The following is a 101,141-nucleotide window of genomic DNA, read 5'->3' as shown; positions in this document are numbered from 1 at the left end:
AATCAGTGATTTATTACCAGTAGATGACTTTGCTTTTCTTTGGCAAACTGATAAGATTTTCCTGTTACTACCAGGGATTACAACTAATCTGGATTTTCTGCATTTACTTCCGTGTTCGTGCAGCAGCAGCATCAAGTCTGGTAAAGGATGGTGTTTATTAATTACCTGCCTGCTGCAAATACATTTATTTCAATTGAAGAGATGACACAGAACAGGAAATCACGAATGAGAAAGTTTTGCTACAGTTGAAAGCTTAAACACATTTATTTACACTTAAGAAGTTTTTCAAACTTGTGTGACTTTCTGACCTCTCAGCTAATCTGTTTGCATACACAGCTACCCCCATGAGCCCTCTATATATCACACAATATATAGTATTGTGTTGAAATAAACCGCATGTGTTAATGCATCATGTTGACCCTACATGAATTTTGCAATTAAAAATCCACATATTCTACAACACTGAAACAGGAAGACAAAGAACTCTAGCTTTTCACAAACATTGTGCTGTTAACAATCCGTGTAACAATCTAGTGGGGTGATAAGATGGGCGTTCCTCACTTACACCTCACAATAGGCATCAGCCTGTTCCAAAGATGAAATATAGTTCTGTGCAAAAGGCCGATGAAGCACTCGAGCCCACAGTCACTAGCAGTCCACCTCTGGTCTACCAGAACAGATTGGTCTCATGCCATATACCATACAAAAGAGTAAACCGATAGAAAGTGGCTTGAAAACCAAAGAGTTCCAGAGAACAGCTGTAACCATAAAGTGGGATGGCAGGCAGCTCTGCCTTGCAACTGCATCATTTAATGTATGTTCCTTTAGGCAATGCTGACTGGATTGCTACAGAGCTCTGGTCCCCACAGTCTATTTTTGGTGCATCCTATTGACTTTTCCTCCTGAGTCTGTAGATCCTCAGTTTGCCACCATAACAGTGTCTGTGCAGAATTCCCACTCGCTTCAGAAGGGAATTCTGCTTTAAAAAAATCAATTGCTGTGATAAAGTCCCAAGTTCAAGAGCTATCACCTCCTGCCCCTGCTTCAGCAACACTTGAGGTTAGTGAAGCCAGCAAGTCTGGCTGAGTGAGGGGTGAGTGAGTTTGAACTTAAAGAACTTATGTTTTCCAATTTACTCAAAAAGAAAACACACAAATGAAAAAGCTGTTTCACAGCTGTTGCCTGGACTGCCTCTATCTCAGTCTGCAAGGCTACAGGAATCCTTATGATTTATAGTGCTTAGGAATAAAAACTGCCAGACGACTTCAGGTTTGGAGTTACACAACATGAACAAGTTATTTCGCCATTTTCTTGTAAGGAAACAACCAGATGAATCAAATTCCAGTAACAAAACAGCCCTTACTCAAAGCAAGAGATATTTTGATGGAAGTGGGTAAGGAACAGACAGTCTCCCATAATATTATTAGCAGACATGGCCCTTATTTTTCTGCAGTAGCATAATTAAGAGATAGCTTTCAGCAGTAGCATAATTAAGAGACAGCTTCAGGAACAGACCCAACCTATCAACATAATATTAATATATTAACAAATTTAAAGAAAAACTGCAAATGTTTTTATGTGAGTCTATTGAAAGACAACGCATGCTTATGTATATGACCCAAATTTGTTTCATTTTTTTCAAAATGGAAAGACAATTCTTAAGTATTTACTGTTATTTATGCATATACTGAAAATCTACAGACTTCTGCTTGAAGAGTTTACAGACTATGCACCCTTAATGTCATTAGTAACGCTCCTCTTTTTTTTTTAAATCATCACTATGGCACATTTATTGCCATACCATCACCATAAGTAGAACAAGGGAGAGGGAGAAGGAAGACAAACATTACAAGCAGGGCCTTTTTTGCTTAATTTCCGAGTTTAAACCACCAGCCTAATTATATTCTGATCTACTCATTTTACATGTGTAACCTTCTAGAACACAGTGCAGATGTACTAATAAATAGTACTAACAGTAGAAAAAAATTAGGCCAAGAAAATTTTAAGTTTTTCTGATGTGTTTGTTTTGGTGGGCAAGACAGAAAGAGTTTTGGCAAGAAGAAAAGATGTGTCAGCAAGGGAAAGAAGGAAAGAGTCTCAGTCACAAACAAGGAGGAGAGTGTGAGAGACAGAGAGCGAGTAATACCAGAGTCTACTATAGTCCAGATCAATTGTTTCAGGTTGAAGAGACTGATTTTTCTACTGCTTGACAGCTGGTAAAACTGGAAGCACATTTATCTGAATTCTAACAGACATGCACAAGCACTTTTTAAACCTTAGAGAAACAAGGTCACAAAGATGACTAGCTTTATCTTAAAAATCTTGCATCATGAAGTCTAAGCTATTTATACAGAACACTTTTTAGGGAATGTTACACATGGTCAAATCTTGGCCAAGAGCAGCAGAAACGGTACTGTCACCCAGGACAGGCACACACCTGCAAGCCCAGCGTCAAGGCACAGCTGCAGTGGGAGGCCCAGCACCACATACAGCCTGACTCTGGCCCTTGCTGTCACTGGCTGCTACGCAACCCGGCCAGTTCATCGGGAGCCACAAACCACACACGCCCAAGCCAGGACACCCGACTGACGCACCCCAGAGACGACAGACGCGCAGCCTGAAGAGCAGAGGCCTGCCGTGAACGAGGGAGCGTTCGGCACCACCTGAACGGGAGGGCCACGGCCCGCACCACTCGCGTGACGCGTTGGGCCAAACCTTGGAAGTCTTAAGTGAAGAGAAAACCAAAACCAAACCAAAACTTTTGTGCACGCTCCCACTGCTAGTAGATGAGGAGGTTTAAAAATTAGTTTTCTAGACTGGCAGCATCAGCCACTATGTGGCCTATACCCTGAAGTCCAGATAAATTATTTCTGGGACTCTCACTTGCTAACACAGCTCCACACCAATTAAAGCTCTGCCATCCCCTAACATTTGAGTTACAGTTTTCTTAGAACTCCCTCATTGCCACACAGACAAATCCTTTACCTTGCACACTGCTGAATATCTAGGCAGCACACTACCACAGAAAGGGAGCTCAACTCCTCTAACCACACACCTGGAAATCGGACATTGACACAAAACCCGGATGGGAGGTTTGCTTTGCTTGTACCTGTCTTTTTGGCAAGAGAGAGGCCCTCTCCCCGCTGCAATAATCAGCGCTGCTGAAGGCTCACAGGCTTTAGGCGGTCCCACAGGTGATCTGACAGCGATGCCCGGCGGGGCGCGCCCCTCTCGGCTCCCGGGACGGGAGGGACGGAGCCGCCTCCGCCGCGCTCCTCAGCGGCGGTCCGAGGGAAAATGGAGGTGAGGCGCTGAGAAAAGCCCCCCGCAGCCGCGGGCGGCCCGGCGCCCCCTCCAATGAGAGGCCGCGGCGGGAGGCGGCGGCCAAGCAGGGCGGCGGCCTCGGGCTCCCTCACAGGCACGGGGCCGCGGGCGGTGGCGGGTCAGGGGCGCGCACACCCGAGGGCAGCGGGGCGCGGTGGGTAAGGGCTGCGGGACAACTTTTCACTGATAAGGGCTGCATTTGGCACAGGGCCCGGTCTCTCCGTGCTGTATGAGGGGCCCTGAGAGGGGCCGCACGCCCCTCGCGAGCCCTGCAGAAGGACACTACATCCCCACTAACGGCTCCGGCCAGAACATAGACAAGGTTATCTAAAAATAAAAGCTAATTAAACCAAAATCCTTTGGTCATCGGGTCAAGGTACAGCATAAATACGGTTGGTACAGCCTCCATGAAGTGTGCTGTAAAGGTGTGTGATCTTTGATGGGGGTGAGGCGCCACAGGAGAACGGCTCTTTGGCCTGGGCGTCTGCTCACTCTTTGGACTTCCTTTGAAGGGTGCAATTAGCGGTGATGGCTGTTTGACGATGGGAGATAGCTTTCAGCAAACAGTCTGCCCGCTCTCTAGTCACATCAGCGCCTGAAGGTCAATAGTTACTTAGTCCAACTGCAGTGGCCCGAGGCCACTTCCTCGCTAACACTTTATTTCCATTTCAGTTACACTTTTAGGTGGTCTTGTTACCTTGTGTGCTCCCCGTATGGCAGGGATGTGCTGTACAGCAAAGACTTCAGACAGCGAATTAAAACTGTGCTGAGTAGTGTGGCCATGTTTGTTTAATCTGAAAGCTTTTTTGGGAAATGTCCAACACCAAATATTGGCCAGATCCAGTGAATCATTCCCATTACTCGTGTTTGTTTTCTACAGCTAGTCCTAGGGACAACAACCCTCTGCACCGAGGCAGATGACAACTGCAGGATGAACAATTTCCTTTAATGACTGCATCAGGCCCCTCCAAGTTACCATTTTCTACAGAAACCACACGCGCCAATGAAGTAACTAGATAGTATAGTACTATACTAATAGCATCTTGCGGTAGAGAAATGCAGGGGGTAGGGGACATCAGACAGAGAAATGCTGACACTATCATAGGGGCTATCATATGCAAATAGAAAACTCAAGATAGCTCTTGGATAACCACAACAATACAAGATCTGCGGTTAAGACCTTTAAGTACTATTGTAATAATAAAAATTAGTAATTAATTAATAATTGCATGTATACTGCAGAAAGTAACCTATTCTTCCAGAAAGCTTTTTACAAATAGACTACTTAACAGCCACTTGCAGTTAGAAAAGCACGACCATAGGCATTTCTAATGGTGATTAGCACATTTCTAATGGTTTCTAATCTATATTTGAAAATCTAACAAGCCAGTGAGCATTTTAATTAAACTTTGTAATTAATATGGAAGTTGGAAGTGATAGAGTTCCATGGAAAAGTACTAGACAGGGTGAGCAAAGATAGTGATTGTTTAAAAAAAAAAAAAAACCAAACCCAAACCCAAGAACAGAATGGAGGAGGAGATAAAATGGAGAGAAGGAAGAAAGTTGTTAAATTATTTCAATGGCCTCTAAATTGTCCATGCAATAAAAAGTCATGGGTTTGCATAACACAGGACATGGAAGTCTTATTGTTCTCATAAAAGTCAGCTCATAAAATTCAGCCAATTAAATCTTTACTGTCTTAACTCTGATGTTTGTAGAACAAGGAAATAATTTGTATATTACTTTATAGATTTAAGTAGGTTGGGGGGGAGATACAGTAATTGCTCTTGGTGTGCTCTACTTACAAGAAAAAAAGCCTCATCTATACAGGACTATTTTTAGGGACAGTCTGAGAACACACAAAGTTGTCCCAAGAACTTTAACAATACTCATAATCTTTTTGAAGTGCAGAAAAATATTTTGATTTCTCACATTATGTGAAAACCCTCCCCACAACTCTATATTAAAAAAAGGAGTAGCTAACAAAGCCAAACATGCTATTACCTTAGCTATTATGCTTCAGGACAAGATTAGAGAAGCAACAACCTGTGACTGATGGCAGTCACACTGCTTAATGAGCTACTCGAAGACACCCCTGAAAAGTAGTTAAGTACAAAAATTGCGTAAAAATGACTTACGTTTATTTCCCTAATGTTGACAGATACTTAGGTCATAGTATTTACAGACCATACAAGTGATTTACTGAAGAACAAACTCATTTAATTCATGCATCAACTCAAGAGCACAGCACTTTTTGTTTTGATACAGACCAGTAAAAATATGGAAATACAGAATAACTTACACAAAATATTTTAAAATATTTCTCTAGTAAAATACTTAAAACTTGTATTCCTCAGAGCACTGGATTTTTGTGGTTATATGCTATCCAATCATCTTGTAACATCATTCCTTAAAATGAAAGCTAAGAACGTATTCTGAAGTTGTGTAGTTCCTCTCACTAAAACATAAATGCTGCTGAGTCATCTTTACTTGATAAACAAATATTTACACTGTATCTGCACACAAGTATGGGATAAAATAACATTTTAACTTTTTTTCCTCAGCATCAATAAATCTCAAGAAAACCTAAAGCTTCTGAAGCCAAGCTACCTTAAAATTCAGGAGACAGCTTGACTAACTTAAGTTTTGTCTTTGCTGCAGCAGAGTAACCTAAAGCACTTCACTATTACTCACTTACAGGGACTTTCTCCAATGAGCAGTTGTTTCACTTTTGCTTTCTTCCTCACAGAAAGTAATATGCATTCTGAATATCCATTGTAAAGGAAACTGTATAATACATTGTGAAACTGCTTGGAAGGGGACACATACAGAAAATAGCCACAAAAGGACTGTTCTACCATTGGATGCATATATTGCCTCATTGATTTACTGGGGGGTCTGCCCATTACATTCTTTCCCTGGCCAATCCATAAGAAAACACACAGATACTTAAAGAGGAACTGCCTCTTCATGGAATCATTCCTAATTTTAATCTGTTATTTTCTCTTTGTTAAAGCAGATGCCCCTAATAGCATGTATCTAGAAATGTTTAAAAATAGTTAACTGCGCAGTACATTTGAGCTTGCACATGAACTACCTTGCACAAAAAGAAATTAACATCATGTAATTAGTTTTGGATAATGCAAATTTCCTAATTCTAGTAACTTTTTCTAAATTTAAACACAATATTTAAATAGAGCAGAAATTATCTCATTTCCAATTCCCTTTTAGCCATGCTTAATTCTTATGTTCTAATCCTGCAGTCTCAAATATACCCTTAAATAACCTATTGGACTCTTCAGTGCGTTAACGTGAGCGCAAGTGTAAGTTTTAGTATTAGCAGTAGAACATTAGTTTTGACTTAAATTGTCATCACATCTAATGTAGAAAACGAATGCAAGTATACTTTATGACCGCGTATGTGGCCATACAAAGACATCCCCTGGCTATGATGACTGTTTGGTCTGTATACAGCATTGAAATACAGTATAGAGAGGGAACAGACCAGGAATCCCGATTTAGAAGGGCTTTTGGGTAATCTCCAATTATGGAAGTTACATGGAATGTTGTAAAAATTTAAAATATATTTTATTAAAAATATATAAAATTAATGTATTTTGAGAAAAACAAAATTCTACAAAAAGTGTGAAGGCTTTTTCCATCTATAATTACCATCTGACTATTCAACATTTGACATCAAATGCCTACTGAAAATGAATATTTGACACAGATTTTTGGACTATGTGGATGTTGTATGCTAACTTCTAAAGCAACATGAAACTTCTCATCCAGAGTCCAAAAAATGTAGGGAGACCCTAAAAATGTAGCAGAAGCATTTCCGCACACTGATTTCAGTAGTCAAGTTTGTGCAGAAGTGATTCCACTAGATTCATAGGGTACCTTTTTGAGGCAACAGAAACTTGTCACTTCGTAAGCTTTCTGACATTTTCCAGCTCTTCTATAGGTTTCCATTTCTGATGGATCGTTAATAGCTGGAAGAAATTCAAAGGAAAATATGAATGAAATTAGCAAAATCCCGGTGAGCATTTACTCCACTCCCACCATCCCATCATACATCAATTTATCAGTGAAGAAGGATTTCTAGTAGCTTTACATTTTCCTTTCAGAAGTAAGCAAAAATAGCAACTGATGGCATATTTAATAATTTGTTGAACAAAATCACTTGGATATTAAATAAGTAATAATGCCAAATAATTTTATTTTTCCTTATCCTAGATGCTCTACTAAACTAAGATTTTTTTTTTTCCCTTCAGGCTGCAGTACTCAACATTCTTAGTCAATTTTGTAATTCAGGAACAAGGCAAGGGTAAACAGCATTTCCTCTATACTCCAAATTTCCACTGTTATCAATGGAATTGAGTAAATGGATGTTGGCGGGGGGGGGGGGGGGGAAACATCAACCAGAAGTACACCATAAATTCAGGATCAGACCTATAATATAATAGCTGAATCCCTATCATTAAGTAATAGAGGCAAGATACTTCACATAAAGTAATAAATTAAGCAGTTCCACTTTTAAACAGATATACATCAGCTTCACATTTGCTTCCTCATTAATCTAGTTCTTACATATTTAAATGAAGTTATTAATTGTGTTGGAAATATATGCTATTTGTACTGACTATATTATTTGTATGAATTACCTTCTGAGGCTTGGCAGGATCGACAGTTTCCCAGGGTTCTGGATTGCCACTCTTGTTAACGCTTTAAGAGAAGATAAAATAAAACAGGTACTATGTTTTAGGGTGTGATCTTGCATACATTTTTCTTATATGAGCAGTCTATTGTCAGTAGAACTATTCATGTAGGTAGTTCCCTGAAACACAAGTTTACAGGTTTGGGCATTTCTGTTTTAAATTCTGAGTAGGAATCAATGATGGCTTGCTTTAGTTGCAGCTTCCAAAGCACCAAACAAGCCTATGTTGTTAAAGTATAATGTGTTATCGTAAGGGAAGCAAGCTGAAAAATCAAAACTGAACAAAGACACAGACAAAAAGTAAGGGGATTCTTACCCTGACAGCTAAAATGCCTATTCCAATCACTTTGAAGTAAATATAAAAATTCCCAAAAGCTTAAAGAGTATAGGACTTAGCTCCAATTATTAGCCAAGCCATTAAAATATTAGCGTATTCTAAGTTCATATTATCAAATGCTGTTCTTTAGATACAAGTCAATAGCCTGGTTGCAACATATCTGCATGTCATCTACCTATCTGATTATCTGAAATTCTTCATAAGAACATTTAAAACCTATTACACCTAAAATAAAGAAAAAATATAATTATTAAATCAAAAGTTAGGAAATAACTTGGTCTACGCTCCAAATTAATTTCTTCAGTATTTACAATCTGCAGATAGCTTAGTTGTTGTTAGTAGCCTGAAACATCCACATGGGTTTGGGTTGGGGTTTTTTTTGGTGCAAAACATGATGGTCAAATACCTCTGTTGAACAAAAAAGGTTAGAGTAAACTCCAAGCAATAAGTATTTTGCTTACATCACATCAGATTTGCTGAATAGGGAATAGGCAGAAAAAGAGAGCGCCCCAACTGCTGCGAAGGACACTACTCCAACCAGGGGAATGAGCTGAAAGACATAAAATGGAGAGTTGAGTTGAAGAACTAATGTCCTGGCTACAGAGCCACGAACAGGGGGAGTGAGGGTTACAAGGAACTAAGCTGTGATTACCTGTTAAGGTATGCTACCTCTACATTACTATTCACACCACCTCACTTTCAAAGCATGAATTTCAACTTACACATGTCCCTTGCTATCACAATTTCCTCTATAAGGTGCTTGTTATTAAATGGCAATGCCTGTGCACCTGCGTGAGCCAGCTGGCATCCACTCACCAAAGCGGATTATCACAGAACCAACGTCTCTGACAAACTTACTTCTTTTTTTGCTTTTAGTAGCTGGAAGAAGCTCGTGTTCATCCTCGCTGCGACTGCGGACCTGGAACAAACGGTTCCCTGTCACCGCACCCCGGGCCGGGATGGAAGACCCAGGCTCGGCCGCTGGCCCCGGGGGAAGAGGGCACGATGCCTGCGTTACCTGGCAGAGCGGAGAAGGACCGGCAGCGCTGCCGAAGGGCACCAGCGCCAGGGAGCCTGCTCTCCGCGTTATATACGCCCAGCAACGCCCGTAAACGTTGGCTGTGGCCCAAGTCACGTAGGCGGAACCTCCGCCCGCCGCACAGCGCACCGCAGCCTGAGCCCTCAGCCCGCGCCCCGGGCGGGCGGGCGGGCAGGCAGGCAGGCAGGCAGGCAGGCAGGCGGGGCGGGCGCCCCCCAGCGGCCGGCGCGGGGAGCCGCCCGCGGGCGAGCAGCGCCGCCCTCCGGCCCGCGGCGCGCAGGCGCAGGGGAGCGCACCGAGCAGTTCCAGGTCTGAAAAGGGAGGTGGCAGGAGGCAGCGGGGGACGCGGCGTGTACTCTTCCCGCCTTCTTTCCGCAACTCCTCCTCGCTCCGTTACCGCGTTACTCAAACCTTGCTTCTCCATTTCTCCTTTGTCTTCTTGTTTGTCCCCTTCTCCAGGCAGTTACCTACAGAACAGCGTATCTAGGCAAATGCACGGGAAAGGCCTCACCCTGCCTCTTTTCAGAGCTCGGCAAGGTGCATACAGGGACCAAAACAGGAGCCCAATGTCACTCTGTCCCCTTTTGCTGCAACAAAAGCTAAACCCTGGCCCAGGTTCCCATCACTCTACTGTGTTACGCAGCTCCTATCACTTCCCAATACTCCTGTCTGAGAAAAACTCCTACCAGGGGCAGGCTGGAGGTACGTGGTGTCAGCAGACTCTTGTAAATCTGTTTCTCCCTTTCCCTCTTGCCCACTGGAAAGCAGTAAGAGGAAGGAGAGGTTGCCTTTACTGCATGCTCTGCTGGCTCCCTGTAGCAAGGAGGGGACACAACAGGGCACAATTATCTCTGCTGGTCCTCCTAGGGAGCAAGTACAGAAGTTAAGCAGCAGCATCTTTGAAACAAAGGAGCTGACAGCATTTTGCTGTCCTAACAACTCTCAGGTCTGGCAATTCTAAAGCAACACTCTCAAATACTGGAAAGCAGAACAGAGAGTTACCTTGAAGGTTTTCATACTTTATCTCCAGCACTGCTGCTGAGAAACCTTTAGGTGTTTGGGAAGTTCACTGGCACTGGCCTACTTGTTGCCAGCAATAAAGCAGCAGGATGGTCCTTCCTGAGGAAATGGTGATCAAAGCCATCAAGCTGTAGGACAGTCATTTATATCTGAACCTTTTCCTAAGTTACAACAGTTTCTACTACTCCCCTTTGCCCTCCGCAGTCGCTAACTGCCTTGGAACTTCCTTTCGTGATCCATCTCACTGTAAACCGCACTGCAGTGCAGTCCCTAGTGTCCCTGTTATGAGAAAGAAATATTTGTTAATGGATTTATAACTTAAGAACCTCAGCTGAAATAAGAAACTATCTTTGACAGCGGAGTATTTCGTTCACAAGCATTTTCATGGGGAAAAGGAAAAACTAATTAAAAACTTCATACCCTGGTAAGTTAAAATGCACACTTACATACATGTAATTACAATTTCCTTTGATATATTTGTGTATTTTAGAAGACGACCTACAAAAATACATTGACAAAGAATGGTTGGGTGGGGAAAAGAATTCTGCAGAAACTGTTATAAAGCAAACTCCCTTCTCTAAAGAAGAAATTATAGTTTGAATTGATTACAGACTTACTTACTATGTGCTTACTCAATTGAAATGTTTGTACAGTAAGCAGTAACTGATCTAAAATTATTCCAAAAAACCCCGACTCCCAAACTTACAACAAGTTATTAAGCACTGACAACCTTTTCACTGCCACTATATTTTGGAATCTGCTGGTAAGAAAGCAAGCCTGTAGATATGCACATATAAAACATCTTACATTTTATATAGTATGGGACTTACTTCCTCCTATTTAACATTCTGAAAGCTTTTCTGTTTTTCAAATATTCACTGTCCTTTGGAGACTTCAAAACACATTTTAAATTAAATATTCTTATTATGCCAATGTTTGTACTGAAAAGTAGGAAATCTACAGTAACACTAACCTGTTCCACAGTGTTTTATCTAAGTATCTCAATTACTCATTTCATCAGATGGAAACCTAGCCGAAGCAAACAAGATTTTCATTTATTCTCCATTATAGAAATCACAGATTTTCCACACATGAAATTTTACTGTATTTCATACACACTGAAAACTACAGTAAGTACAGTATTAAAATGCAGGAAAGATGTAAGCCATTGCAAAATCTTTGTAATATATTTAAAAATACCTATGCCACATCACTCCTCTTGAATTCAAGAGGCTAATTCTTGATTATAAAATTTTTCATAAAATTCCAAGTCTTTTATGTTTAAGGATGGTTTTACAGTCCTCAATGATTTTACAAAATGCTCGTGTTTTACGGCAGTTGCTTCAAGTCCATTCTCTTGCAATGCCAACAAAGCAGCCTTTAAAAAGAAAAAAAAAGAAACAACTTGAAGTGCTTATCATGTTTTAAGTTGCAAAGAAGTTATTGTAAGTATTCTAAAATATTTCACATAAAACAAAATTTTAGGTAAAGTATCTGAAAACAGCATTGCATAATTTATGGTTATTTAACAATAGATAAACATCAAATAAGATTACTATAACTGTTCCATTCACTTTTTCATCTGGATTAGACAATATATCCTTGATCACTTAAACATTTGGATTTTCTTCCTAGTCTTCTCTCTTTTATACAACTTATCTCAGATACTTACGGATTTCTCTTCTCAATTTTTTTATCTCTAGCCTTGACAGTACATTCTAATTTCAGCTAAAAATGCTGCAGTTGCTTGCAGAATACAATTCATCTAAGATGTGAGCTTGGATTAGAAAGGGCCATGTGAAGCAAAGGGTAGTACAGTTCCTTAACTTCTAGTAAATTATCACAGAAAGCCTTTATTCTTATTTGGCTTTTTTATTTAAAGAATTAACCCTTGTTCAGTTCTTCTGTTTTACTCATTCTCTTTATATTTTCATTACAAACTGTGAAAGAATCCTTACTACAGATGTCTTGGTAACATCTACGAGTTAGCTCTCTTTTTTCACTGAAAGGTTTCATTTACAGTTTATTTCACAGATTAACCATGAATATTTCTTACCTCCTTGCACAGATTTTCAATATCAGCTCCAGAGAAGAGGTCTGTTAGGACTGCCACATCTTGTAATGACACATCAGTATCTAATGGAATTTTTTCTGTGCAGATTTTCAAAATGGAAAGCCTTCCCTGTAAGTTGGTGCATATTATACAAGAAAACAAAACCAACAAACCAATAATTAATCCCTCTCCAAAGCAGTACCAAATTTGAAATTAGAACTAACGAAAATCCAGAAGAGTACCAGAACAGAAACAACATTGTTTCGGTGGAAGAGTGAATAAAACACTATTAATGGAGATAACCATAACCACAAGAGTAAGCATTATCTCATATATTAAAGTCTGTTATTCAGAGTTGCTCATTACTTCATGGAAACACAGTATTTTAGACTGAAGAGTCCACATTTGGCCTGCTTTGGGTCAACTTTTTGGGGGGAAACTCAGGACAAGTAGCTACACTACCCTTGGGAACAGGGCACAAGAATGATTTGAAGCAAGGACAGACAACTTGCTATGGTACTTCCTAAACTGCAGCCTGATTTTGTAAATACAGAATTATTCCAGATTTTGTCTATTTTCTATATGCAATAGTATAACTACATACACCAGTTAAAATGTTACTGGTGTTTAAATTACAAATGTAATTATTCCTTTTTAAACTTCTTCCATGTACCTTGAGTTTGGTGAATGATCTTCAGTGAATTATCCATCAATTGTTAAATATATTATAGGAATATGCCCCCTTTGCTCTTAAAGTATGCTGGCCATTAATATCTCTCCATTTAAAGCCACGTACGGATTTGTAATACATCACCTTCAGATCTGGAGGTGGAATATAGATCACCTTGTCTAGCCTTCCAGGACGCAATAAGGCATCATCCAACATATCTGGTCTATTTGTTGCAGCAACTACCATAAAATCTTTGTTCAAAGTTTCCTGATACTCTAGCTGAGTAAGAGATGATATAAACAAATCAGTGCAACATGGTTAAGATAGATATTATCTAAAGACATTAGTTAACTACTAATGAGAAAAGGGGAAGGGTGAAAAGATGAAATATCTTTACATGTAGTTATTTTCCTTTCAATATTAGTTATTTTATTTTTCTTGAGGTAAAAAATACCTTGGTGCAGGCCAGATTAGATGACAAGGAAGAAATATAGTTAGTATCTGCCTTGATGATAAATACAGGCTTTTCTTTGGCCAGATTGTAACAAAGACCTTTTATATACAAAAATTCAGTATCCTACAATTCTGAAACTGTTTTCTTCAATTTTCCCCCAGAGAGTATCATGATATGAAGACAGAAAATTAACTACAGAAAAGCTAAACATTAAATGTTGTGAACAATTCACTGAAAAGTCCAGCTGCAACTTTGTTTAAATAAATAACTGATCATAACTGTACTGGTTTTGTAGAAGGTATGTATGAGAAAGCACTGCAAATGAAGTAGGGGAAATGCTTATAAAATGTAAGTTCAGGAAGGAACCTGTATAATAGTAAAAACAGCACAATTAGTCTAAAAAATTACCTTAGTGTCAAGCAAGAGGATTTTTGTGACAGAAGATGAACACTAACTAGTAACGCTCATTAGCCTGTGTGAGTATTTTCTTCAAACAAAGTCTCATTGAGGAACAGTGTATGTAAAAACAGTTAGCAGCCTATATACGGTATTTTCTAAAAACTAGAAATTATGACAGAGTAGAAGAGCATCTTGCATATTTTTAAGCTTGAAGATTTTAAGTTTAAATAGTGTGAATGCCAACAACCAAAATTTTTGGAACAACTGGACAGCATTTATCATTCTTCCTATATGGAAAAGGGAACATAAATACCTTTCTTTCCTCATCACTTTGTTCTTGACATTGACCCTCAAGCTGTAGTTTGCTTCCTCTTCTTTCTGTGACTTTCAGCCCAATACCATCCAACTCATTGAGAAGAACAGAAAGAACCCGCTCTGAGACACCATGGCCCATTTTGAAGTGTGACCGAGATCCCAAGATAGAATCAATCTCATCTAGGAATATTATTGCTGGAGTATTTGCTCTTGCTTGGCGAAAAACCTTTTTTTTAAATATTAATAAAGTAAAACCTTAATGCATACATTCTATCAGGTACGGTGAAAACACCTATTTACATATACTCTGTATTTTACTTAACTTTAAAGATACATTCATAATGATTGACAAGAGCTGTTTTGGCTTACGTTTACTATAGGCAAATTCTGCTTCTTATTTAAATTCTTAAATGAACTGAAAACAAAAGGGTAGAAATACTGTCAAAGTTCAAAACTGGTATAATTTTAGGGCTAGTTTCTCAGTTTATATAAATGTGAATCTGTAAGCCATTTCTATTTAATAATCATATGAGAGCTTTAACTATCATCTTTTCAATAACAAAACTTAGGCCTAACTAATACAAAAATCAAGCAAAAACAGACTATAGACCTTACAGAAATTAAAAACTGTACCTGAGACAAAATCTTCTCTGAATCTCCAACGTAAGGTGAGAAAAGGTCAGCACCACTTACAGAGAGAAAGGAACAGTGACAACTTGTGGCCACAGCCTTCACCAGTGTGGTTTTGGCACACCCTGACGGCCCATAGAGAAGAATACCCTTTGGATGAGACAGGCCCATCCTAGCAAATGCCTGAGGAAATTTCATAGGCCACTCGATACTCTGTCAATACACAGAAAAGGCATAAAATTCTTAATAACAAAACTAGAGTTCATAGGCAATCAATAAAATTGCTGAGCACATTATTTCCTCTCCTTGGTACAAACATTAATTTGAAATCAGAGAATACTAATTCAGTCTTCCTTCAAATAACGCCCCCCTTCTTAAAGTTTCCTCTGTCTCAAACAGAACAAAAGGCAATCCTTGAGAGATGATACGCAAGAGCCATCTCTGGCTACAAATTCAGGAATGGACAAATTATCTGGCTACAAATTAAGTGTTTTTCAGCTACTAAAAAACATGCTTATTTTCCCATGATATTACGCTTGGTGGTGATATCTTGTGACTGGAAGATTTCTGACTCACAAACATTGTAAAAACTTAATGTAGTAAAAAAAATGTTTAAAATACAATTTATAATCAGGTAATTTCCAAGAGAATTCATTTCCATAATGTAGCACACAGAATACCTCAGAGGACATGGTTATTAGAAACTAGCTGTTTATCTAAAGTTTTTTTACACATTACCTGTTTTAACTTTAATTTCACATCTTCAAGACCACCAATTTGCTCCCAAGTGACAGGTTTACACTCTGTTAGTCCAATTGCAGTTCGAAAAGAGGATGGTTGAATTTTTTTAAAAGCTTCTTGGAAATCTGCCATGTTAATCACTGTTGCAGTTGAATCCTGAAGAAACCCAGATAAAGCATATTAACAGTATTTTTACATAATAACTTATAATGCTGCATTAGCATGCAAAACACTTCACAAAAAGCCAAATGCAACTAATAAAGAAGCAGATTCCTGCCCTAACAAGCTTAAGCACTGCAGACACACAGATGTAACACAACGTAGAATATATTCTCTTTAATGGCAAGTTTTTACACAGGAACAACCAATTTTAACAGAAATTTAATGTTTTAGAGAAAACTACTGTTTTTCCCTACATTATAGCTCCATTACACAGGGATGTGCTAAATCAAATGGTTGCTAGTTTCAAGGTTACTACACACCAAATCCTAGAATCTCTTGAATACAAATAAAAATGTTCCAACATCCATTTTCACCACATACTGGAGAAAGTAAGGCACTTTATCTCAAATAGGCTATAAAATACCATTATTAACTACAGATGCAGGAACAGAACTAAGACGTATTTTACAAAGGTACTTGCGGTTCGCAAGGCAAATAGGCCATGTACTTATTCATTATTTTCATTTGTCCATCTATTTCTTTCTGGGATCTGTCCTGGTTTCAGCTAGGACAGAGTTAATTTTCTTCCTAGTAGCTGGTATAGTGCTGTGTTTTGGATTTAGTAGGAAAAGAATGTTGATAACACACTGATGTTTTTAGTTGTTGCTAAGTAGTGTTTCTACTAAGTCAAGGATTTTTCAGCTTCTCATGCCCAGCCAGCAAGAAGGCTGGAGGGGCACAAGAAGCTGGGAGGGGACACAGCCAGGACAGCTGACCCAAACTGGCCAAAGAGCTATTCCATACCATATGACATCATGCCCAGTATATAAACTGGGGGAGTTGGCTGTGAGGGGGGATCGTGGCTTGGGAACTAACTGGGCATTGGTCAACGAGTGGTGAGCAATTGCATTGTGCACCACTTGCTTTGTATAGTTTAATTCTTTTAGTATTACTATTGTCATATTATTATCATTATCATTGTTTTTCATTCCTTTCTGTCCTATTAAACTGTCTTTATCTCAACTCACGAGTTTTTTTTTCCTGATTCTCTCCCCCATCCCAGGGGTGGGGGGGGAGTGAGCAAGCGGCTGCGTGGTGCTTAGTTGCCGGCTGGGGTTAAACCACGACAGGATCCCAGGCTCAAATTATTTTGTGTATTATTTTCAATATTTGTAAGGTATCTGGAGGAGATGGAAGTTCTAGAAATAGGATGCTCTCTTTTTTCTACCCCTGAGTGAAGACAGAGAGTTCTACCATTCTCTGTAGATGCTCTGACTCTGGAAATTTTGCAAATATGGCTTTAAATTTCCGCTCAGCCATTCCAGATGAAAAACCACAGCAAACATATATCTCACAATTCTTGTAAAAGTCAGAATAGATAGAAAGAATATTAACAAACAGATATTATAGATATGGAATTAAGAGAATTGCTAAGAAGTTAAATTCCCGCATGCTGGGCAGTTGTATACCTTGTGTCTACAACAATGTTATATCCAGCCATATAACCGAAATGATAATAGTTATTATCACTAGCAGTTATATATTTACTTCTATTAAGAAGTAGAATTCTAAATCACTGATAGCTTCAAAAGAGAGCTTTGGTGGACATTATAGTTTAGTTTGCCAAAAAAGACTAAAGTCTCTGCTTTGCACAATCGTAAAAAGATAAGGATAAAAACTTTCAGCAAAGCTTTTCACCTAGAAAGGAGAAAACAGGCTTTTCAGGTGAGAACTGAAAGGACCAGCACAATGGCATATTTACGTTTATAACACACTTGGTGTTTTTCAGTATTTTAATTTGTGAGTTCTTCAACTTGTTGAGCTTTTCAAGTAAAGCCATGTATTAATGGGGAAAGGGTGGTACATATATTACTGACATTCTTCTTGACTAATTTGCAACCATACCAAAGAGCTGTGGAACACAGCCTGCATAGCAGCTTCTCTGCAGAGTGCTGTAAGGTCAGCTCCAACATACCCAGTTGTCATTTCTGCCAGTTTAACCAAATTAACATCTGTAGAAATCGGCATACTAGATGTAAGCAACCGCAGGATGGATCTTCTTTGTGTAAGTGTTGGGGTCCCAATAATAATCTAAACCAAATATAATAAACAAAAACTTTAAGTAGGTATTTTGCTATATTCCTCTTATTTTATAGACCTAGGCAAGCAACTTTGTCTCTGCTTTATACAGCTTACTGAAGATTTATACATACTTATACTGCAACTAAAGAATTTTACAAGAAACTTACTACCAGCACTATACAAATGACAAATACTTAAAATACCCTTCATTTACACTTACTTTCCAAGTGAACAGTGTTTGTATAAACAGTTGTTCATAAGATACTGTCAGCTAGTGTCCATCAAGGCCTGTTTTAAAGGTAATTTCAACATAAGACATAACACTGAAATAATAATTTCCTTGCATCACAAGGACTGAATTAGATTAATCCGAAAGAAAAAAATCAATTAGATAAACATTCATACATTATTAAAAACCTGGTAAAATATCGCCATAAAATATATCTCAACAACCTATAAATCCTGGAAAATAATGAAAATTATAATTGTGAAAGCATTAAAGAACTTGACTTAACTGGATGACTCAGGAGTGCATTTAGCCAGCAAAATAAATAACACTAGCAAAAGCATTGTGCATTGCATAACTGCATGTGTTCTTTCTTCTTTTGACCATTAGGCTAGCAGAAGTTTTCCAGAGTAGACCTAGCCTCTGTTACTGAAATCTGAATGGAATTTTTGACACAACAGGTTACTAGTTCTCTGTCACACTAAACTTTTAAGGAGAGATGCATAAATCTGGGATTTAAATGAGAAAAATCTAAGTCTGTAATGCTACGCATCTGTAAGCAAAAGAAAACTCTCAAGAACAGGTCCATGTCTTTATGATAAAGAAGCATAAAGACTCCCCTTGTCCATTTTCAAGTATTTGGAGCTCTCAGTTTCCTGAGCAAAATGTGCTCCCTACCTTACCCAAGCTGCAGCAAATTAAAGAAAGAAACAGGACACATGTCTCAAGCCTGTAGAATCCCACTGTGAAATATGACTCGCAGACATTAAAAAAAAAATTACTTTATTAACTGCCCCCTGCTCCACCTCAAAAAGGAAAGAAAAAAGAGAGCGTATGAATAACAGGGTTTGCTTACCTCTCTGTCAAATCTGCCAGGTCTTCTCAGTGCAGGGTCTAAGGCATCAGGCCTGTTTGTTGCTGCTATAACGACCATCTTACCCTCACTACCTACACCATCCAGTAGTGTTAGCAACTGAGCAACAATACGATCTTCAGGAGCATTGTTTGAACGTCCTCGCTTTGGGCATAAAGAGTCAACTTCATCAATAAAGAGAACGGTTGGGCCTTCACACGACATTTCTCTGCCCTTTTCAAAGACTCTTCGCAAATTCTCTTCACCTTCTCCTGGTCTTGAACCGTAGAGGGCTGGGCCACTGATGCAAAACAGATATGCACCCACTTCTTTTGCTACTGCCTTTACCATAAGAGTTTTCCCTACACCTGGGGGCCCTATTAATAGCAATCCATTTGGGACAGAAAGCCCTAGCTTCTTAAAAGTTTTTGGAAAGCGGAAAGGCAGATCAATCATTTCTTTCAAAGACTTTCCCACATCATCTAGTCCTGCAATTGAAGTTTTTGCAGTGTCTTCTGATACATGTCTGTACCATTCAAGAGTGACCACCTCCTTAATTTTTATGCTTGTTTGGGGGGTTATCAGTCCAGCTTCATCCATCAAAGGGTCTACAGACAATATTTCAATATACACCACGGGATTTTCGAGATTTGGGGCAACAGTAACAATGTAATGAAGTGAAACATAAACATTTCTTAGCAGTTCTCTGAGTGTCTCCTGCAACACTGCTTTGGGAGTCGACTTTTTCAGCGCAGCACTCTTAAGGACCGCTTTCACAGTCACCTTTTTTAACTGGCAATACGCCAGAAGCTTCAGCTGGCCGACATCCAGCGTGAGGCCCTTCAGGTCCCTCGCAGTTACACCTGCGGTTCTGCAGGTCAGATCCACCTGCAGGTACCCGTCCGCCAAATCGTGCCTGGGCCACGCCGTGCACAAACACCGGCCAGTAGGCAGAGAGATCCTCAGCGGGGCGCCGATCCTGGCTCCCAGGAAGGAGAGGGTGGCAGGCCCTACCCTGCACCTCTGTGTGCCTTCATCTCCCGGGTCCAGGAGGAGCAGCTTTAAGGCTGCCGCCTCCATCGCGGACTTGCGCGGCGTTCCCTCCGCGAGAGAGGACAACAACCCCCTCCTCTGCGCGGCCCCGTCCAGCTCCTTACTCACCCCGCCTCGCCCTCCCGTGGGCCCCACGCTCCGCCAGCGCCAGGCCTGCCCGGCCCGCTGCGGCCGCCCGCCACTCCCAACCCCCGCGGCTAACCGGACGGGCGGACCAGCTCCCGCGCAAAGGCCGCGCCGCGCTGACAGGCGGCCGCGGCGTCTCCCGCGCATGCGCCACAGCGGAGCACGCGCACTGGGACGGGGCGGGACACCGCCTTCCCTCACGCTCCCGCCTCCGGCGCCGCTGCGGGCGTTGCTTTCGGAAGCGCTGTTAAGCCGGCGAGCGTGAGGTGGACGCTGCCTCCTAGTGATGGACTGCCCAGCTGCCAGCCCTCTCTCGACTTTTTATACCCTCTTCCCACAGTCGAAGTGGATTGAGCCCCCTCCTCATTGCCACTCGGCTTGTTCTCCACAGAGCTGGTCTTGGCGCGGCTCGCTCGCCTCCCTCATTTCGTCTCCTCAGCGCCTCCCGCTTGTCGGGTTGGCGCTTCTTGATGTTCCCGAAAGTTGGGCTTCCCCTTTCCCGTGTCCCCTGTCAGTGCTTTCGTTGACTCAGGGTAGCACCTTTTTCACCAGCGGGTGGGGTTGAGTCAACTGTAGGTGCTGGTTAAGAAAAACAAGCGGGGAGCCACACAATTGACTTGAGAAGCTGCTGATACAAGTAATTACAACACCGATATTTATTCAACAATTGGTAGAACTGTAGTAGTATGTTGCTCTGACAAGCGCTCAGCGTTTAAGAAAAATGAATTGTATAACTTTTTGGTCCACTGCTGCCTTAAATTGTGCCATGAATTGTGCAGTACTTTGATAAAAACCTTCCAGGAGATCTGTCAGCATTGTGGGATACAAGATAAAATCATGATGTATAAAACCTAGTATGTGCATAATTTTATTCTTGCAAGTAGCTTCTTTGTAAGTAAAGTTACACATGTACTGAATACATACAGACTTCATGTGAGACCACATACATACAAGAATTGGGATCTCAAATACACGACACTAGTCAGATGTACTTATGTTCACAGAAAACGCAGAGGGGGTGGTTTACACCACGACTATGAACTGTCCAGCATGTATTTTGAAGGCCTCTGGAGGGGAAGCATAAGGAAATCTTTTTGATGGTGTCCTGCGTAGTCACATTCCTTACTGAACCAAGGGCTGTACACAAAATATTTCAGTAAGCCATACGAACAAAAGCAGGCAATGTTAACAGAGCCAGTTCAGCTAATTTTAAATGCTGAGTACGAACTCAGAAGAAAGGTGTAGGGCTGAGCAGTGTGAAAACCAGCAAGCCTTCTCTTTATGCCTAATTATGTGCAAAAGGGCCTATGTTCTATTTCCTTTCAATTCATAACCAAATTTTCTCCTTGCAGTGTTTATTTTCTGTTCCTTTTCTCCTGGATATCTTCTTAATGTTTCTTTTCATAGCATGTTTTTGTACTGCACATGTATGCAAATGCTTATATGGAATATGCTTATGTGGAATATGCAGACTTATTAGGTATTTAGTGTGGGACAGGCTAATGTCTGTCCAGAGAATGTACAGACAAAAGATTATAAGGAGCTTTCATTCCAAGAAAGAGAATGTGTTTTCAAGCCAATGTCTTATAAACACATTCTCTTGTTTTATTTCTTTCCGTCAAAGGTTCTCGTAAACATGAGTGCCCTCAAGTACATACTCGATTAAACAAAAAACATACTCTGTTTAAAATGGCAGATTTGTGTTTCAGAGTTCCAAACTGTAAGTGGTAGACCCTCTGCTTGGTTTTAAAAAGTTGTGTTTAGGAAAGAAAGGTATGGAAAAGTGCATATTTGAAACGAGCTCTGTGGTTTATATTCATATATAGTTGTTCTTTGTAACAGACTTATTGTAACATCTGGAAAATCTGATTTCTTATGAGAAGGAAAATGCCTGCAAATCTAATCTTGAGTGACAAAAAATTCCAAATAATAGCTGTTAGAATTATTGATTTGAGCTTCTGTTGGCTTTAGTGAGGACAAGTTTAGGTCTTCTTGCTGATTTTTTTAATGACAAATGCATGGAAGAGGTACTTTGCAGTAATCCATCTATTTTTCCAATTTAAAATTTACTTAGATACAGATTTGCATAAATATAATTGGATGAGTAGCACAGCAACAGTCTCTTTTCCTTCCTGCCTTCTTTTTATCATAATTCCATGATCAGTTTAGAAAAAGAGAGGGTTCCACCCTTTATCAGCTTCATTATATAATTCCTGTCCTTCCTTTTAATAAGAAAAGCATCAGTACGGCGAAGATGATGAGCTTGTTTGGTGTAGTACTATTTTTTTTTTCTTGGTGAGTTAGTTAACTGGCACTAAATCTTGATTTTGTGCATTGCACTGCCATGCAAATGCTTGTGTCAGTGCAAAGAATGGCTTGAAATGGGCGGGTGGAAGAGGAGGGAGGGCTGTGACCTCTTTTGGTGGCAGTTCCAACTTATGTCATCACATTGATTGTGGAAATGCAGGTGACGGTTTAGGGGAAAAACAAGACAAAGCCATGAGCCTGCTTGGCAGGTATCTACCAGTAATAATTTCTGAAATATGAACAGAATACTTCTTGTTTCACAAAAATGTGAAATGGGAATGAAGTACTAATTCATGAAACACAGTAGTCCTACATAAGAATAGTTAATTTGACAGTGTTGATGCACACTGCTAATATTTTGGGTTTTATTCTAGTTACCTGTAAATTAGTTACTAAGTGTAAAACATACATGTAACAATAAGATGCTTGGTGTCCAACATAAAAACTGTGATATTGTTGCTTGATGAGCACATCTCAGTCAGTGAATTTTAACTTAAACTTCTTCAATTTTTAACTGTAGTATATTGTTGTATTACTGAATATTTTACCTTAAGGCACTGATAGTTTAGTTCTTTTTAGTATAATGGAGCCCAAAAACATTAATATGACTTTTTGAAAGTGCACAGGATTGGCTTTTGGAGCAAACTGTGGGATCAAGAATTTATTTATATATTTTAATAGAAAACATCGCTGAGTGACATTGCTCTGCTTTGGAATGCATACCTTTTAATAGCCATGCTCCTGAATAATTTACAGACCCCAAAATTAACAGTGACAAAATGGCAAAAAGGTTTTCCACCAAGAATCTAGTTTAAACTGTCAAAAAAATAAAAATAATGTTTTAAACAGTTTTCTTACCATTCACTAGATGGCAGCTGATCTTCAAGAATGGCTGTATTTCTTCTTTCAGATCTGATATTTTGAAGGGAGTAGTCATCAGTCCGTGGAGAAATCAAATATTGTCCAGCATTGTCTTCACTCCATTTTTAATATGAAATTGAAAAACCAGCACAGTGAGTGTTCAGATAATTTTCAGCTTCACTACTGTTTCAGCTTTTTCATGTTGGGTTTGTTGCTGTTTATTTCTGGGGAAGAATGTTCCTTTATTCTTTGCTTTCGTATTTAGTGGGCCAGATTAACTTCTTTTTAAGGAATATTATAATATTCTAATAATATTCTAAAAAGAAAGAATAATATTTCTGTTTTGTATATATGTATTGGGTTTTGGTAGAATAAAATAATGTTCAAAATTCCCAATTATTATAACTCATAAAATGAAAGTAACTGTGTATTGTTACAATAATTCCCCGCATACGAAGTAAAGAAGATATTAAGCTGATCATATTTTTGGTAAGTTTGACTATATCTAGTATCAGAACTGAAATTTTTATTTAAAACTGTCAAATTAACAGTGTCTTTAACATAGCCTTTTTTAAAGGTAAATGGATTTGAAAATGTGCTGTGATTATCTATTAATCAAATAAAGACAGCTCAAAGTGAATAGATAGCATGTATATACTTTAGGGCAGGATTGTAGTATTTGTGAAGGTTCTGTGACTAAGTGTAAATGCTGTATTATACTTATGCTAGATATTGCACATTTCAAACACCAGGCTCTGTTATAACAAAACTTCATAGATAAATTGTAAAGACATGCTTAGAAAAGGAGTGGAAAGAGCTTTTGTATGTCTGCATGTCTTTATGGGAGGGCCACCCTCAATGTGTTTACTTAATTTTCTAGTGAACATCCAGTCTTGTATCTTTATACGGAAAAAGTTCCCACTGCAGTTAGTAGGAATTTTGGATGTGCAAGGCATGTGAGGTTAGGCCCTGCATTTCTCAAAGAAGAGTGCGGAAAATCTCTGCCTACTGCCAGAAAGCTATGGTGAAGTTACTGCACCTTAGATAACACCCATGCTGCATCTCTGCTGGAAGTTATTGCCGTCACTGCAGATGCATCAGAAAAAGTGTGCCTGCACCTGAAGTCTTCCAATGGAAACTCAGTTGTCTTAGCTTAAGTTGCCAAGGAAATTATTTTATGCTAAGACACTACATTTTCTTGGGAGTGACTTGAGGCCCAACTGCACATTGCGTTCTCTTGACACTTCTTTGGGGTGGTAGCCTTTCCAAGAGGCGGAAAATGGGCAGCAGCAGATAATTTAACAAGACACATTTATCAATTTGTCAATATTTGTCTTTAGCACCTTTTGATTACTACTTAGAGGTGCTTGGTTGTCTGTTTCATCATAATATATAATCCAGTGGTTCACTAGATCTTATTTTGGATATGGAATAGTGAGATCCTTGTGTGGTATTCAATATAGGAATGAGAGCAGACTGTGGAGAATTACAGAAGGACCATACAAGACTGAGGGACTTAGCAGTAAAATGGCAGATGAAATTCAGTATACATAAATGTGAACTGATGCACAAAGGGAAGAGCGATCAAAGGGAAGGGCCACTTTTATAGCCTCAGGATAGATGATTCCATGAAAATGTCAGCTCAGTGCTTGATGTGCAAAAAGCAAATCAAATGTTAGCATTAACTAAAAAAGGAACAGAGAACAGAACAAAAACCATCTCAGTTCCACTGTGTAAGGTTGTGGTTCACCTGTACATTAGATATTGTGTGTACTTCTGATCTCCTCTCCCCCAAAATCTGTAGTAGAACTGGGAAAGGTTCAGAGAAGGCAGCAAGAATGATCAAAGGTATGGAATGACTCCAGTGCAAGGAATGACTAAAAGTAGGCTGTGTCTTCTCAACACAGAAAGAAAACTTTGAGGTGGCTATGGAAGAGATTTGCAAAATTATAATTTGGATAGGAAATGCCTGTTTTAAGGGTCTCTTCCAAAGCCAGAACAACTGATGCTACTCAGACCTGTGTTCAAAACAAAGAAAAAGAGGTAATCCATCACATGGTGGGTAGTAGATCTGTAGAACTTCACTGAAGGATGCTGTGGATGCAAAATTGTATGTAGGTGCAAGGGGAGACTGGACAAGTACTTAGAAAAGGATGCTGTTCATGAGAGTTCTCAGGATTGAGGACGTCTGCGTGAGAAGAGAGCTCATAGGGGATTGCTGAAGAGCCACACTCCCATTGGTGTCAGTAACTTCTGCAAGCTGAAATCGTTGGAAACTGGGAGTGTATGAGAGCGGAAGTGTCATGCATACTTATTCTGACTGTCTATTGCTGACTGCTGTTCTCAGTTTTCTCTTTTTAAAGGCACATTCTTGAAGCATCACATGCTTGTTTCTTAAATTATGCGAAGAATTCTATAAAAATAATTGGTTTCAGGCATACAAAATGTTAGGTACATGTTTTGTATTCACATTTTCCCTCTTAGAATATCCCACATAGCAGTTATACAGATTAGTGTATAGTTTATATAGAATTGTCTTGCAGCTTTCTAGGGATTTTCCCAGTACTTTCTACGAATTTTCCTAAATGCTTTCAAGGAATTCCCACTGTGATTTCTAGGAATTTTCCTTGTGCTTTTAAAGAATTTTCAAGAATTCTCCTTTGGCTTGATAGGAATTTTCCTGGTGCTTTCTGGAAGTTTTCCTTCCTTGCTTTGTAGGGATTTCTGCCAATGCTTTCTAGGAATGTTCTATTTTCTCTTCTGTTTTCTAGGGATTTCCTGAGTGTATCCTAGGAATTTGCCTGGTGATCCAGCATGTTCCCTATGCTTTCTGGGAATTTTCCAGGTACATCCAGGAATCCCTTCTGTGCTTTCTAGAAGGTCTTTCTAGAAGAAGAATTTCTAAGAATTCTCTCTGTGCTTTGTAGGAACATTCCTGCATTCCAGGAATCTACCCAGAACCATCTAAGAATTCTCCCCAAGCCGTCTAGGAATCCTTGCCATGCCTGCTTTGAAGAGCTGCTTGAGCAGGAGCAAAATTTAAAGTACTTGGGTATGAAGCTAGTTGTTCAGTAGATCTATTTTCCCACCTGGAACTTAGCTTGAAAAATGTTTAACACTTTTTTTTTAGACTTCCCTTCCTCCATGCCACAGCTATGTATTGTACTTTCTTCTCTCTCTTCTTTCCTATGGTTCAGATAGATAGATTTTCTTTTTTTCCTTTTACAGGTTTTATGATAGGTCATATTGGTTTCTTCAGAACAACTTTATCACTTGTTCACACATTCACAGAGTATTCATGTCAGACTGTCATTTAGACTGATTTTTAGAGCAGGACTGTATATACCATTGAGTCTTAACCTGAAAACTTCAGATAAGATAATGTAATTTACAATTTTTATCGACAGATCAGTAAAAGACATTGATCTGCAAGCAAATATTTGTAATATAGTGATAGCACAAAGACTAAGTACTGAATCAGAAGGTAATTAAAGTAATTAAGAATGAGTTCTATGTGAAACACCTGTATTACTCTACCTAGCATCACCTGCACTCAGGTTGTCATTTTTTCAGGTGCTTGCTTTGCTTAATCCACTAGTCAGTATACCTTTGGCTCCTGATAATTGGTTTTTATATTTGGGTTCAATGCTGTAAGGAAAACAATCTCTTGTCCTTATTTGAAGTATTTTTATGAAATTTGAAATCCATTTTCTTTGGAGACAGTAGAATTAGATAAATGCATTAGCAATGAATCCAGTTGTGTTAGCATGGGAAACAATCTTTTAGGAAGGGAAGCTCAGTGATTAATTATGTTAGAAAGACTTTGGTGGGTTTGTTTTCATTTCCTTTTGTTTCCTTTGGTTTTTTTCCTAAAACCTGTCAGGGCTCAGAGTGCACTGACAGGCCTTAGTTACCCTGACCAGTCTCACCTGAGGCCTCCACCCACATCTCCACCCATGAGCCCGGAGCTCTATTTAAGCCCAGGCCTGGGCCTTGACTCTGTGATGGCTTGAGCTATGCTGTGGGTGTGTCTGTCTTCAGAGCTAGCTGTGGTATAGCTGTGGACCTTGTTGTCTAGGACTGACTTCCTGGTTTGCCTATGGACATGTTTTGTTGCCAGGTTTGTCTGATGACCTGGACTTATAGCTATTATTCCTGGGCCTACATTACTTGGGTACTGGAGGCTTTGGTTTAGACTTGTGAGGCTGTGCCTTGCCAGCCTTGTTATCAAGTTTGGCTACTGGTTTCCTATCCCTTATGGAGCTGCTGGTGCTTGCTGTTCTCTGGCAAGACCTTTTCACGGCATTGCTGACACATCAATAGTATGTATCAATGTGTACATTAGAATTATTCTTTATGAATATGGACTTTCTTGTTTGTGAACTGTCTCAGTTACCTGTAAGGTTTTATATTTTATGTGCTTGTTCAGTTTCTCAATAAACAGCTGTTAATTGGTATGGGTGTCTGCAACTATTATTAGAGTTCCTGAGTAGATATTCTATACTGTCATCTCTTGTTACTTATTGTTGCAGTGTCCTGTTTGTATACCTTTATTCAAGCTTTTAAGAATTTCTTGTATTTGTACATACCATGAAAGCCAGATCATAAGTGATTTTTCTGCTGTCCTTAGGTGGCTAAATTATGTAAGTTATGGTAATGCATAATGGTATATGCTGGTCTTTTTTTTGTGAACTCTGAGTTGCTTGGTGTAAAATTGTGTCTGTGGTGCTGGCAAAGTCTTACTTAAACAATTTGAGACAAAGAATCATATGTTGTACTTCTAGACTAGGACCCTGGAAACAGTATACTTGAGCCTTCTGGGTGCTTCGTACTGTAGGTGTTTAATAATAATTATATATTGCAACACAGACTTCTCGCTAGTCTCATGTTTGCTGCTGATAATTGCTGACCTTGGGACAGCTGTTTTGTCTCTTAACGTATTTAAATTTTTTTTCTAAATTGTAAGTTGATTCTTTAAGTCTGTCTTGTATTTTTTTTATCAGATCTTGATAGCTTTGGAAGTAGAAGTGTAAACAGAAGTTCTTTATCTGAGGATGATTCTCTTGAAGAATAACCATGAGCAGCATTGCCTTAAAACTGGCTGAAAATGTGAAGAAAATTGCACGTTATTTGTAGCAATATTGATCATTAATAATGAGACTAAACAAAATTTAAAGAAAATATAAAAGCTACTACAAATTATTGTCATTCTATTTTTTGTTGAAAGATACTTATACAAAGACCTGCAATGCACAAATAGTTATTAAATATATATGATATTAAAAACCGTTCAGCAAAGAAAAACAGAATTGTAAAGAGGGAGATAGTTGACACAATATAGAGAGAATATGAGAAAAATAATCTAATACAACTATGAACATCAGTTAAACTTCATTTGGATTGCTAAAGGTTGGTCCCTATAATTATTCTTTATCATCTTCCCCTTTTTGTTCTCTTTGCTTTTACATAAATAGCCTGTGAAGCTTCTCATCTTTCAGTCCCATAACAAGCAGGGATGTGAACCATAAGTTATCTTTTTGTTATTTTCTTTCAACTCTCTGAACAAGTACTTAATTAGTAAGCAACAGTTTCATGAGATGAGCTGTTTTGAGCTTAACAGCTTTCCATTGCTGAAGGGGAGGCAGTCCTGTTCTGATCTGGGTTCTTCCACTGCTTCCTTTGGTCAGCCTTAATACTTGTCTAACTCCTTTGTCACTTGATTCAACATGCTAAACTGACAGAGTTTTTCCTTAACTTTCTCTTTGTTGTGTATGTGGTGCTGGTGATGAATTGGCTCACTAAAGAACAAGGTCAGTGCATGGGGGAAAGCTGGGAGGTGAGAAAAGCATAGTTGCTCCTTTTGGTAGCAGTGAGTTGTTGGACTGACTTTAGCTACTTGCTGGACAGTACCTGAGAGCCTGAATGGGTATATCTTCTTCCCCCCCTTTTTTTTTATTCCTTCCCTTTCCCCTTCTAATAGCTCAATATTTTGAGTGAGGGAAAGCAAGCAGAACTGACTGAAGCATGCTGAGTAGGTGAATAACAGCTCCATTTTGTGGCAACTTGTGAAGTTTAAAAGGAACACATTAAAAAATAATCAACTTTCTTACAGGAGAACATTAAATTCAAAATTAGAGCTCAGAAAAGATAAGCACAAATCTTGGGCTCCTCTGTTCTAGATGTTTATTGCCCAATGTTCTGTCTGTGTGTCTGTTTCCCTCTCTCTTTTTCTAAAACTGTCCCAGGAACAGTTTTGTGAAAATCAGTACTTTTCATGGAATACTTTCAATTCAGTAAATGTATTTTTGTAGCAATGTCTGACCAGGTCTATAGATGGTTTATGTAGAAGGAGCTTTTTATCTGGGGTTTTATTTTGGACACTTGTCTAATTGGTGAATGTATTTATTTAAATTGTACTATTAATAGTGAGTCTTGTTACCACATTTTCATTGCATACTTGGGAAAGGTAGCCTCTCCAATACTACTTAATATATTATTTTTGTAGGGCTTGTCAGAGAAATAGCTTTGGACAGCAAGGGTGTGGTAGTTTCTGCTTGGAAGTAATTGGTTTAATTGTCTCATTGAATGGAATGCAGAATATTTTATTCTGTTTTTAAAATAAGGAAATGAACACTCTCTAAACAGTACTTGTGATTAAAGGTCATTATTACCGTTTGTGGAGATACACTGAAACTTGTGTGATTTCCCTAATGTACAGTGTCCTTACAAAGCATGTTAATATTGTCATAGCAATCCTTTAGTGTTTTATTTATGCTTTTATACAAAAGTGTAGGAGAAGTACAAGAAACAAAGCATTAATATAATAATTCATCTCTTGGAAGGGAGTGTTTATTGTGTAAGGGGCATCATCAGAAGTTGCATCTAGATCATCATTTTGATTAAACCCTGGATGGAACTATTCTTTACAAATTAGCCAATTCTCTCTTTGAACTGCTTTATTATACTTTTGCCTTCTGCAAGTTCTGTGCTCACATATATAACAGTGTGTTTTACTTTTTGAATTTGACTGTCTGTGAAGGTCTACAAAATTTTTTCCACTTTAAAGTTATCTGTTGCCAAATAATTTCTAATAAATTTTAGCAAGGGTAGAACACAAATTTAATAGTGTTAAAATGATGATTGCATATCCAAACACCATAGGTCAGTTTAATTTATAGTACCTAATGTCTGAGGTGTTTTTAAGAATATATTGCATTGTCTGAAATTCTGAAACAGAAGAATGGTGCTATATTCCATTACTTAGTAAATTTTATAAGGGCTTTGTTTTTCACTTATGCGGGTTGTCAGGGTCTCCTTCGGTGAAAACTAGCTTGATGCAATAGTGCCTTGTAGAGAAGAAATCTTTAGGTAAGCTTTCCCATGAGTGATTTCTGTATAGGGTGAAAAAAATATGGTGTCTCCAGTTTCAGTTACTGGATGGTAAGCAGTTAATCTTATTGCTGATAATATATTTGCATTAAAAATGGATAAGCTGGTTTCTTTTATAAAACAATATGCTGGCTGAAAATGCTAATGTAGATTCTGTTTGGTTTAAGGATCATTGTATCACAGAAATGTACTGCTGGAAAAAATACTTATTCTGTCATTGCCTGGAAATTCAGTTATAAATTACTTCCCTCATTCTTGTTTTGGTGGTTCATACAAGAACATATTAAAACATCTGTTAGAACAGTTCTAAACTGAATAATGTTAAACAGAACTTTCTTCATATACTTTCCACTTTTTTCTTGTAAAAGGAGGACAAGATTTCTAGGAGAGGTAATACTATGGTTTAGTTTTATAAATGTTTATTTTTCTATTAAGTATACTTGGTCACAAGTGTAGTTGATTAAAGGTAGATACATTAATTCACAGCTCACTGTAGCCTACTATCAAGAGTTGAAAATGAGAATTTAAGCTGGCACTGCTGCCATGTATACTTATCATGGAAATGAGACCACAGTTGTTCACTGCAGGAAGAGAATTAAGTATGCTGTTTAGAAAGAAATACAAAACAAAAAAAACCAAGCAGCCTAATTGTGGGAGGAATATGAGCACCTTCAACTTTCTGAGACAACTGAGGTCTTGGCATTACCTAAGAAATGCTGATTACATTGGAAAATCTGACTTCAACTTAGTACCAGTAATTTGATACAGATATACCACATGCATGGTATGAATTGAATTCTGTTAGTTAAACTATTGTGTTCTGAACTAAGTACAATGTATTTGTGTGTTTTCTGCTATACCAATTGTCTTTCAGGCATCAAAAACGCTACAGTATTAATAGAAGTCATCTGTGTTCCTTAAGAGGAACAAATAACAGTCAAAGTGGAAAGGGACCAAGACAGCCAAGAAAGGTCAGGAATCTTGGAATAAGTTCCATGAGGATAGTATAAAGACAGTATGAAGGGAAAAGCAGGAGTTCTTTAAACAAAAACATGCAATTTTTCTGTCCTTACAGTGATGCATGTATTATTTATGGGAGTATGAATGATTCTACAGATATTATCAGGTTGTTATATATCAGAATAACTGTGTATGTTTTATCCATTTATGCACATCTCTTTTGCCTTAGCTGAAGAGAAATTTTTGAAACTCTTGGAAAGAGACAATCAATCCAACTGCTGGTAGGAGCAATTGTCTTTGAGTAGTATAATAGTTTTACCCTCTGCCTTTGGGAAGAGTCTTATGCCTTTAGCATTCCTCTTTCCTGAAACAAAGATCTTCAAACATAGTCATGCCCAAATATCAACATTTTTTCCCTTGTCATCATCCCTTAAAATTAGATTAATTATTCTAGGCTTGTATGAATTTTCACTTCTGTGTCTGTGTTTTTGCCTGTTTTCAAGCTGTGTTATTTTCTCTTATTGCTGTTTTAAAATTTTTAATGCTTCTGGAATGAGTCACCTTTTCTACTTCCCACACCAACCTTTGATTACTGAGCTCACTCATGTGAGGCTGTTGGGACTTACGGAGGAAGTGGGAATGATTTCAACACTGTCAGAAGAGTTCCATATCTCAGAAAATATTACAATGCAAAATATTTCAGAGAATGAAATAGTCTTTTTAAAACATACTGACTTTCAAATGCTGGCAGTTAAGTAATGTCATCCAAGTGCTGTAATGAACAGTAATGAAAGACAACCATAGCAAGAATTTTCAGTGGCTGACTTCCATGGTCAGGCCTAGCAGAAGCTAAGGAATTTGGGAGATCTATTTCTTTTGAACAAGATGAGGTTGAAGATTCACACAGAAATAATGAGTAAGTCATAGTTCCAGATTTCTAGGTGTAATGTGAAGTTCAGTAGACTGGGCCTGAATGGAAAGATGTTAAATTATTGCTCATGCTGCTCCATCTTTAATGTCTTTGTTTCCATTGTGCTTTTAGCACTTGCATCCAGCTGTGTAGGTAGATGGATATATACTGAAACTTTCCTTGATGAGAAGTATTTGCTTTTTCACTTTAAAGTCAAATACCAAGTAGCAATAATTTGAATCTTTGCTATTTGCTTTTCTTACTGAAGTTGGTGTAATCTGTGCTGGCTACGTTTCCTTAGTGTTTCACATGGGCATTATTGCTGTTCTGTCACAAAATATACTTGCTGTAAAAGCTTTAAAGCATGAATATTGGCAGATGCTGAAATAATCAATCTGACTTCATATAGCTCACAATAGTTGAATTAAGTGGTTCATTATAGTGATGATTCCCAGGTATTCACTGTCTGAGATGCACAGATCCATTACTGTCCAAATACCAGAAATGGTTTCAAGTCTAAGATACCAAGCTAAATAACTCAAACCTCAGGATATTCTCTCTGTAGTTTTGATTTGATCCAAAACAAGAGATCACTTGAAAAATTCAGCATCAGATCTTGACATGTCCAAAGCTAGGTTTGAATACTCTTATGAAGTCATAACATTGTTGTCTTGTCTAATAGATTTCCTCCTATTGAAAAATAAACCAACATTCTCAGTAGTTATAAACTTTGTATGGTTTTTCTTGTTTTAAAAATCCTTTGTATGGGCTCCAGGGGACTGAATCTTTGGCTGGGATATTATCTACAAAACAAGTCAAACTGAAAATGGAAAATCATGGTTTACAACTTTCCTACTGTTTAACGTACCTCTCTGGGGACATGATGCAGCATGTTCAAAGAGTTATATAATCTCTTTGGTTGATATATCAGAAAACATTGTTTTATGAAATGTTATGTTGTTATGTGTTGCTTGAAGAGAGCACTGCAGAAAAATGATGAACCAGGTAAGATAAGTAATGTCTGTATATTTAACTTCTAAAAATTGATTTAAATTGTCAGTCTCTTAATGAAAATTGGTCACATTTGGTTTCTCAGGCTGTGTACTACATTTGTCTTGAATGTTCTTGTGTTTTGATGAAAGCATCTGTTGCTTGCTGTACTCTGTTTCCTCCTTTATAATCTTTGGGGATGCGACAACAGAATTTTTTCGAACATCGTTACATCTAGCAAAAGTCAACTAGTATATACAAGCTTGGTTGCTTAGAAGCAGCCTGGTATCAGTATTGGTTTGGAAAAAGGATAGAAGTGTATTTAAAGGGTGAATTGGCAGTACCAGGAGAAATAAAATTTCAAGATCTACAGCAATTTTCTTTGTTAAAATTTCCCCGTGAAATCTGAGAGGGCTAGGCAGATGCTTGTCGATGATGGGACAGCTTAAACACTGTTATGAATAAAAAGTCCAGATGTACTGCTCTGTTTTTCAAAATATAGCTATTAGCTAGACTTGTATGTTACTTCTGGTTAGAATTGGGTGTTGCTTAGATGCACTTTTTACTTAAAAAGAACACAGTTATTTTTCTGAATGTGGAAAGAGTAACAATTAGAGATGGTGTTCATAGCACCTACAATTAGTATATAAGGGACAGAGCTTTTGGATTTTCTTGAGGCTGCACAAGGAAATCTTACTACTTAGTGATATCCCTCAAGACCCCTGGCAAACCCTGTCTAATAGCAATCATTTGATTTCATGAAAAGCCTACTCTTGCCTTGATTTTAGGGTAGGGGCAGGTACTTATGTGTCTTTTATTGTAACCTTAACTGAAAGGTAGCAGTGGATGGGCCTCAGCCAAACCTAGTCCAGTCTAATCTAGGTTCAGTGTAACCTTTCATTACCTTTCACAGTGAGTTAATGTCACCATGGTATTGTGAATAAAATGACATCTTTTTCTTTTAAAATGGTATTCTCTTCTCTGCATCTGAAGTGCTCTAGTTCTGTCAGCTGCAGGTATACAGTACAGTGTACAGCACATATTAAAGCATCTTGTTTATTCACATTATGTTGCCTTAAGGTGATCATTCAGACTGTTCCTTTGAAACAATATCTATAGCATAAAATAGACTTTTCAAACTTAAAATAGTGGCATTACATATAATAGCTAAGAACATACATCAGATGACATAGTTATTAAATTTCTAGCTATTGCATCAGTAGTAGGTGTAACCAGATTCTTAATTGTGTAATTTAGCAATGGCTGATACCCTTTAGAAGAGTATCAAGTCTGCCAGGTCCTCACTACTGGGGTATGTTGCTTAAAATTGGTTCCCTGTTCCTTTAGTGCTGTGGAAGCTGAATTGAATTTCTTAGCTACCAAATAATTGGAAACAGGTGTTTAGGTTTGTAAATCAACATCATCACTGGCTACAAAAAAGTATTTAAGGCATTGTGAACAACCTGAAATCTGTGTGTATGTTTCTCTGGCCTTTGAGAGAGTAAATCTGAACTTGGAGAGAGACGTTTCCAAGAGTAAGAGAGCTGATGTTGATGACTAAGGGATCAAGTATGCAATTACCTTGAATTTGCATCACCTTTCAGGTGTTACCAAGGCTACCCCTGTTCTTTTCTAAGTATTGTAGCTCTGTCTTATTTTGAAAAATTGCTGTCAGGATTTCTTTTTCCTAATAAAGGAGTGTTCTTTTTCTTTGATAACTTTTCCTGATGGAAGAATTACAAATTCATCCTGTCTGTAATAAGATCAACTTAGTGCTATGATGCAGATGTCATAATTAGACTTTGATCTTAAGTTAAATATCTTTTTCATTGAAATAACTAAGCAACATTCTACTGATAGTATCTGTTTTGAGATCTTACCTTGTGGTTTAAAGGTGCTTTAGGGAGTTAGCTAACTAAACCTGTACAGAAGATGATTTGATTCAGATGCCTACCTTGTTGTTTTGAAATTTCAACCTATGTATTTGAGTAGGAGTAGAGTTAGCAGAACTGAAAAAGGGAAAGGCTAGAAGTATTTGTGATAGAAATACCTTTTTCTTCAAAGGTTTAGGCCTGTCGAACTTCTTGTGCAATGGATAATCCCATTGAAGTAGAAGGTCAGAAGCATAAGAATACTTTTCCAAATTCATGTTACGTGGATGGATATTGTAGCAGTCATTGGCAGTGAAAATATGTACTACTTGTGCTTTGGTTAGCCCCCCCAAAGAAAACAAAAATAGCAGAGGAGAGAAGGGGGATTGATTTTTTTTTTTTGTTTCAACCTATCAAGTCAACAACATGAGCTTAGGCATAGTTTATTACATCACCCAAATTGCTGCTGCAACTTGAAAAGCATCATGAACGTCAGTAGCCTGAAGGAAATGTTGTATTTCCAGAATCTCTCCCAGAGGAGGTTCCTGTCAAGTATAGTTTCAATTGTAATTGAAAATGATGATTAAATTTTGTGAAAGATTAAAGTGCATAATTAAAAAGTAATAAAGCCACTTGTCAAATAGAATCTTCCTAATGGTAAACAGCTGTTTGTTATTGTGGTGGACCATGGTCTCTGAAGCAACATTGGTGACATAATTAACCTATTGAGGTTGGTGGAGCTGCATCCAGTCACAGCAGATCTGATTATGACTTCAAATGTACTTGTTGTATTTGATGGTTAGCAGAGTATGAATTTATTCCTCTCTAGAATGCAATTGGTTAAAAATTGTAGTTCTTTATTTCATAAAGGTGTAGCATTAAAAGTAGAACTATTAAAATTGTCAATGCATTAATAAAATTCTTATCTTTGCTATCATCTCTGTTCTCTTCAATAAGACAGGTTCTTTAGTTAGGAAATTCTTGGCAGTCTCTGCCTTTCAAAGAAAGAAACTATACAATATCTAAATTAATCTCAAAGGAGAGTTTAACTTTTTTCCCCTCAGGGAATTCTACAGAATCAGAACTTCTGAGATAAATAACTTGCAGATTAAATTTAGCTGTCACGTGAACTGCAGTTTAGAGTCCAGAATGGTAATCTGGTGAAGCAAGTTGGTATAATCACACATGGCTGAGTACACTGTTAGCAAAGTAACTTTTAGTGAAAATGTCCAGAAAGAATCCTTAAAGCATGCTAGTTCATGTAAATCATGACTAGGGACTTACACTCATGAGACATAAGTGATGGTTCTCTCCCATAGATCGAAAAGACTGAAAGTAACTGTTGATTAAATAGATCTGAAGATTAATTCTTTTACTCTGAATGTTCTAAGTAGATATGGTTCTTGAACAAATGCTTTCATAAAACTGAAGATTCTGTTCTTATTTTTCCAGTTTTTTATGAAATGAAATATCTCAGTAGAAACTGAGATTTTTCCTTAAGACATGCAATGTATGTGTTTTACCCACTTAATGCTTTGTTTTACCCACTTTTTTGGCTTTTTGTCAGCCTCTTTCAAAGCTGTTAGAGGTTGTGCTATTCTTGCTATGATTTTCATTTTCACTTAAAACTAGGGATCAGACTCTGCCATACCCCTTCCAAGTTCTAAATTCACTTCATTGAACTCCAAAGCTGGATAAGCCATAGTTGCTTCCTACAAGTTTAATTAAAATAAGAGGCTGAGTAATAGCTTGTGTGTAGCTCCAAATCAGCCATTGGCTATACTATCTTTATCACACCCAGCAAGAGGTTCAGAGTTAAGGTCCAAATTTGTAGAATTCTTTCTTCCATTGCTTATAAACAACTTTTTTACAGTAGAAGCAGCAACTCAGTAGGGGATCAGTTATCTCCCAGAGCATTAATTTGAAAAATCCTACCAAATTTAGTGGGAGCTTGACAGAGCCCTGCCAGCCAATCTAGGAAAAATGCTTACTTTGCACAGGACAGAATGTAACTGTTAAAGGCATATTTGCATGAAGCTTGTGGAGTCCTGCTGTGGAAGCACCTGTGTAAAAATTACTATATGCATTTGTTTCTCAAATTAATGTCTGCTGATCAAATTATTTTTCAGTTTAAGAATGCATTTTTAACTATTTGCCCTGCTAAAGGCTCTGTTCTAGACTGAGATTTGAAAGGTAGAATACTTCCAGCTTGTGAAGTCACTCGTAGTCACAATTTTACTTTGAATTTCTATAAATGTGTTGTCCTCCATTTGATGGCTTAATTTTTTCATCTGAAATATTGCCTTTGTATTTACAAAAGGAGAAGGAAATCTTGAAAAAGTGAAGACAGGGAGATTTAAATGATTAAAATATTTTCATATACTTGTTTTTAAAGAGGAGCTGAGGACCTGCTCCATTAATCATGTGATATCTATCTATTAGAATGCCATTGAATAGAGGAGAGGGGGAGTAAATAGCTAGCTGGTATAAACCTATTGCAAGAGTACCTCCTCAGAGTATATGCCTATGTTTTTACTATATCCCTGGTTTGGTATAGAGTGGGTGGATACATAGTCTCCCAGCTTCAGATTCCCCTATAGCTCTTAATGATTGATTGAAAAAAACACCTGCTAAATAAAAATAAACATATTTCAGAGTAATTTAGACACTTTGCTGCTTCTTTGTATTATGCATTGCATTATCTGAGGCTAATTTAAAACAGATCTTTACTAGCGTCATTTTCTATAAAAATAACTTACAACGGAGATTAAAAAGCAGTATTAAAATGCCAACTATAGTTGACTTCTAGAAATGTCTCCAAGACAGGAGTACTCTGAAGTTTTAGAAGTCACAGAATATTTCACCCATATTCTGACTTTCAGCAGCTCTTTGGATAAGTTGCTCTCCCATCAGATAATTTGTCTTTATCCCTGTAAGGAAGCCTTTTCTCCTCTCATCATATGCTTTCTTCAGGTTGTTTTGTGGGGCCAGTACCTTTGCATGTTTGAAAATGTTTGTGCACCTTTACTGTTTCTCTTAGCCTTAATGGTCAGCTGGAATAATGTTGCAGATAAGTAATTTAATTTTCCAGTAAGTATTATTTAATAATATACATGGATGAAGTTTAGCAGCCAGGCAACATGCAAACATTCCACTTAATGAGGGGTGCTTCAGTCTGTGCTAATAGTGTAATAAACAAGAACATCCAGTAGGGAGGTCAAGTGGGTCCTGATGAAGAGCCTATAGTAGTAGGGAAAGGTGTAGTGAAAACTATCGTTGTGACAGTGACTATCTCCTGCTGCACTAGAGAATGTGCCAGAGGAAGGATGGTTGTTTGAGAACTCCTATTGCCTCTCTTGCCAGCCAGCCCCAGGGGAGACTGCTTTGTTGTGTTGTCATGCCACCCCCTGCTTCCTGTCTGTAACTTTATGGCCAATGGATGGTGTCAGTTCAGGTACTGTGCGAATAAAACTTGATGCATGTGAACCTATCTCAACATCCTTTATGCAATAGACATGGAATAGAAAAATGTTTTAAGGCCTATGGAGTTTGACAAAGCAAAGTCATCCATGTGAAAATGCTTCACAAAATATCATGATTTAGCAGCTTGGAACCAGACGTGTTCAAGTGTTCTGAACCAAGAATACATAGGATCCGCAGTGTTAACCCTTTGAGACGTGTGCTGGTGCCTCACCAGGAGAGTATAAAAATTTGTTTAGGGCTTCTGTGTCTCATTTACTCTTCATAGTGATAGCTTGGGTGATGCTTTTTTATGTTGTAACAGACACACTTTTGCAAGAATTGGAAAAGAAGAAATTTGAGAGAAACTTTTTTATTTTGTCTTTAATATGCACTGTAAAAGGATTTGTGAATAATGAGTTTTTTCATTTTTATGACTTTGACTTGAAAGGACATTATTTTTTGAAAAAGTGTAATAAAATTACAGTAGTGAGGCTAATGTGTATTAGAGTAGTAAGATAAATCAAATGTACATTCTAAATGGAAATGGGAAGAAGTTTTATTTTCAGGTATCTCATCCTTTCTTACAAATTAGAACTAACAGCTGTTGTAGCAGGTAAGCTAAAGTTATCTTGTAAAAAGTTATACTGAATTTAAATCCACAAAGTGCCTTTTTGTATGGGCAAGTGAACCTGTGTGGCTTGTGCTGCACTTGACAATTCTTTCGTCATATGTGCCTTCTCTGCACCTGCCTTGCAGTGACATCTGCTGGGAAAAGCAGGAAGCCTTTATTGTAATCACAACAGTTTGGAATGAGAGAGTTAATCTCAGAGTGCTAAGTATCCTTTTTCCAAGCATGTGTATGTTTCCCTATGGAAAAATCTGGTGCTGATGATAAGATGTAGGTCGTACAGAGCGTTCCAATACTGATTTTTTAAATGAAACTCAAATCAGTTAGAATTGCAGTTGTTTCTTTCTTAGCTACAGCCATATGTATATTGTTGACATATTAAGGAATAATTACAAAATACCCATAATGCTAAACTTGTGACTTAAAATATTTTAACTACCATACTGATGTATATTCCAAAGAAATGCTTATTTCTTTTTTCTTCCAATTTTACAGGTGATATATAACTCCATTTTTTTCTAAAATGTATTTTGATATTTTTCTTTCTGAGCAAATTTTGATCTGTGTTTTATATCTATGTCAGTTAACGCAGTAGCTTTAAACAGATAAAGAGAAATATTTCTGTGTTCAGGATATATAGGCATGCAAAGGTAGTTTATAGATGACTGAATATATGGTGAGTCTTTCTGGTATGTGGTGGTACTTGTGCCAAGTAAACACTGAAAAGATTTGAGAAGTAGGGAAAATCTAAGTGATGTAGAAAAGAAACTGCATTTTCTTCTAGGAGAATTTCAGAAGTAAAAAATGCTATGTTTGGTAGTCAGGCAGTGTGTGGAGATAGGACAAGAAGTTAAGAGTGGTCCCTGTCCTCAAGTAACCCAGTGAAATGAAAGTGGTATTATAAATATTTAAAAAGAATACTTTAAAGGGGGAAGTATTATGGAAGATAATAAAGTAAATATTTTCAATAATGTTATGAAATAACATTATGGAAATACTTTGAACATGCATACTTTTATTCAAGGATATCAAAGAGCTTTGCAGATATTTTTTCTATCAGGTGATAAGAGATGGATAGTATATTTTATGGATGATAACTAAGAACTGTAGGTTTGGATTATTCAGTAGCTCAGGACAGCCATGTGCTAGTTGCATGATTTAGCCCCATTATTAGAGCTTCACTTGAACTGCTTGAAGGTTGCATGTGGCTTAGGAACCACAAACTGGCCATGTCTGCATTACATGATCATAATGGAGCTTTCTGGACTTTATATAAACAGATAACTCTAATTTGCTCTGATTTTTAAAAATGCTTGAAATATTTTTAATGACTGAGCTTGCTTTTCCTTTGTTTCCCCATGAATGCCTCTGAAAACCAGTAAAATATGTAACAAAACACAGCAAGATGTAAGAAAAGTCAAACACCTAAGATAATAGGGGGAAGAAAAACATCTTGTGTTCATTCTGCCATCTTTATGGAGAATTTGTGCTTTCTCTTCAGTGCGGGCAAGTCTGTCGTGCCCATGGTGAGACACAAAGTAATTACTCTTTGCAGCAATACAGGTAGTTAGGAATTAGGGTCTCAAAGGTGTAGTGTAAACAAACTCAAGCTAGTTTTAATCTTAAACAAAATACATAAAAGTAGCAGGTTGGCTGTGGCAGCGTAGAGCTCAGTAGAGTGTGTGAAATTAAACCCAGAAACAGTTCTCTCCTGTACTTGTATCCTTGTAGGCAGTGTAGATGCACATGAATTTCATGAGAAACAATCTTGTCTCCAAAGCCACAACTTATTTTAAAAAGTTTATTGTTTATTATAGAAATTCAGCTACCATAGCTGTCTAAATAGAGCTCTAGTCTATCAGTGCCTACTATGTAAGCATTATGTTGGCTCAGAACATGCTAATAAAACTTATTTGACAGGAAACTAAAATAAGCACCCTCTCTCTACAACTGCAATTGCTGTGGTATCAGAGTGCTACATAGTCATGAATGTATTTATCTCACATTATGTAGCTCACCATCATAGAGCTTAATGTGTCTAACATTATTTCAGTGCAAAACTTAAATACTGAATTAAATCTATAATATACACTTCCCTTAGGACCTTTCAATGTACGTGGTGGGGTGCCATGGGTAAGTGGAAGCAGCAGCATTGTTTTTCCTGCAGGAGGCAGGAAGATTATACACATTGAAATACTAAAGTTGGTTATGTCTCTAATATCTATGGAGATGCTGTGTAAGTGTTGCTAAACAACTACAAATGACAAACACCACTTCACAGAAAGAGCATACTGAGCTGACAGCCACAAGGCTAGATTCTGAAAGAAATACTGCAGTAGTATTGCTTGCTGATCATTGACACTGTTGTTGTCAAGTTTCCAGTTCAAGGCTTTGCTTAAAGTCACTAGTAAAATGTTATCATTCTAATAACTGTAAACAAACACTATTTTTAGAATTATGTCAAAGACAAGTTTTCTGACACATCACAGACAAAGTATTCGTGGGAATTTGAGCCATTGATTTTGAAGGGAGTCATTTAAATGAAAAAGCATTAAATTAAAGGAAGCCATTTTCTTTGTATGGTTTATTTAAAGGAAGACATCTGATTTAGCTTTCCAGGTTGCTTTCCATTTTGTTAATGTGTAACAGTAATGTAGAAAGATTGACAGTAATAGATCACTTTGGATGGGGGAAAAAAAAACTTGTTTTAGCAAACGGTTTCTCAAAAATAAGTTTTTACATGTACCAGCTTCAAAGAAAGTAATAAAAATGTAATGGTTATTGGATGTTGGGCTGAGAATGTGGTTTTGTTTTTTTTAAATAAAATGAGTATTGACCATATGTGTGTTAGAAATGGAAAGAGCTTACTGTAGCCAAAGAGTTGAAGCTCAAGAATGCTGGACAAGGTTCTTCAAACTTACATGGAGCAGTATATTTATTCAGAAAACAGGCTTATAGCCTGAATAATGACAGGATTTAGCCCTTTAACCTGTAATTGCGCTACTTGATCGGTGGAAAACAGTAATAGTGGTAAACTGTAGTTTGTGAAATATGTAAAATTGCTATATTTTTCATAGAAAACTTAAGGTGTGTTCCAAATACTTTGTAAATTGGGGTCATGATTCAGAATATTATAAACATTGAAGAAAGTATAGACAATTGACTTATACAAGTAATTAACATTTGTTTTAGTTGGAAACTAGATGAAGGACTGCAAACAATTTATTAACCCTAACTGGACATACATTGAATTGGTAGAAGCAGCAGCAGCATTTCTGAGACTAGTGGCAGACTTACATACTTGGAACAATAGCTTGGGGTTGTTTGTATGTTAATTCAAATCAGATATGCTTTTTAATGATCTGAAAAATGCTAAATAATTTTATAGAATACTTAATGCCATTAGGTTTACATTCAGAATGAACTCTTTCCATATCAAAGGATGCGATTTTGTGGCAAGACAGTTTCTTTAATGAAAGTGCTATATGTTCCTTAAATGTTTTCCTGGTGCTTACTTATCTTCATGTTTAATGTTGCAGTTTTGCCATAAAAGTGATTGTCAGTTGTTCACCTGGTTATCTGAAGTGTTCATTGGTGACAAGTAAGAAAATATTGCAGTTGATGACTTAATTTTTAAGTATGAGATTATTTTACCAAAGTCTAATAACTGTTTACTTGCATTTTATACTGTTGGGTTACACATTTGAAATGCCAAGTGGTATTTTCTCAGTTTTACTTTTGAACAAGTTTAGAAGAAAATTGTGCTGAGAACTAGCTTGATATGATTACAATTCAAAATCTTCTAGTCAATTGTTTCTGTATGACAGTAATACTCTTGAACAGAGTAGTTAAGGCAACACTCAGTATTGTTGTGCACTGATGTGGTCCTGTGGAGCTACGGTATTTTTCTGTGCTATTTGTATTGCCCTACCTTATTCTCTTCTAAAAGCTAAAACCGTCCTGATTTTTGTTCAGTATATACAGCAATGTAGCTGTTCGTGCTTGGCTTTCCAAGTTTAATGCTTCTTTAATATAATTTTATTAGGCAATTAACAAATTCCTACCAAAAAAAATCAAACACAGATGTGTGTGATAAAATGCCTACCTTAGCAAGTGTGTAATGTAGTGGTAAAATGAAAGAAATGAGATTGCATTTGGGGAGGTGTGAATTCTTATCTTGCTGCTTATGTAGTGGTCCTCATCTAACAAAGTATTTTATATGTGTATATGTGTGGGAATTTTATAGGAAGGGTGGCAAACTATCCAATGATTAGTACTGTAACCTGGGAATTGTAAGGCCTGGTTCAGTTTCCTGTTCTGCTACAGATTTTTTACAATGTCTGAGCAAGTTGATAAGTGGATATTGATTGATGATATATCAAAATAACACCGATTGCTCTGAATAAAAGACTACATGGAGTTTTACACAAAGATAACTGGAATTGTGAATTGCAGCTAATTGATTTACTTTGTTTGCAATTACTATATTGAAAATCCTTAAGCTAAATCAAAACTAAAGGTCTGAGATTTCTGGAATCCATACAGAATACATTTTTTTGTTAAAACTCAGTCATCTGGTTCATTTCCTGTTCTTTTTCTTTTTAAACCAAGCTAGGCAAAAATGCATGGAATTCTTCTAGAAATGTGTAACTTTTACAGGATAAAACTGCGTTCTGCTTAAAAATAACAAGATAGCTGCTACTAACCTCAAGAGTTTAATCTTCTCTCGCATAGTACTATATAGAGAAAAGAAAATATTATCCCAAGCTGTTTGTAGCTGCTTTTTTATTTAAGGTTCACTGCTAATCTTCTTGATTATGAAATTTCATATCTTGTCATATGTAGAAATCCATGCAGTTAGAGGTACTTAAACTCAGGTATTTCAGTGTGCTCTATAGGGGGAACTCTTAGAAGCTGTACAGCAAACTTCTTGAAAGATATCATATCACCAGTCCTTTTTCAGCTGTCCTTCATTCTTAGTGACTTATGTGTGTAATTGTTGTGGTGTTAGTGCTCTCTGAAAGATCTAGTAGATAAAAACATCGATATTAGCTGTCATATTTATACATTTTTGAATAGGAGATTAAAACTCACAGGATTAGAGCCCTAATTACGCAGTATTAAATTCATAGTCAGAGTATTTATTTTAATTCCTTAAGTCAGATATAAAAATAAAACACACCCATCTTAAGTGATATTTAAGAAGCCTGGGCTTAAACATAAACCGAAACTCCTGCTTTTGTCTTGCTGTGTTTTAAGTGAAACAATGTATCCAAAGAGAATTCACAGAAGTCTTAAATGTGCATTAGTGAGTAGAATTTGAAACTGCTTTTTAGATGACCTAGTTACTGAAGCAGACTAAAATTTGGTCTCTTAGTTACTTGATAGTATCTGTTGTATGGCCAAAGCAGATGGATTGCTTGATGCTCAGCATTTTTTTCCCCTGTCCTCTCTGATGTCTTGCCCTTAATCTTTCACCACTTGTGCACCACATGCACCAGACAAAGCATCCATCAATGCAGTTAGTCATAACCAGGTAAGTGAGATCAAAATTCCTGACTTCAGCTCTACTCTATTAGCACAATTTTTGCTTATAAACAGATGCTAGCAGTTCTCATTCAAATCTTCTCTTAAAATGTCTTTGCATAGCACACCATATTAAAATCATACTGCTGTTATTATTGACACATGTAAGTCACACAGCAGTAATGAAAAGCAGTCCAGTCACTTTTGAATTTTGTATGCTGTCATGATTACAATTATATCCTTTGCATCATACAAGTGAAATTTGAATAAATAGGATCCTTACTGGGAAGAATATTATAGATAGTTTCTATTCTTGTACTTTTTGAGTGTTCCTCAAACATCTCTTCTAACAGATCTGACAAATGGCAACACATTCACTTTCATTAGCAACAGATTCTGTTACTAAATGGTTTGAACATTTAATAATACAGAGCTTAGATCCATTGTCCTTATATAGTAAATGATGTGGGTAGTTCTCAATCTTCAAAAGCAGTTCTATATTTGAATATCTGTCCATGTCCATTTATGCTGTAATTGCATCTGCCCAGACATTCAAGACAGAATTTCTTTCCTTTATAACTCTCTTCTCATTCAATGCATGAAGATAGTAGTACTATCTTGTTTTATTTCTACTGTCCAGTACAGATTATTCCATTGTTCAAATTTTTAAACAATACAGCTGCTTTTCCTTTCATATTTTAGGCATGCAAACTCAGTAAGATTATATAAATGTCTGAGTGATCTCATGCATTTGATGGAGTTCTCTTTTTCCATTCTTGTTATGACTGAGGATATATACCTGATGCCAGGGTGATTCTCCTTGGCTGGGACTTTATTGACTATTTTTTTCCCTTCCAAACACAGAAGTATGGTGTTAAGGAGCTGATGGGTCTTCAGTCTGTGATTTGTAAGATACTTGGGTGATGTCTGGAATGAGGTACCTTTCCAGTTGTGAAGACAGTTAAAATGTATTTTTTTAGATTTTGTCTTAATTCTAATATTTCACACAGTTGCTGTGTAGACAAAACCAGAACTTCATAATTTGATTTATTTCATGTCTTGTAAGAAGGACTATAATTTTTGTTAGTGTTCTACAAAATTTAACTGTTGGAAAACTGGGAGACGCAAGTGTGTTTTGTAATGGAAAATGACCACGTAACAGAGGGATGCTACTAGTGGGCCTCATACCCAGCAAAGATGATATAAAGTAGGGTCCTGAAACTTTCTGGAAATAAGCAACAGAGTCATTGCACAGACCAACTAGCTGTTACTATTGAGAAGGTAAGACCTAAACTTCTACCCTAACCTTATCAGTTATCTGCAGTAGTTCACTTCAGCTGTTGCAGTGATTACATTTTATTTTATGACAAAAGGTTCAGTTTACGTTGGATCCTGACTTATTTTACCCATCAGTACATGAAAACCTCCTTTAATAGTGAGCATTGTGGATTTGATGCTCAGTAGTTTGAGATGACTCTGTGCTCATTCATTTGAGGGACTTCCTCTTTGGTAAGGATGTTTTCAGTGAGAGAATAACATCATCAACTTCTTTGGATTTCTCCTTCTGAATGGCACCCAGTCATTGCTGATGGAGAGGTGCTAAGTGGAGGTGTACATCTCTTCCACTTTCAGTGTGAGTAAATTTTATTCTAGCCATATACGATGTTGTTGGCAATGGGCATCTATTTGATATGGACATAAACATATGACCACACATAGATGAATTTTGATTCTCATCATCAGTTTGGTATCTATCCCAAGATTATGATAGATATGTGATAATCTGAAATTGAGGCTCCCTTTCTGGTCTTTCTCCTCTTGTGAGGAATGAGGTGGGTTACCATGTCTGTATGTTTGAAAGCTGAACTGATGCTTGGCTGTTAAAATGACCAAAGGTTATTATAGGAGCTTTTACTATGTTGTTCTGTCCCTCTGTATACTTTCACAGGGTTTGAACCAGTTTATACTTGGCAGTGTGTTTTTAGTGCCTTACTGGTGAAGGTGTCTCTGTTTGATTCAGAAGGTAGAACCAAAGCAGAATTGCTGATGTTTTGCATTGCCAGTTCTCCAGTCTCTCAGCAGCCATCTTATGTTAATGCCAAGAAGGTGTCTGATCACGAACTTATGGAAATAGTGCCTCAATTTGCACAATTAAAGTTCAAAATGATGATTTTTGGCTTCACAGTAAAGGAATGGATTTATAATTCCTGATTTTTCAGGATTCCTATTTCTAGGTCATCTTTGGTTTTAAATCAAGATATCTTGGAGAAATTTTAATTTTACAATGGCCTAGAAACACTACCAGAATGAAATACTTTCCTTGGAGAACCAAGATACTTTGTGAGGTTACTGTGTTCAGTTCATTTGGACATTGGATTTCACATGAAACATCTAGAATTAGTGGGAGAGAGTCCTTCTGCTGCAGGATTGTGTTCAATCAGGCACCCTGAACACTGATGGTCTCAGTCTTTGTTTCATTCAATGATTGGATCAAAATATGTCATAAGACCATGAGATCCTCTGTGATCAGAATTCAATCAAGTAAATAAAGCTATGTCACTGACAATACCAAAGAAAATGTGTGTGCATTCTTTGCATCTGAAGAAGAGCCTGCTGGAGCTCATGCGTGTTTTCATAAGGCATTGTAATGGCAGAGATGCACAGAAATAGTTTTGTATTTGGAAAAGTGGTTCAGCAGTTTCTGTTGATATGGAGGACTGAATACTACCTAAAATTTTGACAATGTGGGGGTTATTTCTTGGATGTTAGTCACAGTCCATGTGTACAGCCACTTAAAGATAAAAATGAAACTTACTAGTTACAGGAATCCTTCAAGATGTTGTACATATGTATGCTCCACTTTCATTGTCCTTCAGAGTCTTTCAGAATCTTCCTCAGATCTTTTTATTTCCAAATTTTGCTTTAGAGACACCTGAAATGGTGCCTGGTTCACTTCACCCTAATATGCTCAACACGGGGAAAGAATTCATGTGAGTAACTGGGCATAGCGTGTCTCTGAGAACCCTTAACTGGGGTAAGTGGTTCTCTTCATGACCGAAGTTTTTCTGTTGATAGAGTAAGTTGTAGGGGTTTTGGTATTCTTGGTTTGTATTTTTGTGTTTCTTTTCAATATGTGTGTAAAACCTCTGGGAAACACTTACAAATGAAGCACACAATTTAGCATGGAAGTAATGTTTACATGTGTTTTGGTGGACATCATAATAGGCTACAAAATTAAGCGAGAGAAGTATATTAACACAATTGTCAGAACAACAGTATATTTTGCATAATTTTTCACAATAAATACTATATTATAAAGGGCAGAGCTAGATCCTACAAAAAAGGTATGACGCCAAAAGTATATTTAGGAAAGGCAATGGAAAAATTTGGTACCTTTTTTGCATTCAAAATTTTGTGCTGTAGGCTACCCATGGAGGGTTAATATAGTTCAGATACACGGATAAAGTAGCAAATGCTTATTTTGACTGAGCAATTTTGCAATATTGGATGTCACTTGTGGTGCATATTGGCAATGTCTTGCATCATTGTCATACTTCAGGGATAAGAGGATGATCTCTGTACTGCACACTAACTTCCTGCTGATTTATTTTCCCTAGTATTCTGCTCACAGTGGAATATACAGTAGCTTAATACCTGTGGTTCTTTTGCTTACAAACATCTTTCCCCAGCCTCACAACATACCCAACAAACAAATTCATTTTACAGTTATGAGTTTCTTGAGCTCTTTTCAGTGTTCACAGTAGCTTCCTTTGGGTTTGCCTAACAGTCTTCATACTGAGGGCATATGTGAATGAAGGGTTATTTGTATTGGTTTCCCTGAATGTTTCTGGTTGTTAAACAATTGAGAGAAAGCCATGACAAAAAAACCAAAGGTATTTAAACTACTTTTTTTATATACTTTAGTTTAATTCAAAGTTTTTTAAGAACCCTAAAATATAAGAGTGTGATTATGTTGCAATTTGTGAATACTTTTACTAGCACTTAAACTTATTTTGTTGTTCTTGTTAAAATTAGATTTTTTTACAACCACAGCGTAACTGAAAATTGTCACCCTTTATCACTTTGATTTGGATTAAAAGCTTTTCTCCAAAAGATAAGTTTTATCAACAGTTTTAAGTACATTTCTGTAATATCTTCCATAGCTCTTCTGATATGCTATGAATAAATTTATTTTAGAGTTATTTGTCTTAAAACACAAGTATTCAAAATATGCAGCTCATGCTTTTCTGACTATAAAAGTATGCTAAAAAAAGGAAAGCTGAAGTAATGTCCTATTGATGATCTCAAAGCCAGAAACCTTGTAGAATGCCTGTTAAAGGGCATCTGGCATTAAAGAGAAATGAGGAAAGGTGAGAGGATTCAGTCTGGAATTGATTACTGAACTGGCAAAACTTAAGTTGTGTTTTGAAGTATTTTATTCCACTGCTATTTTGTAATTTTTTTCATGTCTCAAAAATGACCATTTGCAGACCTTCGAAGTGTTGCACTCTTTGGCACTTAGTGCATACAGAATAGGTTCTCTTGTACTAATACCAGATGCCAATACTTTCCTGACTTTTCCTGTTTCAAACTAAAAGGTCCAAGTTGTTCAGTTGCCCTTAAGTATTCCTGTTCTGTAAAAAAAAAAAATAAAATAAAAAAATTCCTTACTCCTGTATTACTAGGACCTGGATGCCTGGTAACACCAGTCCTGTTTTGACTGGCATTTACTTAGTAAGGCATTTGATTTGGCACAAGTTTTTTTTGTGTAGGTTAGAGTTTATTGCCATTTTTTTTTCCTATATGACTGTAGGGAAGATAGTGGTTTGGGGAAAGACAGAATCATTGTACAAATCTGCTTGGTGCACAGGATGAAGTGTAGGGGGCAGATCTCCAGCTGAGGATCTGCTCATAGGAATCTTGATGATATACAGACAACTTTGCTGATACTTTTGGGTTCTCTTTGATCCAAATTCTTAGCTCATGAGACATCAACACTTATTTTTCATTTTCACATCAACTGTTATGTTTTCACTCCAACTCCCTGACAGCTTTAGACTGGTCATGCTATGGGAGGAATGAAAAGAACAGCTTTATCATGGACAGAATATCACTGGTACTGTCTCCTACTGCTTTTCCTGTTTCTTTTTAAATGGAGGACCTATTTTAATGGTTTGTAGGAGGTTAATTGGCCCCAGATATCTTTGGGGAATTAATAATAAAACACAGAAAATATAGTCTGTCTTGGAAACTTAGGAAAAAACTGTTTCGTCTTATGAAAGTGATGCTTTCTCTTGTAAATTTGGATCCTGCTCTCTTGCTGTATTAGAGTAGGTTTGTTCAAAGCAATAGGAGGAATTGTATTCATAATGTGAATGAAAATGGGCCAATATAAAGTGCATGAAGCCTTTTTATTTTTTTACCAGAAAAGGAATAAAAGATCATTCTGCATCCTTTTAATTTTCTTACTGTTTAGGTACTGGAACATTATAATTTTATAAGCATTCATGAAGATGTATTTTGCTTATTGCTACTTTTCAGTAGAATCTTGGTTGGAATAAATAGTAGTGTCATTTGTGCTATAAACAGACCAAAGATTTAAGAATTAGTCTGCTGCATATATTTAGCATATATGCAGCTAGTTAAAAGCTATAAACTACTGGAATGTGTCAAGTGTTTGTTATAGAACTTTCAAGTTTAATTTATTTGAACATATTCTATAAGCCCTGTCGACAGGGAAGTGCTTATAGTCAGTTGTGATTCCATTCCATTTAGGAATGGAGCAGAATGACAATTAAGAATCTTTTGGATAGTTACTGCCCCAGGATTATAACTACAAAGCAGTGAGTATTATATGGTGCCAAAGGCTATCAATAAGTTTGCCAAACTAATCAAGGAAAAATTATTAGGTTTACTATAAACAAAAGTCTTTAATAATCAAAGGTCCCAGTGTTTAGGTAGATTTCTAAAGGCTTGTTTAGAATTCCTGGGTCTGTGGATGTCCAGCATGTGTATATATATATTTCTTAATGATTTAAAGGAACATGGTTTAAAACAATGCTTACTGAAAACCAACTTGCTTAGAAAGAATTTTCAGTGGCAGGAGGTGTAAAGAAGCTTTTCAAGCTTTGAAAGTCATACCAGATGAGGGAAATGAAACTTCAGGTGCTGTGATGAGGGGTAGCTGTACATAGCAGTGTGGGTAGGCTAACCAGACTGTGCAGGTCATTCCACTAAATTTACTGCTTCTAAATATGGGCCAGCACATTAGCAGTTAATTAAGATATCTCTACTTGGCACTGTATTGTGCTGTCCCTTACCAAAAGTAATGGAAGGTTTGTGTTGAGCTATGAATGTCTTATTTGAGAGCCTATTAATTTCCTGTGTGGAAAAACTCAAACTATTTGGTATTTCACATGTATGAATACTGATTTTCTGTTTGCTTAAGCTGCTGTGTCTGACTCTATTCTCAGTCAATGTGGATGCTTTAGTGATGCAGTGCTTTCCAGGCAGACTCTTCTGTGAATTTTATGTTATAAAAGGAAAATAAGATGTTATGAAATGGGTTTCATAATCAACATAAAGTCCAAGTCTGAAGTTTAAGCCACATATTTACAAACAGTTTCCTTACAAACAAAAATTTAATGTATGAATACCTGCTTGGTGCCTACCTTGCAATACTCTCCCTGTACCTGCCAAACTTGCTGAAAATATTAGTTAGGTGACTTGTGACAAAAGTGTGTGTAGATAGGAAAGAGCACAAAAGTAGTGGTCCAGGCAACTGCTTATACAGAATGTGCCCAAGTCCAGGCTTGCTCATTTCCAAATGAATATTTACAGCTTCAAAAAAAGAAAAGACTTCCAATAATGCTAGACATTTAGCTTTGTCAGCTAGAGACTGAAATATGGGAATTCCTATAGAATACTGTATAGAAGCATACTGTTACAACTTAATGTTGGGTTTATTTATGTTTTGATATGTGAATTTATTTTTAAATTGATGCACAAATTAAATGAATAGTTCCTATATAATGCCACTGTAGTTAACACTTCTTAATTTTATGACTAAGATGAACGTATGAGCACCCAAACACATGTACAGGAGCACATATTTTTTAATGTGAACTTAAGGTATGTGGCATTGCCACACAAAATACTTGCACATATAAAAACATGTTTGTTTTATGGAAGTGAGTTTTGAAACTTGTGGATTCAAAGGGCATCACTTCCATGTCATGAGAGGAGTTTACTTGCTTCTTGAGTGAGCATGATCATTCTTTGCTTCTTAGAGGTTTACTTCTTAGAATTCTAACACCAGATTTGTGCATGTAAAGGTTTTATGTTGATTCCTTCTACTGTTGTTAGTTTAAAAGGCCTTGAAAGAGAAAGCTCTTTTTCACAGATAGAAAGTCACAGTAAAAAGTTTTAGCATTGTGTGTATTTACAGAAGGGTCAGACAGGTTTACTAGTACCTTAAAATTTTTTAAAAAATCTTCCTCAAGCTAGGTTCTTTAGAAATCAAAAGCAAGGCTTTGTAAATCACAATGATGTGTTACTGTTTGCAAATCATATTCATGTGAAGCCAGACACTGTTTCTTTGCTTAAGAGCTGTCTCTCCTCTTCCATCTGTAAGAAAATAATTTCAGTACCAAATATGGAACCACAGCTTCGACTTATCTGACTCTGTTTCACAGGATGTCATAGATACCTGTTGCTAGCAAGTAACTACGGTTTTTAATAGTGCTTATTAGTTCCTTTTGAATGTTGCCTGTCAGGTTTCATGGCGACTCATTACTTCCAAGGAAGGCGGTCCACAATTTGATATGTCTTCATACTGATTAACTGAAACAGGATTGTGCTTAATTTTTGTATTGAGCACAACTTGGTAGCCAGGCTCTTGTTGGGATTTGTACTCTTTAGTTGTTGATTTCATACTTAATAGATGAACAGTAGATTGTCTCGGCAGTGTCATTTAGATATGAGTGAACTATGATATATAGCATTCATTTGGGATATAAAACTGAAGACTGTGGATCTAAGATTCCATTTAGATTGCTAGTAAAGATTAAAACTTCCATCTTGATCAACTTCTATCTTGACCTAAGCTTTGTTCTACAAATTATCTGGAGAAATAATACTGAAGATAATTACATTTCCTACAACTCTTTTCTTTAAAGATTATCCAAATGCATTAGCGCACCTGTAAAACTAAATAAAATTAAATATGCTGCAACTAATATACATTTCCCCACTTAAGATAAAGTACAGAAGACAATAGAAATGGAAAACTAGTGCATTCTGGCTCTAGATGAAAATACTGCTATTGAACTCTTTCCAGAACAACATGTACTTGGATCAGTATTAAAGGGAAGTATTGTGCATGTCTAAGCCAAATGACCTAGTACATTGATAGTGCAGAGCATATTTCACAGTTATACAAATACCTAAACTGTTTTTTCAGTCCATAAAACAAGTAAATTAGAATTTAAGCTTAAGGCAGACAGGTTTCCTTTGCTTTAGTATTTTTGTTCTGAAATTGCCTCCAGTGGCTCAGTACTGCTGTATTACTGTTATAGAGAAGCACTCAATTAACTCTTAATGATTTCAGGAAATGAGATATGTGACGCACTCCTCTTTTTGATGTTAAAGAACCCCTCAAAGCTGCATTTACACCCACTGTGCCTTTAGGTGAAAATGTCAATAGGCTTGCACTTTATTTCACTTCTAGTTAAAGTAATATTTATCAATGAACAGGTCTTTTTCCTCCATTATAACGAAGGCCAATATAGAAGATCATTGCAAATACTGGCAACAGGAAATATTTTTCAAGGAAGTGAAGAAGAGCCTATTGTCTCATTTCTGCTTTCATTTCACTTATCTACATCTTTCACATTGCTTTACTTGTTTTCATTTCCTTTCTGTCAACCACTATTTTTGCTCTGTACTCATGCACGCAGTGGTTTGTCAAAGACTGTTTTAGTCTATGTGAATCACTGAGGAATCTTGTGGAAAAAGTTAAATACTTATGTCATCAATAAAAGAAAAAATGAATCTTAGAGGTTTTATATCACTAAGTTTAAATAATTACCTGTAACTTAAAACATTATTAACTATGAATGTTTTTTTACATAGATTACAGAATGAAAAAAGGATGAATGTAAGAGTTAGTGACATCATTAAACTTCAATATATATATTTTGTAGTGCTTGTGGCAAAAAAGATACTGTGATCAAACACCAATATGATCTGGATAAAATTTAAGATCTTACAATTTAAGGTGCTATAGGGATGTATAGAAAACCTGCTAATTTGTGCAGATCTACCTTAAACAGGTTAAAAAGACTGCGGGTATGCTCACAAACATAGCTCTATGTTAAAGCAATCATCTTTATTAATACATCTATTATGCACATCACAAAATCAGGGTGTCTTAGTAAATTGGTATTACTGATGCCGATTTTTGGCCACATCTTTACACTAGGCACATTTGTTTATTTGTTTACTGTCAGAATTCTCACCTTTTTTCTTTACTTTCCCTTTTGTTTTCCTTCTGGCTTGTTTTCATTTTATAACTCGGAGTGAAAGGATGAATGGTTCTAAATGTTAAAAGCCACTTTTTTCTTATTGTGAAGCTTAAGAATTATTGCTTGAGATTGCTTAAGAACTAATATTCTTACATCCTAGGGTATTGTATTTGGTTTCATTAATTTGTAAATATCTCATTATGTTAAATGATCAAACTATGTTTTAAAAACATAGTAAGCTTTTGGAAATGGCAATACTGTAACCTATAGGCTAATTAAGTCAACTAGGCTGACCTGATGAAGGGATTTTTCCGCATCAACAACTGGAGGATAATAAAATTGAGGAATTTTCACGCATTCTATTCCTTCCCATTGTCTTCAGCCTTAATCCACCCATTTGTTTTCCATTAATAATCTGAGGCAACCTTCCCTTGACTCAAGTGCAGCTCCTTAAAACACTCTTGAGCTATAACTGTGTGGCCCTGAAGAAACAGGAGACAAACCTGTCAGCTTTCACTGTTCTGAAGAGTCCCTTAGCATTGTAAAGTGCATTTTGAAATATGACTTATTGCTCTGTCAACACACAGGATTTTGTTATTCTTTAACTGCAAACATTTAGGCAATATTTTTGTTAATCCTTTGTCCTCTTCCCTCAGTTATATTATCACCTAGTATTTTGTAGAGAAACTACAAACAAGAAATCTTTAATTTGTAGTTAGGTTTAAAGTTTTGGAATGTCTCAAAAGTCTAGGTTATAGTCTTATATTTTTTATATGTTATGTCATCTTGAAACTGCTTTCTGGAATGTTTGGTGACCTTTCACTGTAACAATATTTAACACAATATTTATTACTCAAATTTGGAATGTTTTTAACTAAAGAGAACCAATTGCTTAGGTCAGAGTAGTAGCCATCAGTTTTAGGACTGAGCCAACTGATAGTTTGTCAGTTTTTTCCACAGAAGATGTGCCACTTCTAGTATTTTCCAGACAATACACTACTAATTTGAAAACTAATTTTATGTACATGGAATACACTATACTGGGGTACAGTTATACTACAGCCCTCTGTAGTATAACTGCAAAATTATATCACTTGTCTTCCACAATAAATATTTTATATATTTTATCTGTTAAAAAAAGTATGTTTTTTTCAGGTAGGATCAAAATTCTTGGTCAGGAGATTATATTCTGATTGAAAGAACCATCAGGTTCTCATGCTGGTCTGTTACACAAACTCATGATGCCATGAATTTATACATTATACATCCATATATGCCATGAACATATACCTCAGTTAATCCTTAACATATGAAAACCAGTCTAGCTGTGTTGGTACAGCACTTTAGCTCATGTACTTAGTTGTAATGAAAAGCAAGGTTGTATTACTTGAGTAAAGAATGGCTGTTTTAATATTCAGACTCTTTTACAAAGTTCTACAATGCATTGCTCTGTAGGATATTGATGTTTTCTAAATTTCTTGAATAGCTTGAAATTTCATTCTCTGAGGCCAGAAAAGGACATGATATAACGCCTATTGTTCAGTTCTAACTTTAAAATGTTCCTAGTTCCATTTATAGCTTTTGCACCACTACTCTGACCATGGAAAGTATTTGCTAGGCCCTCCTGCAATCATTTTCCAAAACATGTCTGCTTTTGACTGTGAAATGCAAAAGGTAGACTTAAATGATAGTTTTTATTGGCTAGTAGTTTTCTTTGAGTCCCTTTCTAGTATTCCTGTTAAGTTTCCTGTTTGTTTATTTACACGTGGGCTGCACTGAAAATTCTTTAACTTATGAAATACACTTTAAACAGACAAAGATATAAAAAATGAAACTGATTCATGATAACTAAAAACATGGTTATTTCTTGAATATCATAACATAAACATAATTTTATCACTTTTCTGAACTGATTTTTCGCTAATTCTGATTGGGGTCATAGTACAACAGTTTATTATAAGGTCCACTCAAACCTCATTTTTTGAAGGCCTGACACCCTCTTAAATACTGCTTCTTATTAGTTGCTGGCAAATGAAAAGTTGTTGTGGAAGTTGCTAAGGAAAAGGGCAGGAAGTGGCAAGTGCGTTTGGCTGGATAGATGTGGATGCCAGTAGAATCAGAGTTTGAATTTTTGGATTGACTCTCAATTGGTCCCACTCATGGTAGAAAGATAGTTATGACCATATGTTCTGGATGGATAGATTAAAGTAGTTGATGTATAAGGGTCTGAGAGTATCAGAAACTTCCTGACATGGAGGTCTTGGCTAGAATACCAAGGAGTATGGTATTACCATACTCTTACTTCAGAGTACCACTCTGAAGGAGTGGGGAGAGTCAAGGTCCACATTAGGGAGTATGATAGAGGGTTGATTTCCTTGCAGGCAATTTCTACAGAGTGCTTGGAAATAGGAACTTATTAGCATCTTGTTTTTATGTATTGTAAAGTTCTGCCCAACTCTTTAGGAGTCTTACTCCTTGTAATAAGACACTCCCTCCTCCCTGTTGCTTGTAGGGTATAGATTTTGTTCTTTTAAGACACTAAGTAATTGCCTGTTGTGGGAGGGGAGGGTCAGGAGATTTTTTCTCCACAGACTAAACTGGGACTTGCATTTTGTTTTTTTTCTTTCCCATTTCATATGAACAGAAGGGTTTTGCTGTTACTATAAGCAACTTAATTACCAATGCAGGTAAAAATGGTATGTGATATTTCTAGAACTGAAGCTGACTTAAGGCTTTCTCTAACAGAAGTTGTACTAATGGGAGAAAATAGTGGAAGTCTTCACAAATGTGTTTGGTACCCTTGTTCCTTTAGAAGAGGATTTCTATGAAGTCCATTCAGATGAATGAACTGAATCTGTTTAGGCTTAAAACAGTCTACTTGGAGTTATGGCATATGTTTAAGAGACTAGTTACATTTAACTGTAATAAAATTGTGGCATGCTGCTTAATCTGTGTTTTATTTTCACTCAGTTGTGTATTTTGATAAACAGGGAGATGGTTACAGTTTAATAAGCAGTTGAGGAGGATGTAGCAGGAGAACAGTGTGACATAGGTGAGCTTTAAACTTCATTTGAAGGATTATGGTAATTCATTACATGTTCATTATAAATATAAGGACTTGATTTGACTCATCTGTGTGAGTTAAAAAAATTCTTTTACATTATAATGAATATATGGTAGCAAATAAGGACTTTCTAATTGCTTTTGTTTCATTGTGTTGGGGATGCTTGTAGCTTGAATGAAACAATGTTTTCCTGTGTGTTAGTCAAAGTTGTTTGTTAACTAGGATGAATTTCAGGGAATACTATGTCCTTTCTTGGAATGTAGAAAAGGGTTTCTTAAGGCTCTGTTTATACATTACATGGCACTTATTTCTAAACTCATGCATGACTTCACAAACAAGTTTTGTGGGAAGAATATTAAATTATTAGTCCCCAAAACTTTAAGCTTTGTTTTTAGGACTTACTAAGCACGGAGGCTATGCTGGACAGTACAAAGAGTCTTTTTGTAATGGTATATTTACAAGCTTTTAATAACAATGAAAATATGAGCTTGATATCTTGAATACATCTCATTCTTTGGTCTACAAAACAAAAAAGGGCAGTTTTGCCTAAATTTATACAGTTGTTAAACTTGTGCAAATACTTTTAACACTGGAACAAATATACTGAACTGAGGTTCATTTCTGTAGTTTCTTATTAGAATTTATAGGCATTACAATTTTTCCAAGTCAGGGTAATCTAAAAATATCAGAAGCTGCACATACTTTGGTCTTATTTCTGGATGAAAGTACAGTATATGCCATTTTGCATTTAATACAGTCTTGCCTAGCAGTCTGATTTTTGACTGCTGTTGTGATCTGTTTTATGTAACTTATGGCAAGTTTACATATTTTCATGACTGTTAATACTAAATTCTATACTAGCAAAAGGTTTAGGAGTCATGTACAAGGAAACATCCAATACTATGTGGTCATTTTGACAACTTATCATGAAATGGAAAAGGAGAAAAATAAAATATCTCTGTTTAGCAAAATATCCATGTTTTAGTACTTAATGCTCCTGATAGCATACAGGACTTGAAGTGTATTTATGTTTGTCTTAATTTAAAACAGTTCACAAAATGAAGAACTGAAATCAAAGATGTCAGACACAAATCCTTATTTTTAAAAATGAAACCATAGAGTAGCCAAACTCAAGTGTGGATTTAGCAAGGAATTAGTCGTAAATCCCACCACCCTGTCATAATCCCTGCCCTATTATCATCAGTCACTATGGTGTTTTGTGCTCTTAAGTGACATGGGTGAGACTGGACAAACTATACTTCATGTTAACATCGCATTCCCTAACCTGCGAGAGTTTATTGTTAATTCTTTGCTTTCCTATGGTAAAAGACTTAGCTTCTTATGTGCAGTGTCTTTTGGGCTATAAATCAGTAAAATAATTTTACAAGTGAATAATCTAGAGTAAAAAAAAAAGGTAAGGTAAGTCAGTCTTATAACATTTAAGAGGAACGGGGATGAAATTCAGGAATTCTAGCTTGCGGTCAGCCTGAGGTAGCTGTGAACAGACCCCATTGTATTTATTCTACTATACTATAGAATCTTTTAGTGTTGAGATCTTAAATTATTTGTTTTCACATAATACTGGTGTAAAAAGAACTGAGTAACTGAGACTTATTTCTGTATACCAAATGGCAGTTACTCTTAAGTTTCTTTTTTACTGTGACAAAGTAGACAACCAAAATTAGTGTTCCTGAGGAGTCAGCAACAGTCTTATCCAACAACAGCTCCATGAAATCTTTAGAGACTTTTGATTTTCTTTTTACTATAATTAGCTAGTGTAAATTGAAATATGTGAGAGAAATACAGTGATATGTTAACAGGTTGACTAGCACAAGCAAATAGGTAAATGATAGTCAAAGCAAATAGATCAAATCAGGTATGTTCATCTTGCTCAACTCCAGTTTTTCTCCATAGATTACTTTTATGGTAAAAAAAATCAAAAGAGATTCTTCCAAAGGTCTATTCAGTGCACACAAGTTAAGCACTATCTCTGAATGTGGCTCTCTAGAGGAATTTTGTTGATTGTGAAGAGATGGAAGTTTTTAAAGATAGGGATGTTACAGGCCAACTTAGCCAGCCAATGCAGATGTCTAAAACGGAATGGTGTGGCATAGAGCCTAAAACTAAAGCTCTAAAACTTGTGCTTTATATTCAGATTTGACTGTGGTAAGTGTGGGATACATAGACTGTATCAATCAAATAGACTAAATCATGAATTAAACTTCAGAAAAATCAATCAGATCATCCTGCTAAAAGTTCTCACTAATTTTTCTGAAGTATTTACTTATTAAACAGTTATTTCATGTGAATTATGTATATATTAATCTAAGTATCAGCCTAGAGGAAAACTTTTATGATCAGCTTTAAAACATTGAAAATGGTAATGAAGAAAATAAGTAACCAATGGTGTACATATAACACAAAACATAGCGCATGATAGAGGATTTTTGTCTAAGTGAAAACAAAATCTGCCAGGAAAAGAAATGTTTGTGTGATATATTGCAGTTTGATGGGTGATATTAGATGACATCTCTAGTAACAACTTTAATGTGAAAGAATTTATTTCTATCAAAACTAAATCAACATTATTTTCCTACTAAATCCAAAACACTGCACTTTACCAGCTACCAGGAAGAAAATTAACTCTGTCCTAGCTGAAACAAGGACAATACTTTTTGGGGGGTGAAACCAAATGTGCTTTAGATTGCGTAACAGACAATTACTGCACGTTGCACTGAGCTAGACAGTTTAGCAATCTTATGTTAACATGTGTAGTTCAGTTTTGACCTTTTATATTACACTTCACTCTTAACCTTCAGGGTATGTGAATTAAGGACAAATGCTTTGTTTATTTGGAAGCAGTGACCAAACTTGGGGTACTTTATTTATATCACCTCTATATATGTGGGTGGCCTGTGATTTCACTCAGCTTTCTGTTCCTGCAAGCTGTAGGTTGCCATCTCTGTTGTCACTGTAGAAGAATTGATTCCAGTTGGCTGCTACAAGTGTTTGCTTTTGTCTTACACCATGTGATGTCCAAGATGCTGTTAATGGAATCTCTTTAGAATATCTTGCCATCTGCTGTGCAGTACTGTATGTTTTCTGGTTTTTCCAAATTTGAGCATTGCCTAATTAGGACCATGGAAAAAATTAAACAAAAGTTGAGGGGGAAAAACTAATGGGACAGCTGAAAAGAATCACTGGCATTCCAATACACTCTTTAAATAAACACAAGCTGTGTTCCATGGTTAAACATGCACTGTACTTGTCTTGAGCCTCAGTTTTCTGTCTGCGGTATAGAGTATTTAGCCAGAGGATCATTTCTATTTTTGCCAAAACATTTAGAGAAATAAAAAGTGTTCTATCATAATGCCGCTGAAAATGCAGCCTGGCTTTACAGCACAACAGAATTAGGAGCTCAATCACAAGCAGAATACTAGAAATGTGAATTTTTCACTCTTCCCCTCCTATTTTCTTGAAAATCTGAATATTTCACTGTGAAAAAGTTTTAGGGAAATGCTTGATAGGTGGATGTTTTGAAGGACGGGTAGCATCATTTCACTCTTAATGCTGTCCATTTGATCCCAAGAGCATGTTTGGTTTTTTGTGATAGCTTAAGTGATGTTTCTCTATAGGGGAAAAATAATTATCAGGTGAATCTGGAACCTGAGCTCTAAAGAGTAATGAGACATGTTCTTTGCTATGTGTAATGTTTGTTTAAAAGCAAAGATACGGATCTTATTGGCCAGTTTTCTGTTATTAGTCTCTTTTTATTATCTGTGGATTTAGAGTTCTTTATTTGTAGTGCATAAGGCTTACTTCTCGGAGCCAACCAATGCAAGGAGCCTAGGAGGTATTCACATGAGTCAAATTTGGCACCTGATGTAATCAGCTAAACCTAAGCTAGGAAGTCTCCTCAATTTCCCCCTGGAGTCAGTGGAGATAAATTTTAAGATCCTTCAACAAGTGATTCAGAGAAGTCTTGCATGTCTGCTTGACTTCTCTTTAATGGCTATAACTGGAGCTTGGAGAACCTGCCTGACGAGTTTAGGTGCCTGAAGTTGTTATGAATATTTCTTTTTCTCACCTCTCATTCATAGACACTCAGTTTATGTGTTTATGAGCCCCAACAGCTGAAATGAAGTGACTGCCACATCAGTCCTGCCACAGGACAGTAAGATAACTACTTCATATTGTAAGATTAATGTCAATATTGCTTCCTTCATTCATGACAGGCAATCTAAAATTTTGATGTAGCTCATCTTGGCAGCACTTGTGTTACATCAGCAACAACTTCTACCTTTTACCTTTGTTTACCTGCTTTGTCTCTCCCTTGTGTACTGCTGAATTTTTCACAATGTCTTTAAAAAATGCCTGGCTGTCAGCACCACTATGAAAATAAAATTAATTATATTTGTATCTACGGAATACCACTTCCTAAGTTTTTGTCAAACTTGATTCTTATATGGAAAGGTTTGCTTGTCTTCTGCTTAGAGGGAGGAATGTTATTCCAAAGTGATAGTGTTAAAAAAAAATTACACCCAGTCCTTATTGGATGTTAGTCCTAAGAATTCTCTCTCCCTCTCTTGTTTTTATTTTTCAGGTAAGTTGCTAGTGAAACTTCTAAAAACAAGTTAAGTAAATTCATAGGGGTTCTCCCTTGGGAAGTTAGTAAGTGCACTCTGAATAATGAAAATATGCTACTTCAAGGTTGTGTGCTGAGAAACACTGGTGTTTTGGGATGGTTGTTTTTACATGTTAAGGGGAACACCTCCCATCCTGAGACCCCCCCCAACCCACTTTGATTTCTTATCAGTATTTCCACTCCTTACATATGCACATTTTCTATTTTGTATGAGTGTGTAACAGCTGTGTGTCACCAGTTCTGTGCCTCTGAGCAGAGGATAAGTGGTATTAGTAGTGCAGGTACCTAGCTTAGTGTGTATGCATAGATTTTTTGAAGGCAGACCTTCTGATAAATCAGGCTTTTACAGAGCTAAATCAGTGGTTAGAATCCTATGAATAATCAAAGAGATGATAAACTCCAGAAGGTTGTGTTACCCCTCCTACCACAGTACTGAATTAATTGACATTTCAGAATCTGCTTTTTTATATTTGATTATATCATCTCAATTTGCTTCAAAGAGATTGAAAAAAGTTTATTGTGCTTAGAATGAAGGAATGCTACTCCTATGGATTGCAGTTGACATTCTTATGTTTGTACGTTTTATTCTAAACTCTAAGCACAAATACAGTTGCTATTATAAGCTTGATTTTTTTCCAATGTTTTTAAGGTTTTTGAAAAGTTTTTTGTCTTACTCTCAGTGTGGAAATTATTTGTCTTGTCACAGCTGCTTCATAAATTGGGAATGTCAAATGTATTACTACAGAAAAGGCATACCTGCTGAAGTTCTAGCTATGACACTCAATGAAGAATTAGGGCACACTTTTGGATATATTTTCTCAGACAAAACAAGAACTCTAACTCAAAATGTGATGCCACAACAAGAGCTCCATTAATGTGAAAATACATGGAAAGCTAATCAGTGCAGATTTACCAGCTATTCCACAAATAGGATTGTGTTTATAACTGTGATATTGAATTTTACTTATGTTGTATTCTTTTAATCTTGTTGCAGTACTTGTTCCCTGTTTGTCTACTTGAGTCTGAACAACTACCCAAAAAACATTTATAATAAAAAGTGAGTTCTATTTTTATATTTTTGATAACTTTTGTTTTGTAGCTGAAATATGATAGCCTTGGCTGGAAAATAGAAATTAATGAGGTATAGAATGATACTTAGAAATTACAAAGTTGTATTAAAGGATAGTCCTTATTAAATAAGCATTTAATATTAAAAATTGACTAATAGGTAATTTTATAACTACTTTTTCTGAGCTTTCAAGATAACTTATAAAATTAAGTAATTATTCTAGAATAGTAGATAAAGTATTAGTTTTTTTCTGTGAACATGTTTTCTGGATGAGCTATTTCAGTAAATTCTGATCAGATATAAATCTTTACATCTCTTATGGCTCTATACTTTTTGCTCTTGCTAGTGATGTTGCATGCTAATCTCACAGCACAGTGTGAACATTACTATTTCAGATAACTTATGTGCTCGTTGTTTTACTCCGTTATTAAAAAAAAAGTGGAAAGCATGATTATCAAGACAAAACCTACAGATATAAGTGCCATATGCTATGGTGGTGCTTATCATTGAAGTGCTTAGATTGCTTTGTGTTTCTACTCCAAAAAGATCAGATATTCTGTCTTGGTTTTGCATCATCTAAGTCAACTGGAGGTAGTCTCTTATAAGCTGCTATATATACTGACAAAATTCAGGTGGGCCATTTTAGTTCTTTTATTCATCCAGCTTGTTTTAATTAAAAATAATAAAAAAACTTATATAGTAACATTTGTGGAAGGAGCAGTTTCCTTGCTGCTGCTATACCTCTCAACTAGGATGAAGTAAAGACTACACCAATAATTAAGTGATTCCCTTTTGAACTTTAATTACCATTGATTTCAGAAGGTATTTTGAAAAAAGTTGTTATAGGTAAGCTTTCAACTTTTTATTGAAAATTCCTATAGATAAACATGTGTTTTTAAAAAAAAAAACCCACAACCTTTCCATGGTATTAATCTATTATGGAGAAATAAGTGTAAGAACAATATCTATTTAATACATATTCATTAACATATGAAGATTTTTATTCACTTGCCACTTCAGTCTTTCTAGAGTTTTTGCTCTCTTGCTTTCTCTCTCTGATTTTGAGCTTCAGAGCAAAAGACTCTTCCAAGGAAACAAATGACTGATTCAAGAAAAACTGTCTAATCTCTGTCAACAGGAAAGAGAGCAGAAAGAAGAATATAGGAGAAGTAGGGAGCAAATACCCAAGAAAGAAAATGAGCAAGACTTTTGACAGCAAGGTTTGTAGAGAAACTAAGATGGTCTGAGCCTCATTATTTGATTTGAAAGTGAAGTATGCTTAAGGTAAAGTTAAGTTCTTGGACTTAAGATTTAAAAAGGCCCAGGGTCATGCAAAGATTAGCTACGACTTGCAACTTGTGAAATTATAACCCAAAATATTGAAAAATTTGAGACTATATTTTTATGAAAATTTGAAACAGAAGATGGACTGAGAAAACTGGATCTGTAAGTGAAACTGGACTGGAAGTTTCACTCCATATTACGCATCCTTTCTCATACTGAAATAATGTTGGTTTTCATAATGACATCTTCTGTTCCTTTTAAATACGCTTGGACAATTTCTGTGTAATGGCTCTTTTTTTATTGGTATGTACAATAAAACTGTGATTAGACTTGGGAGATCAAACAGTCCTTTAAAAAAAAACCACACAAAAACCCCAACAAAAATGATTGCATTTTTTTGTTTTAAATTCTTGTTTCAGTTAGAAATCCAGATGATCAGATAAAGCTTTATTTTAAAGGGGCAGATACCATAGTATTTGAACAGCTTCATCCATCCAATGGAGTATTAATGTCTTTGGCATCCAACTGTCTTGGTGTAAGTGCTTCTACTTGAGATATTAATTCAGAAACCTCATTAAATAGTCAACATATTCAACTTAAATTAGAGGCTTAAAATTACATGGTTTGAATATTCTTCTTAGTGTAAATATATATGTAAATACAGGAGGACTTCCTGAATCAGGACTAGAATGTTTTCTTGCTGTGAAGTTAGCCAAATGTTCTAAGTACTTTGTGTTCCCAGAGCTGATTAGAGAACTAAATCTACTTTAGCATAAAACCTCAGAACCTATATTAATAATTTAAAACACTTACAATATTTACATTGTGCAACTAATCGTATCTCAGAATTCCTAGCTTGAAATCAGTGCAAGTCTATGAATGTGAATACAAATTATGTAGTTTCATTTTATTTAAAAAAGTATGCTCTCTGCTTGTTTTTGGGGTCTCCCCTAATGTGAACTTAAAGAAAAACTGGATAAAATTCTGATTTCTTTCTTTAAGAATTCATGTTCTCTGTAAGTGTCCATGCTTAATACAAACCATTCCCTGATTTTTAAAATATGTCTGTGACATTACTAAACCATCATAACATATACTTAACATGGATTACAAACATAACTATTGTTTTCCTCTCTGTAATAGAGATTTCTTGGCTTTCTTTTAATCTTTTCCAGAAGGCCAACGTGTTTTATATGAAAGCAAAGCTGGAATCATAAGCATCTGACCTTTTTTACAGTTCCTTATATGCTAAAACCTTGAGTTTCCATACTTATTCTGTAAGGTTAAGAGGGGGCTGTGTGCTTGTGTGTGTGACCAGGGTACAGCTGCCATCTGGATAAGAGAACAACACAGTGGTATGGCTGAAACCATAGCGTATTGTACAGCATGCACACACTGAATTAGATGATAATGGCTGGCAAGACTTGTTCCTTTAATCTCTTTCTGTCAGCTTGTGCCTGCGTCTTCATACTCAGTCTTTCTCATTTCCCTTTTGCTGTCTCTTCCCCTCTCCCCTGCGCTCCTGCAAACTTTTTTCCCAGACAAGTATGGTTTTCCCTTAGTATTTCATTTATTCAGTTACAAAACTTTCTTACTTTGTAGTCCATCAATTTTTGATGTTTAATGTTCCTCTGTTTTTTCATTGTAATATCTTATACCAGAACATAGGGAATGATCAAGCTACATTGTTGTTAGTGGTAAAGCACACAACAGCTTGTTTTGTTGACATGTGTTTAAGGTGAAAAATATTTCCTGACATACTCTTGCCTTTTAACAATGAAACTGCTCATGATCTTTGCACTTCAAAGACATACTCACTGAAATTTTAAGTTATAAATAATGCAGTATATTTTGCTTAATAAAAATGCCTCATGTGCCAAAGAGTACAGAAAAGTACAAGTTTTGAATCCCATCACATGCATAGTAATATTCAAGAAATAAGTTATCTGTGTATTTGAGTCCAGTGGTCTGTCTTAGGACTTTCCCCAGTGCAGTTGTAATGGGCATGGGTCTTTGGAATATCAATGAGGGATGAAAATCATAATCACATCTGTTTCTTAATATGTTTGGAAGTCTTGCAATTTGGCAGTAAAGTATATGTATCTGTGCATACTGCCCAATATTTGCCTAACTATATTCTTATTTTCCTAGGTGTTAACTAAAGCTCAAAATGACTTTGGGGCTTATTAAAAGGAAAACATAATTCACTTGGCCATGAAACGGTAATGTGGAAGTTTCGACTGCAGATTTTTCTGTCTTTTCCAAACATTTAATATAACTTTTTGCAGTTCTAATACTTATGAATTTGGGCATCAGACTTATTTTGATGGCTTGATGATATCTAGACTGAAGTTCCTCTTTTTTGCTTATATTCTAGTGCCAATTTCCCGATTTTCAAAGTTAATGTAACAGTTATGATGCACATCAAGTGAATAGAAACTGTTTCCCTGAATATTTTCATCATTATTGTAGCATAGTTTGAGTAAAGCATAACTCTGAAGGATCTGATACAGAACACTGGCCATACTGTGCTTTACATAGGTATCTTTGGAGAACGATAACAGTGTAACTGATTCTACTGATGGGCGTGTATAATACTTGCGGAGGCTACTCATCGGTGCTTTGGGAGGTTGAGTTCTTTGTGTATGATTGTAATGTATTTTTAGAGAACATATATGATACTACAAAGTGAGATTTAATGGGACAGTACATTTATTTAGTCATTTTGAATATTGCTACAAACTTTGTTTTATATTCTTTGGATATTGATGCTAGTTTATGATGAAAGCTCTTGGAACTCATATTCTAAATTGAATATTAGTCCTTAATAACAAGCTCTAAATCTCTAAACTTAGAGAATTATGCAATTCATTGTAAGACTGACTCCATAGGATCTTATTTAGTGATTCTGAGTAACACTCTGACAAGACAGTGTGTTCTGTGGTAAGAATGGAGCTTGTGATGTCCCCAAACGGAACTATAAGGATACCTGGATTTTAATCTTATTCCTTTGATTTTCACTTTCCCCTCAATGCCTTTCTTGCTGCTTCTGTACTTTGCTTATTTGTGTGTTTAGACTGAAAATTCCTTAAGCTTTTGCAAATATATTTGTACAGTCAGTACCATAATAGGAGCCTAGTTTCCATGGTGTACTTTAAGTGCTGTACTACAAATAATTATGTATTTCAGGTGAAAGGGCATCTTTAGTCCTAAAATAAGTATCAAAGATGGTGTAACTATATTGGACAATTTATAGTGTTATGATAACGAAATATTGTCAGGATAAACTACCAGTGAAAGTAATTTTAACTGGCATCACATTAAACTGGCATTAGTATCTCTCAAACTGCCATGAATAACAGTTACTCCCATCATATATTGACAGGTGTGATGAAGGAGACTTTCATAATGACTGGTCACACAGTGATGAAGTACATGAAGAACTCTGGTAAATAAATATGAGAGCAACACTTTTTCTGCCTTTCCAGACCAAATAGCCCGAATGATTTCCTTTCTTTTAGAGGAAAAAAAATTCCTTTCAGTAAGAGTCTGTTAGTTTTATCAGCTGAACTAGAACTACACAGACTTGTTTTGTCTTATTTTGCTTTGTAGGGAAAACTTCCTTTTCCATGGTTTTAAATATATGAAAAAAATTGCATGTGTATTGAAGTGTCTTGAAGCCCATATGGTCCCAGGGTTTGGTTATTTGCCAGTTGTCTTAGAAGAACATGCAAAAACTATGTTAAAAGGATGATACTAATCACGCAAAGACAGCTTCAAGAATTGTCAGCCTTTATCGTTGCCTAAACAAATTTGAGTTCTACCTCTTTCTGAATACAATCTTTAATTACTTGTCTACAACTTTGGTTTGTAGGATTTTTGAATTATTAATTTTGAAGGATAGGACGGTTCCACAAGTAAATTGTGGCTTTTTCATATTAAGCTTTTATCTCCAGAGGTGCACCTCACTTATTGCAAAAGAAAGAAATGTAAGGAGTGATTAAGCCTTTTTTGGTGTTAGTGTGAATAAATTTCCTTAATATAAATGGTGCTGAGATACTGTAGTAATAAATGATAAAGCTCTAAAAAAGGAATTAGAGCATACTGTTTTCAGAATAATTCAATCAGTGATTGTACTTGCATACTAACTGCTTCAGTGTTTGCATCTATTGCTGTTTGCCATTCTACAGTGATTGAAGTGGGGTTCTTATTTTTGCATTTCAGTCAGCTGGCTTTCTCTTGACCATCAGAAAGAGCATGGGTTGCTGGCAGGCAGTATAATTAAGACTGTCCCTTTTCAGTCTGTTTGGGTCCACCTTAGCTCTGAAGAAAAGAATATTTCAGGAGAAGTGTAGCTCTTCCTTGACTAGAGCTCAAGAAGTCACCCTCTGTGGCTGTATAGCTGCTGTCTGGTCACGCTGTGCACCCTGGGTACTACTAGCTAGTCTAATTGTATGTGCAGTTTAGTTTGCTTGTACAGATCAGTTGTGCAGCATGTGTACAGTAGATACTGTCTGTGCATGTCAAACATAGTGTGCACTTGCAGTTGGCTGCTGAGGCGACTTCCTAACTGGTTTAAAATGTTTTAAAATGACAGTGTGCTCATTGTTCTTTGGAGATGGTGTGTGAGCATTCTCATCAGCGCGGACGATGACATCTGAAAAGTGACAAGCGCCACAAACAGCAAAGATTCCTAGACACTGTAATAGTCAGCTTTGTGCATGCATGGGTGGGCTGTTAAGAGGCTGCTGGACTGTTAGGCATGGCAAAGAACCTTTGTATTTCTAAAGATGTTACATTGATAATAGATTCCTGAAGAGTACCCAAGTGCATTTGAATAGCCTGTTGTTGGAGCTGCTGCCTTCTGCTGCCAAAGCATGCCCATCACTTCTTGGTGTTCACCAGACCACAGCAAGAAACTTCCTGGGTAGCACCAAAATGAGATATTTTCCTAGGATGTAGTCCACTCTTCCTTCTTCTTACATGGATTTTAGGCTTCATAAGACACACCTCAGAGAACCCTACCTCCCCATCGTGCAACCACAGCTACAAGACTTGGCACTTAGCAGATCCAGCTCTCACTGGTGAGGATGCAGCCCAAAACATGACACCTCTGCTGCAAGTGGAAGCAAGACCACTCACCAGTGCTGAGGGGTTACTTCTCATCCCAGAGGAGGCCTGGACATTGGTAGGAACAGCATGACAGCTACTGACACTTCACAAGGGCACGCATTGCTTGGCCATCAGATGGGAACAGTCTCCATTCGCTCCTTACCCAGCCTGGATTTCAGTTAGGACATCGCACTCCTGCCTTTCCCCTGCAAAGTCAGGGTCAGACAAGGAGCCCTGGGACATCAGGAGGAGGCATGGAGACAGGCCAAAGACAAGTCAAGGTAAGAGACATGCAAACAGGCACTCCCTGCCTGCTCTGTTCAGTTGGAGCTGTTCAGGAATACATTCAGGTTTGGCTAATCCTCTTTTAGAAATACATTTTGAGTACTATTTCCGAAGGTCCTCAAGGCAAGATCGCTTCAGCTATAAACCTCTTGGCTAAAGAGTGAAACCCAACCACACTCAATTTACCTCCCCACCTGAGGGCATGTCAGTATTACACTGGCTTCTGGAGTTCCAGGTTTATGGCTCAGCAACACGGAGGGCAGGAAAATGGATGATCTTGCGTCTTGTCTGAAAGATGCAAGGCCAGAGGGGTTTTCCTAGTCCACATTAGGAAGAGGATTGAAGGTAGTGTTATGGGAAAGGGTGATTCCTTCTGTTTGCACTCAGACTTGCAACACCACAGATGCTGGGAATTTGCTTTCCAATTCATCCCAGCAGCTATAAGGCTTAGGTATACTCAGAGTAGACTCTTCAGATCTTATAACCCTCAGAGCATAACCAGTCTCTTATCAGCATGTGATTTTTTTGAAGGTTTTTAACTGAACTAAGTATTATAGGCATTTCAGTCCTAGTTTTATAGTTAATAGACTATAAATCTGAAAATGGAAAATATATACTTGCAAGAATTACTTTCATTTCTGCTTGTAAGGTACATGTGGTATTGACAACATTATATGTTATATCAAAATGCATAGTTTAGACTGGGAAAATCAGTTTTGCTAAATGGATTTATTGTTTCATAATTTTATTTGAAATAATTGGACAAGCAGATGCAAAATACAGGAGGAAAATCCAGATGATGAATACTAATCATAGAGGGTTAGGACTTGAGAGAACATATTGTCAGAATGAGATAACAGTATAAAATAATCATTATCTATAATGATTCTTTATCTCTTGGAAATATGTTAGTGTAAGATAAATTAATGGAGGTACAATATGTATCATCACAGTCTTTTTCTCTATATAATATAGAGACCCGAATGCTAGTGATGCATTTTATTTTACCAAGTAACATGATGCAGTTTAACAAATGGTACATAGGAAAACTTAAAATTATTAGTGGTCAATGCTACCGTCAGGTATTTTAATCCGCTTGAATTCCATCGTTATTCTGAAGTCATCTGTAAACATAAAAGTAAGCCTGATTTGTGTTTCACTCTTTGGAATGAACAACTTCCAAAGAAAAATGAAAAGGGAAAAAAAAGAAAGTAAGAAAGATTCATCTACACTAAATTTAAGAGCTTAATTAAGAAACCCAGAGTTCATCCTAGTTATTTCTGAGGAATAATTTTGGCAATTTTTGTATTACTGAAACTTAAAATAAATGTTTAGAATCATTGAGGATGGAAAGACTTTCTGCTGAATGAGTGGACAAATGATTTCTGACTTGCGTCTTACCAATTCCCTTCCCTACCTCATTCACTGTGAAGCTTTTAATAATGTCTTTGTAATCCTGTAGTAATTTCCGCTGTTAGAGTTGCCATAAAGACAGTTTTTACACATTGAAAGATCCATCTCAAACTTATTATTTGTGAATGTACATCTTCCTTGGATGTGAAATTACTTAATAAATTAAGTAACTTTTACTACAATATTCTCTCTTATTCAAGACTGCGGAAATATGTGAAAATTTTAAAGTAGTTTCCTCCTTCTTAGCGCATAACTTCCGTGCCACTTGTGTGTGTCAAGGCATGCCTAACTGTTGCCCTTCGTACACAGAGGTCAGGTTCTGTTTCCCTTTTAGCACGGTGCCTCCACCCGTGAGGTGATTCTGAACCGGAGCGCACTTGCTACCTTCAGTCGCAGAGTCAGCCACCAGGTGGCCTTCGCAGAACACCAGCCGGCCTTGCCCTTCGCCGGGCGGCAGCTGCCCCGCGGCCCTGGGCCGCTGCTGGCCTCCAGGGCACAGCACTCAGGTTGCTGTCCGATTTACCATATGGCGTCAGCGTGCCTTGCAAGTACACGCTAAGTGCTGTTTTTCAATGAAAAGTTTAAAACTTTCCTGCGAAAACTGGGTGTGGTGGGAAAAGAAAAAAGCTTGCCTCTGCTCACCAACGTTTATTTTGGGGTTTCTTGACTATTGTTGCTGCTGTCATTACTGCTGTTGCTGTTTGCTGCTGTTGCTATTACTGTTGATACTGCTTGCTTTTGTACAAGCTTATGCTTTGAATCAGTAACTGAGCAGCCTTTTGAGAAACATACATAATTTCTTGGAATAAAGCATGGAGACATGATCTATGAAGACTAGATCTAATGTTGTGTTGTGGCCATTTAGAATTTGGATGTGCTGAGACTAGTTTCCTTTAAGTCTATATTATTAAAATTTAAGAAAAGCTGAGTAATTCATAAAATAACTAAAATTAAGTAATAGAGATCTGTAACAACATATTAATTATTCCAATACTAACAGTTACTAAAAGCACAAAAAAGGGAAAATAACATATCAATTTAATAAAGATGTCCCTTCATGAGACACATGAGCACTCAGATGTGCCCTGCTGCTATAATAGTCTACCAACTAATTGTCTATATAGTAGGTCAGCTAGCATGTATTGTGACAAAACATTCTTAAAGAAGTGTTATGCCATAGGAATAAGACATTTAGAAAATACTTACCAAAAACCTCCCTATGTATGTTCTATCTGTAATAGTGTCCCATCCAAGGAGAGCTTCTAAATAACACTTTAATTTGCAGCTGTTTCAGCATGATTTTGTAGAACAACTTACCAATAAGTGTTTCCTTGCTGTTGACAGAAAGAAAATTTCCTTTGTCTGGGGAAAAAGGAATCCAGTAGGCTCAAAGTTTTTTAGATTGTTTGGAAAAGAAACAAAACTAGTATTCTGTACAGCTTTTTAAAATAAATTTTACTAAAGAGGGTCTTGTAGTCAAAAATGTTTCACACATTCGTACCCATTCTTAATTAAAATATACCATTGCTGATATTAAGTGCTTGTGTGGGAGTAGCAGCACAGGACCAATCCCAATTAACTGAAATGCAAGTAGGCAGATGTACAACTATTTTTTTTTTCTCATTTTGCTTAAGAGCACAACTTGACCTTAAAATCATTACTACATCAAATTAATGTCATTGAGTTACCTCCAGTGGATTTTCTAAACATCAGCATTTTATGGGAATGCCAAAACAATTTGCTTTGATTAGAAAATCTGGTTCCTGTCATAAGAGCAAGCCTGTGTTCCTTTCAGGTACTTGGGGTTTGAACTCTTGAACAAAAAATCAGGTTTTTTTATTTACTAATTTAATAGAGCTTCAGGCTTCATTCATGAGAAAGTAGCTGCATTAGAAGATACAAGTTAGCAGTTCTAGTCTCCACCTGTTCTTCTGACTCTTCTTGAGTCTGCAATGTATGCTTTCCTCATTTCTGTGCATTTTTCCTCGTTTTGCTGCCACATCCTGTGATTTACAGCACTCCAAAACTTCTGAGATTGCTACTTTTTCCTTTCAGAAAGATTTTCTCTTTACATTATATTTTAGTATAAAAATTTTCACCATAAGTGAAATCCTATGATATATACACAGATGCTACAGAATTTGTGTTCCTGGCCACATTCCCTGTATGGTTAGCTGCAGTACTAAATATAAATCCAAAGGAGAACTGTCTGAGGGTATGGCTGAACATTATGTAATCATAATTGCAAAAGTTAACAACAAGACGTTCTTCCAAGTTCTGAATCAGAAACACACATTCCTGTACTAAATGCCGATTGAGTTGATAGTTCAATTTAGTAAGTCCTTTTGTTTACTCTTTAATCCTCACAGTGTCAGCTGGAAAGCTGAATGTTTTTCTCAAGTAGCCAATTTTAGGGAGTCGTTTTCTTTTTAGCATTTGGTAGGTAAAAGTGGAATCAAATAGATTTGCAAGAAAATGTTTTATAATCTTATTGTGTGTGTTAAGATTATATATTCTATATATGTTTATATACACATAAGAGGATGATTTATGATGCTGAATAGGAATGACGTTTTCTGCTAAATGCTTCAGTTGCTTAAAATTCCTTTGACTTTGCTACAAAAGAAGATACCCTACTCATTAAATGCAAGGAATGACCAATGTCATGTCATCTTATAATAGTTATGAAACCAGCTGACTTACCAGAAGTTTTCAGGCTTTTGCTATTGAGACTGATTTGGAGAAAATTCTTGGAACTTGACTGTATGTGTAAAACTGACTTGCTGTTGAGTCACTCCTTTACAAAAAGCATGAGTTTCAGAGCTGATTAGGAAACACGGGAAGGCAGTCACATTGGCAGTAGGAGAGGGAGCTAATGACATCAGCATGATCAAAAGTAAAGGGAAATTTAGAATTTAAAATGTCAATAAAAATGACAGCTTATTAATGAATTTGTATTTATAGCAGGCCCATTACTTTGACCTTCTTTATTTGAAGACTTGCTTTTCTTTTTATGGAAAAAACAAAAACAACTTAGATCAACCTTTATGCCATTATTTGGTACTTGAAAACAACTTAGATCAACCTTTATGCCATTATTTGGTACTTGAAAGGAACTATGATAAAGAAACAAGTTTGCATGGGGTGAACTTAAACTGAGTCAGACTAAATATCTGTCTAATCCAGGGTCCTGTCTTTAGCAGTGACCAAGAGCAGATGCCTAGGAAAGAGCAAAAGAACAGGGCAACCATTCAAAGTTGCTTGTGCAGCTTCACTCTTTGTGTCTTGGGAAGATGGGTGTTTTCTTTGTGTTTACTAGGTCTTGATGGTTTTTTTTTGTCCTGTAACTTTGGTCACCTTTTAAATATGTGGGAAATGATAGCTTCCACAATACCCTCCAAATGGTGGTTGTTTTCCTAAAATGCAAGGTTACTGTTAGTTACAAATGTTTACGTTAAACATAGGTAATGGAATATGACTGAAGGACTTGAACAAGTTGGCTGTGTTTCTCAAACAGGGAGGCTGATAGCTGTTACTATTGTCCAATTTTTTTCATGACCCATCAGTTAGGTGTAGAATATAGCCCATGTAGCAACTGAGACTATGAGTAGAATTCTTTTTCTCTGCCTGCTATCATGGACATTCAAGGCATTTACTAAATACTGCATTGAATCCTAGAAGTTAACTTCTATCCTGAAAGCTCACCTTTTGTCCTGCTTTAAGGAGAATTTTTTAATAACAAATGGTGCATCTTCTGCTGTTAGCTGAAATATTTCTTTCATTGCTTTATTTTGCTTATAGCTGGGTCTTTGGAATAAAAATAATCCAAGTCTGTTGCACAAAAATGTAGTTATTTTACCCACTCTGAGCTGAACTACCAAATGCTGGACCTGATAGAACTCCTACTGTATTACTGTTCAGAGGCACCATGAGCCTCAGAATGCAGTAGAGGATATCCATATTCGGGTCTCATTTAATTGCATGCAGGCATCTCAGTCAGAATTAATGTTTCAAGAAAGTAGAAAACTATTGTATTAAACATTATGTTTTGATAGCCTGTAAAATTTCCCAACTGATGTTCCTATTAAGAATGCAGTGTGGCAGGATCAGAACATCAGACACTATTAAGCATAGAAAATGCTTTATACTTAAGTTAATATTAGTAACCGGTCTGTTTATTTTTACTATCAGATACTTGGAAGTTCCTTTTTGCAATACAATAGCTATGTGAGATTATATAGTAAATATAAAATGTTCTAATTGGGCAGTCTTAAAATGATAAGATGACTTCATGATGAATAATGGCCTGAGTTGCTTGCTTACATTGTTTAATCTTGCTCCTACTAGCCTTGCCCTGTAAATTTCAGAACTTCAAATTCCAATGGCATATTATTGAAGCAGGAAAAATAGCTGAATAGGACTCCACAAAATATTCATGAAATGAATTGTTCTTTAACAGTTTTTTTATTTTAAGTTTTGCTGTTGCCATCTAAACCTGGAAAAGGTTATAGTTAGTATAAAGTTAAGTTGCATTTGTTCATCTATTTTGTTGTGGAGAATTGGGAAATGGTCTTCCAGAGGCAACAATGAAAAGGGGAAGAATTAAAGAGGATGTGGAAGGAGAAAGAAGAGAAACTGTGGATTAGATAAAAAAATAATCATAACAAAAAATTAGTTTGCACAGATTGCTGCTTAAGGTCCTGGGATGGGAAAGACTGTGTGAATCATGAAAGCAAGTGTTGATGTGAGACCATTCCTTCTTTGATAAACACTTTTGGCTCTTATTTCAAATTTCCTGTAGCCTAGGATAATGTTTTCCACTGACAGTAATTATATCTATTGTCTGAAACTATCTATGTGGTAGCTTAATAAGCTGACATCTGTTTTTCAACCGTTTAGTAGAAGTAAGTTTCCTTTCTCTTTGCTTGCAGGTGCACACACAGGAGTTGGCATCAGTGGCCAGGAAGTAATGGAAGCAGTCTTGGCTGGTGACTGTTTGCCCAGTTCAAATACCTTTAGAGGCTCTTGCAGATTCATGGCAGGCATTCTTGTTTGAGAATATGCGAGTTCTTGTGTTACTTCTACAAAACTTTGCTTTTGTACTGCTGTATTTCTGGTTTGTCTTCTGTGGCTTCTCTACTCAGGTTTGTTTCAGTTTTCGAAGTTTATAAATGAACAGAACAGTGACTTGTAATCTTTAGATACCTAGAAGTATTGGAAGTCTAAGAATGAGTTAGGCGATCTAAATATTTGAGTACAATGGTTTTGGAATTTAAATAAAATAATTGTTTCTTTTTCTGTTTTGAAAACATAAATGTATTTGACGGCAGTTATTACACTTAATGATGCCCTTCATTTTCCAAGTTTAAGACATACCATTTTCATATGTTATACACTTCTGCATTATACTTAGAAGAAAGAGAACCATATGTTCTGCTTTAATGGTAAATCCCAGGGCTTGTCTGTGTGGTTGTAAGGAGTGTGTAGAAAAGCCATGATGAAATGACTGCCCCTAACTAAACTACATCCACTACAAAAGATGTCCTGTAAACAATTATACTAAGGTAAAGAACTGTCTTGTAATTTCATGCTTTTTTAGACAGAACCTAGATTTCTTACCTCTTTTTTCTACTGTGTGCTCTATGAGTCTTTTTCTTCAGGAAACATTAAGTTGGTGATTTAAGAAACATTGAAGGAGACCAAGAGTGGAGTCCTCGCAAGGTAAACATGTTTTAAAAATTATTAGTATGTTGGACTGAGAGAGTTTTATGGGAGACTAGACTTGGAGATGTTTAATCAGAGGCCTAAATTTTGTCTCCTGAGCATTTCAAATGTGTCTTATGAGAATGAAGACTTAATCTCCTTGTTTCCAAATTTCTTCACTTAGTGAAATTATATATCCAAAAGAAAAAAAAACCACATCATTTTAAATCAATATTTAATAGATTAAGAAAAAAAACTGTTTTTTAATTTGTATGCTAGGTTCCATAGACTCTAAGCAAACAGGGGTTTTGATCTGTCTCTTGTAAATTCTTTGCTGTTCAGAATCTTCCACCTCTGTTTTGGAGCTTTTACTAGACCTTAAAAATGGCCTTACTAGTCAGACTAATGACTGTCTTGTCAAAAGCCTCTTTTCAAGTGTCCAAAAGCAAACAACTGAAGAGTATAAAACTGGGGCAAACATGTAATGATACTTTCTCATGTTACTTTCCTAGCTTCCAACAATCTGCAGCTGAAGGACTTTCTGAACCAAGGGTGGTGCTTTGTTTAGTAGGTGTCAAAGGTTTTGTCTTCGAACACTTACTACATATAGCAGTAAGTTCTACAACTTACGATTCCTTTCCCTGTTGTACCTGCTGTCTATACTTTCATTTAATGCCCCTTCGTCCTTGCTACTGAATTCATCATGATTTTATAGAGTTTTCCTCTATACTTTCTCACCTTTTTTCCTGCTGAAAAGTCCTAATCTACTTAGTGTCTGATAAATCAAATTGTGATTGGAATATCCTCTTGTGAGATACTGAAAAGTAATTAGGAAATGAGTAGGTAGCTTTGGTTATTAAGGTGGGTTGATCTAGCAGGGAGAAAGAATGAAAAAAGAAATAAGTCCTCCTTGAATACCTTGAAGCGTGTGGGTTTTCTCCTGTCCATGTGTAACTCCTGAAACCAGATTGAGGAATTCAGGAAAAATTCTGAACTGCAGCTGCAATACATGTTCCAAAAGTTACTCAGAGGTAACTTCAGAAGAGCAAACCACTCCTAATGCTACTGGCATGGTTCCAAAAAAGATAGAATTATGGATTGTATGAAAGTATGAATAATTGTGAAAATATGTTAGTGTTCTGAGCCTTGGGAAATAACCTTTCTGTGTATGTAGAAGGGGATGTTTTTCAATAATTGCAGCAATTAAACATTTGATTACAATTTCTAGAATTACAGTGTTGCAAAGCTTTTAGTGAACACTAGAACAATCAGTATGCTTCACATGAGTATTTTTGCTGTTTTGGCTCACCTTAGTAAATGTAGTGCACAAATGTTTATTGTTTGGGGTTTTGTTTGTTTTTTCTCAGAGTTAAAAAACCCCCACCACACTTAAATTTTGTATCTATATGATTTGTTGCTAGGTTTTTTCCATAGTTTTGGTTTGATTCAAATTTGAAGAGATTTTCAGACTTGTTCTGACTACGTGTCTTTTTTATTAATCTTTCATATTCTTATCAATGAGCTGTGCTTAGTGTGATATAAAAAAGACATAGTGTTTGTTGAAAATGAAAGGGCTTGGATTTTAGGCTAAAGATATAGCTTTAGATGTAGACTTTAGAAGTACTATGGGTATCTTCCTATGTGCTTGTTCAGAAAATGGAAGTCTGTAGAATAAAATTAAAGAAAATGTTTAGCATATAATCAAATTAACTGCCAGCATACTAAAAATCCTTCAGTCTTGTTACAAAAAAAATCTAGCACTTAAACTTTTGTATTCAGGAGGCTGGCCATGTATGTGTCATGCTCAGGTAATTACTACTTTGCACTGCTTCATGCTGTTGGCACAGTAGACTTTGATTACTGTTGGTGTCTGATTATGTGCTTCGTTCTGTCCCAACCAAAATTCCTTGGCAGGTGGGCTGTATACACCAGATGACACTTTCTGAAAATTATCTGACGTGATCTTCTGGTGATATGCGCATCTGAAAGCTGTTCTCTTGTGTGGTTGTGTGCTACTAAATACTGATGGTGGGGCAACTGTGGCTAATAATGCAGTAGTGTCACTTACCTGGCATTCACTGATAGAATGTTCCTTATGCTTTTTTTGCCTGATCTAATCTCAAATGTGATTATTTTAGTTCCTGTTTTAGGAGTATATAGTATAAATTCTCCTATATAATTTCTCCTTTAATACTAAGTATAGCAAGAATAATTTGTATAGTAAGTATAAAATCTCCTTGTATGACTTGGATACACAAATAGTGCAGTGCAATATTCTTTGCTCTGCTCTGATCTGCCTGTTTTTCAAAACAAGCCTGACTACAACGTCTGTAAAGCAAGCATCCTGTAAAATAAGGCATTATTCACAAAACTTTTCAGCTTGGTTTGTGAGCAGATCTGTATCAGCTTTCATGCATTACATGAACAAAAACTAGGATAACTTTCCAGAATTCCTGTGAAATGCAGACTCAAACTTTGAGAAACTGTTGCATATTAAAACATTTCTGGACTTTCAATCCATGACAACCTGCAACTTATGTTTGTATATTGTGAGTATTTGAGGCCAGCAGATATGTAGCTACATCAACTCTGGGGACTTGGGGGATTAGTTTTACATCTTGGATGCGGACTGTTTCACATCACACAGCTAGCCTAGGCTAGGACTCATTTTGGAGAGTTATAGATAATTGTCCTAGACAAGGCTTCTCAACATCCAGTGGAGTGAGAGAGGCCTCCATGAATGACTACTTAAATGGGGTCACTGAATACACTGAGACTTTTGTAAATTGTATTGCTAGGAAATGATTGTAGCTTCAAATTACTTTGAAGGTCTGGGCAAAAGGTGAAATTGCTGCTTGTTGAGGATCTCCTTACTTTTACACTTAATTCAGTTGTGGCCAATTTTTCTCTAGTGGATCCAGGTATCCTTCTTGCTTCATTGCTTAAGATGTAGCCTGTTTGCCCAGTAGTTGTAAGAGAATGACTTGAATGGAGGGCGGCTAGATCACATACCTGAACCCTGACAAGCAACACAACTCTCTGGGATAGTAACACTCTTAGCAAATAATCTTCTCTTTTGTCACTGTCACTTTCAGATTGCATATATACTTAAAGCCTTTTTCTTGTATAGAGCAATGCTTATTGAATATTTTACTTCTACTAATTATTCCATTTTATGTTACCAGTACTATATAATGATAAACCACTAAATCATTAGATATCTTTTACTGTGTCTGTTATGGAAATTCATATATTCTGTTAGAGAATATTGTCTTCTCTTACTCCAAGAAATTATCAGTGGAAATCTTTAAAATGGTTTTGTTGATACTATTTTTTTGCATAAGCTGTCATCTTTTTAGACTGTTTATGGTCCACAATTTATCATCATCTTCAATATTGTCTATACTTTGCTGCCTGTACTAGATATGGAGTTCTCTGACCAGGTAGACTTCTATTTGATGTTTAAAATACAAGCAGTAATTTGACGATAACAACATTGTGACAAATGCTAACATGGTCCCAGCATCAGGTGACAAGCCTTTGAAGAGGCTACTTAAGGATTACTATTTTTTGAATGCTTTGACTGTACTAGCCGTAGCTTAAGCAATGAATTATCTAGGAGTTGGGGATTTATGGATAATGTTTTTTGCTGACAATATAACTTTCTTGCCCTGATTCGTCCTATCCTGAGGATGTGATGAGTCGACATAGTACAGAAATTACTGGAGGCTCAGTTTTTTTGGCAGAACAATGTGTATGAGATGTAGAGGATGAAAGACCAAGACCATCTCATCTGCTAGTGCTAAACACAGTCAAGTGCAAAGAAGACATAGTAGTTAAGGATATTTTCTCTTTGCTCATATTTAAAGATGTAGACTAATAATATCAAGCTCAATAAGATCTGCTTATACTTTTTCTTATCAAGAAGGCTATGGGAAACATAACATCTGGAAAGAATATATACATCAGTAACTCACATTTGTCATCGGAGTTATTGAGGACCATGCATAACAGCACCAGTGGATTGCTAATTTACTTAAGGGGACAACAGAGACAGTGAGTAGTTTTAGTAGTGACAGAAATCTGAAACTTTGAGTCTAACAGGAAAAACAATTTTTTCTAAGTTTCAACTATTTATTTTCTAAAGCTGTTGCTGTATCTTCAGACTGTTTGCTACTTTGACAGCGCTAAGCTCAGCATTACTGTTTGCAAAAGACTGGGATCAAGTGACTAACAATCTGCATTTTTGGGGCATGTTCAGTAGTACTGTGAACATGAAGGTTATTCCAGAGGCTGTTCCTTTTTTATTTCTTTTATTTTGCTGAAAATAATTTACCTTAGCAAAATAACATACACTGCCCATTAAAGAGGTAAAGCATTGAATGGATAATTTTCCATATTAAAAGATGAATGCAGTATTAATATATTTTTTAGGTATCTAACCTGAGACCTTTATTTAATTCTGTATGTACTTACATTCAATAGAGACATTATTCATTTGCATTCAAATGCATTGTTAGGACAAATTGAAATTAAATTATTATTTTGCAAGAAGAATTGGGCTTTCTTCACTTAAAAAGGCAAACTTTGATATCAGCCCTTCGATATGTAAAAGGCTGTTGCAAAACCAAAATTGATTTATGTCTCTTGTGAATAAGATGTATCAATACAGCTAAATTAAATTAGATACTTGGTAAATTAAGAGAGGGGAACAGATACATTTCCTGAGATGGTGGAATATCCATCATTCTTGACATTTCCAGCAATTTCTTACATAGACTTCATACTGTTTTGAGGCAGAAGGTGGCCTAGATGATGTCGTGAGTCCTTTCAAGTCCTAAGATTACATGAAAACAGTTTTATTTATTTACTTATCGATTTTATTGGTTAACATTTGGTTTCAATCATGAGTGTGATTTTGTCAGAAAAGCTGTTCCATATGGAAATGTTTGATTCTTGCATATCTTGGGGCAAGAAACACCTGTAGTGGTGATGATTTATAAGCAACTTAGCTCATCAGGTCAGTGAAAGTACACTTAAATTGGAGTGGTATACATACATAGCTGTATGATGTATCAGTACACACCTGGATAAGATCTGGGGTGCCTGCTAAAATGAAATAAAGATGAACTCTCATGTTGTTCACTACTTCTAGAAAGTAAAATATTTACATCAAAAGATGGCAGTAGTGCAAATAAATTGAGGAAAAAAATGATGTTACTTATAGAAATATGGAGAGGAAGTAGAGCTTCGTGATGTGTTATCATTCATAATCCTGTAATCTTGTTGTATCTCAAACAGCTTCTGGGTGTCAAGATAAGACCTTTAGCCAAAAGCTGTTTATAAATCAGGGTAAATTACTTTAAAAATAATTGTGATCTGTGTCATTTGCACACTGGAGGTATTGGGAGGTAATTAATCCCGTGCACTACTTTGTCATTTTGATTTAAATTAAAATTCTTCATTGAATTTGTAATGGGTAAGAAAGCAAGTTAATATTTTTGATTTTAGATAGCTGTTTCATTCCAATACTGACAGGGAAGGTGACACTAACTTTACTATTTGCTATGAGATCTGTATACTTAATTTGTATATGTAATCTGTATACTTAGAATATTTTGAAAGGCTAAATTATTTGTGGAATAAACAAAAAAACTTTCTACAGTTAATTTTCATGAAATACATGAATGACAACTCAGAAGTTAGATTTTACAATAACATACAGGATGTGGTGATGTTGTAATAAGGTATTATTCATTTGTCTTGGGAAAGTCTGAGAACAAGTCTTACCCAATGTAATAATTACTAAAAAAAAACAAACCCCAAACCCAAACAGCCGAAAACCCCCGAACTCAAAACACAACTGTCTTTTACTTCATAGGTCAAGAGTTCCATTTTTTTGCTGCAAAGCAGATTGGTTTCAGTAGATTTCATTTTTAAGTGGCTGAGTAATATTCTGTAAAGATGAATGCTTAAAAATTTTCCCTCCAAATCATTCTATTCATGTGTTTTTGGTACTCCTTATTAAGAGATATTGTTCTCTAAAGAAATTGCTTTCATGATACTGTTGATGTGCTCATAGTTTTTTTTTTTTCTTTTAGGAAGTGAGGGTGTGTTAAGGATGCCATGTTAACATTTCAAAAAGTTATGATATGACATCTTCAATGTCTGGATATCTGTACTATAACAGTCTTGTATTTGCATATTACTTGTTCTTTCAAATGAAGAATGCTCATGGAATACCATTTTTTCACCTGTTATTGTTCAGTGTGCGGTTCCCTTTTTTGCAGATATTTATCCTCAGTGTGTCCCTCCAGATGATAATTGATCTCTTCCTAAAAAAAGTCTGAGACAGGGCAGCTGAAACAGCTTGTGAGACTGTTTCTTTCTGACTCTGAAGGAAGTAATTAAACTAGTTCAGGTTATGCATCTAAAAGTTAGATGTCTAGAATTAGTTAAAATGAATCCCACTCATGAGTGCCTCAGGCTGGACACCTAGGAAATGAGAAACGTGTACACTGTGAGAAGATAATTATTTTTCAGTCTCTAATGTAAATAAATGATTTAATATTAATAACATGGGGAGGTAATTTGCCTCCTTACTAATGATGCAGACTTACAAATAGGCCCAAGAGCCACAGCAGTAGTAGTAACATGATGGTAAGACAATTTGACAGGACACTCCTACTCAGCAATAGGACACTCGGAGTGTGTGTGAAAGGGCAAGGATAGCAACAATGTTAGAAAGGAAATAGTACCAGCAATGCAGAAAAGTTTATTTTCTTTGCTTAACTTTGTCTATAACATTCATGTAACTTACAATAATAGTGTAAAAATAATTCTTCTAGCATGAGGACCCAACCAAGCCTTGGGGTAAGTAGTTCATGATACTGGCTGAAGTTTGTTTGTCTAGGTTGTCTTATCTGTTGCCTGAAATCTGAATGCTTTACATTGAAGGAGGAAATCAGTCTTGTAGGTTTTGTCGTCAGCCTGTAAAGGCCTTTGCTCTTTATTTGAAGGATGCTGCCTATAAATAAATGTGGTAGTGTTTGGCTGTGATACAAAGCAAATTCACAAGTGTGCTGAAAGAACTCAGGCTATTTGTGCATCTCTTCAGAAGCAAAATGTGGGTAGGGTTTAGATGAAAGCTGCAGCTTGTTTAACTAGACCAGTTAGGAGAGAACTTGGCTGATAATATATGATCAGTTTTCAGAAAAAGAGGGTTATGTAAGCTTATTTCAAAATACAATAGAACTGTGCATTCAGAGAATGAGTTAAAGGCTTTTAGTATTAGGGAGCTCAATCCAAAGGAAAAGAAAACAATTAGCTGTATTTCTGACAGAAGCCACTTGTATAATTTCTGTAGGCTGTCATCCCTGAAGCTCATTCAGATGGTACGGTGTGCAATGGAATACACAAAATAAATTGCAAAACTGACAGCAAAGGAAAAATTAATAAGAGTAGAGGAAATTTGTGCTCCATTTTTTTCCACTATCAGTTAATATACTGGTGGTGGTTAATGAAACTACCTGAAGAAACAAAGATGAAATTTCAGAGTAAATTCTGCTAAAGCTCCAGGGAAATGTAGACAGCAGGCAGAGGTGTAGGAACTTGGTGTCACAGTGGAGTCAGTGTTTTGTGACAATCATAAGATGAATATGCTGTGTGCTATTCCATAAGCATTTATAGGAACTTTTTTGTTTTCTTAAAGCCCAGTTGGATTGGAAGCTTATTGTATTTCAACTCCTAATGAGGACAAGATGAGGTCATGAATCTCCCTGATAAATGTGAGTATATACATATGCTTTGAGGAACACTGCTGACCTACAGAGCCTTTTTTCTTGGCTAATGAATCATAGAATGGTTTGGATTGGAAGGAATCTTTAAAGATCATCTAGTCTGACCCCCTGCCATGGGCAGGGACACCTTCCACTAGATCAGGTTATTCAAAGCCCCATCCAGCCTGGCCTTGAACACCCCAATGATGGGGCATCCACAGGTCTTCTGGGCAACCTGTTCCAGTGACTCACCACCCTCATTGTAAAAAATTTCTTCCTTATATCCAATCTAAATCTACGTCCTTTCAGTTTAAAACTGTTGCCCCTTGTCTTGTCACTACAGGCCCTGGTAAAAAGTCAATCTCCATCTTTCTTACAAGCCCCTTTAAGCATTGAAAGGTCTCCCCAGAACCTTCTGTTCTCCAGGCTAAACCCTAACTCTGTCTGCCTTCATAGGAGAGGTGTTCCAGCCCTGATCATTTTTGTGGCCCTCTTCTGGACCTGCTCTAATGGGTCCATGTCTGTCTTGTGCTGGGAACCCCAGAGCTGGATACAGTACTCCAGATGGGGTCTTAAAAGAGCAGAGTAAAGGGGGTAGAATAATCTCCCTTGACTTGCTGGCCACACTTCTTTTTATGCAGCCCAGGATACAATTGGCTTTCCAGGCTGCAAGCGCACATGGCCAGCTCATACCAATTTTTCATCCACCAGTATCCCCAAGTCCTTTTCCACAGGGGTGCTCTCAATCAATTAATCTCCCAGCCTGTATTGATATTGGGGTTTGCATCAATCTGTTGCAGGACCTTGTGCTTGGCCTTGTTGAACTTCATGAGGTTCACATGGGCCCACTCCTCAAGCCTGTCAAGTCCTTCTGGATGGTGTCCCTTCTCTCAAGTGTATCAACTATACCATTCAACTTGATGTCATGTGCAAACTTGCTGAGGGTGCATTCAATCCCATTGTCTGTGATTGAAGATATTAAATAGTATTGGTCCCAGTATGGACCCTTGAGACACACCAGTCATTACTGGTTTTCATTTGGACATTGACGTGTTACATGTAACTCTTTGGATGTGGCCATTGAGCCAACTCCTTATCTAACAGTCCATCCATCAAGTCCATATCTCCAACTTAGAGGCAAGAATGTTGTGGAGGACTGTCAAGTCCTGGTAGATGACATCAGTTGCTCTTCCCTTGTCCACTGATGCAGTCACTCCATTGTAGAAGGCCACTAGATTAGTCAGGCATGAATTGCCATTGGTGAAGCCATGTTGGCTATTTCTAATCACCTCCCTGTGTTCCATATGCTTTGACATAACTTCCAGGAGGATCTGTTCCATGATCTTACTGGGCACTGAGATGAGGCTGACTGGTCGGTAGTTCCCAGGGTCCTCCTTATCTTCTTTAAAAATGGGTGTGATATTCCCATTTTTCCAGTCACTGGGGACTTTGCCTGACTGCCATGACTTTTCAAATGTGATGGAGAACGGCTTGGCAACTATATCAGCCAGTTTCCTCAGGACCCTGGGATGCATCTCATCAGGTCAGATAGACTTGTTTATGTAATGAAACTGTCAATTGAATGAATTGAGATGCATGGTTGTTCATGCAGCTGTATATAGAACAAAAATTTTAGAGAATATCCCTTCTCAGCCCATCTTCTTGCCTGCCTTTTGGTTTCACGTGGAGTATCTATAAATAGGAATGCTAATAGATGTACTGTTCTTGAAATTTTTTGGGTAAACAAAACCCCCACAATCTCTCCCCCCAAATCTACCTGTGACAGCAAGGATTTACTTTAGGTGATGCTGAACAATTTATAGCTTACTGGGCTGTGTTTTTCCCAGTGGCCTGAGACTCATTTATCTGTATCTAATTCTATGAACACAGGGGCCTGAATTCTAAAGTGACTCGAGCCTACTTTGTACACTAATAGTGATGCAGGCTGCCTTTAAGACCTTGTGTATGTGGTTCCAGAAGATCATCTTAAGGTACGTTGGGTTGAAATAACAATTCTGACACCGTTTTATCACTGTGATGCCAATAAGGAGAGGATAAGAGCATGTATGTCTGTTCCCAAATGTCACACTACCTCCTGAGGAATAATGTATCTGGTATAAGTTAAAACAGCCATTTGGCCATAGTAATAGTTATATCTGGGACACAATCTTGTGGATAAGATGACCAAGTCCTCTACAGTGGTATTACACTACCTTTTTACATCCTTTCTTCAATTGCATTATTTACTCCTTGACTAAAGCTTTTTTCCTGCATTACTTGGTTATCACTGTGATATTGCAATAATCTTCCCTGCACTGTGAACTGAATTATTGGGTATTTCTCAACTACAAATGCACTGCTACAAAGTTCCAAGCAATGATTTTTGTAATTAAACTCTGTTTCCAGTTTACTTTACTTTGCTTACATTATCTGGTTGGGCAATCATTGTCTGGAACATAATAAAATAACTTAAATTACTGTTCTTGTAAGAATAAACCAAACAATAATTAATATGCCATTGCTTCCTTGGGGACATTCTTTGAACATTTCAATGAAAAAGTTGAGAAAACATGAAGAGAAATCGATAGAATATGGAAATCATGTTGCCGTAAAGGAGTATTTGAACATTTCATTCAAAATGCTTAGAGAATGTTAAAGAATTAAATAAAATGTAAAAACTAAAAGATTTCCTACGGCAGGGAGCCTTTAAGGCAAAAGTGTAACGAATCATGTGAGGAATATTGCTCAAGTGCAGTTCCTGTTCTTAAAATCAAATGAGCTAGACCTTTACAAAATTGTGGTATTAAAGGTGTGTACGTGTGTGCGCACAACTTTTTTATTCAGTCTACTGTAGACATAGTTAAACTAGATTAACCTAGTAAATGTACTGCAAACAGTGTAACAGTAGCACTTTTTTACTGTAATCAGTGGTAGACTTTTGAGAGGCAGACTAAATATACAAATAATATGCCTGCAATAAGGCTCACTGCCACAAATAGGTACACACTACTAGCTGATCTTGAGCTAGCCACTTTAAAGCTAATTGAGTAGTTCAAATTAGATGTCTAAACGTTTTTCATAATGTCTATCACATTAATTTCTGTTCCTAAATGAGGCCTTTAAATCTCTCACCATACAAATAATGACAACCCCCCCAACCAAATAAAAAAAACCCCAACAGCAAGAGATATGCTAACCCTTCTCTAAAGCACAGTGCAAAAAGCATTTCATACTATTAATGCTTCTGTGTTTATAATAGACTTCATAGATTAAGTCATGGTTGAAAAGATGGTGCTTTCTCTTGCTGGATACTCTACCTGTATGTAAATGAGTTATAAATGTTCTGTGCCTTACTACATATATCTCAAATACATTTGCCTTCCCCCTGAAAGCAATGGCAAAACCCCAAAGACTATCTTGGTAAATTGTTGGGTGTCACTGTTCAGCTAGACTGAAAATAGGCTGTAAAAATGCCTATTTTCTTCCCTTCACAAATCTTTAATTGACTTTCCTGTTTTTTTGACTATGAACTTCTCAATGAAGAGCTATCTTTTCCTGAATTCCTGGAAAACTGTTAGTATATTCTGTGAACAGCTATGGACAAATAACTCAATAAGTGGCTAACCCTCAATAGCCTCTATTTTTTAATAGATATTAAGGCATATTGCAAAAAAATACTGTTTTACCCAATGAGCTTGGGCCTGGAGTGGGGTATGTGTGTATTATATAAATTTTTTTTTTGTCCTAAACTAAGCTGTTGGAGTTCCTTTAGAATATAAGAAGACATAAGGATGTGGTTTAGGTTGCTGCCAACTATATCCAGACTGAGAAGAGCTGTGGAAAATTTTAATTTTCTGGAGGAGGTTTAACTTGGATGCACTAAATGCTTGTTGCAAAGGGATTTTAAACCTTTAAGTGTCTGACAGATGAATTATGTCAAAGGAAGAACTATAAATTATTAGAATGAATGCATGATCTGTGTGGTATGAAATAATAAAACTAGTGACGTTATTACTAGGAGAATGAATGTAAATGTAGAAAGCAAAATCTACTAAAAACAAATGTCCAAGTTTAACAGTGTGTTGAATTATATGGGAGGCCTACTACATATGAGACAGCTAAAGAAGAGTTTAAAACAAAAGAACTGTACAATGATTTTCAGTAACTTACAATTATCTGTTTTTTCTTTCCTAATGGAAGAAGATAACACTTGTGTGTACAGTGAAGATACGTAACTAATGAATTTACTGACCTGCAGAAAGGAGCATGATTGTAACTAATCTTGTACATGTACACTGGCTCACAGCCTTAATGAGGTTGTAAATTTGCTTTAGGGCATGATTATTCAAAACTACTTACATCACTAGAAGGTGCCAGGAGCATGAAATTCAGAAATATTCCTGTGGTTTTGTTCATGGCACTTAAAACGTGTAATTAATTAACCTACTTCATATGCATCCTAGTTACAACCATAAAATAAAGGAAATTATCTGAATTCTTCAAATGCAGTAGTAAAGTTTCCTGTAATTATTCTTTCTGCTGTACAAATGGAGGACTTAATAAACTTACCCTATGCTAACATTAATCTTAGGCAAACATTCTAAATTCAAGTGTGTTATTTTCTATAAGCTCATTCACTGATTTACTGTCTGTAGTCTATTGTATTGTACATAATAATACACAATGTACTTTGCCACTTGGTAAAATGTGCTCAAAGGAGGGTCAGGCCTGAAATAGATATGGTTTGCAAGGGAAGACATTATTCATGGGAGCTCATGCAGCTCCAGATTTATGACAATGCTGTGTTTCATTAGCACAAATTTGAAATGAATCACCAGCTTGGTAAATGAAATGAAGAGGTGTGTAAGAGAGGAATAACACTCAGCTCCAGATCCCATTCTAGCTTGATTACAGCCTGTCTTTAGGATTAGAACTATGTTGTTTAGGTTTTTTGTTGTTGGTTCATGGTGCCGAAGAATTTTTTTTCCATTTGGGGGACAGTTACACTAGTGAGCTTTGAAATGTATAAAAGTTTAGGCTGAGAGTAGAGACGTTCCAATGACCGGTTTACTAGAGGGGAGAAGTATGAGTCTGAACGTGTCTACTTCACAGGCTTGCTCTCAAGCTAAACTCCGCCAATTTTCAGAAAAATCTTGTGGAGGTTTGGATCCTGTTGATACTAGGGCTGCCAGAACTTTTACTGCTTTTGCATATATAGAAATAATAAGATTACTTTTTCTTTCCCCCAGAAGTGGCTATGGGAAGAATTGTACTAACAGAAACAGCAGGTTTAGAATGCTTTTTATCAATGCAGTCTATACTGCATAAACTTTTAGAATAATATTTCAATTTAAGGTGATAGTCATAGTTGCTTGCATGACACTGAAGCAGTGATAGGTCATGCAAGAGATTTGAGGATTCAGCCTTTTCAAATTTGGTATATAAATGAACATACCATTTCCAATATAAAACTTGAATCTAAATCTTGAAGATCAGATGCTGGTCTGTAGTGCTGTCATAACATCAAAGAATGGAAGTTGATATAGATTACTTATAGAATCGAGTACAGATTGAAGGCTAGTGCTGAAAACTAATTCTTCCTATATTATGCAACCAGTTTGCAAAGTATTAGAATGTTCTTATGGATAAAAAAAATAAAATGAGAACAGTGTTTTTCTGTTTGACCTTAGAAGAAGCTAGGATACAAAAATTACCATGGGTTAAATCTTTTGTTTCTTATATTTGTATAATTCCGTTAGCCATATGGGGCAGAACAGGATATAGGTTAAGCATTTCCAGAACCCATTTTTGCTTCTCCTTTGGATTACTTAGATATTGCATCAGAGGTATTCTGTGCTTATTTCCTTCCTTCCTAGAGTAAATGGGCAGGGATTAGAGGGAGATTTTGCTTTACTTTACCTCCTACTCATTAACCAAGCAGCTGAGATACTGCAAGTGCACTGTGTATGGTAATTGCTGATAGTGATGAATTACTGTCTTCCTCCTGAAGGACAGGGAAGAGCTATTAATTTGATGAGTGTATCTGAAGCATATTTTCTTTCTGTAACAGTTGGTTGTGTATCTTCCCGGGATTGTAACAAAAAGCTTCTATTTTCTGTAGCACTTTACATATAAAGGTTTTCCTTTTTAATAAAAAAGTATTTTCTTTTAGTTTTTATTATCTTAATGGCCTGAAATTATCATGCACACATGTGCAGGATGGAACTGAGATTTTTCCAGTGAACTTGTTATGACACTTTTCTTTGTAGAATTATAAATACTGGCAGTTATTTCCTTAGTGTCAATTAAAGTTCTTATAGTTGTTCCCAGCTTTGCTCTAATGCCATGTGTATATCTTTTAAGCAGAATGTGCTCTGTACTAAATGGCTTTGTTTAGAGTGTTTCTAATAGAAATGTCCCTGACACATGTATCTGCTTGGTCTGTGTAATCTCTTGTAGAATGTTTTCTGGCACTGAACTGACAATGTATGTTTAAGCAAGCATGCTTTAGTTTTTGCATCTCTGCTAGTAATTAATGTATAGCTTGGGGTATCCCCAGTTAATTACGGGGACAACCAAGTTTTAATGAGATGTATGCAATCAGGCATTTGATTGTATATAATATTTAAGAAAAACGTTATGTGCAGAAAAACTTTTGTGAAATGATGTGGGTATGGGTGTGGTGAAACTTTTGATTCCATTTTTTAATTGGCCTATTTTGGGGCTAAATATCGGGTCTACCCAATGTTTGTGAGAACATTCCTGTTGAATTGGACAGGAACAGTACTTGGATGAAACTGAGTCAAGGCTTCTCTGTGATGGTTCTCTGTGCATACTACTTTAACAGACAGCATTGGGTTTTGACAGTATTCCAGAGGATCAAGCCATAAAGGTAAATCTAAATAGTTCAGGGAAGCAGTATGTAGGCCTTCTATCACTTAAACTCTGTTTTGAAAGTACAGGCAGGATTTGGGTGACAATGTAATCCTTGAACCAGTACTCAGCACAGGGGGAGTGTAATGCTTAGAAATTCAGTTTCCCTGAAGTCAATGAAAATCTTCCACTGCCTGCAAGGGATAGTGAGCTAGGAGAGTAATAATCTAGGACTTCATCCTTCTATGGATGATCGTATTTAGTATGGATATGTGTGTACAATCAGGCATATATATATTTTCATATATTTCTTTTAATATATATATAAAAAAGTTTACATGCCTGTATGTGCTAAGGGGGAAGAGAGATGTTCCTTAGTCTGCTTCACAAAATGACTTCATTTCTTTATTAGCAAAACACAGTTTATTCACACACAAGCCAGAAAAAAGTGTCCTTTCCTAATCCTGGAGTTTTGTTACTGGTTTTCCCACCTCATGTGTGAGTGGAATTGAGGGTGTCACCTCATTGTGGTCAGTTCCACACCTTTTTCAGGGTAAACAGCATGCAAACTTGTATAAGCAGCATCTGAGCCAAGGCCCTTTTATAAACCAAACTTTAATTTGTTGTTATTTTGGCATCTATGAATGTGTGTGAGACCACGTAGGCTGGCTGTGGAAGACGCACTATAAAAACTAACAGTGGAATGTTCATCTGGAGATATTCTGTGTTATTTCTGAAAACTTGGGGCCCAATCCTGCCACCTTCTCTCACGCTAACCATCCCACTAAGGTCAGCCAGTGATTATGCTTCTTTAAGGATGACTTATGCGCATAAAACTTTACTGGATGTGATATATGGGTGGAATTTTCAAACTTCATAAGGGACTTAGATAAACTGTGTCTGCTGACATCCGTTGGATGTTGAAATGCAATCTGTGCCTTTGGAATTAAATAAAAACTAAGTTGATTTAGGTGGGGAAAAGTCTTTGTATTTAGTTGTATCTTTTATTTTATAGGTGTTCACTTATAAGGACCTGGTTGTGGGAGTTACCAAAGAAATGTAAAGGTGAGAAGTGGGTTGCAGACTATCCTAGTGGTGTCCAGTCCTTGGTAAAACAAGGATTAAAAGTGCAAGTGGAACATAAAGCTGACAAAGAAGCAAAGTTCTGTGAGCAATACAAACAAGCTGGAGCAGTAATTAATGTGAAAACTATATTGGGTTCTGATACTGTTTCAAAGGTAAGTTTATCATTTGATGTGAATAATGTAACCATATTTATTCTGAAGACCCAAAGTTTCTTTTCATATTTGTACCAAATTAGTTGAGTTACCTATAGTATGAAATCATTTGGCAAGCAGATGTAGCTTCATATATTTGCAGTAAAGGAATGGATATTTTGTATGCCAGCACTGTAGACTTCTATTAAAATTCTTTTGTAGTAGAGATCTTGTTTTATGTATGTCCCAGACTATTCTATTAGTGATCTCTAGCTTGTGTAACCTTTTGCTAAATAAGTCACTTGCCCAACTGGTGGAATTCTGGTCACTTAATACAAATTAATTTAGTTTACTTCTGTTTACTATTGCTGGTCCTAGAGCCTCAATCCTGTGCCAGGATCTGTTCCATCTGTACTTAGTATAGAGAACATATTGAGAGCATAGTAGAGGGCAGCACAAGGGAAAAGATTCCATATGATTATTTAAAGCTGACTCTTAGACTTAATACTAGCTTAAATTATTAGTATGTTTAATTAAACAAGCATGATACGTTTTGTGTCCAAGCTTAAATGAGGATCTAGGAGTGCATGAAGCAACTTTGCTCAAGAAGAATGTAGCACTTGTCAGCCTTGTCTATCCAGGTCTGAACCCAGTCCTCCTGACAAACGTACTGAATGCAAAGCTACAGTTCTAGCAATGGACTAAGTTGCTCAAGGATATGATGCCCTTAGCACGATGGCCAACATCTGCAGAGTACTACCAGACAATAACATTAGTGCACTACTGTTATTCTCGCATGCTAGATCATACTGGATTATTGTTTGTCCTGCTGTGGGTTTTACCACACAGGTAGAATTATCTCAGAAGGGAGACTAGAGCAATGCTGGCAGTTTCTAGAACTTGCTTTCCAGATGGGCACTGGGAGAGGAGGAGCCAGCTGAAATATTGTCTACATGAAGCAAAAACAGAGCTAGCAAAGGATGGTTTTCCTCACTATTCGGGACACACAGCACAACCCAAAGGAGGGAGTGAAAAAAGAACTGAATTAACCTAATCTGTGTCAGCTAAATGTGATCATCAGTTTAGAAACTAAAGCAATTTCAGCTTTAGGAATACTCCCCCATTTTCTGGCTTCTGCTTTACACAAGCAGTCCTAAAGAAATGGTTTTGACTGCTTTTCCAAAAGGTTGAACTTTTTTTTTCAGGCTGATATATCATGGGTGGCGCTTTTGCTACTTAAGCATCACTCTTTCTTTTTGTAAAATATACTGTACATGCCCTTTCTAAGAACGATAGCTATTATAGGTATAAATCAAAACTAATCTTAGTAAATCCATTGAGACATATGGTAAGAAATTCCACTGAAGGTATGATAAGTGTGTCTTATATTTGGCATAGCTTTAACATACCAATTCTTATTATTTTTCCATGATAATCTCTCACACAAGGAGTGTAATGTAAGATTGTTTGCAAAGGAAAGTGTGAACTGATCACAACATGCAAACAGGATTGTCTTCAGCTTGGAGACCTCTAATACTGTCTTTGAAGCTGCTGTGTTTATTTTGAGGCCTGGCCCTGGGCACAGTACGAAGTGGGTAAAAGAATCTGTTACCCTTCCTAAACTTGCAGCCTCTGACAACTAAAGGTGCAAAATTCTCCCTGCTGGTTTTGAACTCTGGCTCCCCATGTAGTATCGCATTGCATTAGTGGCCAAACAGTCAAGACCAGTTGTCATTCAGTGTAAGACAGTTTTGAAACAATTCAGATTTGGAACAGATTTCAAAGCCATTTAGACTTTGATAAGGAATTCATTAAAAAAAAACCACCCACAAACAACTAGTTTAAATACTGAACCAATTATTTATGTACATAGGCTACATATTGAAATAGTTTAAAATTCGAACCAGTTAATCTCAAGCAGAATCAATTTCATAAAGATATCAAACACATAAGTGCTTCATTGAACAAGGCATTTTCCCTGCCACTGTTTTATTCAGAAATCATCTGAAAACAGTTTTTCATATCACTGCTTATGATTTGATATGGCATTCCACTGTGGAGGTACAGAGTGAATGTAGTCCTCTGTTTTCCCCATCATGCATAACATGCTGTAGCAAAGTAATTTTATGCACTTCTTTTCTGCTTTCTGTATATCCAAAGAAGTTAAGTGCTCTTTCATAGCAAGAAGGATGTTTGGGCCCATCCCTGGGCCACTCCTGCTTAGCTGTTAATATCCTATATGCAAAAGAGAAACAAATCTTTCCTGGGATTTTTATTTCTGTAAAACCTGTCCAGGACTCGGATATCTAAGTGTCCTGAGAATCAGTAACCAATAAGCTTAACTTTTAGTGTTAAATTGTACAAAATCTATATTTTAATGCAAGACTTTCTGTAAATCTTGACTAATTTTAAGAATAAGGTACAGCTAGCCTGATGTACTCAGAGGCTAATGCCTTTATCATAATATGTCTAACAAAACAGCAATGGACATATAAGGAGTGAAGCTGAATCAAACCATAAGTGGTTTGCTTTCTTTGAATCTGAACAACAATTCAAACCAAGATCTCATGTTGCTTTATAGGAGACCCATTTAGCAAAAAGACTTGGCACTTACTGCAGTCTGCAGAGCAGCAATTTGTCCTCCCTTCTTTTCCCCACTAGAGGTGAACACTAAGCTGCTATTGAAGGGAGAGAACTGGTTCACTCTCAATACCTGTATTCTCATGCTGTTACTGCTTGGAGTGCCCTGTAGCTGCTTGAGGTCACATCTGCTTTCACCCAAACCTTGCCTCAATTCCATTATAACTCTGTCATGTGCATGTTTATGCTCTGTGCCATGTATATGCAGGCTTAGATTTGCCAAGGAGAAAGGAGGTAAGAGAAATTAAATCCTCTCCAACATATTCTTCTATTTCCCACTTCACTGTCACAGTGCTGTCACCACTGGTTTCCAGTGAAGTTCAGTTGCCAGGGTTTCTCTCAATCATCAGCCTCACATCCTACACTGAGGGAGCTGGAACTATATTGGGATGCTGTTTTAAGAATGTGGCAGTTAAGAAGAGACAAGGTTAATATCTTGTGGTTTAGGTTTCCTAATGTTAAAGTTTCTCGCATCATCCCAATGAGAAACCTCACTCTGGTTCTGATGGAACCAGCTCTAGACAAATGGTGACAGTGACACCTTTGTGCAAGTACCAACTCTGACTCTGGTGGGCAGGCTCAGCTCAATGATGCAAAGCAGGTTTTTTTCTGTGACCCCTGTCTACTTGCAGGTGGATGGAAAGAGGTTGCTTTATTATGTATCCTACTTGTTTTGGCCCTCCACACTTTCAGGAAATCATAGGAAATCATCTACCAGTAATTTTTCCCTCTTGGAATAAGACTGACCCAGTAAAGAGGTCCATCTCCTAGTATTTCTTATTTCCATACCTTCTGAATCCATACAGTCTATGGACCTTTTAATACATCTATTAAATATCTTATGAAATACCAGTGTTCAAGTTTCTTTGTCTTCCCTTCTGGCAGTGAGTGTGTCTAGGATGAGTTAATTGATCAGTATGGTGGGAGCAAGTGAAAGCTAAATAAGTGAGAAACCTCTGTTTATGATTTAAAAAAAAAAAGGGAGGTTCTGCTACTGCTTTAGTCCTTCCAGACCCCTCAGACTAAAATTTTTTTATTATTCTTACTTGCAAAATATAAATTATCAGGGTATTTTATGTCTTTGAGAGAAAACACAAAGAAGTGGCTAATGAACAAAACTGTGCAGAAGTAAGCAGTTAATTTCAGTATGATCTGAATTAGTGTCTGGCTAGCTAAACTGAGATAGTTGGAGATGGGTAAACTACCCATTAACAAACATTGTAACATAGGAAAACAGTAAGTTTATGGCGCTGGTACTCCCTCAATAGCAAAGATTCCACAGAATAGGATTCAGTAATGATTACTAAAGAAGAAAGAGAATTAAACTCTCATATGCTGGTATTTGGAGAGCTTTGATGGGGCATTTTCATTCCCTGGTGTTTTCAAATCAGACTTTTGTAGTCAGACTAAACTGAAGCATATTATACAAGCCAGAAATTATCTTTTCACTTTCTGTCCATATTTGAGAGTGAAAAAAGTGAGATGAAGTAAGCTGGTGAGCAGTAAGCTGTGTTGAAGACGACAAGCTGGGAGTTAGCTGACAGCAAGTGGGGATTAGCAATTTTTTTCCCCAGAGGAAAGTGATGTTAGTTCATTGCCATCAGGAGTAACAGTATTGGAGAGCTAGAAAGCTCCTTTAACTGTATCACATCTGGGCTGAAGAACAAAGTAATTCTAGAGAACTAATAGATGTCTGATGCATCTCTATAAAACCAATAACCTAAATGACAAGCTTTCTTGTGATGAATATATATAACCTTCCCACATCTCTAAGGACACAGAACAAGACCTTGTCCTATACCCGTGGAGAGAAAAAAAAAAGTCTGCTTTTCTTTCCAACTTGGTGCAGTTTTTCATCTGACTTCAGTAAGGTTTGAATTGGATCAGATATGAAGAAAGGCCTTCATCCACAGCATAGGTTTGGTTCAGTAGATTTGCTCCTTCGTTTGTATCTCTGTAAGAAAATTATGACTGAACTCACACTTCAAATTGCCTTTAATAGGAAACATTTCCTACTTAACTTTTCCAAAGCCAAATTATGTTTATGATGGGGATTATGTGTGGTGTTTGCAATTGAAGGAGACTGGACCTCATGACCTAGATTGGTCCCTTCAGTTGCATCTTCTTATCTTATTGAAAGGGGTATCCTTCTCTTTTGTTGCAGAAGGAGATGAAGCTAAACAAATCACTTTTCATGTAGTCAGCCACAGTGAAGTTAAAGGGAAAAAATTACAAGCCATGATAATGTCAGCAGTCAATATTGTTTCTCTTTACAAAACCATAAACAAAATCATGAAACTAGTCTCTCAAAGGTCTTGATGACAGCTCTGGTAAATTTAAGCAATCTGACTACAAAGATAAATGGTATTTTCCTGTTGCACATTCTCTTGCTGAAGCTATTTAAATCTAATTAACCTAGTGTCAAACTCTCTGATTTCCCTCCAATGTTCTAACAGAGGGCCCTAAACAATGTTGACTTTTTTTATACCAACTTCTCTTAAAATATTTGTTTTTAACATTTATCCTTTTATTTGCCTGTAGACTGAAATAAATTATTACCTCAGGATTATATGGCTATGACACTGAAGCAGATAGTACCCACAGAAGAAAAACTGTTTTTTGACTAATACAGAAAGCATGTGTATACAATGACTGTCTTGCCCTGGCTCAACTTAGGTATTAGCAATTTTCATTTTTGTCAGTCTTTCATTTCCTTCCACTGGGTGAAATTTCATTTTAGTGAAGCTAGTAGAAATTTTGCCATTAACTTCAGTAGGGAAAAATTATCACTCACCGTTAGCCACAAAATACTAATTTTGTAGAGTTGTGTAGGAATTCCCAGAAAGACTGCCTATCTTGCAGTACTGACAATGGACCAACTTCTCTATCTGTATCCAAGGAATCAGGACAGTTGCACTGGATGCACCCTGCTTCAGCGCTTAGATCACTGTTGTGGTTTAACCCCAGCCAGCAACTAAGCACCATGCAGCTGCTTCCCTGTCCCTGCTCCTGGTGGGATGGGGAGGAGGAAAAAAGAAAAGGTAAAACTCATGGGTTAAGATAAGAACAGTTCAATAACTAAAGTAAAATATACTACTAAGAATAATAAAAATGTAATAATAATTGTAATGAAAAGGAATATAACAGAAAAAGAGAGAAATAAAACCCAAGAAAAGACAAGTGATGCACAATGCAATTGCTCACCACCTGCTGACCAATGCCCAAGCAGTGATCTGCCCCTCCTGGCCAACTCCCCCCCGTTTATATACTGGGCATGATGTTCCATGGTATGGAATACCCCTTTGGCTAGTTCAGGTCAGCTGCCTCGGCTGTGCTCTCTCCCAGCTTCTTGCACACCTGCTTGCTGGCAGAGCATGGGAAGCTGAAAAGTCCTTGGCTTAAGATAAGCGCTACTTAGCAACAACTAAAACATCAGCGTGTTATCAACATTATTCTCACACTAAATCCAAAACCCAGCACTGTACCAGCTACTAAGAAGAAAATTAACTCTGTCCCAGCCAAAACCAGGACAATCACTGATGTTAAATTGGTTTTATATCTGTTACGCTTTTAGGATATAGAGGATTTTACTCCCATGCCCAGCTTAGTTTTATTTTAAGTTTTGAAAGAAGGAGAAAAAGGTTTTAAGTAAGAAAACTATAAAGATGGCAAAAGAATTTTCCAGTTGTTCACTTTTGCTAAGCACAATCTTGAAGTTGCTTGGCCTTTTGGCCAAATACTGTAAAGCACTGAAAAACCCATAGTTAACTGGCCTGAAAATCTTTCTTTAACAAAACAGCAACCCCCCTTCAAATTAATGCATACCTGCAGCACTTTTGAAGAACTCAGTAATTCTTTCCTTAATTCCCCAATAAGTGGAAAAAAAAACCACAACCCAAACAAACCATCCACCAAAAACCCCACAAGTATTAGATGTTGCTAACAAAACAGCCTGATGTAACAAAGATATAAGATATATTCTAGTGTGGTCCATATAGCTACAAAATGTTAACACAAGACAGCATTTTAGTGAGTATTTTTTGGGCTACCTCCTGTTCTCTGAATGAAGAACAATAAATTGAAAAGATTTTTGAGCAATAGCTTATTGCAAGGGATAAGTTGTACAGAAATGCTTAAGCAGTGTGTAACTATGAATGCAGCTTATATGTTTCAAACATACTTCCTTTTGAAGGTAGCTGAAAGGTTTGCCCTATTTTCCAGTTCATGTAAAGTTTATATAATCATCAACTTGTTACTTTAGCAAGGGAATCTGTGCTGCAAACGCCTGGAATAGCTATGAGCCACCCTGTGCACTGTCCGCATTCTGTGCAAGTGGGATGACAGTCAAGTATAGGCATGTCAGCTGATCCACAGAATTAAAAATAAATAATTCAAATATTGTAGTTGCAAGAAGCACTTTATGCTATGAGTCACCACCTTTGGTATGCATTATTTTCCCAGCATTTGTCCTCCATCAAACATTTAATTTTTAAGCCACTAGTAGAAATTGGAATGACACTTGAATGTATTGTTTCAAAATTTATTGCTTTAAGATGTCTATTATGCTATTGTTGTTATGAGGCTTCTATTAATTATCTAATTGACTTGGTTTATGTGTTTGTCTCGAGGTTTTGGCTCTGCTTCTGTAACTTGTGCATGGACATCTGAACTCTAGGGAGTGTGATATTTCATGGCATATTTTTGGCATGGATACTTGAATGTTTTCTCATCTCAGGGTGTCACTACCTATCTATCTACAATGTTATTTGTTTACAGGTTATAGGTACAAATTCACAGTGCTGGCATCTAATCATTTTGACAGGGATTTTACTGGTCAGATAACAGCAGCAGGACAAGTTTCTCCTGTGAAGGTACAGTTGCTACAAGTGGTATTTACGGAGTAAAATACTGGAAAGCTGGGCTACTAGTGTAACGAGGCAGTTCAGCTGTCCCAGGTGACATTTCTAAGAGATAACTAATAGCATTTGATTCCTTGTGATTTTATTTGGGTTTGCTGGATTGTACTGGCTTTAGATATTTGAGCCGTCCTGTAAAAGTTGATTTAACTGCGGTTGAACATTTCTGAATGCAGGATTTTCTTGATCAGAACCTTTTAAGACTTCCCCGAGGGGTCAGGATTGGATTGTTCACAGGATGGTCCCAAAAAGGATGTTGTACTAGATCTGCTTCTGCTTGGCAGAACACCAACATCAAGGACTCCTCCTGTCTGTTCTCACCTGCCTTAATGCAGTGCAGCCAAGGGCAACTGAAGTTTGTAGGTGAATTTATTATGTATGTTTTAGTTCTGCCTTGGGTTTTTCATTTATTTTTGGCAAATGCTTGTTTGATTCCAATTATTTTAAGTGTAAAAAATACATAAAAACACATCATACCTTAAATGGACACTCACTATTTTTAAAGGATTTTAA

General features: G+C 36.7%; 2 protein-coding genes and 2 long non-coding RNA genes across 4 annotated transcripts; 2 read left to right on the top strand and 2 right to left on the bottom strand.

Moving 5' to 3' along the window:
• Positions 1 to 5,522: 5,522 nt before the first annotated feature.
• On the bottom strand, positions 5,523 to 9,435 carry C11H15orf48 (chromosome 11 C15orf48 homolog). Its single transcript, XM_050903226.1, has 4 exons — positions 9,237 to 9,435; positions 8,840 to 8,928; positions 7,989 to 8,049; positions 5,523 to 7,316 (listed from the first exon to the last, which is right to left on the bottom strand). The coding sequence occupies exons 1-4, from the start codon at positions 9,276 to 9,278 to the stop codon at positions 7,248 to 7,250; spliced, it is 261 nt and encodes an 86-aa protein (XP_050759183.1). The 5' UTR covers positions 9,279 to 9,435; the 3' UTR covers positions 5,523 to 7,247.
• Positions 9,436 to 11,501: 2,066 nt separating this feature from the next.
• SPATA5L1 (spermatogenesis associated 5 like 1) lies at positions 11,502 to 21,017 on the bottom strand. Its single transcript, XM_050903507.1, has 10 exons — positions 20,937 to 21,017; positions 20,206 to 20,445; positions 19,026 to 20,123; positions 17,767 to 17,952; positions 15,697 to 15,855; positions 14,962 to 15,171; positions 14,327 to 14,554; positions 13,305 to 13,439; positions 12,494 to 12,619; positions 11,502 to 11,815 (listed from the first exon to the last, which is right to left on the bottom strand). The coding sequence occupies exons 1-10, from the start codon at positions 21,015 to 21,017 to the stop codon at positions 11,663 to 11,665; spliced, it is 2,616 nt and encodes an 871-aa protein (XP_050759464.1). The 3' UTR covers positions 11,502 to 11,662.
• A 6,416-nt stretch (positions 21,018 to 27,433) lies between these two features.
• LOC127020496 (uncharacterized) lies at positions 27,434 to 76,865 on the top strand. The gene is made up of 7 exons (XR_007767083.1): positions 27,434 to 27,691; positions 63,333 to 63,395; positions 64,546 to 64,627; positions 66,843 to 66,913; positions 68,077 to 68,139; positions 69,289 to 70,084; positions 76,433 to 76,865. It is a non-coding gene; the product is annotated as an uncharacterized LOC127020496 (long non-coding RNA).
• An 8,056-nt stretch (positions 76,866 to 84,921) lies between these two features.
• LOC127020497 (uncharacterized) lies at positions 84,922 to 92,932 on the top strand. The gene is made up of 3 exons (XR_007767084.1): positions 84,922 to 84,991; positions 86,873 to 86,973; positions 92,871 to 92,932. It is a non-coding gene; the product is annotated as an uncharacterized LOC127020497 (long non-coding RNA).
• The last annotated feature ends 8,209 nt before the right edge of the window (positions 92,933 to 101,141 follow it).

This window comes from Gymnogyps californianus, chromosome 11, assembly GCF_018139145.2.
Source record: "Gymnogyps californianus isolate 813 chromosome 11, ASM1813914v2, whole genome shotgun sequence".
Classification (NCBI taxonomy): Eukaryota; Metazoa; Chordata; class Aves; order Accipitriformes; family Cathartidae; genus Gymnogyps; species Gymnogyps californianus.
This window is presented reverse-complemented; position numbering and strand designations above follow the sequence as displayed.

Excerpts from the sequence above, each read along its gene's own strand:
- C11H15orf48 (XM_050903226.1), bottom strand. The coding sequence starts at position 9,278 with ATGAACACGAGCTTCTTCCAGCTACTAAAAGCAAAAAAAGAA. Across the intron at positions 8,050-8,839 it reads TTCAGCAAATCTGATGTGAT|CGTTAACAAGAGTGGCAATC; the intron begins GTAAGCAAAATA and ends CTTCTCTTAAAG. Across the intron at positions 7,317-7,988 it reads ATCCTGCCAAGCCTCAGAAG|CTATTAACGATCCATCAGAA; the intron begins GTAATTCATACA and ends AATTTCTTCCAG.
- SPATA5L1 (XM_050903507.1), bottom strand. The coding sequence starts at position 21,017 with ATGCTGACAGATCTCCTGGAAGGTTTTTATCAAAGTACTGCACAATTC. Across the intron at positions 14,555-14,961 it reads CAGAGAAGATTTTGTCTCAG|GTTTTTCGCCAAGCAAGAGC; the intron begins GTACAGTTTTTA and ends TTTAAAAAAAAG. Across the intron at positions 12,620-13,304 it reads TTCCACCTCCAGATCTGAAG|GGAAGGCTTTCCATTTTGAA; the intron begins GTGATGTATTAC and ends ACCAACTTACAG.